The sequence below is a fragment of the Solea senegalensis genome, linkage group LG20 (assembly GCF_019176455.1).
Source record: "Solea senegalensis isolate Sse05_10M linkage group LG20, IFAPA_SoseM_1, whole genome shotgun sequence".
Taxonomy (NCBI): Eukaryota; Metazoa; Chordata; class Actinopteri; order Pleuronectiformes; family Soleidae; genus Solea; species Solea senegalensis.
The window spans coordinates 1,310,611-1,454,266 of NC_058039.1; the positions used below are offsets into that span (position 1 = coordinate 1,310,611).

General features: G+C 40.2%; 9 protein-coding genes across 15 annotated transcripts in view; 4 read left to right on the top strand and 5 right to left on the bottom strand.

The window, feature by feature from the left end:
* Nucleotides 1-5,003: 5,003 nt before the first annotated feature.
* Nucleotides 5,004-9,117, bottom strand: smim13 (small integral membrane protein 13). The gene is made up of 2 exons (XM_044052012.1): nt 8,604-9,117; nt 5,004-6,177 (listed from the first exon to the last, which is right to left on the bottom strand). Exons 1-2 carry the CDS (start codon nt 8,677-8,679, stop codon nt 5,987-5,989), a joined length of 267 nt encoding a protein of 88 aa, XP_043907947.1. The 5' UTR covers nt 8,680-9,117; the 3' UTR covers nt 5,004-5,986.
* An 8,431-nt stretch (nt 9,118-17,548) lies between these two features.
* Nucleotides 17,549-26,413, bottom strand: zc3h12ab (zinc finger CCCH-type containing 12Ab). 2 transcript variants are annotated; one of them, XM_044052824.1, is made up of 6 exons: nt 26,362-26,413; nt 24,992-25,567; nt 22,485-22,624; nt 20,841-21,075; nt 20,276-20,376; nt 17,549-19,917 (listed from the first exon to the last, which is right to left on the bottom strand). In XM_044052824.1, the coding sequence occupies exons 2-6, from the start codon at nt 25,504-25,506 to the stop codon at nt 18,938-18,940; spliced, it is 1,971 nt and encodes a 656-aa protein (XP_043908759.1). In that variant the 5' UTR covers nt 25,507-25,567; nt 26,362-26,413; the 3' UTR covers nt 17,549-18,937. The 2 variants fall into 2 exon arrangements, with proteins under 2 accessions (XP_043908759.1, XP_043908758.1); XM_044052823.1 differs by having other exon boundaries at nt 26,299-26,410.
* Nucleotides 26,414-26,452: 39 nt separating this feature from the next.
* Nucleotides 26,453-39,673, top strand: oscp1a (organic solute carrier partner 1a). 4 transcript variants are annotated; one of them, XM_044052828.1, is made up of 11 exons: nt 33,000-34,161; nt 34,337-34,366; nt 35,379-35,533; nt 35,645-35,812; nt 36,769-36,849; nt 36,932-37,035; nt 38,212-38,340; nt 38,430-38,484; nt 39,166-39,281; nt 39,361-39,421; nt 39,554-39,673. In XM_044052828.1, the coding sequence occupies exons 1-11, from the start codon at nt 34,050-34,052 to the stop codon at nt 39,671-39,673; spliced, it is 1,131 nt and encodes a 376-aa protein (XP_043908763.1). In that variant the 5' UTR covers nt 33,000-34,049. The 4 variants fall into 4 exon arrangements, with proteins under 4 accessions (XP_043908764.1, XP_043908763.1, XP_043908760.1 ...); XM_044052825.1 differs by having other exon boundaries at nt 33,002-34,161; nt 39,136-39,281; XM_044052829.1 differs by lacking the exons at nt 33,000-34,161; nt 34,337-34,366 and adding an exon at nt 26,453-26,538 and having other exon boundaries at nt 39,136-39,281.
* Nucleotides 28,316-32,876, bottom strand: LOC122786793 (1-phosphatidylinositol phosphodiesterase-like). The gene is made up of 2 exons (XM_044053290.1): nt 32,127-32,876; nt 28,316-28,507 (listed from the first exon to the last, which is right to left on the bottom strand). The coding sequence occupies exons 1-2, from the start codon at nt 32,874-32,876 to the stop codon at nt 28,316-28,318; spliced, it is 942 nt and encodes a 313-aa protein (XP_043909225.1).
* A 20-nt stretch (nt 39,674-39,693) lies between the features above and the next one.
* Nucleotides 39,694-42,352, top strand: lsm10 (LSM10, U7 small nuclear RNA associated). 2 transcript variants are annotated; one of them, XM_044052831.1, is made up of 2 exons: nt 39,694-39,746; nt 41,661-42,352. In XM_044052831.1, the coding sequence occupies exon 2, from the start codon at nt 41,690-41,692 to the stop codon at nt 42,098-42,100; it is 411 nt and encodes a 136-aa protein (XP_043908766.1). In that variant the 5' UTR covers nt 39,694-39,746; nt 41,661-41,689; the 3' UTR covers nt 42,101-42,352. The 2 variants fall into 2 exon arrangements, with proteins under 2 accessions (XP_043908766.1, XP_043908765.1); XM_044052830.1 differs by lacking the exon at nt 39,694-39,746 and adding an exon at nt 40,265-40,414.
* A 2,408-nt stretch (nt 42,353-44,760) lies between these two features.
* Nucleotides 44,761-52,076, top strand: eva1bb (eva-1 homolog Bb (C. elegans)). Its single transcript, XM_044052512.1, has 3 exons — nt 44,761-45,598; nt 50,775-50,927; nt 51,402-52,076. The coding sequence occupies exons 2-3, from the start codon at nt 50,861-50,863 to the stop codon at nt 51,830-51,832; spliced, it is 498 nt and encodes a 165-aa protein (XP_043908447.1). The 5' UTR covers nt 44,761-45,598; nt 50,775-50,860; the 3' UTR covers nt 51,833-52,076.
* A 2,109-nt stretch (nt 52,077-54,185) lies between these two features.
* Nucleotides 54,186-99,387, top strand: LOC122786307 (engulfment and cell motility protein 1). Of its 2 annotated transcripts, XM_044052509.1 has the most exons (13): nt 54,186-54,206; nt 55,713-55,763; nt 56,189-56,311; nt 56,803-56,931; nt 58,215-58,319; nt 59,579-59,687; nt 73,443-73,579; nt 89,596-89,759; nt 93,364-93,476; nt 96,178-96,285; nt 96,413-96,495; nt 98,383-98,457; nt 99,121-99,387. In XM_044052509.1, the coding sequence occupies exons 2-13, from the start codon at nt 55,716-55,718 to the stop codon at nt 99,319-99,321; spliced, it is 1,395 nt and encodes a 464-aa protein (XP_043908444.1). In that variant the 5' UTR covers nt 54,186-54,206; nt 55,713-55,715; the 3' UTR covers nt 99,322-99,387. The 2 variants fall into 2 exon arrangements, with proteins under 2 accessions (XP_043908444.1, XP_043908446.1); XM_044052511.1 differs by lacking the exons at nt 54,186-54,206; nt 55,713-55,763; nt 56,189-56,311; ... (2 more) ...; nt 59,579-59,687; nt 73,443-73,579 and adding an exon at nt 77,779-78,225 and having other exon boundaries at nt 98,380-98,457.
* Nucleotides 99,388-115,158: 15,771 nt separating this feature from the next.
* On the bottom strand, nt 115,159-124,261 carry LOC122786088 (chitin synthase chs-2-like). Its single transcript, XM_044052111.1, has 22 exons — nt 124,235-124,261; nt 123,260-123,395; nt 122,968-123,156; nt 122,003-122,882; nt 121,521-121,704; nt 121,307-121,402; nt 120,955-121,116; nt 120,668-120,839; nt 120,483-120,584; nt 120,252-120,393; nt 119,868-120,068; nt 119,655-119,770; nt 119,165-119,333; nt 118,891-119,070; nt 118,511-118,789; nt 118,229-118,421; nt 117,847-117,881; nt 117,674-117,738; nt 117,481-117,591; nt 117,181-117,398; nt 116,991-117,087; nt 115,159-116,247 (listed from the first exon to the last, which is right to left on the bottom strand). The coding sequence occupies exons 1-22, from the start codon at nt 124,258-124,260 to the stop codon at nt 116,062-116,064; spliced, it is 3,939 nt and encodes a 1,312-aa protein (XP_043908046.1). The 5' UTR covers nt 124,261; the 3' UTR covers nt 115,159-116,061.
* A 9,894-nt stretch (nt 124,262-134,155) lies between these two features.
* slc39a7 (solute carrier family 39 member 7) overlaps nt 134,156-143,656 on the bottom strand; it is a 12,161-nt gene continuing 2,660 nt past the window's right edge. Inside the window, exons 3-8 of the mRNA XM_044053238.1 lie at nt 143,109-143,277; nt 141,648-141,728; nt 141,440-141,562; nt 141,175-141,285; nt 137,573-137,769; nt 134,156-136,658 (exon numbers count right to left, since the gene is read on the bottom strand). Coding sequence (XP_043909173.1) covers nt 136,404-136,658; nt 137,573-137,769; nt 141,175-141,285; nt 141,440-141,562; nt 141,648-141,728; nt 143,109-143,277 — 936 coding nt within the window. The 3' untranslated portion in view covers nt 134,156-136,403. The remainder of the gene's footprint in view (nt 136,659-137,572; nt 137,770-141,174; nt 141,286-141,439; nt 141,563-141,647; nt 141,729-143,108; nt 143,278-143,656) is intronic.

Genomic DNA, 143,656 nt, shown 5'->3' on the forward strand with positions numbered 1-143,656 from the left:
AGACCATGAGAAATGTGATTTCATTCAGAGCGACCCTATCAGCCGCGGCACATTTCCTCTGCTCCGGAGTAGAGTGAATTGATAAGATGCACTGAATGACCGTGAATCTTTGGCAACTCGAAAAACAAATAACTTTTATTTTCCTCATTTTCACCCCCGTGTGCATTTGTCTTGTTTTTCATTGTAGTCTGAGTGAAATGGGGTCTCTGCTGGTGAAAAACCTCCCCTCTATAGATGAATAAATGAGACCATGTTGAGAGGAGATGCCCATGACCACTGTGAGAGCGTGCACCCCCAGCACACAATCCCAAAATCTCATTAAAAATCCTGCAGGCTCACACAGGCTGCCACTTACAAGCAATCGAAGTGTTTTCATTATTCACCGCATTCCTCTCACCGCTCTCCGGGGAGATAAGAGAAAGAAAGGAATTTGCGATGGAGAGACTTTTTACAAAGAGTTCCCATTCTGCAGACAGACACGCTAAATCAGGAGGTGTCACATCCACCTTAAAGCTCTGCCTCCGTTAATCTGCCCAACAAAGGCACAGAGCAGTAACAGTGCAGTTGAGGGGGTTATGAAAAGTTTTCAGTTTTAGACAGAGAGAGAAGTCGTGATGCCTTTATTGCCGGCTGAGTCGAGTGTCATTCGTTTTTGATGATAGCTGCTGCTGGGATTTAGTCATCAGTCCATCACTGATGCAGAGATAGCCTCTAGATCCATGGTTCTCAAACTGTGGTACCACCATAGATCAGATAAAACCAGGGTATGTGATGAGAGAGGAGCTGAGGAATTTTGACTATTGGTCAATTTACATTACATTCATTACCGTTGCTCACTTCTAACTCCTGTTTTAATACATTTTATATTAGAAAATGACTTTTGATACTTAAGTGCAATATGAAAAAAAATATATACATATGAAAATCATGTGACGTATGACGTGGTCCGAATGAATCACCTGACTGGTTCTCGGTCTGATCGCTGTTCTCCTTGCGAGTGGAGAAGTTGTGAGCGAAAAAAGAAACCGACTCAATCCAAAAATTGCTCATGTACCTCAATAAAAATCTTTGAGCGTTCCCCATCCCACATAATCGCCCCCTGCAATAGCTACACAAGCACACCCACCCTATGCCATGTTTCCAGCACTCTCTCCTCAGTAACACAACACACACATCTTAGTGTGTGATACTTTAGATAAAGCGTGCTCAAAGCAAAGATGGTTCTGAACAAAAGGTCTTTGCTAAGTAAAGTAGTTTCTCCAACACTGCTCAGTGAGGTGTGTGTGTGTGTGTGTGCATGTAATTAACAGCCTCCTGTTCACCAACTAGCCTGCCTGCCTAATTTGACTGCCGGCTTGCACTCGGCTAGCAGAGGTCACTCTATCTGAAGCTTGAGTAATGAACCCATTTCGGAAAGAATTGGCTCAAGCGGTTCAGTGCTTCAACTTCTACCGTAGTCATTTTCTGGTGAGATACTTGTACTTTTACTCAAGTATTCCTTCCACAGTTCACAGTCTGGACTCAACAGCTGCAGAAAGTGTGTGATTCTGGGGCCAAACAAGACGAGATCGAGCTGAAGCTGCAGTCTGTTCAGTCCCCTGCAGCGGCTGATTGTCCTCTCCCTCCGCGATGACATCGCGTCTAGCAGGTATTGGACTGCCGAGATGGAAATTTGCGGCGATACGCGAGAGGCACCTGTAATCAAAAAGTCAGCCGCTCGAGTCTCCGCTGCCTGAGCAAACACGATTAAAGGTCATCACAGAGATGATGTGTAAGACCTACAGTGCAGGGAGCAACAAGCACAGCTCTGCTCTCGCTGCATATATATAGAGAGAGAGAGGAGCAGTGGAGAGTCTATGTCATTTCCTTGGCTTACCACAATCATTTCCTGTAAAGTATTTGCAGGCTCTGAAATTACAGCTTCATTGCTCTGCGGGGCCTCCTTCTCTCAAAAAGGCCCCAGCTGCAGGCCGACATGCGGCCAGAGCTGAGGGAGAGGTGGCATCATTAGAGCCAGTGAAACTACAATTCTGAGTGAGACGGCTACAAGAGTGGATTCTCAGATTTGTCTGCATCCGTGTCCACTGTTTTATGGACGCGAGTGGATTCTCCGCATCTGAGTCAAACCACAGTGAAGTGTATCAATTACACTTGGAACAACATGGAACTATTTCTTATTTACATTTAATTACGTCTGACGACGCTCTTGCTAAAGCAGTTAGGCCGCTCACGCGAGAGAACGTGGCGGAAAATAAATGGAACATTAGCACCGTAGTCAAGATCAAGCCAAAGCACTGTTTCCACCAGGTGGAACAGTGCGGTTCCGCTTGTCATGGTAGAGTTTGGAATGGTAAAGCCTGGTCTGGTTTGTGTTTCCACTGCAGGATTTGTAGACTGAACCAAACTGTACTATATTATGTTGGCAACCCATGGCCAAGTGGAAGGGAATTGGGCTCAAATTCTCAAATACTGGGACAGGTCCCTGAGCAACATACCTAACCCAACCCCAGTGCTCCTGCACCCTGCTTTGAATGCACTGGTGTATAAAAGGGATAAAGGGTTAAATGCAGAGGTGTGTGTGCAAAAAAAAACCTAATTCTAAACAGATCTTATCAAGAAAAGACTTGTAATGAGACTTAAACCGGGTATATTAGCTGTATAGTCGGCCAGCAGCGGCCCGCAGTCCACATGTGGCCCCCCAGTCTATTTAATGTGGCCCATCACTTATGGAGCTTTGGAGCCGAGCTGAGTCATGCTAGAACTGTATAATGGAAAGGCGTCATTAGTATATTGCTGAACATTGCATCATAATATGGTTTTTTTTATTGTGAGCTATATGTCGTTCCACATCAAAACAAAAGCTTTTATTTTGAAATTCTGCAAAATATTGTCAAAAATTGTGATATTGGGTTATAATTTTAATCTCATGTCTCCATCTGTATTTTTCCTCTTGACTGACTTGACTGACCCTTGACCCTCCTCTCGTTGGCCCCCAGGTCATTTGCGTGTGAGACCTCTGGTCTGCACAGTCACAGAATGTGGAGGTAGTCACATACAGTATGTCCTCAAAGGTTCTGAGGGCACAAAATGGCTCCAGGGAGAAGCAAAAAGACGAGAGAGACTTCAACTACAACTCAAAGGAGATGGGGACAAACACAATGGGCATCAAAATGATGAACAAAAGGACACAATAAAGTGAGAAAGTGGGAAGTTTGTATCAACAGAGCGACACAGAGTGACACAGGAAATGGTCTGAAAAACACAAGATTTGGTGAAATTCAATTCATTAAAAAAAAAAAAGTAAGTTGAATATTTAACCTCTTATTTACCCCACAAATACAACTTGGTTGTTGTCAGAAAACACAATTTATACCGAGGACAGGATATATTTATCCAGATGATTAATTCACTGAAACTGGACTGCAGAGACAGCTTAGCAGAGAGTCGGGGTTTATTTTTGTGTTTGATTTTGTTTTATTGTCCGTGTATTTTTACTTAGGCATCTGTTTTTGTCTCTGAATTGCACTTAAAATCAAAACAGCTGTCCTAACCTCATTAACTTGACTTTAATCAAACCACAGGAGCCGGGGGGAAAAAAGAAAAAGAAAACTTTGTTTGGCTCAGCAGATCTGATTCTCATTAACTAAGACCAACATACTTTTGTCTCCACTCCACTCAACAAGCCCTCAACTTAAAACAACTTTCACACATCAGTGCAACTTCAGTAGTGATGACATACGTTGTTTTTATAAAAACTTACTTATTAGTTGTTTTTAATACGATTAGAGTAATATGTAATTGTGTATAATATGTAATATTCACAGTAACTTGGAACTGGAACGGTTATATGAATGTAGTGGAGTAAAAAGTAATTTTCCCTTTGACATTAGTACCACAATAAAAGTACCTCAAATCTGTACTCAGTACTTTATAACACCTTCTGTGTGAGTGTTTTCACCTTTAGTCGTTTCTTATATAACAGTGCGATACTGCCACCTTGTGTTCAGTCTCAGGACAGAGCCACGTGAGGTACAGTGACTTTAAACCAACCTGTTTTACTCTAGTTTACAGGGCTGCAACTGTTTATCAATTACTAACCAACCACTAAAATTGTTGCCATAATCATTTTGAATTTATTTATTACTCAAGTCTTTTTGCTTCACTATGACAGTAAACTCAATATCTTAGGTTTAGGATCAACATCAGTCGACATTATTCACTATTTTCTGGGTGAATGATTTATTAAGGGGCCACACCCCTTCCAGCCTGAGTGCACCAGCTGAGGGTGATCTGCTAATCACACACCGGCAGATTCACTGCAGAGCAAACAGTTTGAGAAGTGACATGAACCGAGGATCCAGAATAACGCTTGTTCAAACAAGGAACAAGCAACCGGTGAGCTTCTGCCTGGTTTTTTGGGGTGTAACTGGGTTTTGTTGTTCATGTTGCTTGTGGTTAAAGGGTGTAAATGCAAATGTTATTTAAAATATAACTAAACTGTGATGCAGACTTACCTTAAAAACAATTGGGTAGTTACATTACTTAAATCATTAGACCTTACTTTTACAGTTTAAATGCTTTGGAACTTGCTTCTACTTACATGATGCATTTGTGGTCATTTATAAGTGGAGCATTTAAATCTCAATGTTTGCTGTACGTGCACTAAAAGTGATGTTTGCATGTGTTTTAAAGGTTTAAAGCAATGCTTCAAAGTGCTTGAAAGTGATCGATGAGTGAAAACTTCCTAAACTGTTATCCTTTCAAATGGGGAATTTTGAATATTTAAAACTAATGATGATATTAGAGGATAATGAAAACAATGTTACTTGCAGCCCAAACTGTCATTTAGTGTAATTTGTGTTGAGGACAATTTCATCTCCTTTCTTTAATCTGGGAAATTTTAAAATGCTTCTGAAACAAGATTTTGTTTGACTTGTTACCTTTTCAGTGAAATCACATACGTTTGAATTTTCTTGTGTTTTAAGAAGCAAACGAGACAGACCTCATATTCATGGCATTATTTATTTGAAGCTACAGCTCCTCTGAAGAAAAGCAAGTCATTGCTAATAAAAAGGTGCAATCGTTACATGAGTTGTACCTGGAGGGAATATTGACTGGGCCCTGGTTCAGCTTTGATGATTTAAGCACAAAGCTACTGTTGGTTATACAACATGAGGCCAGGTAACAGTAACGGTGGATGCCATGTCGACAGGCACTAGTACAGACGGAGGCACAGGGAACACACACACCTTTATTTTCTGCAGTGGGTTAGCGTTGTGCTGTCGCTATGCTAACTATGCTTCATCAGCACCGACTATCGCTTAAAAGGAACATTCTCCCGACTTTTCAAGTAAAAATAAATCTATGAAAACAGAGCGGAGGAGAAGTTGCAAGAATTAGGTCAGATTGTACACGACTGGAATGAAGCCTTGTCATTTGTCTTTGGGCATTTCCTACCAAGCACAACAGTTTCTACCTCACAGATGCAGCACTGTGGACGTTCCTTCATTGCACTTTGTTACATCTTTTATATACAGTAAGAGTTGTCAGTTGTCTTCAGCGGCTCGTGTTGAAATGATGCAGACGAGCTCAGTGTCGACAGTTATCTGCTAAAAATACGCCATTACAACGTGAAGGTGAGAGAATATACACGTCTGTGTGCGCGTGGGAGCAGCTTTATACTCCACAGAGGTGGAGAGTGAAGCCCGAGACTCACTGTTTAGTATAAACGACTGTACATGATTAAACATATGAACAGAGGACATAAAGAAATGGACAAAATGTACATTAATGAATGGCTTTTCCCTTTTATAACCAGGAGATCTGCCTGGTCAGTTTAAAGTGTCCTGGTGAGGAGACAGAGGTTTGAATACTACGTGTGCACAAGGTCCTTGTGTAGTGTAGAGTGCAGGGGTCCGATGATCTTGTACAGCTTTGTCGAGAGCTGATGAGCCGTCGTGGTGAGACAGGTTTTCATCTGCGTGATCTATGAGGTGCTTTCTGGAGAGGCAACTCTTTGGCGTGCAGTCCTGGGGCGACTGCGAGCCGGGGCGTTAGTGGGACGTTCGCTCTTGGTTTCGGACGGCTGACTGTCAGCCTGTGGGGTGCTGGCGTCCCCGACGAGTTCACGCAGGAACTTGAATTTGGACAAGAACAGCTGCCAGACTACATACCAACCTGCAGAGGGAGAAGAATAGAATTTAGGGTCATGTCAATCTGTGATCATGGGCATTTAGAAAGACGTGACTAGAAGTTGTTCTTAATATATACATGCTGATGTTATGAGTTAAACTCATAAGAAAAATTGACAATTTGCTGATATGTCGAATAAACCTGGGACATATAACAGAGCTTTTTCACAACTGCATTCATAATCTCCCTGAATGTGTTCAAAAGTGATTGAGAATATAGCATTCATTATAGCAATGCAGAATTATTAATCTCTAACATGTATCTGTATCTCCTGACCAGTTTCCCCAGGTTAAATACAGGCTGTCTATCCATTCATCCATGTATTTATCTATAAGCTCTATAATCATGTATTTTTACATCATGATTCAACTCCAAACATGACCCAGAATCATAAAGAGCTTCATGATCTGAAGTATAACAAGGAGTAAAGACGATAGTAAATAACTCGACAAGAGTCACAACCCTTGCTTTACTTTCATTGCTGAGCACTTGACACCTGTATAGATCAGAAACAATGTTATTTCCTTTCTCGGGGGTTCTTACGATCATGACAGTGACGGTAAAAAGAGGAACCAGAGCTCAGAGAGGTGAAGGAACTGATAATGATCTGGCTTCTGCTCAGCAAAGGATATAAATAGAAACTCCTTCCTGAGACTTGTGGGCACTCAATACACTGACCTGTCATGAGGCAACATGAAAAGGAGAGTTAAGCATTTTTTAACTGTCACACTATTGATTCCTCACTTTGCCATATTTCATCTATTTCGTTAAATGTTGTTACATGTCTTTTAATTGCTATAGCAGTTGTACGTACTATAACATTTCTAACCGTTTACTGGAATTTCTGTAACACCAATTATTATTTTGAATGTGTAAACCAGACATTTCCATGAAATATTATGCCCTCATTGGGAACTTTACTAATGAAATGGCAGGAGTAGAACATCGTGTGGTCTGCTGCTGCGGTCCATTGGCTTCAACGTGCACAACATGTTGTGCATTCAGAGATGACCTTGGTTGTAACTAGTGATTATGAGTTATTCCTTCCTTCCTATCATTTCAAACCAGTGTGGTCATTCTCCTCTGGCATCAACAAGGCATTTTCACCCAGAAAACTGCCTCTAGTCTGTAATTTAATTATTCAACTGCTGTCCAGCCTTTTGGCGAACATGCTGCCTTATGCTACAGCCAAATATTTTCTGCCATAGATGAGTCGCTTAGCCTTCTATCCATATTGGAGATATGGCTTTTTGATACAATTCTTCCATGAAGACCACTTCTGTTCTGATCAGATTTATCTTGACAGTAGATAAGCGTGGACCTGGATCCTACAGGTGATGCGAGTTCTGAGCTGATGGCACTGCTGGACATCTTCCCATTTTGAAGGCCAGTAACAACAGTTTGACTTTCATCTGCCAAAGTAAGTATTCTTGGCTGACTGCTGTGGTTTTCTCTGTTTCCAGTTTCTTTGTGCCGCCCCAAAAGAGCCTGATCAGAACATCTTGAAACCCCAGTCTGCTTTGCCTGGGAGAGACCTTGCTGATGGTAATATTTTATAACTATTGTGTGTCGTCTTGCTGTGCTCAGTCTTGCCATGGTGTATGACCTGTGACATGAAGCCACCTCACCTTGGAAGCACAGTCTGGCAGTTTCTCACCCAGTTTAAGCCTTTGACATAGCCATTTCTTCCGTTAGCTCACTTTGTGTGATGTTAACTAATTAGAATTTTATATTACAGCACTTTTTCCACACTGTCACACAGCACTGTAAATTGACAAAGTCAACATCACTACATTGTATATATCACTCTATGTATTAAATCTAATGTTTCAATAATTATATATATGATTATATTCATACTTATAATTCCAATACTTTATTCTATATTTATGTTAATACTGCACAGTTACTATTTATAACCTTGCAATATTCCAACATCTGTTACATTGCACATTTATTCATTGTGGAACTAAAAGAATTACATCATCTTATTTAATGACAATTGTACCTAATGAAGTGGCCACAGAGTAACTAAATACTTGTTGACAATTAATAGAGAGACCTGCTGTCTATTAAAGGGATAGTTACACATTCTTAGGGATGTTTTTATCTATTAGTGATAATCTTGCTTGTGTTAACTAGGTGTGTGTGTGTGTGTGTGTGTGTAATGACATTGTTATTGAGTGTGAATGGAGACTTTATTTACACGTATAGACGTTAAATACATGAATCCGACAATCGGGCAACATTTAAAGGCTAGTACAAAACTTTTTAGGGAGACAACTGTAAACTGAGTAAACCCTTGGTTCCATGAGCATCTGAGTTACTACAGTAGCAGTTGTTGTTGTTCAGGCCTTATTGTGAGGGTGCTTATTTACGGCATGTGTCGTGTTTGTTTTCCTTGAACTCACCAAACATCATGAAGAGCAGCGCACAGACAAGTGTGGCCACAATGACCAGCAGCGTGAGTCCGACACTTTGCCACATCTTTACAGCAGCAGTTCCACTCCGGACAGCGACCACGGCATGAAAGACGGCGAGGGCGGTGAGTTTAGTCTGTTCCACAGCAGCACACGAACTGAATACAAACGAAACGGACTAGGCTAAAAGGCTGGAAGACATGGAAAGAAAAACAAAACATCGACACATCGCTAACTCACAGCAGCGAGTGTGCTAGCATGTGGCTAAGCTCGCGGTTTGTTAAGTGGGTCAGGAGCAGGTCCTCGAGTCCAGTGAGGACCGTAACATGAGCTAACGGTTAGCAGCAGGGTCAAGTCCTGTGAGCTACATCACTGCAGCGGGTGCTAGTTAGTTGGTTTAGTTAGTTAGTTAGCTCGCCCACTGGTCACACAAAGCAGCACAATAACAGGGCTATGAACGCAGCATAAAGACGACATCGCTGGCGTCATGACACCGTAACTGACTGCGTCAGTCACAGCAGCATTCTGGGTAATGTAGTTCACTTGAGGATACAATGACCTGGATAACTGAGAACCTCCATAGGCTGTTGTTCCTATGAATATTCACCTCTTTGTGTGATTATGTGGTGTCGTTTTGTTCTATACTAGTGCAGTAACTGACTCAGTGGTACTTTCCTCTGTGTTAAGGTATGCAGTGGATCATTTAGCGATATATCTATCACATTTCTATCGCACTGCAAACACTGGAGCCCTTAGTACAGTTAAACTTTTTATACCGAGTGCCACCTGAGAAAATATCAATAAAGTTAAAATACATTGTGTAAATAGGCCGAGCAACTTTCTCAATCTTTCTTTTTTCTGGCTATTTATTGAATTTTCTCTGCACTCAAAATGCTCCTCAGCTCCACTCTGATGACATACCATGGTATATACAGTAGAACAGTATTTCTGATTTTCTTCCATTTACCACCAGAGGAAGCTTGCGTACCACAGTTTGAGAAACAGTCACCTACCAATTTTGAAGCCTGCCACATGAACCGTTGGACAGTTTTTTTGCAGTTAACAGACAGACATGTGATAACATCACTGCTTTCATCATCTATGATGCCACATCAAAGAATCCTTACTTTAATGAAAATGATGACAGTTCACAGTGAAGTTCAAAGTCATCAAGGGACTCCTGCCTTGACTTTAACACCTGTCTTCCTCCTTCCTCTAATACTGCCATTGCAAAATTAAAGAATGCCAGTGCCACTTAGAAATATGAAAATCCTCTGAGGTCCACACTTAAACCTTGAATCATGACTGAATTAGCAAATAAACACTTCAAATGACACCCCTAAAAATGTGTCACAATATTAAATAACACATCATTTAAAGGCCATGGCTTTGTCACCCTATGTCAGCTGAGACTGGCACAGTGCCCCGCCGCGACCCTCATGTGGAGGATAAAGCGGGAGAAGATGGCTGTACCTTTCACGGACCCACTCGAGGGCCACGGCCCATGCTTGTTTAGGAAGTGTTCAGCCTGCTGGAAATGATCAGAGCATTCATTCTCATGGACGCTGCCCTTCACAGGTCAATGTTCTTAATCACAGTTCTCGTCATCCTCGTATCTCCTCAGTCTAGTGTCCCAGGACACAGACAGAGACACTAAACCAAATTACTGCAGATAAATAGTGAAATCAAGGAACCTGTGAAGTGATACTAACTGTTGTCATGACATCAAAGACACATGTTCCTTGGATTAATAGAGATTTAAGGTGTCCTGAGTTGTTGCACCTTCATCCTCCAGTCAGAGCTCTGAGGTTGACGACTCTGCAGCTTTTGGACATTCCTAGCTCCAGACTTAAAACTTGAGGGCACTGAGCCTTTTCTGTGGCAGCGACCAAACAGTCTGCCTGACTGGATTTGATCTTTGCTAAAAAAGAAAAAATTTATTGGCTTTGGCTTTTTTAAGCTTGTCTTTTAGTTATTTACTCTTATTTATTATATATATATTTTATTCTTATTTTAGTGGGTGTAGTTCTTATCATTCCTCCTTTTTTCATGTAGTGTTTAAATTGCTTTGCTTTTACTCTTTTTCTTATGGAATTGTATTGCTTCCTCCTACGGCTTTATCCTCCACATATTATACAATAAGATATAAATATATTTTACCTTGAGCTAGTACGGTATTTTGTACATTCATAAATGTTTATTGCCTTCACATTGACTCTGTCACTGCAACAGTGTAATTCTCCTCACTGTGGGTCTAATAAAGGATTCTGACTAAAGTTGCAATCCTTTGCCTGTCCAGCAGGAGAGGCTATTATCAAACCTGTCAAATTGCTTTCAAGCTGTGAATCACCTTATCCAGGTGGCGAAATGAGCCAGAAATAACCTGTTTCTACAGGTTTTCCTTGTCATTAGAGTGGTGGTTCTCAAACTGTGGTACATGTAACATTAGTGGTACTTGGAGGAAAATCAGAAATACTGTTCTATTGTACAGTATATACCAGGGTATATGACCAGAGTGCACAGGAAATGAAACAGCTCTCGCTCCATGTTAATTTAATGTCACTATAGCAGTATTTTAGGTATATGTGAGGAAGAGGAAGATGATGAGAGAGCAAATGATCTTATTGAGAATAAATAATAAGTCTGTATCTAACTTCTTACACCACTGTATTTTAATGTTGGTGATAATGGTTTAACTTTGAGAGCTCAGTATTTGCTCAGGTGCTACTTGGTATGAAACGTTTGAGAACTACTGCATGAGAGTAAATCACAAATGTCATTTTTGCTGCGTTGTAATTTAACAAAGTACATATGTTGAATGAATTTCACCACTGCGGGACAAATAAAGGACTATCTTATCTAAATACTTTGTTACTGTACTTAAAGTAAAGTACAGATATGTCAATTTTGTACTATATTTCTAGCAACTTCTATGTACTTGGTATTAAGGTCTGTATTTATACAGAGCTTTTCTAGTCTTGATGAGCTGCTTTTCACTACAGTTTTCACCCATTCACACGCTTGTCTTGCTCAAGGACACATGTAAACTAGCAGAGCTAGGAATTGAACCCACAACCTTCCAGTTGATAGACAACTTTCCCTACCACTGAGCCACTATGGCTCAATCCTTAATCCTTTTTCTAAAACTTAACTACATATCTACTTTATACTACTACTTTATATCAGAAAATGACTTTTGATACTTAAGTAGAGTAAATGTCATACTTTACTTAAGTAATTTTATTAAAAAAAGTGATTAATTGTACTTTTACTTCATACAAGACTGCGTTTTTGTCAGTTTATTTTATTGTGAAGTGACACAGGAAGCTTTGTCAAACACCTGTGTTTGTACAGTAAAGGTGGCGGAAATGGCTGATGTTGAGACGTATCTCAGGTTACACACGTATTAAAGTGGTCACAGAAAACAGTTCACATCTGTCGACGCACTCTCATGAGTGAGTGAGCGGGAGGAGACAACGCTGCGTGTAATTTGTCATCTCCACCTGTCACATGTCTGCAGCACGGATTCTCTCTCTGCTGCTGAACACCTGTGTGTAACCTGTAATGGACACCAACCACATTATTTGCATATAAGCTGCGGACGGAATGAGTCATGTATAGAGATGGCATTTTAAACACGTATTGGAATATGTGACTCCAGCTCCTTTGTCTGTTTGACAAAGTTGTCAGCTTTTGAATGATTAGTTTTTCTATATCTTTGCTTTTTTTTAAATGGATTTTTACCTTTGATTTCTTCATGTTTTTGGACCTGTGTTTATAGGTTTTTTTTTAAACTTTGTTTAAAAAAAAAAAACTTTGCTGCCATTTTTCTTTTTCTTTTTAATCTCTCTTGGAACTCGGATAAATTCTGTCATTTACCAAACAAACAAAGTTACAACGTAAAATGTTGTACTTATAATCACCTGAAACAGCAGCTCCACTCAGCTTTTTTTTGGAATGAACGACTCAAAACAGAGATAAAAATGAGTGAATTGGACTTGTTTTTAATCAAAAGGACATTAATGTGACTCTTTATTATTGGTAGTGTTGCTGCGTCATGTTAAAAGTCAAACATGTCCATGTTGTGTGTGTGAAATGTCTCAAAAACAATCCACAATTATTTACTGTCTTTGAAAATATGATCTGAGGGAGATTATGGTTTTATGGCAATTATAACATGTCATGTGTTTCTTCTTGGCTTCACATGCCGTGATTTATTTCCCCTTCAATTGTGCTGTTTTACAAATCCTTAATCCACGTACTTGACGGGGAGAGAGGCGCTGAGTGATTGACAGCAGAATTGCTGTGAATGTGGTTATTAACTTCCACCGAAATGAAGACATCAGCAGCTGGTGCGAGCTATAGCTTCTCAGGAAGACGATCACACTACAAGACATTTAAAGCTCTCAAACGTGAGACGTGTGAGGGTCATGAAAGATTAAAGATTATAATCCCACTATTTTGAAGTTTCTGTGTTCGAAAAAAGGTTTTTTTTTAAAGTATTATAAGTGGAGAACAGAGAGGTGACACATACACTGACGTCTTCATTCTATCATTAAAGTCAGGAGTTTTATCTCTGTTATATTCCAGCTTTATTGTTTTATAATGAAGTTATTTCTTTGATTTAGATGTTCAGGTCAACAGTTAACCACTTAATAGTTAACCCTTAAAACACAGAGCATTTTGGCTGCGTTTTCCCATGACTGTGTTTAAACATACAGTTTATACAGAGGCTATAGAGGAGCGGTGATTACAGAGAGGAGACATGAAAACAGGAGGAGCATGTGAGAGTTCTTGGCCCAATGAACGGAACATTTACATTTCAAAAGCGCCCCATTGTAGTTTCGAATGATTTGGAGTTTGACAAAAAAACACATCGTAATGTAAATGGCTGCATCTGTTCAAGTTTGTTAAAGCAATTAATGACTTTATAAAGTAATTTTTTTGTTATATATCAATCTTTTGATCTGTCACAATAATGTATGAATTTAATGAAAATACCTCAAGTTGAGGGCTTTTCCAAGTAATTTTTAGGTGCGATTAAAAAAAAAGAGATTAATTAAATCTAATAATTACAGATCATAATTAATGAATAGCTCCACTTTTTAATCTCTTGACAGCACTAATTATTGTGTATCATTGCCACCTACCACCCCACTGCCAAAAACTGCACACGGAATAAAATTAGTCAACACTGACAGACGCATTTCAAAGGACAGTAAGGGAGAAACCGCCTGACAACACAGCACAAAAATACAGCATTTGTTTTATATCCACCCAGGAATTACTCCCTGAAAGTCCCATCAATGTCACCAACGATGAAATGGGATTTGGGTAAAATGTCTGTTGTGTAGTTTACGTTTTTTGGCCTGTTTTTGGACATGGCGGCAAAAACTCAAACAAATATTTTTTTTAAAATATGTTGTATACTGTTCATATTTCAAATTTAACACGTACAATCTGGTGTTCATGTACAACTGCAGTGTTTTTTCTCAACCAAACTTTTCATTTTTTAAATTGTTAATACAGTATTTTAACTTGCAGTAAATTGTAAATAACTGCCAGATATTGAAAGATATTCTGGAAAAATGGGCAAAAGCAATTACTCACGGGACATTTTCTGGTTTAACTTTTATGGTTAAAATATGCAAACAAAAGTCCAGAAGCCAGATGGCCATTTTGAGGTTTAGTTGTTAAAGGGTTAAGTATGTGGAGCTAAAATGTGTTCAATTTCATCGGTTAAATATGTACAAATGCAAAATAATTTTATTTTAGAAATAATTAAATATTCCATGAAGAAACGTACGATGTATGTGAAGCTAAATCTTTCAAATATGACATGGAGTCCAGCTGTAATAACCACAAACATGTTGAAAGCTATGCAAGTTCAGAAATAAAGTGAAGTGGACAGATTATTAATCTGTACGGAATTGTTGTATCCCCATGTTCTCATGAAAACAATGATTATTGATTCTAGTGTCATGTGTTGATCAGCGGTGTCTTTTTCATGGCATAACAAAGTGCAACATTCAGTTTTGAAGACGAGTATATTAGAAAGTGTCCTAAAACACAAAATACAAAATGGACTATACTGCAGAACTTGTTTCACATGCAAACTTCATGCGTGCATGCAGCTGCATGTTCATAGATAACAGATACACATCAGTGTAAACGCTGTTATTCTGGAAAAACCTAGAAAATAGGAAGCTAAATGTTGCCAAGCTATCATTAACTTAATTATTCGTCTTGCTCATTAAAAAGGCCCACACCTTCTTCTCAGGGTAATTGGCATATCAATCACACAAAATGACCTGTTTATTCCCACCCCAGTGTGCTAATATTAGACAACAAAACATTTAATTGTCCCACATGCGTTGTATGTATGCGCACGCGCGTGTGAGTGAGTGTGGGCGTGGCTGTGTGATTTGCATACAGTATGTATTTGTGAATGTGTTAATAGGTAATGTGTTTATTCGGTTTTGAATTGCCCCGTGGGAAAGTACAGTGTGAGCACTTTGAAGTTGTTTGCTTCGTGCCTTATTATAAAGCAAACCGCTCATTGCATTGAAGCGGAGGCGAACTAAAAGGTCTACTGGTGTCTCTTTGCAGACGTGCGCACATGACACACATGAAGTGTTTTGAGCTGCTTGAGTGAGTGATTGTCTCCTTGTCGCCTCTCTCTCTCTCTCTCTCTCTCTCTTCAGCTGCAAAAGCAATAAATGTGGTTTAGTGCAGAACAAGTTGTGACAGCTCAGCGTGGCGCAGAATGTTTGCTTTAACTTGCATTTCAACGCGATCTGTTGACTCAGCATCACAAGACCGCACAGATGAAGGGGTTAAAAGAATCAAACATGCAAATATAACAAACGTGTATATGTTCACCCTGTCTTATGATGACTTTTGACTCTCCACAACATTACCATATTTCTTCAGTGATATTATAGATAAAAAAAAAACATTGCTACTTTCATACACCAGTTTTGTTTGACAGAGAGAGACAGGACAAAATGACACTTTCAGGACAGGGATTTCAGTCTTGATAGAAAGAAACGAGAGCTGCTGGTTTACAACTGTTTGTGTCAACCAAGCAAGTCAGAGCAAAGTATCTAAACACAGAAGGGACAGCATTACACATCTGAATGCACTGATGGCAGCAGTGGATCGTGTAGTCTTTACGGACTTTGGTGCAGGAGTGTGAGCAATTTGCAGAACACAATACTTTTGTTGTTTTTCTTCAGTATCCCTTAAGACATCGTAGACTTGAGCAGGTGTAGATTTTATTATGTGGCTAAAATCATTGCTCCTCTTGTTTCGGTTGGGAACCAGCACTGACTATGTACAGTCTTGTATAAAGTACCTTAAAGTGATACTTGAGTAAAAGTACTAGTATATGTTACCAAGAAAATGACTTTGGTAGAAGTTGAAGACACTTTTTTATAATACTACTTAAGTAAAAGTCTTAAAGTTTATGACATTTACTGTACTTAAGTATAAAAAGTCATTAACTTATATAAAATGTACGACTCTGCTAGTCTACATGTGTCCTTAAGCAAGACACTTAACCCCATGTTGCAGTGTGTGAATGGGTGAAAACTGTGGTGTAAAGCAGCTCATCGACACTAGAAAAGCTCTATATAAATACAGACCATAATACCAACTCTTCTTTTTCTGATTGTATTTGGTAACGAGTAACAAAGAAAGTTAGAGGAAATGTAGTGGATTAAAAGTAAAAGTTGCTAGAAATAATATAAATAAAGTACAGATAAGTACATTTTGTACTTAAGCACAGTAACAAAGTATTTGAACTTTGTTACATTACAACACTGCTCCTTTAAAACTATGTATTTAGCCATTTTAAGCTACTTCAAGGACACAGTTCTCCAACTGTGTAACAAATGTTTACGCCATTGCTGATTTTTATTTACATCTTTACAGTTTCTGCACAGTGAAGCATGTCATATATATGATGTTTGTATTGTACATTTTTATCAGTCTGATATATCGGCTCATTCCTAATTATAACAACGGAAAATAATATTTATCAACTTCCCAGTAAAACTAAAGCACTGGTAGGTGATTCAACAGTGTGATCCGTGTGAACGACAACCTCTCTACGCACTTTCACTGCTTGTACTGGATTCACTTTGTACTGTAGCGCCCACATTTTTTCTTAATAAAAGGTTTGTCGCGTTCGTACGGCAACCATAAAAAAAGTAATCGTACACAGAGTTATACTTATTAAAATGAAATTAGAGACACGCCTGTTTAAATGGAGTTGATGGACATTCTGTTACACAAATCAATTCTCAGTCTTCTTTAAGGACCTGTCACACTCACAGTTCTCCGTGTCATTTGCTAATTTATATCCAGGAGGTTGTGTTTTCTTGCAGGCATTTTTGTGGTTGTCAGTTTATGAGTGAAATAACTCAAACACTTAGGAGAGAGGACTTTTTTTCTGGGAATGTAGAGGAAGAATTTGGTGGATATAAGGATTAAAGACACTCTATATTGCACATTCTTATAACCTCTGTATATACGGTACGTTTAAACATAGTAGCAGCCAAAATGCTCTGTGTTCTACGGGTTTAACACTGTAAGAAACAAACTCGGTGGAGGTTTCAGAAATTCTGAATGTGCATCCCCACCAAAATCTACTTGTTTCTTCATTAGGCCACAGCCTCCATCATCCCCAAAATATTTCATCAAATCTATCCTTTACTTATGTTATGTTGCTCACAAGCATTTCAGGTGAAAGTAATAACTCCTCAAATATTTAAGTAATAACGGCTGCATTCATTTGTATTGAAACTATATTTTCTTGCACCACAAAGTCAGGGGTGTGACACACACACACACACACACACACACAGTGCTTATGTTATTAAGAGTAAATGATGGATGCTCAACCAGTTGAAACTTAGAAGCTGAACCTGGTCTGTTGATATGTACACAACTTTATTTTTATTCTATAACAGTGACATCAATAACTGTTGCTAATAAAAACAAAATTACGTGTGTAACGTCCAGGGTCCGTAACTCAGTTTGCCCTCATTTGAAGAGTGAGTTTACATTATACACAGGTACATTCTTGTCAAACGTCTGCGTGCAGAGCCTGTAAGCAGCGTAAATCTCATGATTTACGGTTTGTCACAGTCGGACGCTGTGTTAACTCTGTGTAAGTATGTACAGCATGTACAAAATGTGGTCAGAGGCTGAGCAGTATCGACAAACTGTTGTGATAACAAGTGCAAAAAACGTTAAATTAAATACACTGAACTGGGAATATGCAGCATTAGGAGAGCAAATTTCAATTTCAAAACTCATTATCAGTGAGGTTAAAATGACTCACTGCCGTCATTGTTAATTGGGCTTAAAAATGTCATGGCATTAAAATGCAATCATAAAACCACAACTGAGTGGTTGGTACAAGTTAATTACTGCTAAACCCTTAGCTGTAGTTAGTGGTGAGAGCATAAATGTTGCACTGTGCCAATATGACACATATTTCATTCATCTCATCCATGCCAGCGTGTACACTCAGTGACCAGCTCAGGCCCTGCTATACTGTCGTCTACTACAAAGATCAAATGTTTCTGTTGCCACCGTTGGAGAAGCGTTAGCTCAGCTATATACGAGTAAAAGATAGAATACTAATAGTATTCTGCTTTATTTCGCCCGCAGGCCGCCTTCTCCCAGTGGGAACTGAAGTTTCTAAAGCACTCATGATCCTGCACCAACGTCAACATAGAGAAAATCAGCTTTTTAAGTTCATGGGAGCTGCTGGTCTTCTGCTGCCTCATTTGGTAAGATTGTGTCACTTGGATGAATCCAAAGGATTTCAAACACCAAAACCAAGAAAAATGACACATTTGAACTTCCTGATGGACGCAGCAGTAGATCAACAACTCCAGTGTGCAATGATGTAAAGTCAATGATTTTCCACATGGACTTTGGTGCAAGAAGTGAGTGGCGAAAACCAGTCAGTACCTCATAGAAACACACTTTAAAAAAATACCTGGCCTAAATGTTAAGGTAGGAGTTGTATTTCAAATCAACTGTGCAGATGTATATTATAAAGTGGACACTGAGTGTACCTGAGTGTTAGAATGTTACCTCTTTAAAACCCATTAAGTGGCACTGAAATGAACTTTTTTTTTTTTTTCTTATTTAAATAAAGATACAATTTGTATCAACTGCAGTAACAGTTTATAATAAAAAGGTGGATACCACAATACAAAATGACACAAACTCATGTTTATCACGGTTTCTTGCAGCCTCAAGTCTCTTCCTTCCCCTGAAGGAAATGGCTGCAGGCTGGACTCAGATCACCTGAGTGACGGGTTTTTACTCTGCAGCATGAGGATCTCGGCGACAAGCACCTGTGGATCCATCACCTGTGGGAACATGTCCATGGCCATGTGCACCAGGTGGACACTGAAGATGGCCAGGAGCTTTTTCCGGACGACCTCCCTCTCCTCTCTACTGGGGCCCGGTTGCAGAAGCTCCCGCGGTAAGTGCTTTCCCGGCAGGCCGTGTACCACGGGATGGTGACCACCGAAGGGATCGGACCAGTACGTCTGCTGCTGGTGTTTGTGGACTCTGGTGTGCTGGAAATCGGCTGGCTGACTGTATGCAGCAGGTACACTGACCGGGTACGCGCCGTAGCCATGGTAATGGGGCAGATTGTGGGGTATTACGTCAGGGCTGTGGCTGCTCAGGGGCCCCATTTTGTGATGTTGGGGGTGGTGCTGGAAATCTGGTGCAATCCCCAAAGAGGGAGGACCATAAGAGCAGCAGCTACATGGCGCACTTCTTGGAGGGCAGCACTGCTGTCGTACATTGCATACATGCTGGCAGTTCCTGTATTTCGGCCCATACTGGTAATCACACTGACTCCAGGGAGCCTCCATTTGCTGACTGTCTATGGAGCCTAAACCAGAGTCAAGCTGCTCATGAGATTCACTTTGCCGCACTGAGTCATGCTCAGAGGGAGTGGAGCGTTGGCTGGACTTCTCCTTCTTGGATGTGACTTTCTTGCTCGAGCGATGGCTCGTCTTCCCCTGTTCATTTTTATGTTCTTTCTTTACTGAGCTGCTCTCGTGTCCCAGAGTGAGTTTCTTGGCCATGTCCTCGACCAGCAGGAGGCTCTGTCCAGGCACAGGACTGGAGCACGTGGAGGGTTGTTTCTGAGCGGCTGGGGGATGCTTAGCATTCTCCCGAAGCTCATCGGCAACCAAGCGATTGGACTGTTTGGCTCGCTCAGGATGGTGGAATTTACATTTGATTCCATAAGTGCATTTCTTTCCTGCAAGAAGAAGAAGGAAGAGTTTTACAGCCAGTCCAGCAGCTCTGTGAGGTCAGCACAGCAAAATGTGTTTGGCAAGAATACAGGTTAGATCATTAGTTTTGCAGGTATTTGATCATAAATCTAACTAGAAGTCCTTTAAAGTCATCGTGAACATGTCTGAGACAAAGTTCCTCACAATCCATCCAACTTTCAGCAGGTTTTTCAAATTTAACTGATTTAAGGCTGATGCTGAAAGATCACCAAAGTCCTGAGGATTCATCTTCTGAGGACCAGGAATATCTACTCATTTCATGATATTTGAGTTTATACATGTTTGGCTGAAATTGATTTCACTTAAACAGCCTTTTTGTCTCACCATAAGGGCACAGATGTTTTTTCGGAGTCTTCGGAAACTTCCGCAGGAAGTTCTCCAGAGTCGGACCATGTCGGCCAAGAGGATCATCAGGTGGCATGAACCTGCACCAGAGTGAAATTCAAACGTTAATCTTCAAGAACTTTAAAGCTTTTCACATCTTCCACCACACCCACTATTGGGGCTGTTCCATTACATAGTTCTAGCACTACTCGGCTCAACTCAAGTCCACTTGTTTTTTTGCTTTTCCATTAGTGATAGAGGTTCCAAGCGAGCTGAGCCGATACTAAAATGTGACGTCAACAGACTACAGACCACTGATTGGTCAGAGAGTGTCATCACTGGAAGAGTAACGAGTGCGACGTCCGACACAAGAATCAAACCGAACAATGCCGAACTGTAGATCAGTTTAAAAGACTTAAAAATCCTGAAAATCTGTGTTAATCTCCAACATTTAGCAAAGGAAATGTCTAAATTTGTTTTCCTGGGTTCTCACAAGTGAACCATTTGCGTAACAAGCATGTGGCACGTCTACAAGTGAGTGTCTCGTCTGGAGGGGAGAACTCACTTATTGTTAACGAAGGAGTACATCAGCAGCCTCTCCTCGATGAAGCGCTTCCACTTGGGCTTCTCTCCCTGAAGGTCGCGGTACATGTCGTTGGACACGATGATGCCGTCAGACTCGTAGCCATGCTTGACAATGAAGCAGTCGTCATTGCAGACCACTCGTTTGCCCGCGACACGCCTGGACGGCGTGAACACCAGGATCTTCCTCCTCTCCAGGTCACGCAGAATGTGCTGATCTGTAAACCAAACACAGGGTTGCATGAAGTCATTGTTTAAATTGCGGTAGTTCATAGCCCAACTTCAAATACGAAGGTCAATAAATGTCTTCTCCATATCGTCCAAGGTCTCTGAACATCATCGAGCACCAAGGTCATTGTTCGTTAATAAAACTATTCTACTTTAAAGCTCCAGTCTGTAACTTCTGTCACCAAAGGACTGCTAGTGTCACCTCTCCCCCAGACTTTTCCCCACACCTCAGGGGAGCCTGCAGAACTTTCTGAGAAGATAACTTGGCTCCATACTGTAAGCGTTCTCTTTCAACATCTGTTTCAGTATCTCACTCATGTTTCAGAGAACCCGGGGGCTATTTTTTTGACCTTAAATTCTTACTTTACAAACAAAACACCGCGATAATGCAAAACATGGAGAGAGTCGCGTGGAGCTGATGGAATCATAAATCAACATTGCGGAAACTCATATTACAAGTCTAAAATATCATATTTTGTATGTAGACTATGTTCATCCGGCATTTACCGTCTGGAAACGGATTATATTCATTGATTAAATCAGTTTTTGTTCAGTGTGTTCACTGGCAGTGTCACGATGCAAAAGGGTTGATTTTCTCTGTTAATTTAGTGCTGGAGGAGTGAACGTTTTACAAAGGCGCTTGTAATTACATGGACAAACCATTTCACAATGTGATTTTTAAAAAAGAAGTGTGAGAAAGTCATAGTTCCATTTCACCTTTGTGTGTCTGAGCAAATAGATCGGACTTAGATAAATATTAACGCGAAAAAAGAACATCCTCATGCAAAAAAAAAAACTGTTGATCAGCAGTAGAAACTGCAAACAAGCGGTGCTGAATCAGAAGCCACTTCCAAATGTAGGCCACCCAAGGGCTGTTATAGCTACAGAGAACAGTATGGTAAGTTTGTGGTTTCTCACAACGTCAGAAAAAAACCCACATGTTTATCTTTGAAGTTATGCCTTCATAAACCACTGATAAAACTACTTTACTTATAGGAAATAAACTGACATTGGGTATTTCCCAGCAAGCGCAACACTCACTGTGAGAATCTAATCATTTACCGTTTCTAGAAACAGAAGCCTACTTATTTTCATTCTTATTTCTACTACTCTTTTTTTAATGTTTTATACTACTAAACTACTAGTAGTTTAGTAGTATAAAACATTAAAACAAAACTTTAGAGGAGACAATGGGATACACAGTATGAGCCATGTGACAAAGAGTTCACAGTGATATAAACTGAGATAAACAGACGTTACACACATTTGGAAGGCTACAACCTTTTTACTTATTGGAAATTGAAATATTATCCAAGTCAGATAATCAGCAAGAATGTGTGGGGTGAACGAGGAAGCGGACAGTGTCCAAACTCAGGTGAATTCCCTTCATCTGACTGACCTGTGATGGGAACATCTGGCCGAGGCTGTTCTTTCCTCCACGAGGGGACAAACACAGTGACATCAGTGTGGCCTCGGTCCAAGAAGTAGTTCACTGCCAACTGGATTCCCAGACACGAGAATACTTCCTTGTTGCCATGGCTGAATGAATGAATGAATAAATGGAAACCAGGAAAAAGAATGAATGAGTAAACATGTACATATTAAATGGAAAAAAAAAGGAAAAAAAGTTTCCAACAACGAATGAGGTGTCATTTATAATCTCACTCTTTGATATTCAAATAACTTCACAGCTCTTATCGATACAACTCAACACAATGAGTCCACACACATTTAAGAGCTTTACGACGTCTTCTATTCTATTCATCTATAGCAGGTCCACATACTCAAGGGACATCTTTGGCTCGTTTAAGTCTGAAGGTACAACTACATAATAACATAACAATTAAAAATGGCTTCTTTGCTGTCACAGCACCTTGTATGTAAATCATACCATAGATCTCAGGTGTCAAACTCAAGGCCCGCGAGACAATATGTCATGTCGTTCCTGCGTTTTCTTCCCCACTGATTTACTGATTAGTACCACACTTATTAAGTTACCGCAAATTAAATGTAGACTTTGAAAACACAGAGCCCGGAACCAGAGGGGGGTTATAAGGAGGCTCAGCCCCTAATTTTGCATTTGGCTCCCTCTCTTTTAGATTTATACAGCTCGTAAAAATGATTGGCTAAGATACATGTGATTACAAGTCCGTTTGTGCTGTTCTACTGAAATACAGTGGAGGAAGTCAGGCCAGACAGATGGAAATGGGCAATGGAAATATCATCCGGCCCTCAAGTTGGACACAGTTTTTAATTTCGGCCCCCTCTGTTATTGAGTTTGACACCCCTGCCATAGATTAAGAAATAGACACTGCCCCAGTAATTCCTTGAGCAAACTTTACTGTGTAAATCTCACTGTTTAAGTTTACAAATGCCTCCAGGGCTTTTTGGATGTGTCAAGTTTAAAGGAAAGGTGACTGCACTGCAGGGTAACATGGTGCAATGGCTGCTCCTGTTGAAAGGACGTCTTTGGAAGACACACATTACACACACACACACACATGTATGTGCTCTGATTTGCATACTTGAGCAGATTATTTTACAACGTGCCTGAACGGGCGTGCCTGGCTGGGAGAGGCAGAAGGACAGATTGTATTCTCATGCACGCACTCAGTCTACACACACTGTGTGTTTTGGTTTTTTTCTCCCTCTTCGTTCTCCCACCCACTGCCTGTCCCTTCATCTGTTCCTCCAACTATATGTGTACGTCCCTGTAAAACCAGGCGGGGGGGTCATATCGGTCCCTACTTTTCTGTCAAACCTCCATCTCCAATGCTGCTGTTTCTGTGATGGCTGTGTATTGTCCTATTATTGTATTCAAATATAGTCATTCAGACCAGCAGGTTCAACCATGCAAACACAGAGCCAACAACAAAGAGATCTAGTGAGAAGCTCAAACCTGTTTCTGCCAAGCAGGTAACTTTAACACCCTATCTTCTTGGATATAAATATAAATATATTAGTATGCAAGTTAATTAGAATTATGGATGAACTGATTTGGAACAAACTTGTGTTGTAAAATATTTCTAATCATGATTGTAATATGTTTCCATACTCTATTATGCACTAAAATTAGACATAAAGTTGAAATCAATAACAGTCATGTATTTAAACCTAGGGTTGCAGACTGATAAGAAAATAAGACACAGTTATATTGTTTACATTCGCTGTTGGATTGCGACTGTCTGAGAGCAGGAGGAGAAATGTTTTGGGGTTTTTTTTATCTTCATTAGTGGACTGGGACTGAAAGTTCCACTGTATTTCCCCTTAACATCAATAAATGTGCTTTCACCAACGTTTCACAAGTCAGGAAGTGGACATGAGATTAGGATCGTGTGTCATGACATGACAGATTAAATGTTAGTAATTTCCGATAGAATATCAGGAAATTCGGTGAATAAATATCACAATTTCCCTTCGGTGGTTTCACACTCAAAAAAACAGAATCTGAATATAAATATGAGGGATGCAGACGTTGCTTATTTTCATCAATATCAATTCATCTTCTTTCTTTTTTTTCAAATAATACCGACACTGGAGTGTCAAGCAAATAATGAAAAAATAAAGCCCAAAGTGTCTTTAAATGTCGATCGTTCAAAAATCGATGGTGTTTTTTGCTTTCCAAAAATGACAAATTATAAGTTCCAAATTCAAAATAACAATTAATCATGATCATTTCAGTTCTAATTAATGTAAAACGATAGGTTTTGGAATTTTTTTTTTGCTTGAAAACCAGTTTGGCTACCAGTTATTCTTGTCGGAGTATCGTTCTGATAAAACTGCCAATTTTAAAGCTGTTACCAACACATTTATGCTGTATTTACCACAAAGCCATAACCAGCCATTTCAAAAACATACTATTCTAACTGTATTACACATGTGCTGCTCCAATAAATAGTTTCTCACCTCATGGCCACGTTGCTACCATCTATAACGATGGGTCTCAGGGCGTCTTCCTCCTCACTGCTCTCCTCTCTGCTCTGTGTAGACGCCGCAGTAACAGGCAGTTGCATGGCGGGACCCTGTAACTGCTGGGCGTCTCCTTTGGGCAGCAGCACCGACATCGTGGTCACCGGCCCCTGTTTGGCTTCCTGACTGGGCCCGATCTGTACCAGCTGTCCGAGAATTTTATCTGTGTCTACGTTGGGGCCAAACTTCTGCCGAATGGACCGGACCTGAGCCGTGGAGTAGCCCAGCTTGTGGAAGAAGTCTATTTGGGCCTCTGTGTGTTGTGAGTCCAGGTAAGGGTCAGGATCACAGGAATACATTTTCTCACAGGAAGGACGGCGGGTGTTTTGAACAGGGAGAAGTGAAGGGAAGATCCATGCAGCAGCGTCAGAGTCTGTGGGGTTGAGGCAGGCCTTGGAGGGGTTTTTACTCCACAGGTGCACCGATGGGGGAAAAGCAACGCCGGCATTCATCCCTCCTACGTCGGTGTAGCTTGTTCATGTCAGAAACATTACAACTTCTCTGTGTAGAGTCCTGAAACAGAGTAGATCCTTAAGACACTGCATTCAGTAGCATTAGCAGTATAATGTATTTAAAATTATGAAAGTAAATACATTTATCATGATTTGTGTGTTGTAGTGTTAGATTACAGTATTAAGTGTTAATATACATAGCATGATTCAAATATTGTGCCGCAGATTTATCACGATTACATATTTTGTAATAACAATTAACAATGTTTTCCCAAAACTGATTAATCTGTCGATTATTTTCTCGATTAATCGCAAAAAAAGGTCAGAAAATGTTGATAAATGTTTCTCAAACCTGGAAATGATGATGTTCTCAAACGTCTTGTTTTGTCCACAAACCCAAAATTTAGTTTTAATTATTTATTTTTTATATGGAGCAAAGAAACCAGAAAATATTCTCATTTAAGAAAAGAAACACACATTTAATTTGGTTATTGATTAATCGAGTCATTATTTCAGCCCCACTTTTTTTGTTATGATACTGTTGCTTGGGAGTTAGTATTTTAACTAAAACTGCAAAGTAACTACTGTTGTAAATGTCACACTTTGGTCCTGTTCCCCTACTTTTACCTCTCTGTAGACTGATTCTCTGTGAGTTTAAAACAGTTTCATTGCTGGTGAACTCCACACCTGGACCTAGGCACCTAAATCCAGGTCATTTCCCTCAGAACAACAAAACCATTCTCTAAGTATACAAACAGAATCTCTGTCTATGTTACAAAAGTTAGGACGTACCTGTGCGTCGGATACGACTTGAGAAACCACACCGCTGGACTACAGGCTACAGTATCCTCTCACCTTGGCTTTCATGTGACCACTGCAGAGGAGTGTGCTGGCGTGTGGCTTCTTGAAGAGTTGTGAGCCGAAACAAGGAAGTAAGATTCGTGTTTTCCCTGTAGCTGACTTCAGCACGCAGGGAGGATTGTGCTTGGAGGCTTGGGCGAGTCACATGCCGGGATTCCTGAAAAACTAAAGGTGAAGTAACCTGCGCTCTGGTCCATGAGAAAAAAAACGACCTAAATCAGCATGCGTTCAAATGTAGAAATCTTACATTTTAATACTATACTATACTATACTAAACTTACATACACCTTAATCTTCAGACGATGACCTGAAGTTTAATGTTGCTTATTTTCTATCAAATGTTCTTGCATATTTGTAGTATCTTTACTAAAATAGACTTTACGCGAAGTAGGATATGATGTAACGTTCACTTTAAATGTAGGCTTATCAAAAATGATGATGCGTCTTTCTGAAACCACATTTGTTTAACTGCTGCACACTGAGCTGTTGCGATCATATTTGATGTATGAGCAGGGCCGGATCAAACCACAAGGGGGCCCTGACGCCAACACGGACTGTGGGCCATGTTATAACGAAAACATTACTGTCTAAACAATATTTATCTGTTTTTGATATTGATAGATTTTTATTGTAAATAATATCATTCCATACTTTTAAATTTTGGGAGACCGGCCCCCTCTTGATCAGACTAGACACTCATTGGCCCAGAGGTCTAGGGCTGCAACTAACGATTGTTTTCATAATTGATTAATCTGTCGATTATTAGAGCACTTGTTTGGGCCATAAGATATCAGAAAATGTTGATCAGTGTTTCCCAAACCTCAAGATGATGATGTTCACAAATGTCTTGTTTTGTCGACAAATCAAATGTAATCTGTTCTTTGTTATATGAAGCAAAGAAACCAGGAAATATTCTTATTTAAGAAGTGGAAAAATCCAAAAGCTTGTTTTAGTTGTTTAAAAAAACACTGATGATGATTAATTTAGCATCTATTAGTAATCGATTAATCAAATATACGTTGCAGTCCTACTCAGGTCATATGAGTTTGACACACATGGGTTAGTGTATTTAACTGCACACACATATTTGCACTGAAATAAATAATAAATCACATTTGAAGGAACAATTTGTATTATTCAGTGTCAATATCTTTTCCCAAAACTTACTTTTCAAACATGTGCATTCTTCTTTAAGACTTCCTGTATACCATTTTATTTCTTTATTTGTTTTTGTTAGTTTGTTTATTATTACATTTTTACTTCTACATTTATCTATAAAGAAACACCACTCAAGTAACCAACGTAAACAAAGCATGTGAATATTAACAGAAAATTAAACAGATGATTGATTTGGTAGTTTTTTAATTTTTACATCCCATGGGTTCTGTTTCCAAAGTAATATCATTTAGAGTAGAATTTTCTCACATTTCTCACTGCTCTTAGCCTCTGTGACAATTACGATGTCTCCATTGTGGTTTTTTCTTGATCTCTACTGGAGGAAGGATATTAGGTAGAACAACTGGATGTGGCACAGGCCCTGCAGCATGCATGGTGTCTGGTAGATTTATAATTTGTGGTTCACGTAGGTGTTTTTCTACATTTGTGTGCAACTCAAGTGATGGCTTTGAAATGTGTTGCACTGTTGATCCTAGCACAAGTTCAGCTAAAGGGTGTGGGAGAACAGAATAGGACCCAGGTGCAACTTTAGCTGATGATTTAGTATCCACCCCAGGTAAACCAGGCTTGTTTGAATGTGGTGCAAGTGCTGCATTAGTGGCCATTCCATGGTCTGACTGAGATATTGTTGAGTCTGATGCAGGTGCTACCCCAGCTGTTGATCCTAACTCAACTCCAGGTGATGGCTTTGAATTTTGCTGAGAGGAAGATTTTGGCACAGATTTAGTAAAAAAGTGTGAAAGTACAGTAGACAACCCAGACACAGGCTCAACTATTGGTTCAGTATCAGACCCAGGCTTGCTAGAGTCTGGTGCAGGTGCTGCCTTAGCTCTTCCTTCCAACTCTGGCCAAGGTGTTGCTCGATCTGTTGTTTCTGACTCTGGTCTAGGTGATGCTTCAGCTGTGTCCCAGTTTGGCCCAGGTGTTGTGACGTCAGATGCAGGTGCTGCTCCAGCTGATGTTTCTGAATCCAAGGCAGGCATGCTTGAGTCAGGTGCTACCTTGGGTTCTGATTCTAACTCAGGTCCAGGTGATGGCTCTGAACTTTGAGATGATGAATTTGGCACAGACTCTGTTAGAAAGTGTGAAAGTACAGAAGGCAATCCAAACACAGGCTCAGCTAGAGGTTCAGTATCAGACCCAGGGTTTCTAGAGTCTGTTACAGGTGCTGCCTCAGTGGTAATATCTGGAAAAGATAGTGTTGAGCCTAATGCAGCAGGGGCATATGTTGCTGGCCCAGGTATTGTTGACTCATGTGCTGGTTCTTCCCGTGTTTCCTGTGGTTTAGGTACTGGTGTGTCTGGTGCAGAGACTGCTTCATCTGCCGTTTCTGAATTCAGGCCTGGCATAGTTGTTATCTCATTTGTTGTTTCCAACTCCAGCCCAGGTGCTGTTTGAGCTGTTGTTGGTAACTCTGGCTTGGGTGTTGCTTCTATTGTTGTTTCTGATTCTGGTCCAGTTGTGGTTGATTCTTGTGCTAGTCCTGGTTCTGCTGTTGTTGAGTCTGACACAGATCCTGCTTCTTTTATAGTTGCTGGCTGTGGTGTAGGTTCTGCATTAGCCGTAGTATCTAACTGTGACACATGCATTGTTGATTTTGGTGCAGATGGTTGTGTGGTTGTATACTCTGGTACAGGCATAGTGGAGCCTGGGGCAGAAGGTGTGTCAGTTATATCTGACGCTGACACAGGCATAGTGGAGTCCGGGAAATATGGTGCTTTGTTTGTATCTGACTCTGGTACAGGTGTTGTGGAATCTGGGGCAGAAGGTGCTTCAGTTGTATGTGTCTCTAGCACAGGCACTTGTGAGTCTGGGTCAGTTGCTGGTTCTGCCTTGGTTTCTAAATCTGGACTCAGTGATGTTGTGTCTGGTGCAGACACTGCTTTATCTGCCGTTTCTGAATTCAGGCCAGGCACTGTTGAGCCTGTCATAGGTGTTATCTCATTTGTTGTTTCCAACTCCTGCCCAGGTGCTGTTTGAGCTATTGTTGGTAACTCTGGCTTGGGTGTTGCTTCTATTGTTGTTTCTGATTCTGGTCCAGTTGTGGTTGATTCTTGTGCTGGTCCTGGTTCTGCTGTTGTTGAGTCTAACACAGATCCTGCTTCTTTTATAGTTGCTGGCTGTGGTGTAGGTTCTGCATTAGCCGTTGTATCTAACTGTGACACATGCATTGTTGATTTTGGTGCAGATGGTTGTGTGGTTGTATACTCTGGTACAGGCATAGTGGAGCCTGGGGCAGAAGGTGTGTCAGTTATATATGACGCTGACACAGGCATAGTGAAGTCCGGGAAATATGGTGCTTTGTTTGTATCTGACTCTGGTACAGGTGTTGTGGAATCTGGGGCAGAAGGTGCTTCAGTTGTATGTGTCTCTAGCACAGGCACTTGTGAGTCCGGGTCAGTTGCTGGTTCTTCCTTGGTTTCTAAATCTGGCCTCAGTATAGTTGTGTCTGGTGCAGACACAGCTTTATCAGCTGTTTCTGAATTCAGGCCAGGCACTGTTGAGCCTGGCATAGTTGTTATCTCATTTGTTGTTTCCAAAACCAGCCCAGGTGCTGTTTGAGCTGTTGTTGGTAACTCTGGCTTGGGTGTTGCTTCTATTGTTGTTTCTGATTCTGGTCCAGTTGTGGTTGATTCTTGTGCTAGTCCTGGTTCTGCTGTTGTTGAGTCTAACACAGATCCTGCTTCTTTTATAGTTGCTGGCTGTGGTGTAGGTTCTGCATTAGCCGTTGTATCTAACTGTGACACATGCATTGTTGATTTTGGTGCAGATGGTTGTGTGGTTGTATACTCTGGTACAGGCATAGTGGAGCCTGGGGCAGAAGGTGTGTCAGTTATATCTGACGCTGACACAGGCATAGTGAAGTCCGGGAAATATGGTGCTTTGTTTGTATCTGACTCTGGTACAGGTGTTGTGGAATCTGGGGCAGAAGGTGCTTCAGTTGTATGTGTCTCTAGCACAGGCACTTGTGAGTCTGGGTCAGTTGCTGGTTCTTCCTTGGTTTCTAAATCTGGACTCAGGGATGTTGTGTCTGGTGCAGACACTGCTTTATCAGCCGTTTCTGAATTCAGGCCAGGCACTGTTGAGCCTGGCATAGGTGTTATCTCATTTGTTGTTTCCAACTCCTGCCCAGGTGCTGTTTGAGCTGATGTTGGTAACTCTGGCTTGGATATTGCTTCTATTGTTGTTTCTGATTCTGGTCCAGTTGTGGTTGATTCTTGTGCTAGTCCTGGTTCTGCTGTTGTTGAGTCTAACACAGATCCTGCTTCTTTTATAGTTGCTGGCTGTGGTGTAGGTTCTGCATTAGCCGTTGTATCTAACTGTGACACATGCATTGTTGATTTTGATGCAGATGGTTGTGTGGTTGTATACTCTGGTACAGGCATAGTGGAGCCTGGGGCAGAAGGTGTGTCAGTTTTATCTGATGCTGACACAGGCATAGTGGAGTCCGGGAAATATGGTGCTTTGTTTGTATCTGACTCTGGTACAGGTGTTGTGGAATCTGGGGCAGAAGGTGCTTCAGTTGTTTGTGTCTCTAGCACAGACACTTGTGAGTCTGGGTCAGTTGCTGGTTCTTCCTTGGTTTCTAAATCTGGACTCATTGATGTTGTGTCTGGTGCAGACACTGCTTTATCTGCCGTTTCTGAATCCAGGCCAGGCACTGTTGAGCCTGGCATAGGTGTTATCTCATTTGTTGTTTCCAACTCCAGCCCAGGTGTTGTTTGAACTGTTGTTGGTAACTCTGGCTTGGGTGTTGCTTCTATTATTGTTTCTGATTCTGGTCCAGTTGTGGTTGATTCTTGTGCTAGTCCTGGTTTTGCTACTGTTTCCAGATCATGCCCAACTGTTGTCAAGTCTAGCACAGATCCTGCTTCTTTTATAGTTGCTGGCTGTGGTGTAGGTTCTGCATTAGCCGTTGTATCTAACTGTGACACATGCATTGTTGATTTTGATGCAGATGGTTGTGTGGTTGTATACTCTGGTACAGGCATAGTGGAGCCTGGGGCAGAAGGTGTGTCAGTTTTATCAGATGCTGACACAGGCATAGTGGAGTCCGGGAAATATGGTGCTTTGTTTGTATCTGACTCTGGTACAGGTGTTGTGGAATCTGGGGCAGAAGGTGCTTCAGTTGTTTGTGTCTCTAGCACAGGCACTTGTGAGTCTGGGTCAGTTGCTGGTTCTTCCTTGGTTTCTAAATCTGGCCTCAGTATAGTTGTGTCTGGTGCAGACACTTCTTTATCTGCCGTTTCTGAATTCAGGCCAGGCACTGTTGAGCCTGGCATAGGTGTTATCTCATTTGTTGTTTCCAACTCCAGCCCAGGTGTTGTTTGAACTGTTGTTAGTAACTCTGGCATGGGTGTTGCTTCTATTATTGATGGTACAGATGGTTCTTTGGTTGTATACTCTAGCACAGGCATAGTGGACTCTGACACAGGTATTAAATCTGGGATAGGTGGTGCTTCAGTTATATCCATCTCTGGCACTGGTGGGTCCAGTGCATATGTTTCTTCAGCAGTTGTTTGTGATTCTTTCCCAGGCAATACTTGAGCTGTTTTTTGTGACTCTTGCTTTGCACCTTTTACACAGTTACATGGTTTGATTTCTATTATGTTTTTAATAAGTTCAACACTTGGGAAGTCCATACTTAAGACTCCTATGCAACCTTGGTTTGTGGAGCTCTTTTTATGTTGGTCCACAAAGCTATAAATCTGCTTGTTAACTTTTTGAGCCCTTGTATTGGGACTGCGATAAGCTGATGCTGCACTGTTAGTCAACACAATGTAATGTCCACAGAGTTGTGACTTAATATTCCGTATTTTGACTTCCACATTGATTAGCTTGCCGTTTTCAAAGAAATATGAATCATGGTTATTTGTTCCAATTGAGAAGGTGTCACTCTGGAGAAGAACAATCTTGCCCCTTGCCTGTTGCATATTTGGTACTGACAACTTCATCCATATGTTATTTCTGTACTTTTCAATCAAATTCATCATAAATTCTCGGACTTTTCGCTTATATAATCCATGTAAAGTTACTTTCACAAGCACAGTCTCACTTCTATGGACATTCAAAAAGTTTACAAAAATCCCAAGTGCTTCATCAAAATGAATCTTCTGCCCAAACAACCAGTGACTATCACTGACAGAAATATGTTTTTGGTTAAACAACCAAATCCCAACATGCATGTCAAAATACCGTATTCCCAATTTAAGTTGTGTGTCCAAAGTCCAAACTTGACGTTTAAGAAGAGGTCCTCCATGTAATGATAAGCTTTCATGTGTTCCCGGTATAGAGAGAGCAGATAGTAGAGTCTCATCAGGTATCGCGTTCATCCACTCCAAGTTATAGAAACGTGGATCAATGGCTGGGTCATTATTGAAACCTGTCCCTGAACCTGAACAGGAGGCAACTCTGGTGGTGGGGGGATAGAGATTATATTTATATATATAAGTCAGTAAATATTGAATACATATTTGTTGTATGTTTTAGCAAGCCATGCACATGATTTAAAGCACACCCTTGTATCTAATAAAATGTTGTCACAACAATATAATCAGCAAAATTTGGTTCAACTTACATAGAGAAAATCCAGATGTAATTTGGGATCTCCATAATTGATTATTGGCAGATTGTTTGCAGCTGTCCGACGAACTTGTCCAGTTGTCTTTCCAAATTGTCTTTACATTTTTCACTCACCAATCCTTTTTGACAAGCCTTGAAATGCATTTACCTTGTCACTGTGACTGTGTAGGCTGTTGAATGCGTTGGAGTCCACTGTTACTTACTAAAGCAGTAAAGATAGACTTTAATTTGCATGTTTCTATTCTGCTATCTTTTATTTTGAATGAGAGGGACAGAAAAGGTAATGAAAAGATGATATTGTCAGTATGGCCATCCTTTGCATGTACAAGATATAAGACATTAGAGAGTAGATGGCACGCCAAATAAAGTAGATAGCTACACTGACTATGACCAAAAACGCTTGTTTTTTTACCTTTCTTTTAAATAGGGTTATTCATTCTTTTTCTTACTTTGTCTTGGCTTTAAAGACTGTTATAGAAGCAGATTATTAGATGCATATTCACTTTTTTAGTATAAAGTAAGTTTACTACTGCAGAAAGGTTAAATAGTTGACATCAAGCCTATAAGTGAGGGTTATTGGTATGGTTTTGTATTTTCTTTGTTCACACGTTGAATGCATACTGTACCTTCTCTGGTTGGTTGTGCTGTGCTGTGACGTCATCCTTATCCTGGCCAATAAGCTTATATTCTGCCTCTGTTGATCCTCTTCCTGACCACCTGTTGCATCTTAAGCGGAAAATGTTATCGGCAGAATCATGATCAGATAAGACTTTAACATGTGCAACTCAGTTATTCACAACAGGAACAATCAGATAATGCTAAATATCAAGAGTATCTTTGATCAGCAAGAGGCTCAACTGCTCCAAACATCTACCCTGCACCAGCTTTTGCCTTGGAGCTAATCCCGCCTTTGATTTTGCAAGATGTCCCTGAAAACTCTCCCCCTGGTTTTCATTAACCTTGGTGGAGAGATGCTTTACATACTGGACCAACGCCTACAAGCTCACAACACGTCTGATGACAACTCAGAGAAAGGTAGACGTAGAAAGAGACCTGACAGGCTTGGTAGATGTGTTTTCCTTCCCACTCATCCCTCCCCCTGACAATCTGCAGCTCTGAGATGTTAATCTGACCTTGTGCAGCTCATATTTCCAATGTGCATCACCCTAAATGAATTATATTTGCCTTTCTTTTTTTTCCTGTCTTGCAGGAGTGTGGTCAGATAAAGACAGAAAAAGAGGTATCCTAGCGTACTAGTATTTATTTAGCTACTTCCGCTCCTGTAGTTTATACATTTAGTTAGTTGTGAGTCATGGCAAATCGTTTTAGTTTTACTTATTATTACAGTTTACATTTACCCTGAACATGTTTAATCCTTTATTAGTGTTAGAACATTTCACAATTGTATGATGTCTCTTGTTTGCTAGGTTGGTTAGGAAAGGCAGGTTGATCAGTTGGTATAGTAGGCAAATGCCATCAAAAGCCTCACCAGCTAACTATCTGTAGATACTGGTAACAGAATTACAGTTAATTGCAGTCTGTTACATTAAATCATACTATTGTTAATTTGGGCAAAAAGATGCTAACAGCAAACCCAATCAAAGGTACTATTTAAGACAAAAATGCACATAATGGTGTGGCATTCATTTTTCATAATGTGATAATACATCTATAGCAAAACTATTTAAAGTGTATGAGTATTTTTAATGAGCCAACTTGGTCATAATGAGCTGAATCCATCTGTGAAGCAAACATTATTAAACCAGCTAGCAATTTCTGCTAATGTAGCAATTGTGGCTAACTGTAGAATTTTCTTATTTTGTTTGTTGCACATCCTGTTTCCCATTCCACCAATTACTTACATGTTGGTTCACCTGTCACTCTTTCAGTCTGTCAATATTATATCTATATTGTGACATGAGACAAGATATGGTCTTAGGTTTTGGATATCATCATATTGTGATAAAGTTTAAAACTTGATGTTAAAGGCTGTTGCATTGATAATCACATTCATTATATTAAATTATTATTGAAATATTATCAATGAACTCATATATTGATTTAAAAAAATGATAGGATTCAACAAAATTACATTTTTAGTATTTATGGAGCAGAATTTGTCAATTTCATTGAATATAAATATAGTCTGAGTCCATCTGAACACATTCGTCATAATATCACAAACATAAAACCTCAGAAAGTGAAGTCTATCCAGAATAAACCGTTTTCCTTTTCTGTCCTTTCCTTTGTAGTAATGAATGACATCACTGCGACCATGTTCAGTAAAGACTTTGTTGATGAACTTCTCAAACCTCAGCAGCTGTATTCTCACAGGACTCTAAAAACAGTGCTGACTCGCTTAGCACATGCCTCCATCATGAGGTTGAACCCGGCCAGCATGGACAAGGTATGTACCAGAGACCAGTGTGGGCAGATCCAGGTTGATCCTCAAGTGGAACATGTTAGCACTGTCGATTGATTTAGTCTTTTCAATTCTTACTTCTCTTTCCAACTATAGCTTTATGAGCTGATGCTTATGGCATTCAAATATCAAGTCTTCCTTTGTCCACGGCCAAAAGACTTGCTGCTCATCACATACAATCACATCGACACCATCAGGGAACTTGTGAAAGACACTCCTGTGGTTGTGAACCAAGTGGATGAGATGCATCGGAAAATGATAGAGGTATTATTGTCATTAAAGAGACATTGACGATTATAATTGCGCGGAAATGTACTCGAAGTTAACAGTGTCTTCTTTGTTGAGATAAACAATAGTCAAAAGAATCCATACAAGTTTGTCTGTACTGTCTAGATTCCAGCTGTCATGTCGTTATCTTCCGTCTTTATCAGGGCATTTTCACACAGCTGACTTGTTGGTTGATGGTTGACGATGGTTGAGGCGGTTACTGGTCAGGGGAAGCTCATTTCAGGCCCAGTTATACATAAATTCTTACATACATTCTGCAAACGACATGCAATAATTATGTATGAAATGCTATAATAGTGTTTTTATTTACAGTGTATATGTACGTATGAAAATAACACACAACGAGCAGCTGTTTCTCTACATACTTCATCACAAAATCCACACAGTGGATTCTGACAGTTCCTCCAATCATCATGTAGAAGCCAAGTGTCCGTGCTCGCCCACTGCTCTGAAGCTGAGCTTCCATGGAAGTGACATTTGTGTCGCATTTGTCCAATCAGCATCAAGCTCACCACAGTGAATACAAACCTATTCTGTGTCGTCCCATAGAGAACAGTTGAAGATTAGCTTCAAGTGGTTTTAATGCAGAGGCTGCTATGCAAATCACACAATCCGAACTAATGGCACGTTTAGTATTGAAATGTAAACACAACACAGTACATAATATCCGACGACATTTCAGAGGAAGCTGAGCTTCACTTGCCGTCTTAGAACAATCACCACTAGTTTCTAGTCAAATATGAGTCACTTCATCATCCTGCGCCTGAGGCAGTTAAATGGAATACAGAATGCCATCACTCGTTCGTGTTCATCTTCAATTGCAAATCATCCAAATAATTTTTCACACTTGTGGTTTTTCCTATTGTGACATGGTGTCGTGGTGTGCGTGCTGCATCCTGTGTTACCTGTTTTTTCTCTTCCTCCTGATGTAGGTGTACTCATCATTATCAGAGGGTGAATTCCAGCTGCTCAGACAAACACTGCTCATTTTCTTTCAAGACATGCATGTCCGCGTGAGTTACTATCGTCAGCCCATTAAGTCAAATGAATTGTTTTTAACCATTACCAACACTTTTTTTTGTCTTTGATCCACAGTTGTCACTTTTTCTGAAGAATAAAGTCCAGAATCCTAATGGACGCTTTGCCCTGTCAACGTCAGGCCCAGTGCCTCATGGGATATATGTTCCTGGGTTAATTAGGTAGGCAAAACATTGGAAGAGTCCATTTTCTTGATTTCAAGGGTTTAGAATGTTCTGTAGTCCACACTTAACATATTACAATGTGTTTTCTACTGTGTGAGGCCTGAGCCCTCACACAGTAGTTGGTGAAAACAAACATTTTATAAAAAGGGAAATACATAAAAGGCTCAGTAGCACCCCCTAAGGTGAAACATGGTAAGACAAAGCTGAAACTTCACACCTAATAGTGACAGTGAAACGAACCAAACCTTTTGAGTAATGTATTCCCTTTCTCTTCTGAGGTGGTGCTGCATCAAGAATTACTAAAGGAAAAGAAATCTCGCTCATCTATTGGTTAATGAAACTTTTGTTTCCTCCACATCATTTCCTTGGGTTATTTTATTTAGTTTTAGGTGAACATATGACACATATGGACTATATATATTTGCACAATCAGCAGCACCAACAGGTCACAATTTTAAGTATTTAATATTTTATGTTTAAATAGCTTGGAACAACTTTAGCCCCTTATTAGCAGTAGTAGCTGTATTAGCAGTAGCTCAAACACTAGTGTACTACACATTTGTACAATGATTACATTAAGTAAATACTCATATCCTAACATTATTTGCCAAACTTTACCCTAGATTAAAGCATATTAGAAACTCTTTGTGAGGACAAATCAGTTATGTTTTGCTAACAAAAAGTAAGGTTAGCCTTCATCCAACGTAATCATGTGCATCGTAATTGGGGAAATATTATAATGTTTTTCCATATGTGTTAGTTTTAATTATTTCTTTGTTATGGAGCAAATTAACCAGAAAATATTCACATTTCAGAAGCTGGAAAATCACAGAAACTTCTTTTAATAATGAAAAAAAAAAACATTGATTAATTGATCAAAATAGTTGACATTCTGTTTACTAGGTGTCATTCAATTACAGTTAAATTCATAGAGAATCTTAAATAAAATTTATTTTGTCTGTAAAAGAATACGGTACAACATTTCAGTGAAAGGACAGCGCATCTTACAACCACAGCCATTCTTTATTAACGAAGCGTGAGATGACTAATGCAACTGTGAATACTAGATAATATGACTGAGTCACACTAAGTCTGATAAAATGTCTCTTTCCAACTGCTCAATGATACTACAAATTATTCCAGAGTGTCATCATCTTCTTCCTGTTTCCACAGGGTCTTTGACAGCAAGGGCAGAGAAGTGAGAAGAAGCCAGTTCCCCACCGGAGGAACTTACAGCAGCTCCGTCAAAGAGGGATGCTTTGAGCTGCGTGGAGACAGAGTCATCACCCTGGGCGTGAACATGTATGCATGCTTTGTGGTGGGATGTAACCTCACACACATGAACCACGATGTACAGTTTCACACCGTGTTCTTTTTTGATGGATTTTAAGGTATACTGTGCACCACCCAGAGGAGACACAGACATGCAAGGCTCCGCCTGTCAAGGTGTGTAGCTATTTCCATCACATACTGTACATATGTTATGTAAAATTGGCGTAATTAAAAGTAAATACAGTGTGTCAACAACTTAACCGCTGTATGGATATATGGAGCTTACTGTCACATGACAACAGTATATAGTCTAACCACAGTGGATTGAAACGACATTTTTGGGAATCTTTTATGAGTCATACCCAACCCAAATATTATTCTATGTACATACAGTACATTTATAATTTATAATAATCTATAATAATTTTTAAAATGTAATTTTCTTGTATATCACATTTAAAGTGAGGCCAAGCCAAGATGGATAACCACACAAACAACAACTAAATAAAATAACAATCAGAAAGAGGGTATTGATATAGATATATAAAAAATTAGTTATTAGATATTTAAACATGTACTGTATGCTACTGCAATAATACATTATTGTTTGTGCTCTATACTGCACATACTCTATGCAAACGGTCAATAAGCATTTCAGTGAATGCTGTATTTAGTTGTTTACGTTGTATAACTGGCTTATATCCTTTGATATTTTGCATATTATGAACCCAATAATTCCCCAGTTTGAGACCAATTCTCTCAGTCATCATATTTTGCTATAAACAGTATACTCTTGATTTAAGATTTTTAATCATCATTCCGCAGACTAATGACACTCCCAATCCTCTGGCCAAGGAGGAGCTGAACCTGCTCGCACGTCTGATGGGAAGCATGAAGGACGAGAACAAGTCCAAAACTGAAACTGGATTTTGGATCAACCTGTTTACCACAGATGAAGAGGAGGATCAGGCGTAAGTTTTTGTCTTTTGTCTTTTGTCTTTGTTCACACTATTCTCACAAATACTTTGTCTGTCATTTTTTGGTTAACAGGAGTGACTCAAGAGGAGCTGACGACTCTATGTTTGGACTGATAAGTATTCAGGCCATGCAGGTAAAGTGATATAATACTTTAAAGATGCAAATATGTTACAGTTTAATATTATTTTGAGGTAATAAATTCTAATTTCCTCTTTGTTATGAACATGGGAACATGAGTTAATAAGTGTGGATTTTGTCGTTCCAGGATGAACAGGCTGCGACTGAGCTTGCTCAAATCGCCGGCCAGTTTGCAGAACAAAAACAGCCTGAATTTACCAGCTGTACCAAAGGAGATGATTTGCTGGCCATGATGGATGACCTTTGACCCTCATCAGTGTCATTATTCCCTCTTCTTTATCACAGACACTGGTGCTGGTGATAAAGTTAAAGATGTTTGAGTGAGACTTATTTTGAAACTTAATAGACTAAAATGTAGCCTAAAAATGACTGACATCACAGGTTCAATGTATAATGTACAGGTACAATGTATATTGTTTTTCATATCAGTGCATCATCATGTCTCACCTACAATTATTAGTGTATTCGACATGTGGTGTTTTAACACTGATGCACATGTGAGGACATTCTAAGATTTATATTTTACTTTATTTTAATTACATGTAACATTCAGTATATTTGATTAAGATTATTTTATTTTCCCATAAAGTATAACGTATTTATTCAAATGTGTCCAATTGTCCATTCAATTTTGTTAGTTGCATTAATTTATTTCATTTATTCATTCATTTATAAGTGTATATATATATATATATATACATATATGTATATGTATATGTATACATATACATATACATATATATAAATAGAGTTAGAGGTACACACTGAACTGCTTGGATCGTGTTTATGCGGTTCCTGCAGTCACCGGAGGAGGGCACTGTTGTTTTGTTTTGACGTAGTATCAGTCTCAGGATATGACGCCATCACGTTACATTACGTCTCCGCGGTGTGACGCTGTTCGTGCGGGAACTTAAACCAACCTGCTTTGTGTCCATCTGCAAAGATTTGGTGCAGCTTTTCTTATGAAACGGAGTTTTATCCGCTGCAGGTAAATGTTGCTCACAACATGTGAGGCTGACAGTTTTATATTTGAGCTGTGGAGAGTGTGCTCCACGTTATTTAGCTGCTGCTAAAGCTAACAGTCAGTAATGCTGGCTAAATTAGCGTCTACCAAACGTCAACCTCTGTCTACTTAAACAAACAGACATGAAATTAGCCATTTAGAGCCTTTTGTAAACAAGTTTACTATTATTATGTTTTTGAAAGATAAGAGAAATAATCTGTTGTTTTCTAAGTGCTGCACGTTAACTTTGTAGCTGACTACAGGTCCAGACTCAGGCTCCAAGTCAATGGCATACCATCAATAAAGACGTGTGCATCTTTTCTTAAATTCTTACCTGCTGGTTTCTCTCAATCAGGGCTGAAGCTAACAATTATTTTCATAATTTCATAATCGATTAATTGTTTGATTAATTTCATGATGAATCATGTTCTTTTCGGTCCATACAATGTCAGAAAATGTTGAAAAATCTTGACCAGTGTTTCCCAAGTTTCGACATGTTCTCCAATGTTCTCCACAAACCAACGTTATGGGTTTTAACGATCTATTTCTTATGTGGAGCAAAGAAACCAGGAAATATTCACATGACAATATAAGAAGTTTGTTTTAATTTAGTGCGAATTAACCCCTTGGGTGAAAGTCACATTGTCCAGCAGCTCTTGACATGTAAGCAGACAAGTATAAAACTAGGAAAAACAAAAAGATTCATAATAAAAAGCGGAAACACCTTTTTTTATTCTACTTATTCATTTAATCCTGCATTGTTTATTTTAATGCCTGTTTCTTCAGTATTTTTGTATGTATTCTCTGTCTTATTTTATTATTTGGTTTAGTTATTTGCATACCTATTTGCATACCGGTGAGATGGTGTTTCCTCTGCCCCTTTTATGTTTTCCTTTCTTAAATGGATATTTGTTACAGGAGTTGTTGATCCACTGCTGCTTCTCTTTGTAAATTCAAATGTGGTATTTTGTTATTGGAAATCCATCTTTGGGATTTTCCCAAGTTCGACAAATTTGCCGAACAAGGTAGCTGCAGACCAGCAGATCATGTGTCGCTGTGCGCTAAAAAAATGAGTGAGGAGCTTACAAACATTAGTTTTTAGCTATAAAAGCTTGTCTAATGGACAACTAATGTAATCAAACACATTTATAGAAGAGTACAGAGATGTGAAATATCTTTAACAGCTTAGCAGTCATTTCTGTGATGTAATCCAAACTCTTCTTGGTTGCAGGTTTGTCTGGTGCTTGCAGATCATAGCACATGGAGTCAGAGAGAGGTGAATCCCTGCCGTCGTCTTCCAATCCAGTGGAGGTCGTCAACTCCATCCGTGAGCGTACGATTGCAGAGAACAGCATGGTGGTGCTGCTGCAGGGTCTGCACGGAGAGGTGACCACAGTAGACCTGAGAAACGAGAGCACGGCCCGGGGGCGTGTGGTCAACGTGGACGCCTTCATGAACATACGCCTGGAGGAGGCGCTGTACAGGGACCGCCGTGGTCGGCTCACTCAGCTGCAGGACATGTTTATCACCGGCAGGAATGTCCGCTATGTTCACATCCCAGACCACATGGACATAATGAAGACCATACAGAGCCAGCTGGCCAAGATCCACAGAGTCCGCAACTTTGCCAGTCAAGGAGGAGGAAGAAAAGAGTTCAAGAAAACCAAGTAACTTATTATCTTTTTTGTACAAAGACTCACACAACTCTCTGCTGGGTTCCTACTGTGCAAGTGTGGAGGCATACATTCTTTTTTTGATGCATCACTGTCAATCAGTGATGAATTACTGGACTTTGGGTCATGAGATTAATTTCTGAGGGTCATTTAAATGGTTGAGAGAAAGGAAAATGGTACAGCCTTATTATTCTGGCAGGTCATAACTACTGAAGATCATTTTACACAATAAAACATAGTTTTTCTGACATTTTGTATGCTCTCTTTTGGAATCTTTGCTTGGTTTGATACACACATATATAGCCTAAATGACAAAAATAATAATAAATAAATCATAAATCTGATTTGCTGAACCAGTAGAAGGCTGTTCACATGACCTGAGACACAGTTTCAACCGGATGCTGTGTTTTCACAGTGATCATGATCATTTTTGTCTGTAACAAACTAAAAACTTTTTTATTTAAAATTATTATTTTATTTTGAAAGTAGACACGGTACACGTTAATGATCACTTCCATTTAAATGTGCCGGACTGTATCTATGGGCTAATTTCTGTATGTAGTCCATCAACAGGTTGTTCTAACATGATTAACCCACAGAAAGAGTCCAGTTAATGATCTATTGGGCAGTAACTATAGATGTCAAAGAGCTCAACGTGACCAGTCATCACTTAGAGGGACAGACTGAGGTTTACTCTGTGGGAAGTTCATGGCCAAGAGGAAAGGAATCTGTGACTGAATGGTTTCCAGTTCAAACCCCAAATTGGTCAAGGGGTGGGATGCCCCTGAGCAAGGCACCAAATCCTCATTTCTCCCAGGGTGCAGAAAAGTGCTGCCCACTGCTCGTGTGTCCAGCTTGTGTGTGTTCACTATTGGTGTGTAATGTAATATGCAGAGGACAAATTCACTATCACTAATTGTGTGTGCAAAAATAACTTGTTCTTACTTATAATTCAAAGCTCAAAATTATTTGCTGTGAGTGTCTGGTTTTATGACAAACAGTATTACGAGTGATTTTTGATTTATAACAACAAAAAGTGCCAAAACTTCCACCCTACAGCTTTAATTAAAGTGTGTTTTTAATTTAAAAGGAAGCTACTGTGACATATAGGGTTAGGGTAAGTCAGTTTTAATTTTAAAGAAAGCTGTTGATGAATAGTGAGTGTGGGTGTGAGCCAGAGTGTCAGTGTATCTGCTCTTGACTCATCCTGTCATCCACCACAAAGCCCATCTGTCTTTCTGACGATGATACCAGCCCAGAGTTAATAACTGCCCATATGCAGGAAAACATTAGTCACATTCAGTGACAGTGTGGTGGAGAGAAAAACAAGTGGTCACGTTGTACCTCACAAACATCCCTGCTGCGGCGACCTGTCACTCTCTCTCACTCTCTTACTGTGACATCCAGCCGAGCCTGGAAGGGACTTTTGGCCAATTGAAATGAGCAGAGCGGCTGAAAGGAAGAGAGTGTTTCACTTGGAAAGTGCCGCCCCAGTCTTTTGCTGATGCACAAATACGATTGGGAATTTGAGGAATTTGCAAAGGGGTATGTTATTCCCAGGCAGTGTCAGGAAGAGGACAAGCCTGACATAACACCAGCAGTGGAGGGAAGATAAACTCGGCCCTGTGGATGGATGGATGGATAGATGGATGGAAGGATGGGTGTGTGCACTCTCAGCAGCTGTGTCATTTTCAACATAGAAACACTGCATTAAGACTAAGAGGAATCCACACACAGGAATTTCCCTCTGGCAGCGTGATCATTGTTTTTCCTCTGTGTGTTTTTAGCGACATGTATTTTTTATGTTTGTTTTAAAACCAATGTTGGGAGCGTCTGAATGACAGCAGCCCACGTAATGACTGCTTACTGTTTGGCTGAAAAACACCACCGAGTGCCACATCAACACTCTACAGACCCAGAATAGCACGTTACAGAGGCTCCACCGCATGAACGGTCTCTTTTACAATACGTAACACAGACTGCTTTGGTGTCACTGGCTCCACCAGTGTTTAATGTACTCATGTCCTGCAGTAGAAGTACCAATTTAAAAGTACAAGTAGTACAAGTCCTGCACCAACAGTATTTTACCCAGGGAAAATAAGTATTATGAGAAAAATATAACAAGTGCCCAACTTCAGTTCTTGAAAAATCTAAATAATCCACCAGTGTGCCTTAAAGGGATACTTGAGTAAAAGTACAAATATGTTATCAGAAAGTGACTTTGGTAGAAGTAGAAGTAACTTTTTATAATATTACTCATTTACTGTACTTAAGTATCAAAAGTTATTTTCTGATATAAAATGTAGTGAAGTTTTAGAAGTGAAAGTATTAAAATAGTGAGTAGTAGGGATTGAGTCATGGTGGCTCAGTGGTAGGGCGTGTTGTCTTTCAACTGGAAGTTTGTCGGTTCAATTCCTGGCTCTGCTAGTCTACATGTGTCCTTGAGCAAAACACTTAACCCCATGTTGTAGTGGAACGCAGCTCAACAAGACTAGAAAAGCTCTTATAAATACACACCAAATTATACCAACTCTTCTTCTGATTTTATTTGGTAGTAACGAGTAACAAAGATAGTTAGAGGGAGTAATAGTACACGTTACTAGAAATATAAATAACAAAATAAAGTACTCATATACAGTATATGTGAAGTATTTGTACTTGGTTACATTACAACACTGCCAGTGTGTAACTTCTGTGGCCAAAACACTGCTTGAACCACTGTAGGTCTATATTCCAGTCGTTCTCTCTCAGTTCTCTTTTAATTTCAGTCTCTCTCTACCTCTCTCAGGTAACTGAGGATCATTCCTTCACCTGAAGTCTGTTGCCGTCTCACTTTACTAACAGACGTCCATTCATCATGAAAAGTTACACACTACAGCTTTAAGTACACCGGGAACAACAGCACCTGCCGCTCTGCTCCACTGTTTGTTTAATAAACTCTGGAGACACAAACTTTTACTGCCCAGCTCTTCCCCCCTCGATGCTGAGATTAAAATACAAAGAGCCCAATTAATCCATGAGCCCCCGCAGCACCGCTGCCAGTGGCAGCCAACTTGCTATTTCCTGTTCCACCCACTTGGCTTTAAACAGAGAACAGACCTCTGTGTGGTGTGACCAGCAGAGTCAGATCACCTCCCTCTGGTCAGACATCATCAGGAGCAGGAAAAAGAAAGTCCAGTAAAGTGAGATTTCTATGAAAGTGAGGGATAACGTGTTTTTTGTTTTCTTCTGTTAATCAGGGCTTTTATTTTGGAGTTTAATTTTATCTCGGAGGAAAAGGAAACTCTTGTGGACTGTTTGTGTCTGGTCCTCCTCCTCCCTCTGGAGGATGAGAGGGAGTGGATCACAGTGTGCTGCTCCTCGTCTGCTCCAGCAGCAACAGTCACCTCCTGCTGCCTCCGTCTGACACACAGGATCTTATCCACATGTTGTCAGACACACAAGTGTCTGAGCTCTTTGTGGTTGTGTTTGGAACTTTGTCACATCCAGGATCAAGGTGAGTGACGTTCTGACTTTTTTATTGTCATGTCAATTCTGATTTTCGTGCACATTAACATGGAGACATTACTCTGTGAATTTTACACAATCCCAGACTTTTAAAGTATTTTAAATTTGTGTGGATTTTACCACATGTACTGCAGTTAACTCTGCTTTCAGGCAGTAAACTGCTTTATTAGAACTTGCAGCATGTTTTTTTATAACACCGCAGTCCATTAAAGTTGCAGTTGCCGCTTTCCACACAAAAATCTTTAATATTTTTTTTATCATTTCAAAGAAGAAAAAAAACGTTTACCATCTTTCTGCTACAGAAGCTGCACCATTGCATCCCTGACAGCAGCTTCTTGATGGAAGCCGCGGTGCCTTGTTTAAAATAATGTCCTGGTTTCAGAGGTGTCAGATTTCATTTTCTTGACTAAAATGGGATTATCTAAGCAGGAAATGTGCCCAGGGTTGAAGGGGGAATGTGCTTTTACGGGGTCACATAAACAGTCCGGGCTGCGGGGCTTTGCATGTGTGGAGTAACGAGTTATTGGACTTGTCTGGAAATGTTAGGTGTTAAATCTGTCTGCTCCGAAGACAGCGGCCGCGTAAAATGGACATTTGTCTCCCTCTGTTTCTTGTGATGTGTGTCCAGCACAGGGTGAACTTTACCACAGACTGGGAATAAATCTGTGCCGCTCTGCATAGATAGAGTATGTGTGGTGCTGTTTTTTTGTCTGGAAAACAGAAAAAGTGAGCGTCGATGTGAAAAGTTTCTTGAGGTGTGGTTATATGAGGTGCTGATTTCATCACTGAGAACCAGACCCAGAAACTTGCCCTCACTGAAAATAATCCTAGAGTTTTCTGACTGGAAACTGACGTTTGTAAACTGCTCACTCTCCTGCACTAAATCCCATAGAGAAAATCAACATTTTTTAGCTCATGGCAACACAGGAACACAATTCAACTAAGAAATGGAGGCAGCAGAGGCTCAGTAGCTCCTGTGTGCTGTGTTAATTTATAATATAATTAAATATAATTTAATAGGTGAGCTTGTTGTTATGTATAAGAATGTTTTTTTTCCTTGTTTCCCCCCTGGCAGCCATGCTTTCAGTGACAGCAGGTGTCCAAGTCCTAGGTTAGTTTCCAGTGACAGTGACAAGCTGGGGCTGACTGTGTCAGTGCGTCACAAAATCACTTAAATACTTACTGATTTCATGTCCAAAAGAAATCAAACTACATCAAATGTTTTTGTATTCATATCGTTGTTTAAAATAAAAATACAATAAATATGGCAGCACTTATTTTGGCACATAAATCCACAAAGTGCGGTGATATCTCTTGTTAATCGTTGAGCCGAGAAGGTGCTACAGTAGGTGAGGAGAGCAAACACTTCCCAAAATGTGAAACTACTCCTTTAAGCCAGCAAATTACAGAGAGGAATGACTTGATGACAAGGTGTTAATCCACAGCGCGGCGAAGGCTACATGTTTGATAAACACGGCATGGAAGCGCTACTGGACGTAAAAGCCAAGTCTTTAATTAAAACAAACATTGTTTGGCTTTACATGAGCTGCACTGAAAACTAAATTGCCCACTTATGCTGTTAAGGTCTGGAGGCAGCAAATTGAGAGTGCAGATGGAGTCATGCTTCTTCCCATGAGTCAGTGGGTCCTGACTCAGCCCCCACCGTGACGACCAGCCAGTGCCTTTAAAGATAAGCCCGTTAAGAGCGTTCAGGGTCTGCCAAGAGTCACCAGGATAAAGATCAGGGTGGGAGAGAAACACTCGGGGGCCCCCGGTGGCAGCGGCCGGAGCAGATCATGGTTTGGCTTTTTTCCCCCAGAGAGAAAGTAGTAGAAAGAAAACACTGAGCTCCCATGCACGTTGTTGTTGTAATGACAGGGAATGTGAGGGGGTGGGAAATATCAGTCATCGTGTTTACATCCAGCTTTACTGTAACTGTGGGACCATCTGTGACAAGGATTTAGAAGAAAAAATCCCCACAACTTTAGGGTCAAACTCCTGCTCCATTAAAGGACCAGTAACATAAATGTTAACAGGTAACATTTACCAGGGTTTAGAGGCCCAGACTGAATACATGTTTGAGGCAGAAGCTTATTACAAAAACATTATATGTTTGCATGGTTAGAATTATTTCAACAGCAGAATTTCAGAACTGTGAAAAACATCATTTCTGGTTCGTAAAGGCCGCCTAATGACGTTTTTTATTCAGTGATAGTAACTGGTACATGGTGGGGGGTTTTTTTTTAGTACCTTCTCTGACGAGGTTCCAAACACACTGAGCCAGTACTAAAATGTGACATCGCCAGACTGCCGGTCACTGATTGGTCAGAATGTGTCGTCACTGGAAGAGTCATGAACGCGTACGACACAAGAATCAAACCAAACAATGCCTAAGTGTAGATCAGTTAAAAAGACTTAAAAATCCTGAAAACATGACATTAATCTCCATTCATTCTCCATCAACATTTAGCAAAGGAAATGAGTACAATCTCAATATTTAACAGAGGAGTCTGGTGTATTTAGCACTGCTGGAAGCCGGGCAATCGTGAGCCATCACAACCATGTTGAGTCGTATTTCAGTTCCGTGACTCCGGTGCTCCAGTCGTGCAGGAAGTACTGAACGATTCTGTAAACAAACCTTTTTAATCAACTGATTCTAATGATTCAGTTACACCGAAAACAACTGCTTTACAAGTCACTAGTTTGTGTGTTTGTGCTGCATGGAAAACGTACTATGAAGTCATGAGGTCCATTTTTTTGTCATTAAAGCTGCAGTTGGCTGGATTATGAGGGGAGTTTCATCTCCAGATTGTTAACTTACATGTTGTGATCAAAGCGCTGTGTCCTTGAGCTCCTGCTTATTTTTCATTAACTTTATTGTCCATCTCTCTTTTGGACTTTTTTGGGGGGTGCTTTGAAGTGCAGACAGTTCATAACTGTGATGACGCAGGAAAGTTGCTGTGTTTTAGGCTGGAAAGGCCGAAAAAGGTCATTTACAGTCTTATAAATCTGCTTCCTGTCATCTTCAACTCGCACATGTCCAGTTAACCTGATCTGTGGACTTCAGATGAAAGCTGAAAATCATTTGGCAGCTGAATGCAGATTTATTTTTGTTTGAAAACACCAAGGATATGTTGCCTTCCCCCAACTTTAAATACTGTACAGAGTCGACATTAATGATTCCAACAGGAGCAATCTTAACTATTTATTTTGTTTTTGTTTAAATTTATATTCATGAGAATAGTCTATAACAACTTTACATGGAGTGTTTTGGTTAATGACCCACTACCTGAAAATAACCATCAACTTTAGCATATTCAGGTTATATCGGAGTTCGCAGTCACTTGTAAATCAACAACTAAATCCTTGGGGTGTTTTTTCCAAATATAAATGGTGCTCAAAGATAAGGAAAAGAAACAAAATCATCAACATCAACCGAACACGACTGTTCAGTGTAATTAAACTGAGTTGACAAAAGTTGACAAACATTAGCATGCTAACAGGCTAAATGACAATGGCGGACACTTGGTCACCATGTTGGGTTTGTCACTGTGACAGAACATGAAATGGATGTAGGTCGGCTGGTATACAATACAGACCATAAAGTGTAGCTGTGGAACGTCACGGTCAGTTCAACTTGACAGACGTTTTCCTGCGAGTTCATTTGTTTTTCTTTTCTGCTCCGTCTCACAATTAGTTTGAATTTTTTGCAGCTGCTCCCCTGCCTTCTTGTGAGTGCACTCGTTAAGTCATATGATAAATGGTCTGTACTTCAGTCACAGCCATAGATTGCATATACAAAAGTGGCAAAGTCTTCCGGTTTGCCGGCTGAAGCCAACTCAGAAGTAAGAATATACTGAATAGCCACCAGGTGACCGCAAAAAGAACTCAGTTTGAATGGAAGTCTATGAGAAAATGAGCTTCTACTTCCCAGTTTATTTATACTGTCAGTCAATATTATTATATCGTTTACAATCAACTTTCAACTGTCAATTTTGGTCCCATTTAGAGCAAAATAGTAATAGTAAAGTATGGCACATATGAGTAGACACCAGTGTATTTAACAGTTGCTAATGTCCGGTACTTTGGTTGTCAAAGTGCAGTACGTGTACCACCAGTGGTACGCAAGCTTCCTGTGGTGATACTTAAAGGAGAATCAGAAAAATGTTCTACTTTATATACCAGGGTATGTGATCAGAGTGGAAAATTAAACATATGTAACTTTGGTTACAGTATATATCGTTTTGTATTTATATTAATTCATGTTGCCCCTTTTCAATTGCACATGACTACAAATTAAGTTTATTATATCTTCTTATAGGCGATTAAATATAATAGTTATGTTATGTAACTGCAACCTGTGTATCACCCACATGCCAAGATTCAGGGTTACACAAACAACGGGAACGTGACTTTGACTTAGCTCGACTTATTTACACCACTGTATTTTAACGTTGGCGATAGTGTTACCTCAAGAGAGCAATATTTTCTCAGGTGATACTTGGTACAAAAAGTTTGATAAACCTCTGGTCCAGTAGATCCAGCTGCAAAAACTCAGTATGCCACCATTCAAATTGCAGGAGTTGAGATTCTAATGGGTGATGTCACAACTGCTATGGACATAATAGCACATTTATAGAAAGAGTAGACTTTTCCCTGTGATGGACTGGTGACCTGTCCAGGGCTCCAGCACCGTGTGACCCTCATATGGACGATAAAGCAGTAGACAACAAGTGAGTGTGTGTACTTTTTTGATAATTTTCTGTGAACTACCCCTTTAATTCTTGACTTTTTTTTCATTAATTAGCAGTGGAAACACAAGTCAAAGGTAGAGCAACAGTTTTCTGTGGGAAAAAGAAAACCCCCATGTCCCTGAGACAGGAAAAGAACCAGCTCAGGCTCTGATGTCATGAATGTAAACATCCCTATCAGACAGAGAGAGAGGGGGCCTCACGCTGCTGTTGTCGCCACAGGCTGGACTGTAAAACACTTACGAGGAACATATTGTCCCTCTGCGCTGACCTATAGGCTGCGTTTAAATCATAGCAATGACAGGGGAGCTTTGGGGGAACCGTTCCACTGGGTTTTATTAAAAATAAAACTCATTCAAATATATCAAATTCAGCTGCACATGTGAACTCTGTGCTTGTGTCGTTTCATGACAGGACGTGCTGCTGCTGCAGCTGCTGCAGGAGTCCAGAGAGTGAACAGTCCCGGACATGTTAGAGATCTGAACCCACTGTGAACCAGGATGGAGCCTGTGAAGAGAGACATGGAGCTGCTCAGTAACAGCATGGCGACCTACGCTCACATCAAAGGTAAAAGCTCAGTGTGCTTTTCCAGCCTGTGATTGATTTACTTTATCAGGTACACAGGACACGTAATTAAGTGCTCCAGATGCTCTTCTGCTGCTGTAGCCCATCACACACATACATTCAGAGATGGTCTTATTGGTTGTAATGAGTGGTTATTTGAGTTACTGTTGCCTTTCTATCATTTTCACTCTCCTCTGATCTCTGGCACCAACAAGACATTTTCTCCCAGTTTGGTCCAAACTCTAGAGATGATTTTGCAGGAAAATCAGTAGATCAGCAGTTTCTCAAATACTCAGAGCAGCCTGTCTGATACCAAGAAGCATGCTTAAATCAGCTTGGTTTGATCTTCAGCAGGTTGTCTTGACTATGTCTACATGCCTGAGTAGTTATCTGTTTTACTGAGCGGTTAAATGAGTGTACCTAACCAAACCTCTGCTCGCCGGCAGTGTTGCTGATTGTGTTCCTCTGCCCTCACAGCCAACCCAGAGAGCTTCGCCCTCTACTTCATGATGGGCGTCTGTTTCGGCCTCCTCATGGCGCTCTGCCTCATGGTGGCCGCCCTCACCTGCAGGACCCGGCGCCGCATCAAAGCCCCACCCTCCCCCGAGAGGAGACAGCTGAAGGAGTCCAGTGCAGAGGAGGAGGAGGATGAGGAGGAGGAGAGCATCGCAGAGGAAGACTGCGAGGAGGCAGACATCCCCAAAGTGACAGTGGCGTCCCTGAGCGACCGCAGCAGCCCGTCTAATGGAACTCTGAGGAGTGTGAACGTGTTCGCCTCCGCTGAGGAGCTGGAGAAGGCCAGGCGTCTGGAGGAGAGGGAACGAATCGTCAGGGAGATTTGGAGGAACGGGCAGCCGGACATCCTGGTCATGGGGACGGGGACGATCGGACGAGTGCATTACCACTAACAGACACTTTGTCTAAGACACTTCACAGACTGCAAAGATCATGATACACATATTTTCACCGTGGAAAACAAAAGGGTTCATGATAAAGAGAGATAGAATTTAAGCATTGGGACCATGAGGAGAAATAATCAGCCTGTGACAAGGAGAATATGACTCTTCTTCTATGACTCGTTTTGCTCCTTTCATTGTCGCCCACTTTATCCTCCACATGAGGGTCACCAATCCCAGCTGACATAGGACAAAAGTTGGGGGACACCCCGGACAGGTCGCCAGTCCATCGCAGGGCAAACACACACAGATGAAAGTGTGAGAGGAAACTGGAGAAAATCCACTCTCACACAGGGACAGCATGCAAGGTCCCGAACCATTAACCTTCTTGCTGTGAGGCAATACTTGCTCCATATCCATACATTTAAAAAGTGTTTAATAAGTGTTATTATTTACATGGTAAAGATAAAGTAGATTAACAATGTAGCAGAATATACTAAAGTCATTTTCTCCAGCCGTAAGAATGTGACAGTTTTATGTTGCACTGAATTTCCAACAATTTACAATGTTCCCACACATTTTCACCAATTCATTTTCAAAACTTTACATGCATTTTCCACAGTATTTTACCAGACTTCACAACAGTAGGCCCCTGAAGTGACTACAGGGCCCAGTAATGAGGCTCTTACTGCGATGCCCTAGCCCTGTCACAGGCATTGTACAAAAATGTGTGGAATGTGTGATGAATTATCTTATTCAACATCCTCAGTCGACTCTGTCTCTTTCTTATATTTGTCATTTGAAAGCCACGCATTATTAAAAACACACAGATTAGCTTGTTTTGTGCTTGCTAACTTCACTTATATTCAATATATAAGATCGGGTCATCCCAAATAAAAACAATTACTTTATTACAAACCTTTTGGAAAATGTATTATTTAGTTTTTCTAATTTCACAAGCCCTTGTTCATTAATCCCTGCAAAACATGAATTCCTTCAATTCCCATGACGAAAATTTCACATATGACAAAATAATCTTGTCGAGCAAGTTTTGCACTAGAAAAAAAATCTAATTTTAAGAGAAAATACCTAACTTTGTGTTAATATGATATCACAGCTTACTTTAAGATGTCATTACCAGTAACAAGCTAAAACAATGGTTTGTGTGTGTATTAAAATGTTAATAAAGACATTAATCCTTTATCACAGATTGGTGTGTGCAAATAAGAAAGTCTGAGGTATAAATTTTTAAAGTCATCTTAATCAAGTAAAGGAAGACTAAGCATTTCTTTTATAACAGCGTTTCTTTGCTTATGATGAGTTCAACTTTCTCAAAGTCGTTTTTTCCTCGTTTTAGGGCACACGGATTATTTTCTCATTATCAGTATTACAAGATAATAAAAGTAAGAATATGTGGCTGATTTTTGCAGTGTTGTCAGTGTAAAGGTGTTAAAGTCCCTGTGGATGGTAACATGCTATACTATGACTTTTCTGACCGATTTTGGAAGATATGCTATACTTTGTTCCAACCAGGGCTCGTCTTCTCGCTGCAAGGCGAGAGTGCTAACCACTACAACACCGTGTGGCCTTTCTGCATGGAGTTTGCATGTTCTCCCCGTGTGTGCATGAGTTCTCTCAGGGTTCTCCGGCTTCCTACCACAGTCCAAAATTAGGTAATTAGGTAAATTAGGGGATTAGGTAAATTGGACACTCTAAATTGACCATAGGAGTGAGTGTGAGAGTGAATGGTTGTTTGTCTCCAGCTGTGTGGCCCTGCGATGGACTGGCGAACTGTCCAGGGTGTACCCCGCCCGATGTAGCTGAGATTGGCACAGCACCCCCCGCGACCCTCTGGTGGAGGATAAAGCGGTAGATGATGACTGACTGACTATACTATGACTTTTTTGACCGATTTTGGACGACATACTATCCTATGACTTTTGACCAATTTTTGGACTGACATACTATACTATGATGACTTTTTGACCGATTTTGGACTGACATACTATACTATGATGACTTTTTGACCCGATTTTTGGGCCCGACATACTATACTATAGCGTTTTGACTGATTTTGGACGACATACTAAACTATGACTTTTTTTACTTATTTTGGACGACATACTATACTATGACTTTTTTGACTGATTTTGGACGACATACTATACTATGACTTTTTTGACTGATTTTGGACAACATACTATACTGTGACTTTTTTGGGTGATTTTACACGACATACTCTGTCAAGGTAAAGCTGAACAGTTGGTGTAGTGGTTAGTGCATTGCCTTTGGACCTTGAAGACTGGGGTTCAAGCCCTGGTTGTAACAAGAGTCTGATTGTCGACATACTATCCTATGACTCAAAGCTCCTGAGGAGAAGAGACAGGTGAGGCATTTTCACACTGAGCTGAGTGCAACATTTGAATAATCTCATAACGGAGTTAACTATGCACCACATTACCATCAGCCTTTTGTTCTGTAACAGTGTACCCAGTGTGTGTATTTGAATGTGTGAGACACACCATTGCTCTTAATAGATTTGCAGAGTAGTGCAGTATCTGATAGTGAATCACTGACAAACACACCTCATTTCTTTCCTCTCCTCTCTGCAGAAGTGAGGCTGTAGCTCAGCCATGCCCTCATTTCTCCACTCATCTGTTGTATTTTTTTTTTGTTCCATTCTCTGTGTCCGTCTCTCTAGCTTCCTCAGCGTTGTCACATGCCCTGTAGCTGATCACATGATCCCTTGCCTCAGCACTGTGGGGTCCAGAGATGTGCATTGACATTAATAATGAATGATGCTAACCCACAGTTTTCCCTCCTTTGCTGCATACAAAGCTATAGACATGCCATGCATACATATGCCAGACGCAGAGTGCTCACGTTTGATTCATAAAGTTGGTGGGATACAATTTGAACAGCATGTTCCCTTAGAACCCCTTTTTCCATTACTATGTTAAAACGTATATCCAGAGGTGATAAGAATGTGCGGTCTTATATGCTTATTTTCCAGCACAGGCTATAGGCAATCTGATGAAAAAGATTGTTTTGGTTTTTTTTCATTTTCACCAACTATATAAACACATCTGAGCAAAAAGTACTCAAAATCTGGCTCGTTTTATGTACAAAAAGAAAAGAAAATCAGTCTCTGTTGTGACTTCACAATTATGGCTACTCCTGTAAAAATGAATCATAACCTTGCGTCGCCAACGCATAAGAAGACAATAAAATGCATTTTGTAAAGCCTGACGATGTGACCTATAAACACACACCCCAGGATGTCCATACGAGGAGTTGTGTATTGTTCCCGCTGCGATTTACCAAGGCTACACCTGCATTAGCACTGAGGGTTAAAGTGAGCACTGCTTGGTGAAATAAGTTTATAGAAACCTATTTTATTGCTGCAGAGAGGCATTTTTTTATACAACACCTGTTCATGACGTCATGCTTTTATACACAGACACATTACATACACATCCACCACCTTCAAAGACTCCATGGCTGACAGACAGTTTTCTCATTCACTCTCTCACTCACCCTTTCTGTCTCTGACTTTGTTTCCTCACTGCACACGATATGGTAGTTTGATGAGCACACTGTGGACATCCTAGATTGTCCCCTGACAGTAAGTGCACCCTCAATTAGCGCATCTTCTAGTTTGCACTGTAGATGACTTTAGTTTAGTGCATTTAGTATCCCCTTTTTAAGATTAATTTTTCCTTTGGGATGCTTCCTTATCATTTGGGGTTCTGTTCCTGCACACTGAGCAGTGTGGCAACCTTATGTCTTGTTTTTGCCCGTTTTCCTTTTCTTCACATAAAGAGCCAAACAAAACTTATTGGTGATGTATAGTTTCTCATCTTCTTCTTCCTCTTCTCCCCCTCTTCTATAGGAGATGGCCCATATTCTGGCCCAGAAACAGCTGCGCTCCATCATTCTCAGTGTAAGTCCAGTCATGCTCTTCCCTCCAGTGTTTCTCACTCCCTCTCTGTGTTTGTCCTTGTCTCTCTGTGTCTGCACCAGTGTGATATCCAGAGAGACACCAGAGAGGAAAAAACTGCCACTTCTGCCACTGTCTCACCTCCCTGGTTATTATCTACTGTAGTCCCTGTCTTTTCCCTTGTTCATTCTCTGACTTGTGTTAAATCTAATTTCTCTCTCTTTCTCCTGTTCGTCATTCTAATCCTCGTCATTCCCTCCCAAATCCCCTTATTCTCCCTTGCTATCATTTTGCTGTCTTCCTCCAAAATCCATGTCTGGCCTTACTCACTTCAAAACCCATCCTCTCTTCTCCACCTCAAACACCGCTGTCTTACACTCCTCCTTCTTCTCCCTCATCTTTTTTTTTTTCTCCCTCAAACCATGTAGAACGTGATCCGGAGCCCGACACCCATCAACGATGAGATGGCCCACCAGCTGTATGTGCTGCAGGTGCTCACCTTCAACCTACTGGAGGACCGCATGATGACAAAGATGGATCCTCAGGACCAGGTGGGGACAGGAGACACTCAAAGAGAGAGTTGGTGATACATGAAATATAGGAAAAAGAAGTTAATAATAATAATGCAGAATAATAAACGATACACCAGTAAATGTATAGTCTTCAGTTATATGGAGAACTAGTTCCAAAAAAGAAAAAAGCCTATTCAGGAAAAAAGAAAAACAAGGTATCAGGAATCCCCACCAGGAGCGCTGAGCATGCTACAGCTGCCACAAGTAAACAACCATTAATCTTTTATTCAACAGCTTATGGGGAGTTTGGGCCAGATCCGGCCAGATTTTCAAAAAAAAAAAAGTTATTGTAGCTTTGCCCAAGTAATATAAACAGTGAAAAGACATGGCTGCTGGCCAGAGAGCCTCAGGCAATGCAAGACCCCAGACAACGCAGATGAGGCCCATGAATTCTTAAATGATAACGTGGTGAATGAAAAGAGAAGAAAAGACAAGTAGTCAAGTTTTAATATTCCTCTGTGCATGTGCAGGCTCAGCGGGACATCATCTTTGAGCTGCGGAGAATCGCCTTCGACGTGGAGTGTGAGCCCAACAGCAGCGGGAGCATCGAGAAACGCAAGTCCATGTACACGCGCGACTACAAGAAGCTCGGCTTCATCGTAAGTTTTTGTGTCTGTTGTTTTTTTGTTTTTTTTGAGAAGGCAACAAGAAGTCTGCTTTGTAGCTCACGCTATTGCAGCCAAACCACACGTGAGACTCGAGACTCGAGACTGTGATCAGAAATGAACAGTGCGAGCCCATTGGTCCACAGCGGACAGGTGTTAATTGGACACATTGTCCTTTAGTTTAATATCTGCAGACTAAAGTGTGTGTTCATGTTGTCTGGGCTTGCCAGGAGAGAATGAGCCATGATTTTCCTTCTTTGTGTTGACTGTATGTGTCTTTAACTCATTTTATCACAGGTTTGTGCTTCAGGTTTCTTACATTTGCTGTTTGTGTGCAGTGTGTGTGTGTGTGTGTGTTAGGCTGAGCAGCATGCAGTGGGCATTAGAGCTACACTGGATTTGTGAAAGCCCTGAGTTGTTTCAGAGCTGTTCCCGTCTACACTCCCACTGCAGTGTGTTTGGTAAAGATAAGGCCTTTTGTTCACCAGTGTCGAGAAAACTGACCCCAAAATCCTTAGCCTGCTTTCCACGCTAGACTTGGAAGACACACATCCCGACTGTGTACACACACGAGCCATAATTCTCCATTCTTCACATAGATCTTGTCACTCCTGAGTCATTTTGTGCCTTTTTGAGTTCTTTAAGTACCAACTGTTGTACCTGCCGGAGTACGAAAGGGTCAAAATGAAAATGTGGTTTATTTTTAGGATGTGCCTGTGTCTAAGGCAGTTTCCTGTCAGGGAGAATACAAACGTGAAGAGCCAGATCTCTTGTGTCCTTTCCTTTTTTATCATCTAATTTCCTTTTCATCTCTTCCTGTCACTTTTCCTTTTTCAAAGTCCCGTCTCACCTTTCAAACTTGAGACACACTCCAGTGATGTGTTTGCATGTGTGTGTGTGTGTGTGTGTGTGTATCTGTGCTTTTAATCATTCGTCAGCTGGAGGAGGAATACAGTGTGATAGACAGTGCTATGTGTTCTGTGTGTGGAGTGAAGCAGGCGGCTTGTTATTGCAAAGTGAATGGGTTTTGAAACTTTGGTCTCAATTATAAATGATGCTCACTTCTCTTTCTCTCTGACTCTGTTGCACAGGCATATTGAAAGCTTCTTGAATGTTTTAAATCTCCCAGGCAGCAAACATCTTTTTTCCATTTAGCCACCTTTTGAAAATTGACTTGAACAGACTTGTCTGCGCCCCGAAATTAACCTTTTAATCCTTTAATCTGGCTGAAAACTGGTGTGTGTTTAAATATACGTCTCCCCCTCTGTGTCTCTCAGAACCACGTGAATCCAGCTGTGGATTTTACCCAGATTCCTCCAGGCATGTTGGCTCTGGATAACATGTTGTACTTTGCCAGACATCACCAGGACGCCTACATCAGAGTAAGCACGCACATGCATTTTCATATGTGGTTGGACACACACACACACACACACACACACGCTCGCTCGCTCGCTCGCTCGCTCACTCACTCACTCACTCACTCACTCACTCACTCACTCACTCACTCACTCGCTCACTCACTCACTCACTCGCTCGCTCACTCACTCACTCGCTCGCTCACTCACTCACTCACTCGCTCAGTCATTTCATACCAACACCTTCTCCTCTCCAGCTCGTTCACCTGTTTTTTGACTTGTTCACCTGTAGTATATTTGTGGGCTCCATGGCGATGAGAACATCACTTGGAGCAGCTTTATGGCAACTATCTAGCTCTCCAAACTAAAAAAAAAGAATGTGTGCTCACTCACCGTGTTGGTGTGTAACTCCTGTTCCTGGACTTGAACGTGAGGAATGAGATGTTACGTGGCTTAAGTAGTGTAGCCTCAGCTCTGTCAGTCGACCAGAGGGGAAAAACAGCAGCTTGAGTGATTGGAACCTTGATAGTTTCCTTTAAGGCATATTGCCACATTCACATAATTAAGATGAGCTTTTTTGCTGTAGTGTTTTTTTGTTGTTTTCATTCAGATAGCTTTAAGCATCACACAAATGAAATAATAACTAGTATAATTGAAACACTTATGGTAAAACTACTACTACTACTACTACTACTACTATTATACTATTACCTTATACCCCTGCCAAAGCCACAAATATACTAAACCTAACAAGTAACTATGTTTTTTTTACATAGAATTATGTGAATATTGACTAATCTTCATTCATCTTTGTCATAGAGTGTCAATAGTCGAGCTATAGTAGAAGATGGCAAATGCATTCTGCTACCACATGAATGACACTACAAATTAAATGAGATGATTAAAAAAAAAGAAGCATGTAAAGGCTTTAATCTGCATTTGTATCCAGATTTACATGCAGCTCTGAGCAACATTACAGTAAGGTAAAGCTTGTCCAAGAAAGAATCGGTCAAAAATGTCACAACCTGGTCATTCAGCAGCATGACAAATGCTTAGTCAGGTCTGATAGTACTGCATGGCAGAGCCTGTTTTCAGATGGAAGGAAGCAGCATGCAAATCACATTATTACATTGTGTCTGTTCACATAGACCAGAGGGGAGAATATAAACAATCATTATAAACATCCTTAATCTGCCGCTGTGTTGTCTGCATTTGCCCAAAATCACTCATGACCGTGACGCGATTTTGTGGTTTTTCTGACGTCTGACTGTCCTTGTTTCCAGATTGTCCTGGAGAACAGCAGTCGAGAAGATAAGCACGAGTGTCCGTTTGGCCGCAGCAGCATCGAGCTGACCAAGATGCTCTGTGAGATACTCAAAGTTGGCGAGCTCCGTAAGTTTACACTGACAAACAGACCCACACGCCCTCCTCATTCAGTGGTTCTTCCTTTGCCTCTTTTGCTCTTGTACTTATTATCATCACAGTGAGCACACAGATGGAGATGCCTCTAATTTGTCCGCGGGTGAGGTGTTTACATTTATGTACACATCATTCCCCTTCATGCGAAGATGAAAGCAGCCATTATGCTCGGAAACTGTGCTGCTGGGAGTTCATTATTTAGTGATGCACCTCACCCCCATTGAGCCCCTTTTAGCCTTATATACTGCCTCTGGGAGGCACACTGCACAGAGAAGGAGATGCTGTGCCCAAGTCCACTCCAAATTGATGTGCCCTTTTCATTTGTCTTTACGTGTTTAAGTGTGCGAGTTGGTCTCACTTCCTCACTAGACTGACCCCTGCTGCTCCCAGTGGGGAGGGAGAGGGCATTTTTAACTCAATTTTGAACCGATGTGCCCTTTTCATCTGCTCATGTCTGTCTTTTTCCACACAGTACATAGACTTGGCTGCATTGCTCTATTAAAGAGTAGTGGCCACTTTCAGTTTCTCTGCCTATATTTAAAGGAGGTAAGCTTAAATTGTGTCATTTGTTTTCCTAATGGTGCTCGGTAGGTATTAATATAATATATATATATATATATATATATATATATATATATATATATATATATATATATACATATATTATTAAATGTGCTTATTGTAATTTTCCCATCCTTTTTTAATATATTCTTATCTCTGCCAGCTTTAAGGGGAAACGTCTCCTCCTTCCTTTCCATCCTCATCAAATTCTCAGCACACAGTCAGCAAAAGCAAATGGAAGTATATATTTAATTCGAAAGAGAAATGTGCTTCGTTGCACTAACATACTCTAGATGCCTGACTAGCATGCTCTGACCTGTGGAGACCTGTGGAGGGTTTTAGTCCAGGTGTGGTGATAAGTCACGTGACACTAAACTTAACAAACAATACCTCTTTCACTGACCCTGTGTCCTTTTCATCTTAGTTAGTGCTCATCTACTTGTGTCTGTAATTGTTTTAAAGGCAGGTCATGTCTCTGGACTTTTATTTGATTTGATTTGATTATTATTTTTTTTTTTATCCCAATGAGATCCAATGCACATGCCTGTTTGACCTTCACTCTCTACAGCTAAAATTGCTTCCCTTTATCCGCTGTGAAACATCGCTTTGACCTCATTCATATCAACATGCAGATTAAACTAGCAGCCTTGTCCCAAAACAGGAAAAACATCTTTATCTCTATGGATTTTCTGAGGATGCAGTTTGAAAGCTTATGCAGTAAATCTGAACAGTGCCATCATGAAATGGTCTTTGAAGACTTTGTTACTGAGAGACTTTCAGTTCAGATATTTGCAGCTGGGTTGAGTCAGTGAATTTCACATCAATTACCGACAATATATGATAAGAAAATGCAACCATACCTATAAATTCAGCTAATTTGTGAGATATTTTGTGATCCACTTCAATTTTACTTTTGAAAATATTGTTTTTGAGGAAAATGCATTTCTGTTATGACCCTAGAATTTCCCCACAGACCTGCATGCTTGGTTTGAATCATAGCGGTCACCTTGACTTATAGCTCTGGGCCTTTCTGGTCCCAGCGGTTGCATAATGTCCTCCTCACTGTGGTTGTAAGCCCAGGAGACTGAAGCGTCTATTAATATTTATGATGCGGTTAAGTGTTTATGTGTAAAATGAGAGGACCGGTATAAATTGATACGGTGAGCCCATAAAACTGACCTATCTGTCCATAGACACTGTCTGCTGACATAATAACAAACAGCATGTACGTCTGGTTTGGACACAAAGGGATTTACACGTACAGAATTAGGTCATGTATAGACACACAATACAACAAAGTACATGTAAAGGGAATTAAACCAAATCCCCCGCTGGAAATTGGGCAAAGGTAAGGAAAGACGGCGTGTTATATTTGCACCGACTGTGTCCCAAATCGTAATGTTTCCATCCATCTCTGCCACAGCGCCAGTAAATATTTGTACAGACTCACACTCACACTGAGCAACATAGTCTCATGCGTCTCAAAGTAGCCATAATGCGCACTGCGTCTTCTCCTGTACAGGGCTAAGTGCATTTTCATGCACCCCCCCATTAGCCCTGTCTATATTAGCACACACGCTAATGAATGTATGAGTAGGATGAATGTAACATGGGCCATGGCAGGTGTTGTAAATGCTCGGCGAGTCACGGCCGGTCATTAGAGGGAGTGTGTGTCTGATGTCGGGGCATGAGTGTGCATTTCCCCAGAGGAAAACTGGGAGAGGAATGAGTCTGAGTCTGCGCCCGCTGTCATTACTTGGTTGACCTTTCAGCAGAGAAACAATGAAATACCTGACACTAATGAGGATGTCGGAGGGAGTGTCTGTGCCTCTGTAAGGTTTTATTGGTTTTGATAGCGTGGTATTTGAGTCTGTGGAATATTAGAAACTGTGGTACATTTATTTCTCCCCCTAACTTGAAGTGTAGCCGTGACATTTTCAAGCGGGGTGTTTTTCCTCATGTACACACTTTTGTCTCAATTTGGGTCATTCCTTAGCCAAATAGGTGAAGAGTGCAGACATAAAGGTGTTCTTTGGTTCTTTGGATGGTGATGTTGGTCACTTTAAAATGAAATGTTATCAACCTCTGAATGAATTGCATCAGCTGACGTCCATGATCCCCAGAGAATTTATTAGTTAGCCGCTTGATCCCTTGACTTTTCTGTGTCACAGTGACGTTGACATTTGTGGTTTTAAGATCAAGTGTCTTGAAATTTGGAGCAGATTTGCATGTCTCCATCCAGATTACCCGTAATAACCTTGTTGATCGAGGTTTAAGGTTCCTTTTTTTGTGTGCTTATTTTAACCTTAAATGGACCAGAAAATGTCCTGTAACTAAGTGCTTGTGGCCATTTTTCCAGAATAACTTTCAATATCTGGCTATTATTTACAATTTACTGCATGTTAAAATACATTTTTAACAATTTAAACAAAAATGTTTATTTAGAAACACACTGCAGTTGTACACGAACAACAGATTTTGCTTATTAAATTTGAAATTTCAACAGTATAACCAACTACTTCTACCAACTCTCTCCTCTCTGATGACAAAGACACTGAGACGCTGGCTTCCTGAAAGAGTGCGAGTGAAATTACCATAATAATCACATGTTGGCTTTGACGTGCAACTTCTTAGCTTTCAGAAACCATTGAAATTTTTCGTTGTCGGCGATACTCTCGGGTTAATGTCATTCTCTACATGTTACTCAGGTCCAGACAACATACATATCAATAATATAGAATTAAAAACGTAATAAAAATAACAGAAATAAGGTTTAAGAACAGCAGCATGTTAAAAACAGAGCAGCACAGTTAGATGGAAACTTGAAAAATCAAACTTTAGTGTTAAATAGCAAATGCACAAAAACACACTAATCAATGGAAGTGAACTCTGTACAGTGTCAGACAGACATCTACATATTATACTTTTTGTCGAGTTTACCCCTCTTCTGAAACCCAGCAGCTTATATTTCTTGTGAATAATCTTGTACAGCATGTAGTGGAATATAGAAAGCATGCAAGAACAAGGTGGTATAGCTGTCAGTGCAGCTGTAGTTGTACCTTCTAAATGTTTCATCGTGCAGAGCAAGCCCAGAGAAGCCGAGCTGCTTCCCAAAACTTTATCAAGGCAACAAGACTGCGTTAACTTTCCATTAAAAAGTTCTAGTTGTCGACCAAAACTGAATTCTTTAAAACCCGTCCAAACCTCTTTAATCTTTTATCTTCTTTTCTAGTGCTCCACACCTATGCACAGTAGCAGAAGAAAACAATCAGCAGATCAGTTGTGACAACAGCAGTGTCTCAGTTGCTCATTTCCTCTCAGTCTAAGTGAAATAATCGTGTGAGTGTAGCCGGGACCAGACACGCTCTTCTTGTTGGCTCAGGAGGATAAAACACCTCACAAGCCTCATTCTTGGTTTTTACCCTGGGCTGCTCACGTTGCCTTTCAACCTCACTCATCTTTTCCTACTGTGCTGTCTTAAGTGTTTTATTTATTTATTTATTTATTTCAGATTCTCTTTTTCTCTCTCTGTGGATTCACGCAAGAACGTCTGTCCTCTCGCACGCATGCAAAACTTTCATGCTCTCGCTCCTCCTCCTTCCTTGTGAATTTGAAAACAAATGACACCAATACAAGTTTACAATACAGTTTATTTTTACATTTACAACAGCACGAAAGGGACACACAGTATGGGCAGCCTGTCACAAACCCACAGACTCAGTCACATAATGCTGCCCACTCCTCCTGCATCCGGCCTGTGTGTTCACCACAGGTGTGCAATCAGGAGGTGTTAAATACAGAGGCCAATTTCACTACCACTAATTAGTATGTGTGCAAAAAGAACACATTTTTAAATCAACACATGCTGTTTAAGTTATTTAGAAAGGGCCGTGTTTGGTAGTAATGGACCTGCCTGGTACATCACCTTTATATTTGTAGCTGTGTCTTCCATCCCACAGCCAAAATCAGAACGAAAGGCCACTTTCAGCACCACGGACAGCTCTGTTGCACTCCATCACAGCATATCATGTGGGAAAGTTGGATTGGTCTCTATATTTATGTGTATTTATTGATTTTTTGGTTCTCTTTTTGTAGCATTTTAACAAATCAGCAGGGTTTTGTTTTTAGAGTCTGTTTGTGTGGCACTTTATGCCTTTTTAGTGAAAGTGGGCAGTATAGGGAAATGAGTCATGAGGTACAAGGGACAAAATTAAAAGCAATAAAGATCCCGAGTTGCGACCTAACCAGGGACTTTGCTGTCCACAGTCTCTGTCTTTGCAGCTATGGTTATTTTAACCATAATCCTAAATAATGTATGTGTGTAGAAGGCAAACTCTAACACATTAGCATCTGCTGGAAGGACAGAAATAAACCTTTATGTAGCTCGTTTCCATCTCCCTGCATGTGTTGCCTCGGTATGTGTGTATGCACAGTTTGTCCAAAGAAGCAGGTTCATTTGAGTCACACACACTCATTACCAGGACAACTCCCAGTGTAATGACACTCCTGAGCATCACACTGTGCCCCTATTGAAAGCACCAACGCTTCAATACACAAACACAAAAACACACACACACACATACTCCTCCACAAACACCTATAACCCCTGAGAAATGCCAGTGTGAGATTGAAATGCTGTTATGTGTTTCCACTGGCCCACAATGTGTTTCTGACACAAACAGACTGACATGTGACACAATGCGCACAGGCAGGTAGTTACTGTATAATATGATATAATATAATTCTACCTAAATAGGTAAAACTTTTACTTTCCTTATGACTTCAAGATATAAGTTATTCTTGTCTATTTTATTAACAGTATCTCATGTGAATCTAATACAATTGCACAGGTTTATTCTAACTAATTAATAAGATGTACATAACGTAAATGAATTAGCACTAACTGAATAATCCAAACATTTACTACAAGTGTCACTATTCACCTTTAGAATAATTGCATTACTGACCCACTGAGACATTTTCTCACATGCTGAGTGTCACTTAATATCAATCCCAAAATGTGTTTGCTAACATTAGTTTTAGCCAAGCTAAGCACAAAAAACTTGACTGCTAACATTAGTTTTAGCCAAGCTAAGCACAAAAAACAGCCTGCTAAATCTTAGGGTTACTGCAGCTAATCAGTCCCTTAAGTCTCCCTCCATGAATCATGAGTAAAGTGGGGAATGGGCGTGTGTGGAGGAAAAAAGTCAAGTGTAGAATCCCGAGTATCCCTCAAGTCGTGACACGAGCATCTATTTGGCCACTTCACACAGTTGTCAGTTGCAGCCTTGTGTTAAAGGCGGCAAGCGTTCTTCAGGGTTTTCCACTTGATAAGCTTTGGGCATACATCAGCAAAAGGTTTCTCAATTGGAGTGCACAAATAACAACAGGCTATGACGGATGTGTGATCCAGAATCTCCAGTCTTGAGCGTCCTTGAAGTTTTTTCATACACTCCAGTCCCTTGACAGTTCTCGGCAGCCCTTGGTCGATTAAAGTGGCGCGATGGATGAAATACAATCCACCTCGCAACAATGCTGCCACTCTCATTTGACATCAACGTGTCTGCTTCTTTTTTACACCCTCGACTTGCCCCTTAACGCACCGTAACAATGTCACATAATATTTAGCTCTAACTTAATGTGAGTGTATTTCTTTAGTGTGTCAATTTTGCCACTTGTAAAATTAGAACTGAAGTGTAATTATGATGTATTTACACTCACATGTCACTTTATTAGGGACACAGAACACCTAATAAAGTAATAAATAAACAGCTGTAGCTCATCTGCTTGAAGGTTTGATGTGTTGTACATTCAGAGATGATCTTCTGCTGGTTGTAACAAGAGTGCTGTTTCCGTTTTATCACAGACTTGTTCTATCACAAGTCTGTCCATTCTCCTCTGACCTCTGGCATTAACAACATTTTTTTTTTTACCTTGATAGCCATGCCAACTAGATATTTTCTCTTTTTTCAAAACCATTCTCTGTAAACGCCAAAGAAGGCTTTGTGTGACAGTCCTAGTAGATGAGTAGTTTCTGAAATACCCAGCGGTGGGCTGTCAGGGCCAGCAGAGAAGGCCCTTTTGAATATCAAAAAAGTATTTTTTTATTACTATTATTATTATTTATTTATTTTAATAATCAAGTAAGTAATGTGTGTCTGAACGTGTCTGAATTCAATAAATATTTCAGTATTTTATGATTATATTTCCAGAAAGAATATGGTTATTTTTTGTGAAGCTGAACTGGATTTTCCATATGTCTTTAAATGCATCATAGCTCCGTGGACCTGCTGTAGTAGTATTGCTGGCCTTTCATTGAAGCTGCCATTTCCTATTTGGTTATAACTTTGACTGACGTGTGTCGTCAGCCAATCAGTAAATTGTTGTCATCAACGACGTTTGAACCTTTGGCGGGTTTTGAAGTAAGCTATGGCCACTAGCTACCACAGTTACAGTATACATACACAAGTAAAATAACAGCATTGCACATTTTTTTACTCGTGTCAATGTTGCACTGACTCTCCTATTGCACTCCAGATGGTACAACGCAGACATTCTTCATGTTCTTGGAAAACATCGGATTTAAAATGGTACAAATCAGTATTTAAAATGTCTCCCCTCGTCTTCTCTCTTCATCTGCTCCTGCCTCTCTGTCGTCTAATGCATCTTGACCACCAGTGGGTCCTCTGCATGCTAAAGTGGTTTAGTTATCGAATTAGGAACCACAGAGGAATAGGGCTTTGACTTTTCCCTGTTCTCTGTCCTCATCCAAAGTTTGTCTCTAAAGCATCAATAAGTGTTTGAATTGAAATATTTGGTATAAATCAACTCGGAATGACTTGCAATAATATATAAATGGCTAAACAATACACTCGTGTAAACCTGGAAGAAGCCATGCTACTGCAGTGACTTGACTGAAGTGGAGACTCACACATTTGCTTATTTACACTCACAATGCCCTCCCTGTACCACCTTACTGTTACCGTCACATCCTTCTACCCTGTCCTTGTGAGTTGTGAGGATTGGCCAAAATGACCTCACTTTGTCCTCACACCATAAGGTGTGCAACACAAACTGGTCCTCAGAAGCCTAGACATACACACACTTACACTCCCCTTGTCACAGTTGGACATCGGGTCATGCTGGTATTGTAATTAGACCGAGGATGACACTTTTCACCGTGTGTTCGAGCTGCAAGGTGATTTTGGACGTTTTTTTTTTTTGCACATGCGCACACACACAAACACACGGTGAACCTAGACAGATGCCAGGATGGCATTGAGCCCACACGTCGCTCGCTCGCTCTTTCACTCACACACAAAGGCGCACAAACAGCTGCCAACACAAGCTCACATGCTTAGTCACCTCTCTCATGCCCGGGACTCATCTGTGTGGTGGCCAGTTGAGTAATTGGCTCCCTGTTTGACGTCACCGTGCCCTCAGAGCTTTCACATCGAACAGCCTCTGGTATGAGCATGACGGGCGACAGCTGTCCCGCTCTCTGTCACGCTTGCATCCCCGCGCACAGAAAAAGAGTCGCACGCTCATTTCAGGAAGACCGACCTGAACCCTGACCTTAACCCAACCACACACAAATCCCACTAGATGAAAGGATAGCTGAGACTGTCAGGACCCCAGCCATTTTACTTTTGTGAAGACATTGTGTGATCACGGTGAGGATGTGTCTAATTTGTTGAAAACCATTGATTTGGAGGTCCTCTCTGCCTACAGAGGTTATGATGCATTCATGTCATATGGTTCCAGTCATAGTCATGAGTTACTGAGACAGAAAAGAAACCTAGAGATGATTATGAGTTGTTTCCACTGGAAATAACTTACATTTGTCAACATGCGAGTGCTGCATGTGTGTCGCTGTTTGCAAAGTTCTTGGATTTGTGTGTTCGATTTTACTCAAAGTTGCAGAGACAGAACTCAAGGCTGGAGTGGAGCATAATCCTGCATTTTTTGGTTCTTCAGTTTCAAGCAAGCATCTGCTGGTTCCAAATGCTCATATGTGATGATCTCCAGCCATTTAGTTTTTTATCCTTAATGAATATTACGCTGTTCTAACAATCTAACGACGTCACCTTTGGCTTTGGGGTATTGTGATTTGCCTCACAAATAATAAACAGGTGCACAGTTCTCTTTTGTTATTCAGTCTTCACTCTTGATAGTTTTCATAGTTTTCTAGAGATCGGCGAGGGCCCATATGGCCCAGCGTAATGTAACCTGTTCATCACAGTGTCCTGTTACCTCGCTCATGGGTAGTACAGGGATTGAACATCTGGCCGTGCAGATGGGCCAAAACCTTTCAGGACAAAGAAAAGTCACTGAAGCCCATTTTCCGTCCAGCTAGACTTTGTGCTTTAGACCCGTGTGCTCGGCTGGAAACAGCCATACGTTGTGACTGAAATTGAGAGCGAGTTAATATTCACCCCGCTGCTACATAGCACATCATGCAGCTACAGGCAGAGTCATGTATGTGTGATTGTGTGTGTGTGTGTCTGCCTCTGTGACTCATCCATCAAAAACTGTCAGACTCCTCGGGCGCTCGAAGCGTCCAGTTGTCCACCTCATCTCTACGACCGCAATACGTTGCCTTTGGGAAATGGCTGAAATGAAAAGAGGCTTTTCTGTCACCTGTTCCAACCAATTACAGGACCAGTGTTTAGCCTCTGGTTTTTTTTTTTTCGGAAACACAGGCTGTGTCGTTTTATGTGGCTGTAAATTCCACATCAAATGGAGCACTTTAGGTATTGCTATCAATGGGAAATACAAAAAGAGCAAAGTGTTGTTGTAATAGAGCTGAACAGTCGACCACATTTCAGTCAAAGTACTTCACTCTGTGTAAAATAACTCACTTTCTCTTCACATGAGATTCTTAGACCACTAATTCACTTCTTTGTGAGCCATTGACTGAAGTTCCGCACACTTGCCACATTATGTGTCATCAGTGGTGGATATAGTGGTCTTTTTTTACAACTTGTGTTTACAAGGGACACTTGTCGTCTGGGCAGATCCGTTTTACTTGTGTCATTGACTTTAAGAAGGCATTTGACTGGATTTACAAGGAGCTTCTCCAACATAGACTATTAAACTCAGGCCTTAATGGGAAGTTTTACTATGCCACTAAGTCTTTACATCAAGCGCCTTTTGCCTGTGTTAGTCGATAACACAGCGGGGTGGATTTTACAACATTTTCTGGCTGAAACAAGTGGATGTTTGGACTCCTACGTTGTTTTTCATTCATGTACTGTGGCCACACTGTTGTATGCAGATGACGTACAGTACGTTTCACTTGCTGAGCATGAAGGAGACCTGCAGACTATAGAGTGGTGCTGGAAATGAGGACCTGTGATGAATCAAAGCTTGCACTTTAGACATAAATCAGTGGAGAGAAGTTTACTTGTTTTGAGTACTGGTTTTATGGCGTTGCTGACTGGGAATAATAGTAGCTTGGCTTAGTGCTGAGCAAGAAATAATGAAGCTGCCTGTGTTCCTGCTCTGTCAGCAAGTACAGCATTTTCTTTTTGGTGTCTTAACAAACATGAGGTTTGGATACTGTTACTGTAGATGTCCTGAAAATATAGAATCCGTAATTTATGTACTGTAACAAGTCGTTTCTATGCTAATCTTTCGACTCTCAGCAAAATGAAGTATTCTGAGTATTGATTTGCTATGATATTTTACTTTACTTTGCGGTCTCTAATGTGACCACAGTCTTTCACATACACATGCTTATGCCCATGAACACGTAAGATTAGTAGTGAGAATGACGGTGCAGCCGATCCAGCTACAACATTCAGCCAGTCACTGATTTAGATGGTATTTTATTTGTCTAGTGTGCAAAATATTATCCTTGTTGCCTAAAGCAATAGTTACCGCATCACAGTAACATGACTTTGCACTCATTTAGTGCATCTCTCTCTCTCTCTCTCTCCCCCTCTCTCCCCAGGCGGATAATGTTAAGCGCATTTGTGCAACTGTGACATTTCAGCCAGCTGGAAAGAAGCTGCTTTGCTGAAAAAGAAAAAAGGGAGGCACCAAATTGTCCTTTGTAGGAGCTGTACATTGAAATTCCTGAAGGCAGAATGTAATGTAGTTTGTTGTAGTGCTCTGGCTCTGTATTTGTGTGCCGTTTGAATGTGCAATGACAGTAACTATAAAGTGCTGAGGTTGTTTGCATCCACATTCAGTCATTGTCAACTAAAATGAAACGGCTGCGTGACCTGAAATCTAGAGCAGTGGAGTACACGGAACACAACTTTATATTTGAGATAAAAGTTTCCATCAATGTAAATATTCCACCGCATACCTTCCCCGTGGTGTTTTAATGTGTGGCTTCTGCTAAAATGTAGAGCAGCTGCACTCAGATCCAATCTTGAATTGTTTCCCCAGCACGGGCGAATTTTGTTAGTTTGATGAAATATTCAGTGATCCACACTCTGCAACCATGAGAGCACGTTTGCGAGGGGAGTACTGTGATGTAGAACACTGTGAACCGCACAAAGGTTTGAGTGCACCCCCATTTTCGAAGTATATGTTGAAATTGAATCATTGGATGGGAAAAAGAGCAGTTTTCAAACACAAACCTCATTAATCTCGTGCGAGATGAACTGGGGAGAAGGTGAAACCTGCTGGTGCAATACAATCTTTGATTTCCAGAGCGCGTGAGCGTGTGGCTTTTAGATGCCATGATAGTCTTTTTAATTAGCTGATACGTTAATTATTTATTTTCATGTCCCTGAATTGTATAAATATAAATAAACACAGAGCGTTTCTTGGCCTCACCGTGGTGCTGCTTCAGGATGCTGCCGAGCCCAGTGAGCGGTGATAAAACTGTCTACAACCCAGCATGTCCTGCGAAAACCTCAGGTCGGAGAAATTTCTCCAGAGCCACATGAGACTGCTCACTGTCCTAATCTCCCAAATAAGCCTTGACATGTAATTCCACTCACCTTGCCCCCTCAGGGGTGCTGCCCATCAATAAACAGTCCATTTAGTGCGGGAGTCACTCTAAACTTCAACTCGAAGGAGAAGTTTTGTGAGTCATTTTCTCCAAACTCCTTCCTAAAGAAGGAGTTCTTCCATGAATTTGCACATTTTCTCTGTGTATTTTCAAATGTTTTCCTCTCCTCTTCTGTGCCACTTTACTTTTGACTAAGCAGCCAGTCGGCATCCGTTCTGGTTCACCTTCATTAGTTTCTTGATTGACTACCAGGACTGGTAGCACATCCCCCCTGGATTTTGCCACCTCGCCCTTCCCTTAATCTCCCATCCATCACTCCAAATCAAGGCTCAGATCGCCTCCGGCCATCACTCCGTTCCATGCAATTTCATGGCTGCTTGTGTGGCGAGACGGTTCCCCTGCTGCTCCGCATTGAATCTCTTTAATTGAACCAACTTTTTGGCACAAGACAGCCACTCATCAAAACAACAGAAGAGGGAGACACATTTAGTTCCAGTGAATGCAGAGCCTTGTAATTGTACACTCTGGTTAATATGGTTTGGACACTTGAGAGTGCTGTCTTTTCCTCTACCCTCTCATTCAGATCTCAGACACTCCTCCTCAGAAAGAGAGTGTGGATGGAAATGCCTCAGCTCACTGCTAATAAATAAAATAAACCGCATGTGGTTTTGGAAAATGAGAAATCTCAACTTAATCCTGTCTCCAAGGAATATCTTTAGTTTGAAGTTGTTGGGGAGCCGAACTTTCACTTACACTGAGTCACACTTCAGTGGGGAACAATATATCCCATTCTCAGCGGTTGTTTATATTAAAAGATAATCTCTGCCATGTTTGTTGTTAAATCACAGAATCTCGAAAAGGTCAGTTAGATTATCTGCCATAACATTACTGCATTATGTCAGAAAATGACATATTTTGAACTTATCGTGTGTGTCATCTATAATAAACATGCACCATTTAAAATGTCAGCAGCATGTGTGTGATGACTTTCTTTACACATGCGTATTTATCTTTTGAAGTAGCAGTGTGTGTGTGTGTGTCTGTGTCTGTGTCTGTCTGTGTCTGTCTGTGTCTGTGTGTGTCTGTGTGTGTCTGTGTGTGTGTGTCTGGGATTCTCTTGTGTTCAGGTTCAGGCTTGGGGCCACATCCCTTCTGGCTTTGTGACATATTTATACATTTTTAGAGCCACTAGTATAATATGAGTCATTCAGCAGATGGAAAGGTAAATTAAACTGACCTTTGTTGGCCATCTGTCAGTTCTTTATCATTGTTCCACTTTATGATGACATGCACTTGACGGGAGCATAGACCATATGGACTGAAGTAGTGAACTAGAAGAAAATGTCCTTTTTATATATGTATATTTATGTGTATATATATATATATATATATAAATAAAGGACATTTTCTTCTAGTTCACTACTTCAGTCCAACCCGTGACTAAGAATATAGTCTCTGCTGGTTGCTAAAAGAACTCTGTTTGAACAGAAGACAATGAGAAAATGAGTCTACATCACACTTGATTTACAACATCACTGACCATTTCCCTGTTTATGTTCTCAGTTGCTAGTTTCAGGTCTTCTTCAATAGCACATTATGTCCGTTTTGTAAATTGTGTTTCCTTTCAGAGGGAAATAGGAAAAACTGATACGGCACTGGTCAGGATTCACAACGGTAGTTAGTTTTGAAATTGGAGGATTGTGTCTTTTTATATGCAATCTATGGAGTCAGAATCATGATCATGCTATAAAAGCTTTGTAAACAAAAACCCTACAATGTTCAGCCTTCTAAGTCCTACTGTTATTGCATATCTGTTTGAACTGACTGCAACACCTCCACTCATTCATGTGGGGAAGTGATGAATTCATAAAGGCAACAAAAACTTACATATTTTAATGAATAAAGTTTTAATTGGTCAACTTATAGTCATTATTTTAATATGTAAGATGAGCTATAATATAACTATAAGTTATTTGCATAGTTATATTAAGCTTTTTTGGTAGAGAAACTTGCCAATGATAACATTTTGCCCACAAGTTGTAGAATGAATGTAACCATTGTATTCATAACATTAAGTAAGAGTTTTTTGGGGTTTTTTCACAAACCCAAGGCAAAGTAGATTATGACAAGTCAAATGATTGCAGGTTCGTTCAAACTGCAGCCGTACGTGACGGCACGCCTCTCTCTTGTGTTCACAGCCAGTGAAAACTGCCTCGACTTCCACCCCATGTTCTTCACCCACGATCGCTCCTTTGAGGAATTCTTCTGCATCTCCATCCAGCTGCTTAACAAGACGTGGAAGGAGATGAGAGCCACAAGTGAAGACTTCAACAAGGTACACTGTGTGTGCGATCAGCTAAATGAAACCCACCATGCTGTCCCAGTTCCATCTCTGCTGATAATTAGGGCCTGAGCCACCAATGGCAGGGGCCAAAATGGGAGTTTAAAAATAGTTTCCAAATTTGAAGTCGCAAACTAGTGGTGTGTGTTTATTTTACACATGTCATCTAATAATATGTAGTATAGATTTGGGACACACAAATGCAGCAGTGGTATTTTTTGGATTTTACTGCATGGATGACAGTTTGTGATGCAGGTTTTTGCTTGTTTTGTAAAGCCATGATACACATGTCATTTCCATCATAAATCACTGATTCTCTGCACAGTCACATTCTGTGATAATCGCTTATGAGGATGGCATGTGCATTCAAGTGTCAGACCCGATTAAGGGGCATAGACGAGAAAATGTGTTTTAGTTTTAATGTCAGCATAGAAAAGCATGCTTTAGGGCTTTCTTTTGAAATGATACAGATGGAGATTCTGGAGATTTGCCTTTTTTTTTTTACCCCCCTGACATGAAACATTAGCTGCCTCCATGGACTGAGCCACTGATTAGGCTCCTACATCTTCATCTGGAGCTGGATGAAGATGAAATTCTTCCTGTAATCTTGAGAATGTTGATTCGGTTCACGCTGGAAAAATATGTGTCTGGCCAGACGGTGATAGTAATGAGGTGTTTGCGACAGATTCTGTGTGCTGTGTTTCTGAGTTGGGCGTCCGTTGTAGCAGTCAGCAGATGCTGTGTGCTTTTCCCAGCTTTGTCAAACTAATTATGATATCAAACGTCAAGTAAGTCAACACAAGCTACAAGCCGCCTTGTGACCAGGTCACTGCTTACACAGTGATTTGCTGTGGTTCAGTCCTCAGAAAAAGTGCCCTTATATAAGTGAACTAGTCCTTCAGTCTGTGCTACATGAAGATGACACTGTAGTTGCTAATTCGTTGTTTTTGGTTTTTTTGTTGTTGATCATGATAAATAATGTTGGGGTTGCATCGTCCTCAGTGACATTGGTGAAAGTTAAATGATGGGAAAACAACCGTGTGAATGCCGCAATATTGTCTGACGTTCACTAGCGCACAGATCCAAGATTAAAAAGAAAGAAAATAAATTTTATAATTGGTGATATTTTAATAAGATGCATTGTTTTGATCCATTTTTGTCCTTTCTGCCCTTAGAGCTGCAGCGCACACACACACACACACACACACACACCCACACCACAGACATGTTTTCCCCTTGCAGTGGAGTCACAGTGGGTGAACGTCACTGTAACTGGATTTTACAGTGACACTTTGTCAGTTTTTGCCCATCATTTAAAAGTTAAAGCCCTGGAATCAAACCCCCTCTACAGCAAACGGGTAGAGAGGTGATATTTTTCACTTGTGCAGTTTAATCACGGGGCTGGTTAAGTTAACAGAGAGCTGGTGAACCCACCCTCTCTGTCGGTCTCTCTCTTTCTCTACTAGTACCTGCAGCTTCACAACAGCAGCAGCAGCACAAACAGGTGACAGTTCCTTCTCTCTCTTAACTTCTGTCAGGAAAATGATTTACTCCTCTGACTGTGACTTTTTTTTGAATGGGCAGCTCTTTAGTGGACTCAGACTTGGCAATCAACAGTAAATATTGTCTTTAGGGCCAAAATGAGCTGAGGGGAGTGTCCCTAATTCTCTATAGCAGCTGCTGGAGTTTTATTACATGAAATTGCCCAAAGCCTTCAAAGAGACTGTAGCAGATTTGTCATGATGTTGTGTTTGTCTAATCTAAATGATAAAATGAACGGAAACGTTGTGTTAAGTCAGTGAATGTACATGTACCAGAAGTTATAAGACCATCTCTAATAGACATGATGATTTTCATTTGTGGTTAAAACGCAACATTCATGCTGTAAACACAGCTCCCCTCGCAGGTTGTTCTGTTATTCCATCCTGTCCTCCTCACCCTCTCTACCTCAAAGGCGACAGCCGATTGCAATCAAATTGAAATAGACGATGCTTCCCATCCTTCTCCCCAGCCTCATCCTTCATAACGCGGTACCTTGGGATTTTGAAATTCAGCAGCAGCTTGTCAGTAGTAGGACTATTTGGTCTCAAGGGCTCTCTATCAGCTAAATGGTGCGTGTGCAGCTCAGCGCTTCCAGACTCAAATGCTGAGGCTCAGTTTGCAACGGCTCTGAACTCAGAGACACTCTGGAGACATCAGCTCCTCTGACGATGTCGGAAAGTTGCAATTTTCCTCACAATTCTGTCAACAAGACACTCGGATGTTTATTTTAAACCGAATCTGTCACTGACTGTGCATGAAAGAAACTTTTTTTTTCCTCTAATGTAGATGACTGTGGCCTAAAAAGCACACAAGAAAAACTTGATGCAGATTTTGCATCAGTACGAGAAAATGCAAATTATAAAACCAATTTAGATGAAATAGAAGTATATGTTTTAGAGTGGTGGAGACATCTTCGTGAATAGAGAGACATAGAACAGGACATTTGGCTTCTTTCACATTTACTGCTACAGCCAGACTCACATAATAAGGGAGAAATTAACAATTTAGACCACAATCGTTTGGAATCATACAGAAACCAAAACAAAACAAACACAGTCATGTCTCTGACCCATGGTATCATGCTTAGCTCAACCCAGAGCCTAATCAACAACCCTTTTTATATGCACTGTGTTATATGCATTATAATGCATTGGGTGTTTATGGAATCGGAACATATGAACAGTTTTCATGATATAAATAACAAATAATTTAAAAAATAATGGATTAAATGAGTCAAATAAATAATATAAATCATCAAATATCAAAGGTCAAATAGATTTGTATACAGAGCAAGGGCCCTGATACAATCCCCTACTCTATAGGACATAATCCTATCAGTAAAGGACATAATCCTGCCCACATAGTGGTAGAGTACACGTTATAGTGCTCCAGCTATTAGCACAGTTAGCACAAATGTGCTTTGGGTTTTACTGATTGCAATAGTCTGCTATATATTCTATTTTGTATCAGTCAGTCAACATTTCAACAACAGTGAAATGGCAACAGTCCAATAATGTGACCAGTGATTTAGCTATTTATGAAAGAAACCTCAGAGTCTGTGGGAGAATGATGCGCCGTGTCAGAGATAATTCTGGGGGCATTCAATTCAAATCAGATGGTGTACGGATAGATTTCCCTTCAGCTCCGACGGCCGCTGGCACTGAGCTTTCTGAGGTGTGGAATACTAAAGCACCTTGTTCCAGGTTGTGTCAGTGTTTGGGTGGGCGCAGCATTTCTTAAATGCTGATGGCTCTCTCAGCGGCTGGCTCTTCATGGCTGACCGAGCACCTGCGCCGTGCACAAAGATATGCACACACACACACAAGCTCTCACAAGATATACTTGGTTGTTTACAACAAAGGCTGAAAAGAATCTTGCAAACACTGGAGCTCTACGGCCTACACACACACACACACACACACACACACAGATATGTGTGTCCTTTTTTATTCTTTAAATTTCATTAGTAAAATATGTGGTTCTACAGAACAAGAGACGTGTACATGCTGTGTGTACACAGTCCGTGTGTGTGTGTTTAATGGAGGCAAGTGTGATGCTCAGAGCGCACAATGTTGGCCGTCAGGCAACCGTTTCCCCTGTTTCCTGTTTCCATAGCAACCACTGTCCAATTACCGCTGCTGTGCTGCAGCACTCTGGATCTGTGTGTGTGTGTGTGTGTGTGTGTGTGAGATGGAGCCACTTCTCCGCTGCATGTGGGCACGTCTGTGTTTTATGAGCGTCAGTCTATCAGACGCTCGGTCTTGTACGGCCGTTTGTCTCTCCATCCAAACATCTGTGCTGAGAGTTTCTCCTCCTTCTCCTCCTTCCCCACAGGAGAAAAACAAAAGCCTCATTCTCTCTCTCTCTCTCTCTGCTCGGGCAAAAAAAAAATACAACCTCACCAGTGAAGCAGCGTGCAGCCACTTGAAATACCCCTCCTCCTTCTTCTCCTCCTCTTCTGTCATTCTTCCCTTCCTCCCCTCCATCAAATCTCTCTCTCTCTCTCTCTCTCTCTCCCACACACATACACACATATCATGTGATCCATTTGCTCTGCCATCATTGGCGTCTCTGGTTGTGGCGTGTGTCCAATCAGGGCATAAGCCTGGAGATCAACATAAGTGAAGCAGAGCAGCCTGGCTGATGCTCTTAGATTCACAGTGGGAGGGAGGAAAGGCAGATAGAGAGACACACACAAATGTCAGAGTAGGGAGAGGATAGGTAGAGTTTGTCAGAGTGGCTTTTATTTTGAAGTAAAAGATTTGATGCCGAAAGAGAGTCGAGCCGGAAAACTAAAGGAATGAACAACTAATTCAGGAACAAAGAGAAAAGGCAGGAGGAGGAGGTGCAGGAACTGTGTTGACAGACTAGTCTTCCCTTGTTGTGGCTAACGCTGAAGCTAAGTGTCTACACTCAGCTAGACTGCTCTTCCAAGGAGCCATCTGCTCCCTCCCTCCATCCAACCATCCATCCATCCATCCTTCCAGCATCCTTGTCTCCTGTCGAGAGGTTACAACTCCCTTCTCTGGCAAAAGCAGGAGGATTCATCAGTCACTGTGGAGAGTATCACACCACACTTGGAAACATGGAGGTGACGTGTAAGTATCAAGAATGGAAATAAGGATTGAGAAAGAGAGAGTGCTTTGCAAGTGGTTATCACGGATGCACGGAGCAAGGGGTGGTGGTAGTAGTAAGGGAGGAAGAGGGAGGGGAGTGTCTGTGTTGTTGCCTGGCTGCGGAGGAGGAGAAGTGGGGAAGGATGAGGCAGGGAGAGATGGAGAAGACGAGGCAGGAGCAGAACAGCGGAGAGGGAGAGAAGCGGCAGATGGGCTGGTGTAGACTCGACGAGGCGTAAGCAGGTTAGACCAGGACCTCGGTCAGTCTTTTCATGAACACACACACACACACACACACACACACAAACTCAGTCACACAATCATAACCTGATAGATAGCACCCAGAAACCCATGCATGTATACACACATGCTCCGTTCACCTACCCCCCATCTCACACACACACACATGCATCATCTGTATTGTACAATGTGTGGGGTGGGGGGTTGGGCTTTGTTGTTGTGAATGAGATTACTCCACATCATCAACACCCCTCCATTTGTCATCATAGCAATCCAATGCCAACACTCCAATCCAATGCCAGACTTTTTGTGAACTGTGTGAAGAAACGTCTTTTACTGTCTAACAAATGTTCAAGCGAAGAAATACTGTATCAAAAGTCATAATAGTAATAATAATAATAATCCGTAAGAATTTACATTATATTTGTGTAATATAGTCTTTTCAGTTTCGGTACAATAGTTTGAACAACTATGGTTCAGCAGTGGTTGCAGATGGCAGCACGTGCCTTGAAAGCAACTCTCTGCTGTATAGTTTTTCAATCCACATTTTTTTACTAGACGTCGTTCTTTGCTCCGACAGCTCTGGCTCTGGATATGACTGAGGCTGGAGCTGATGGCTTGAAGTGACTTGCATGAGGACCACTAGGGTCCTCCAGCTCTCTAATGTTTGACTCAGAGGATTTAGGAGGAGAAAAGACCTTCACCTTATTCATGGAGAAGGGAAAGTCAAGATCAGAGCCGGAGATGAAACTGCTCCCAAAAATGAGAGGGAAGTTCAATTCCAAAAAAACATTGTTCTTCGGTGTCCGAGGAGAGGGCTCCGGGTGAGCACTTTAGCTGAATAATGCCTAGGTCAAAATGCATGTTTTAAGCACAGTGGTAGATAGAAGTAACAGACCCTTCAGGACCCTTGGCCCCCGAAAATTGATTGTTTTATACAGTGCAGTGAGTTACTGTGAACCAAAATCAAGAACCGGTCTGGGACACCTCATAACCTCCCCACAGAAAGTCTGGCATGATTGATTTTATATTGTTCTGCCTTCCAAAATGTAACAAGTCATGTCCTAAGGTCACAAATGTAAACAGCCTACATGGCAAACTGAAAGAGAAGTGATGAAGTTACCTCAAATTCTCTTTCAGGGACTGATGGTCTAACCAGTCCTCCTCTCATAACCCAACACAGTAAATATCATACATACATGCTTCTGACGCCATTGCTAGTTTTAGTTTGGTCTTTTCTACGGGTGACATCCAGCAGCTCCTTGTTTTTCCTGCTCGATTTGTGGCTGTTTGTCTCAACAAGACGTCAAGCTTTGTATGAGAATGACTGTGGGCGTCTGCCTCGGCTTCCATGGGACGTTTACACCAATCGCAAGGGAGTGATGTTTTTTTTGTCTCCCAATCAGCGGATTGTCAAGGGTAGAACCGGTCTTGAGATACAATTTTACTCTGGTACCTCAAGCCGGGGTCTGTGTTTCCACACTTGCTTACAATATGAGCAACAGAGGCCCAAGAATTGTGACCCTGACGTGGATTTGAACACTCAGTCTTCTGATCTGGAGTCAGGCACTCTACCGTCGAGGCACCAGAGTCTGTTACACATATAGACCGACGGAGGCTTGTTGCGCGAATGTGGCGAAGTCTGCCATCTCTGATTGCCTTGTTTTGGTACTTTTGGTACTTTCCTAATGGAAACCGTACTATACCGAACAAAACTGTTCCACTTGGTGGAAACACGGCTATAGTGACCATCGCAACAAACCAAAAGATCATGTAGTCAGCACTCGGCATTAATAATGTAACACAAAGCTTATTTTTTATTGGTGTTGGACATTTTTTCGTTCTGGCCGAGGTATGATACAGAGGACAGGAGATAATCTGCTTTGTTCAGCCAGACTGACCCGTCCCATGTGGGATTATCCTCAAAAGCCCCGGCAACTGGAGCTGATTGACACTCTCATCAACCCTCATGAATCTGTTACGAATGATGTGCAGTTCAAGAATATTTAGTCGTGGTGTTTAAATTTAGTGAATTAATATGGGACACTCTTAAGCAACATGACATGAAATTGCAACATAATGAAATTGTCACACGTGATGTGACAATAATGAATGCCAGTGCAGGTGGCAAAGGTTTTGGGTGGACGCCATGTTTGGATTCCAGGAAGCAGTGGATGACCGTTGGTGAAAGTGTCACACACACTTCCATATGCCGTTGTGCGTTGCATAAAACAGTACAAAATATGACTAGAATCATCAACCACACCCCCAATCCTCTTCCTGCATTTTATGTACCTCGCCTTTACCTTTTTTCCTCCTTTAGTATTCTATATCTTTTCCTTTTTGTTTTTGTCTTCTCCCTCCTGCTCTTCCTCTCTCATTTTTCCTCCTCCTCTTTCTTGTCTCTTGACCCCCCACCTCTATTGTTGCATTCAGACAGGCTATTTATATCATGGCCGCCTCACCCTCCCACCTCTTATACAACGTTGTTGATTTGTTTCCACACACATTTATCCGTGCATATGCATACGTGTGCGCACAAATAACTGTGGTGTGTGTGATGTCGTTTGTTCTGATGTTTTTCTTTCTTTCTTTTCGTGTGTTACAAGGGCAAAAGGGTGGATGCCGAGCTTTCGAAGCTTTGTGTCTCTCTACAAACCTTCTTGTGTGTGTTTCTGTGTGCGCCTAAAGGGGCATCTCTGATCTCAGCGTTGCAGCGTTGGCCCACTCACGCTGCCAAAGCTGAGCTTACTAATCAGACCACAGAGAGATCTTCGGCCATTAGCATCAAACTGTCAGAATTGCATGAGTGGAGAGGCAGAGCAAACATTTTGCTTTGTTGTGGATCAAGATAATGATCTTCTGGTCTCGTTGCCTCAGCAGCTCCCTGCAAATCGGCAGGGGAAAAGACAACTGAACTCTAGTTTACTCTATAGTACTCTTTGTAATTATTGATCTGTTCATTTTTCTTTGTAAATGAATGTGCATTACTATGTAAACGCCGTTTACAATGTGTACTTTAGGCTCCTTGTAGACAATGAAAAGAGCCAACAAAGGCTCTCAGGTGTTGAAGTGACTCTTCCTTGATACACGCTGGAATGCGGCCGGTGTCGTGTTATCATTGTTGGTGATCGTATTTTCTGAAGTGTGCTCGAGTTTGGGTTCAAGTTGAAGTGTTTTGTCCCGTTTGTGTGGAAACAATGATTTGTTTCAGGAGGTGAAACTAACACAGCGCTTTCTTACTCAGACACTCACTGTCCGTGGTCAGAGTGTCACTGTTATGAGGCTCACCTTCCTCCAACCATAAGAAGTGAGGAAACACGGCATATGTTTGCTGCAACACTTGCTCTCCCTAAGCAAATGAGCTGATTGAATGAACTGTTGCTCTGTGCAATTATCAGCTTAGATTTTTGATTTAAAACCCCTGCAACTGATCTTAATGATGATATTTGCATTTTCTCTGACAAAACTGGATGCATTTATTTCACCAGGCGTTGAGTGATGCATTGTTTGTCAACTGAAGGATGGTGTTTGTTCCTAATGAGAGCCGTTGCCTATAATGAAATACTACCTGTTTTGATGCCCTTGAATGGTTATTTAATCACAGCCAATTTGCTCATCCCTGGGAGACAATTAATGCGGAATGTTCATATTTTCATAGAACAACTGCACCACAATACAACAACATTACTCATTACGGCAACACTGTGCACAAGCCAAGGTCAGAACTTGGCTGCCATCAGCATTTTCGTGATCGACTCAACTAAAGTGGTGATTTCCTGGGTGTACGTACTCTCCTGTTATTCATATTATGTGCTGCGCTGCACCTCGTGGAGCTGGTTGCTGGAAAAAGAGCTCCTCCGAACATATTGTCTGACCATGCACTTCTGGCCCCTCGCTGAACTGACCTGCACCTCTCATGCAGAAGGGAGAAGACTGTATAGACTGTATATAGGAATTCTGTGTGTGGATTCTCTCCAGGATCCTCCCAGAAGAGGTTAATTAATCAGCCTAAATTGACCCTAGGTGTGAGTGTGAGGCAGTTTTCCGTCTCTGTCTGTGTGTTGGCTCAGTGATGAACTGGTAATCTGTCCAGGTTGTTACCCCACCTTTCACCCTATGTCAGCTGGGATTGGCTCCAGCTCCCCGCAACCTTCATGTGGAGGATAAAGTAGTAGAAAATGAATGACTGAGAAGCTGAGGAAGTAGGCACGAGGGGGCTATGCTGCAAAAAGTTAAGTTAAGTTAATGGTCCCAGTTTGAGGTCCAATAGCATTTTGTAAATAATGTTCCCGTTTAGAGGAAAATAAAGCATGCCTCATTTGAGTGGGCACCAGTGTGTGAATTATCCAATAGATAATCATGAGGCATCAAAATGAGAGTTCATTTTTTTACCGCAAGACTATGTCCATTCTTTTGTGTATATAGTCTACGTGAAGAACAGGATCAATGGAAGGGGTTTGGTGTGTGTGTACATGGGCATATTGGGAATTTCTCTGAAATACAATAGTAGTTCTTTTTTGTGCATGTCCATGCTTACTGTGTAATTCATGTAAATGAAGGAACAAACGAGAATATTTGCAGGATCAGTATGCACACTGACTTTGGCTGTATCTGCCTCGCCGACAGTGCAGTATGTGCTGTTCCTTGTGGAGCAGTAATCCCATTAAACCGGTCCCTGGGGTTTTCAGTGATAAAGAAAGAGAGCTGTTTTCCAGTTCACTTTTAAGTTACATCTACCCCTTACTGCTCCACTTTATTTCATTCAAATATCCAGATACGGTGACATTTTTTATTTTTTTTTTTACATTAGAGCTGTGCAGGGCAGATACGTAATTGAAATTATAATGGATCGAAGTGGTGCCTATTCACTTGCTTTCAGCAGAATTTACATAGAGCCATGACATGGTTGTCAGGAGAACGTAACAAAAAAAAGCTCACTGTACTAAATGTAATCTGGGAGTCTGACTGTTTTGCAGAATTCATTGCTCTTTGTTCTTTTGTGCTGACTGCCTGGCAGCCTTTTGTGGGGCATTTATATTAACATGTCATTCAACCAAGCTTAACAACGTTGGAGACTGAACCTTTAAAATTTGGAATTATGCTGTGAAACCGTGAATTACCATTTGCTCGGCTGCAGCCAACAGTTATTTTGCCCAGAGCATTGGGTGAGTATTTTTTATTTATTTAGATTGAGATATTGTTTTCCTACTCATTTTCCAGTTACATTTTTAAAATGCACTTTATCGAAGAGCATACAACAGTTGTTGTTGAGGCTATTTTTTACTGATATACACCGACTCATCCATAGAATATAAAAAGTGGACTCAGTCTAAACAAATCCCATTGTGAAGTATCAAGAGTTGTGATTTCACCAGCACAATAACACTGGTCTCCACTCATATGTGCTGTACTTTATGGTCTTTATGGTTCCTCTAAATGAGAACATCATTTACAAAACTGACAAGTTCTATTGAAGAGGAGCAATTGAGACCATCCTGTAGACTTTCATTCAAATGAAATTCCTTTTGCACCTATTAGTTACCTCGTGGTGGCTTAAATGCCACGTATGTCCTACTACCTCCATTTTATAACGGTCTATCCACTCATGAGGTAATTACATGTTGTAGAGTGAGTCGAAGGTTGTGGATTTGATTCCTGGCTCCGCTAGTCTACATGCCGATGTGTCCTTGGGCAAGACACTTAACCCCACATGTTGCTCCTGGCAGCGTGTGACTGGGTGTGAAAGATGAGTGATAGAAAATGTGTCGCACATAGAAAACTGCTGTGTAAAGCAGCTTTGAGTGGTCATCAAGACTAGAAAAGCGCTACATAAACACAGACCGTCCAAATACTGCTTAAGTTACTCTCATGTTGTGGTTGTGTTTACAAATCTAGTTTCTGTAACCATCGTATCTACAGTACGATTCCAACGACAGCTTACATGATGCACAGCAGCAGGTCGCACTGTTGTTTCAGCTCAAGTTTCAGGTTTTTTTTTGGTTCAAATCTGTAGGAAGTATTTGAAGCCTTGCACTGTTGTGACCAAAGCAAAGCCGTGACATTTGTGCTGTCTAACTCCTGTCAGACGGAGCTGTTTGTCTTACCGTGTGTGTGTGTGTGTGTGCAAGCCCCCAAACACACACACACACACACACACGTCCTCTCCCACAGACCACATTTAGTGATGGATTGCAAAAACCGGCACAGTTGGCATTTGTTGGCATAGATTAGTGTCACTGCTGTTTCATTAAAAAAGAAAGCAGAAGGAAATGATATGTGCTTGTCTACGTACAAACAAGTCATTTTAACGTGTTAATACTTGATTTGATCTTGCGTCAACAACAGTGTTTGTTCTAATCATGGCTGATGGTGGTTGAGTTATTGGATCATTTACAGTGACAGCAGGAGAATTGGCTTCAGTTTTGTACTCGAGTCATAAATCGCTGACCACAAAATTGTCCTTGTTTTTTTTTTTTCTCCAGTTCTGTCAGCTCCACCAAAAAACGTCTGCTTCTTTACTCAATGCATTTTTATCAATTTCTAAATTTAATACAAGCCGCCACCACAGCCTCCTCTCGCTCTGTGTAGCAGGATAACACATGAGTATCCTTTCATGTCCGTCTCCATGGCATTGTTTCATTTTTAATGACACCACTGTCAAATTTGAAGAAGATAATTATTAATTGAATGTGGGATTTAGTGGCAGTGAGGGAACATGTAATTACCATTTCAATAAAGAGAGGAAATGGATTCCCTCTGTTCTCCTTTTCTCTGGATTTAAAAAAGCAGGCTCTGACAGAAGTGAAAGTGTGTGTGTGCGAGCGAGTACGCTTTTTGTTCTTCTTCTTACTTCAAAGCCTAAAAGGCAGATACTCACGTTAGTGATGGCCCCATTATCATTAAATGAGGTTGACTTTTTGATTGCTTTCAGGGAGTTACAGCGAAGGCATTATTCTGTGATTACTGCATGATTATTTGCCCACCAATCCTCTCCTCTCCTACACACTCCCCATGATTTCTCCAACCAGCTTTGAGTGGCAGATAAGCATTTGACCGACAGCTGCTAAATTATGCCATTAGCATCCTCTTAGGTAAATGGAGCAGCAGCGAGAGTCGATTGGTTGCCAAAAAGGGGATTGTCATTTGTTATGGCTGACACATTGCCCATGATGGATGGGGGTGGGGGGAGCAAGGGACTGCTCCACTGTCCTGTTTGAGCCGAAACTGAAAGCAAGAAAAGGAGGAGAGTGAGGATGAAGGAGTGTGGCAGATTAGTCAGTCTCTTCATTACGTGAGCGGCTCATGGACCAGCGCTTAATAACTTTTGCCAATGCTTGCTCCGCCTTGTAACTTTGCTGCAAAGGAACTAGGGAAAAAGAATGATGGCCTGCTGTCTGGACCAGATTAAGGAGCGTGAGAGGGAACATAAAAAGAGACAGAAATAAAGGTGGACAAGTTAGAACCAATCTTGGCTGAACAAGATTATAAAGAAGAGGACAACACCAACAATTCTGGACTTAAAAGGACCAGTGTGTAACAGTTAGGCGGGTTTATTGGCAGAAATTAAATATACTGCCCATAAATATGTTTGTTTTGGTTTTGTGGCCTTAGTAGAAGCCTTTTATTTGTACCTTAGGTAAGCGCTTGCTTTATGGAGGCCATTATCTTGCACTTCCATGTTTCACAGCACACCTAATGGATGTATGTGCACTGTGAACTGGAAGCTGGAGAACAGCTCTGCCCGAGTAAACCTGATCCATAAACCAATGAAGAAAGGGGAAGAAACCACAGCGAGAGTTTGAGCTGTGAATCCTTGCTGTTGTGCTGAAACCACCGTAGTTCTTTTGCATTCTTAGGGAAAGAGAGCGATTAGCAGAAGAGTCTTTTGTTTTTTACATTGCTCAGTTTCACCAGTAGATGACACTAATTGTCACTAGTTATTACGCACTGGGCCTTTAAAAAAAAAATCAGCGTGTAGCTCAGATGATGTCAGTGCAAAATGAGCCTAAATTTATCCTGGGTGTGAGCTCAGCCTGCAAAGATTGTTTCACCGCCGATGACATCACCTCACCTCTGCCAAGGTGCTCTGAGCAATCAGCGCATGAAAAAGAAAGATGCGGATAAAATATTCATAATGCCCGCATCCCCATCCCGCTCCCCACCCTGTCGTGAAAGGACCATGTGTGCATTTCAAATGTGATGAATATTCGCAAGTGTTAATTAGCAAGATTGCAGCCACATGGGCCAGCAAAATTGTTTTCCTGCCAGAGACATGACTGCAAACAAGGCATATTAATGAACGTTCTCGGGGGAGGGCTCTGCTGAAACACCAGCGCTGCATGGCAGTCTGTCTCTGGAGATCGGGATTAGGCTGGAAAGCAAAGCTGCAGGTGACCAGTGAGATCTGCCTTCAAAATCTTCTCAGGGAGAGATTTTGTTTGTGTTTACAATCCGCAGTCTTCACTGAAATCCAATTACAGCCTAAACTCTGTTTTTTAGTGTCCTATTTGTTGTTTGTTTGTTTAGAATAGCGTTTTAAGATTGAATGCACCTTCTGTCATTTTTGTAATCACAGGGAAATATATTATAGTCAGATGTTTGTGTGTGGAAAAATGTATTACAGGCAACTTCGGGGAAGCTGTGATTAAAAGTAGTAGATAGGAGTGATGAATCTCTCGTAGCCTGATCGCACGCTGTGATCATTTGTCTGGACATTTCTTGGCTCAAAGGCAGGAGCAGCGGCGGTTACGGCACAAAGCCCAGGAGGTGTAAATCTACTGTTAGCTGGAAGCCTGTTTCTCCCCATGAAAATATGATTTACTGGTAACAGGGAAGTACAGACAAGGACAGAACCCACAAATCAGCACACATATGTTACTCGCCATTAGATCTGAGGAAGAAAGGGACCGGAGTCTTCATGGATGGATGAACAGACCGAGGGGAATGAAATGAGGTGGGTGGGACAGGGACGTGATCTATGGGAGGAGAAGTGTTGATCTACGTCTTCAACATTGTTATGCGGGACATTTTTGCTGCATGTTAACTGAAACATGACTCTGGGCAAGTCATGAATTATTTACTTCATCCATTGACTGTATTTATAGACATTTTGATGCTTCAAACATGAAAGGACAGTAACAGCATCTGGTTTTGGATGACATCCTTCCTTTGCCCTCCATATACCTATTTTCAACAGCCCAGTCCTGTTACTTATGTTCTGTATTGGCCTTAATACCAGATTCAGATCTCATCAAGAAAACATCTCGTACACAGTTGTGGGTTTGTGTCCGAGTAAGTTTCACATCAGGATTCGTTGTGTGATGGCTCAACTGTCTACATTAATACTAAATATGACTTTTTCTGTATTTGTCACCTTATTGCCCTTGTTCCCAAGGTCAAATAGTGGACATTTTTATACGACACAAAGGCTAGTCCCTCGATTAAGTTGTGTGTGTGTGGTCAGAGCTGTGTTTTTACCTTCAAGGTGAATCAAATCTACTAAATTGAAATTACATTTGCAATCCTAAAAGTCCAGGCCACGTCTTTTGTGCATTCCAACATCGAGTCAGGATGGAGGGTTTGTATTCTAAGCGGCTGAAGTCTTGTGTCGTAAATGCTCTCCATCACTAGCTTAATGAGACTATTGAGAGTCCAGAGGTTATGAAGTTGATTAGTAATAGCTTTGCAGTGAACACAATCAGGAGGCGCAGTATTATTATCTGGGATTTTGGCTCACTGGGCCTTGGCATGGTTGTTATGGCAGCAGAGCCAGATGACACTGAATATTAAAGAACAAGCACAGATCAATTAGAGGGAAAGTCCACTTGTCTTTCTTCACATACACATAAAACACCCTTATTCTTATTGACTGACATCCTTTTTGCCCTTATAAGGCTTGAAATACTTACTTCTGCTTATACTGAAGCATTTGAACCACAAGACAAACAGAGAATACAATCAAGAGAAGTCAGAGAGAGAACATGAGGGTGTATTTCTTTGTCACCTCAGTATGTTCTGATTCGGTGAATCAGCAATCGCACACCCCGAGGAAGTTGCTAACAAGGCTGAGTCAATATCAGGGCTTCTTGTCATGTCTGCAGTAACTGGAACAGCAAGGCTCCACTTTACAAAAGAAACAAAGAAGCTGTCAAGTTTATTCATATGGCCAAGTATCACATTTAATGTAAGCAGGATTTACTGGCCCACTTCAACCCAAGCTCGGTGAACTGCTCTCGGTTCTTAAGAGGAAACCATTGTTTCAGGGGCATTTTGGAACAATTCCAGCTCTTCTTCATCTGCGTTACCCCTCAGTCAAGTCTCTTGTGACTAAGTTGGAAGCCTTTAAAAAGAAAGACGATGTCATTGAGCTATATTTGTGTTTATATCCTTGTAACCTGAATGGAAAAAGATCATGTCAGTGCAGATTTCAATTAAGGATTTGTTTTGAAGATTCACAAGCGTATGTGCAGTTTATCTCCTGCATATAAAGAGTCGCTGCTTCATTGACTGTTGAATCATGTAATGCTGCCTCCTCAATTAAAGATGCTTTTCTGCATTTCAAATGTGTAAGATTTGAATTTTCTTTTTACATGTGAAGATACAATTCATGTTTTTTTTTTTATTTGATATGGACATGCGTGATGTGTTTTATGTGTTGCAGTGAGGCACTTTCTCATTATGTCGAATACGGCATTGATCACAAAGACCCCACTGATGAGATTGATGACTTGGAACATTTCTCATGTCATGCTTCTGCAGTCAGACTAATGGTATTAGCTTGCCAGGATATTATAAGGAAGCTCTGTCATGCATTTCACTAGCGCTTGATACTGAAAAGCACAGTTGAGGAGCCACAGATGAATTATTCTGCTTTGTTCTTTTCCTCTAAATGCTCCAGTTCAGTAAAAGTCACTTCATTAATCGTTTTGGGACCGAACACAAGATTTTTAAGCTTCTCTGACCCCAAAAAATATGAGGGGCTGCTTAAGCCTTACCAGCTTGTACTGACTATGCCAACAGTTGAATAAAGGACGTACGTTCTTGCATGTCTCTGGCGTCTGTAATAATCTCACACACCTACTGTGTCTTCTCCCCTCCTTTCCTCTGCAGGTAATGCAGGTGGTGCGGGAGCAGATCATGCGAGCACTGACTCTCAAGCCTAATTCTCTGGACCAGTTCAAGAGTCGCCTGCAGAATCTGAGCTACACGGAGATCCTGAAGATACGCCAATCCGAAAGAATGAATCAGGAAGATTTCCAGTCACGTCCAATTCTGTGAGTCAACCATAGAGCATATATATATATATATATATATACATATACAGTATATATAAAAAGTGGACATCGTGTCCGGTTTGTAGGATGAGTCTAACTGGGAAGTAACAACTTATTACAAAAAGAACTTTGTTTGATTGGAAGTTTATGGGTAAAATTTTGGGGAGGAGTTATTGGTCTCCATCGCAACCTTCAGGTCTTTCAGTTGTGTTTGTTAAGCAAATCTACATTTGGGTACGAGTTACCTCAACCTTGACCTTCAATGGAAATAAATTATATTTCCCATTTAGAGGAAAATAAATGATAAAGCATGGCACATGTGGACACCAGTTCGATTGGCCATTACCATTAGTTGCCTGGTTTCAGGTGATGTCTGTGAATTATAGTTGTGCAAAAATGGCCTCACAATCTCATGGGAGTTTGTTTTGCAACGAGAAGACTGCGTCTGCTTTTGATATACAGACAATCGTCAAAATGTCAAATCCACACATATCAAAGTTTAACACTGGACTGTACAAAAGGTGCCATGTTTTCTCTGTTGAGGGAGTTGCTTAGTGATATTCCAGCTGTTATTACCCGTGTAAAGTAAAAAACAAAAAATAGGATTTAATTAGTATCAACAAACAAGAGGCATGGTTCATTAATTCACACGCTTGTGATTTATTCTTTCTATTATCCTCTTCATTTGTCAACCAAATCCCAGCTATTGACCTGATGCACGTTGCACCTGTGCTTTCATCCTGTGATTGAAAATATGCATTTAATCAAACTGTCTGCAAACATCGTTCCCATTGGATACTCTGTTAACAACCCTCGAGCTCATTACGCATGGAGAGCCGGTCTGTAATGGATCATTCACTGATTTAATGCAGGCTCTGTAATGAAGAACATTGTTTTGTCGTGCCTGTATTTAATGGAGTAACAAGCGTTATTGAAAATTTGTTTCACACACAGAGTGTGTCTGTTTGAAAAGTAATCAATGCTGAGCCCAAGGGCTTATTGAATCAATACTGGAAGGGTAGAGACCAAACCTTTGCAGTCAGTTATTTGCAGTAAGTGGAAGACATTTTGGGAAACTGTGGCACAAATGACTTAACTTTGTTGAAAGAAATTATTATTATTATTTTTTCAAACTTGTATGTAGAATACAATGTTTTCGTTCATTTTGTATTTTATTCATTAGGAAAAATAAGCGTATACCTAAATGCAAGCAGTTCACAGACAGCAATAAGTAAGTGAGATCGAATCAGACGCTGAAATGAAAAACATTTGATGACAGAACAACATGGAGAGCACAGAGCATCGCAGACTGATGAGTCTCCTTCCAGCAGTGTTAGTCTACCCGAGCATGGAATCTCCCCCTAATCAATACTGTGCGGTCATGATTTGTAAACATAATGAGCACAGAATGTCAGGCTGCAGATTTAAAGGAGCTGCGTATAACATTCTACAATTGCTGCCAATTTTCTGCGGGCCAATTATTGTAGGCAATGGCCTCAGAAATCAAAGGAAGGCGAATGGGAGACTTTATAGCTTCGGAGTAGAGCCGCGTCTATTCTGAAATGTCCTTGCTCAAAAAACATTAAAGGTCACTTTGACTCCTGCTAGCAGGATTTAGAAGTACTTTTTTTTGTAATTCAACTGAAGCTGCTGAGGACACGCTCACAAGAAAATGTTAAATGCACGACTTAATCCCCCAGAAATTAGAATGAAAGGTGGTTTAAATTAAATTGTTATCGAGTCCCTTTTCCACCTCTGATTTTACTCATACACTGTGAAGTTACTGTATAACACTCTACACACACACAAGGTTTAAAAATAGTTTTTTCTTTGCTTCTCTTCTTTCATTTTAACACCTAATACCAACCAGAGTGCTACTTGGCAAAACACCAGCCACTTAACTCAGTTGTCTGTGATTTTCTGTATGTGTTGGAGAGAATTAGAGTAGAATGAAACTGGAGCTGCTTCCTGAGAAGAGAGGGAAAGAAATTATCTGTGTCTAGACCAAACACAGTAAAGGCAAGTGATCATCATTGCCCATCCTTCCTCCACGCAGACCTTTTCTGCTGTTTCTTTTAAGATGCCGTAGCGAATGTCCAACTACAGATCACAGGATGACAGGAGTGACTGATGAGGCAAATGAGTCTGATGAATCTGTGAGGGAAACAAGAAAATGTACCTCACCTGTTAGAAATACACATTTGCATCTGATTTCTTCAATAGACAAAGAAATGAAATGGAAATGTCTCAAGAAAAAAAGATGAGGAGCGGCACTGGTGTAGATATTATGCATAATTCATGCTGACAAGTGTTGTGTGCGCCACATTAATAAGCAACACAGACACACATGCATGTCGACGCATGAATAAATGAGTGATCTAATCAGGAGCAGAAGCGGCACAGATTTCCACTGATCAGCCTTTTGGGAAGCAGTGGGACACATTTCTGACTGTGTTCATTCTGTGTGTTTCTCATTCTCTGTTCCCTGCTGGCAGTCGGTATCAGATGAATAATGCTCGCTTTCAGAAAACCCAGGGGAAAAGTAAAAGAATTCACTTCATGTCTCACAGCGTCATGTGGCTTCACTGCTGGCTGCGCATGGCATGTGTATGGTTTGCAACATTTAGATGTGTCTCCTGAAGCTGTAGTGCTGAACTTTAAAATAAATGAAATGTCCGCCACATTCAAACTTTTGTCAGATCAGTTCACACAATGCTGATTAAGCCAGTTGTGAATTTCTGTGTTTCTCAGTGTGACATTGTGTCTTTGGCGGCATTCCCACACTGCACACACACAGAGTGCAGCAGCTGCACAGTTCTAGTAAAGCAGGACGGTTAGTTTTTACTGTTGAAAATAAACTTGGGTGTTCAGTCGGATTTGAATCATGAGCGAGAATTTGGCTTCTTACGAATGCGATCATGAGATACTGAAAATGTGCGCCCAGCCAACAGCAATCAAGCTGCCTCAATATGTGCCAGTCACAGCTGCTGCTGTTTCCTTCACTGTGCAGCTCCAAGTTCCATGGACTCATGCTGGGCAAGTAATTAGGGAAGGGACCTTTTTTGTGTCCAATACTGATACCAATATCAGTCCAATACAGTCATTTTAGACCATTTATGAACGTATGAAGCTGTTGTTGAAACAACAACATTTATGCTGAGTCATTTCAAAGCCAACTGTGTAACAAATATTTTTGTCATTAACAGCCCAAACATGACTCAGCTAAAATGCCTTCGCTGGTTTTTATTAACATTTTTACAGTCTGTGCATTTTTATCTGTCCGATATCCAATCCAGTGATTTTGACCAATATCGGACCGATACCGATTCCTATGCCTACAAGTAATACTTACATTAAAAGAAAGATTTAGAACAGGTAACATACCAAAATACTGTAGAAACAAACATCACAAGATGGCACCTTGTCTTTCTCTATTTTCTCTCTCTCCGTTAGAGAGAGGATGGGGATAGTTGATGGAGACAAAAGTAGGTCATAGAGACAACATTATTTCGGTAATTACTCAGAAATCCACTGGGGGTGATAGAGATTTTGTCCTGCAGCTTCAGATGGATAATACTGTATGCATTTTTATTTTTATCTGCAGGGAGCTGAGGGAGAAGATCCAGCCAGAGATCATGGAGCTGATCAAACAGCAGAGGCTCAACAGGTTGTGTGAGGGAACCTGCTTCAGGAAAATCAGCAGTCGCAGGAGACAAGGTGAGACATGCAGTTCTTACACACGTGACACGACCATCACCCACCGATCATGAGCGCATATGAATTGAAATTCACATCTTCCTCTGTTGTGCCCCTGCAAAGTCTGTCCCTCCTGCGTATCCACTCACCGCCTTATTCCCTTTCACATACATAAATACATGTTTCTCTCACTCCTGCACATACAGGCCACATAAGGCACACAAAACAATTTAAAGTCACGTGATTAAAATCATAAAGATCTGATTCCTGGACGTCACGGGCTGCAGTCTTCAGGAAGTGAATTAAGAGGCTCACATTTAAGTTTTTCTGTGAAGGAAATTCTCATGACCGCGCGCACGGTGCTTCCTCTTGACGTAGACATGCAGTATGTGATATCTGCTGCTCGTGTCCTCTTCATCAAAACAATGACAACAACGCAGGGGTCAGGGGTTCTTATGGGAGTTGTAGCAGAGACGGGTTAAGTAGATGACGTCATAAAAAAGTCAGATTTCTATGGATTTGAATTAATACACTGAGGATAGAGGGATACAAAGGAAGACGTGACAGCCATCTCGGATAAGAACACTTTAGCTTGTGTAATATACTGCACTTTAGACCACCGTCGCTTGATCCCTTCATTACTCTGTCCTCCTCCTCCCTACAATTTCCATCCCCTCATTCTGCCACTTTTCTCTCTGCGCGTGCAAATACACTTAACAATTGAAAAAAAGAAACAGTGACAAGCTGTTCACGTCACTGTTAATGCATCATGCTGTCGTCAGCTGCCCTGCAGGAACTCTTCACTTCTACCAATAAGTCAAATCAAATCAATCAAAACGTGGCTGTTTTTTTGTTGTTTTTTTCCGCTCCTACGTCGGTGCACTCTGACATTTTCAAGACGTCTAAAAATACTTGCCATTCAGAAAGACCTACACTGTGGACCCACACTCTCTCTAAAGCGCTTCGGTTTAATTTAGCACAATAGCCTGTAGCGTTACACTTGCTTCAACCAGCTGCAGCAGAACGCTGACTGTAAGGAAAGCTGTCTTTTCCTCTGAGGACACTCGCGTCAAGGACACACTGTATGTTCACAAGTATACTCCTGCAATCCCCTCCATATCTGTGATCCTTGCTTTCTTGCTTTTTGGTTTCCTTGCATGCATGTGTGAATATACAGTGTAACACCATCATATTCCTCATTTTGATCAAGCTTTTAACAGCTTGTCTTTAAAACACATCAGACGCAATTTCACAGTTGTGTTGTTAGATTTGGAAACGATATACTGTTCTGTGTCGTGACTTCTTCTTTTTTTACATATATAAAAAGTCGCTGGTTCTCACCCTCTCCCACTCATCCCTCAGCATCTTGTACAACTATTTCAAACTCCCCCAGTCTGAATGGACTCAACATTTACATCTAATATTCATTTAGTCGACTCCAGTGCAGAGGACTCGTTTTTTCTTCTTTTTTTTACCCTCAAAAGTGCAAGTCTGGCCATTACAAGGAAAAGCTTCTCTCTAAAAGCTCACGGTGATGGTGTTTTGATGGGAAGAAGAAAGAGTAGAGTCTTTTAAGTGCAGAATTCTGGCAGGTTGCAGCACCAATAGAAGCTCAGGGAAGTGTGCTTTGTGTAAATGATGCACTAATGCAAAAGTACACTTGGAGGTTTTACCTGGTGTTTGTTGAATGTTGTCATTCTAGAGATTGATTTGAATTAGGACTTCCTGGACTTGCATGAATATGGTTAAATGTGGATGTAATACATGTGAAGCCAAAGTCTGGACCTCAACATGTTGCCTTCCAGGCAAAGGAATAACATGTGGGTTAGGGTTAGGGTTATGTGTGCATGTACAGACCTTTCCCAGTCACTGACCAGACACAGCTGGTAAATGCACAACCAAACATGAGGATCAACTCTATCAGCACCGAAATCATCTGAATTTGACAGCAACATCCTATTAATAATAAAAAAAAAAATATGGTTTACAGTATTTATTTTATCATGAGCATTAGAACAAAAAACAGATTGTATGATTTAAAAGCAGTCACATAAAAATGAGCAACCTCCTCCTTTTTTCAGTTGGTTTATGTGATAGATTTGCACGTGTAGTAAAAATTCAAAATTATTTTCCATTAGAAACCACAACTCTCCAAATTGCCCTGAATTTTAATTAATATATGTATATGTATATATATATATATATATATATATATATATATGTATATGTAGATATATATGAATTTCATTGACCTGTTGTAAAACAGTAATTATTGCCCCTCTCTATATCTACTGTGGATCTTGTGTCTGTAATATTTCTGCTTCAAATATAGACTTTGTTATTGTCTTGAAAGGAAAATAATTCCAGTCACATGGAGTCATGGTCAAGCTTTGCCAGGAAAAAAAAGCAAAGATTGTCCTCTCTTGATCCTAACGTGTGTTTTTTTTAATTTATCAATTTTTTTTTATCATCATTTTTAAAATGATAAAAGCCATCTGGTCTGGTCTCATGCACAGTGCTCCACACAGCCATCTGTGCATTTTCCTTCAGGCCTTTTTCTTTATTTCTTTATCTTAGAATTCTTTTGGCACAACAATTTTCTTTCCCATTGGTGACTCATCTAATCGCGTATGATGTCGTCTACCAGTGCGTTACTCGATAACTCGTCTAAATCTGTCTCCTCCTCCTCTCTGTTGTTCTTCCTCCTAATCTTCGCTCCCAGATAAATTTTGGTATTGCCGTCTGTCTCCGAACCATAAAGTCCTGCACTATGGAGACCTGGAAGAGAGCCCTCAGGGCGAGGTACCCCACGACTCTTTGCAGGACAAACGTGAGTGCAGCTCATAACATGTATCATTAAGTCATCTTTTTAACGAAGACGCATTTGTCATAGGAATGTTGTTGTTGTTGTTGTTGTTGTTGTTGTTGTTGTGAACACGCTGCTGTCCTCTCTGCAGTGCCTGTGGCTGATATCAAAGCTGTTATCACCGGCAAAGACTGTCCTCACATGAAGGAGAAGGGAGCCCTGAAGCAAAACAAGGTGTGTGTATGCCACATGTGATGCATCTGTGTGTGTGTGTGTGTGTGTGTATGTGTATACAGGAGAAAGAATGTGTTTCTGTGTGCATGAGAGCTTCATAACATCATGTCAGTTATATAATTCTGCTTTGGGGAAATGACTCAATAACTTTGTATCTCCAGACGTGGCCGTCAGTGACGTCGTGCAGGAATAAATCACAGAATAGTCCTTTAGCTGCAAACACAAGTCACAGAAGAAAACATGCTGACATCTTTTCTTTGTACTGGTTAAATTTGAAAGTCACACACCCCTCTGTGGTTCCTCGACTAGAATGAAAGAGCCATCTTGTGTGTGTGTAAACATCCTCCTCTCCTCTCCTCTCCTCTCCTCTCCTCTCCTCTCTAGACTCCCCCCGCCTCCCCAGCATGGGACTCAGATATATTGGATCGTGGATAAATAGCTTTGAAGACAAAGGAGCATGTCTCCTTCCCGCTTTGTCTCTTTTATTACCTTGTCGATAAGTGCGGGTCGTGAAGAATGACCCGAGGGGGATCTGTGGCTCTGTCACAGCCTCGTGAATGAAAACACAACCAGATTTCATTACTCAGTGTTACAAAGCCAGTCAAAGTCACCTCTGCGGGCTTCAGAGCAGAATGTGCGCGCAGAGACAGAGGACGGAGAGTAAACCGATATTCAAAACTTCCAAATGTAGGCCTGATAGTTTTGGCCCAAGTATCCCATTAGTGCCATATAACAATAACAATAACAATAACAAGAATAAGAATAATGATAATACACTTTATTTTCAGGGTGGAATGAAAAGTCTAAAGTCAAAAAGTAAAAACCCCTGTTTTAACTTTGAAATAAAACAAAAGATGCAAATAAAAGTTTTCTTTTCGAAATATCTAGTGTTCCAAAGTTTAGCGGCGTAAGTGACAAAGGCGGACGTACCGAGGGGCCGTCTTGACCTCGGTTCAGATGCTGTCTGTGTCTGATGAAATGTGTGTCATTTAGAGAGCAGGTGCAGCGACCTGAAGCAGCAGTGTGCCCGTCACCTGCACTGCACTTTGCATCTCATTTCTGAGGCAGACCTTCTCGCCTTCACACAAATCCCCGAATATTTGATAAGTGTGGAGAATTAAAGCGCGGGTGCATATTTGTGTGGGAAAACAACACCGAATTTACAGTAGAACACGATGTCTTTTTTATTACATGGAATAAAGAGTAAACGCTGTTCAAGATTTTTTTATTTGTGTGGTCTATAATCCAGTATATTCCCTCAGCCTGATAATGCACTAAGATGACAAACACAATATTTTACTGCCTCTGCATTTTAACATCAGCATCTCTGCATACAGCTCCACAGATTGAAATGAGACTTTAAGGCTTTAAAAACTTGTAAGTCAGCGTTGAGTGGGAGTGATTCGGCATCATGACATGTTTTGTTTTCTTATCTGAACGCCATCTTATCAGCGCTGCCTCATTAACTCTGCCAAGGTTGTGAGGCCCAGATTGTGTAATTGCTTTGTGCCTTAGTAAATTAGACCCTAATTTCACGCAGATTGCAAGCACACATTTTAATGAATTGCTTTCATCTATGCACATCTGTATCGTCTCGTCCCCGTTCCATCCTCCCACTGTGTTCAATTTGTTTTCCACTCGTGGATTTAGTGGGAAAATAACATAAATGATGTCTAGTCTCTAAGGACAAGCCGTGTATTTCTCCTTTTTGACTCCTCTCTGTCTCGCTCTCTCTCTCATGATGGCATGAGGAGAAGGGAGAGGTTATATACTGTATATATACTGTACTACAAATCTTACCTGTTCTCTTTTTTTCCCCTTCATTCTTCCATCCCACCTCCACTCCCTCCGCCCTCCCCACCTGTCACCCTTACTTCTGTCCAGGAGGTTTTAGAGCTGGCCTTCTCTGTCCTCTACGAGTCTGACGAGTATTTAAACTTCGTTGCTCCCGACAAACATGAGGTAAGTCAACACTGTTGTGGTTCTTTTATATAATATACACATATACATACATTTTCCTATTTATATTACAATGCAATGTCCGGTTGTCCATAATGAACACGTTTTCTTAATCTCCAACGATCAAATGTGGGACATTTTTCTAATAAATTCTTACCCACAACTCCTTTAAGTCTCAAACTTGAAGACTTGGAGACACTGTGTGTGTGTGTGTGTGTGTGTGTGTGTGTGTGTGTGTGTGTGTGTGTGTGTGTGTGTGTGTGTGTGTGTGTGTGTGTGTGTGTGTGTGTGTGTGTGTGTGTGTGTGTGTGTGTGTGTGTGTGTGTGTGTGTGTGTGTGTGTGTGTGTGTGTGTGTGTGTGTGTGTGTGTGTGTGTGTGTGTGTGTGTGTGTGTGTGCGTGTGCGTGTGTGTGTGTGTCCTTGAGCAAGTTTGTAATTAGATTAAGAGAAGAAGAAGGTGTCTCCGCTCAGTTTCTCCTGAGTCACTGTGTTGATGGTTTGTTTGTCGAAGGCCTGTCTTTAAAGCAGATGGTGTTTCCATGTTGTCAGCTGCTTTCCGACTTTATCAACATCACTTGCTTAATTATAGACTTCCCCCCTCCCCCAGTCTAGTTTCACGAGTTCAGTTTCTCACTCCTGATTTATCTCCTTCCTCTGTGTCCACAGTACTGCGTGTGGACCGACGGTTTGAACGCCCTCCTCGGTAAGGAGATGACCAGCGATTACACCAAATCTGACATGGACACCCTGCTCTCGATGGAGATGAAGCTCCGCCTTTTGGATCTAGAGAACATCCAGATTCCGGAGGCCCCGCCCCCAATTCCCAAAGAACCTAGCAACTATGACTTTGTTTACGACTGTAACTAGACAAACACATAACCGAAACAGAACCCAGACCCATTCAGCACCTACTGTACTCATTGGACCAAACCCCCCCTTTTCTTATAAACTGGAACAAAATGAATAAAACCATATAACATTACAAAAAATGAACTGTGATGAGAAATAGGCTTTTTTTTCCTCTTTGTCTTCGCTAGACCTCAATAATGGAGAGAACGCTGCATATTAATATGCTCTGTGCACTTGAAGGACTCTGGGTCGATTCATGCTCATCAGTTTTCCATGGAGATTTGGCCTGTCACTGGTTGTCCTGCATCCTTTTCCTCACTCTCCTCCTGTGTCTGATGTTTCTATACATTCATACTTCTTCTTCTTCCTGGCCACGGTGTCAGCTGTCATCTTGCTTGAAGATCATTTGTAGACAAAATGCGTAGAAATTCGATTTGATTCCGCTTCCTTGTTGTTCTTGTTTATGCTTATGTTATTATTTTTTTCCTCAGGGCTTTTGTGGGGAGGGAGGGCGGTTGTGTTGGAGCAGGAGCAGTGAGGGACAGAGGGACGCGGGGGAGGCTTGGGATTTGTGTTCTGTTGTCAATTCCCCAGCAGTATTTCCTGTCACATTCTCACTTACAGTATTTGTGGCAGCTAGATGTTTTCCAAGGGGCTGACAAAAAAGATTCAATACTCATGAAAATAGTCTCTTGTATCCATGCTGTCCTAATACAAATATACTGAAGACTGTTAGAAAAAAGTCCATCCACAAAATCCAGGCACTGTACGACAGTAAAAAGCCTCTTTTTTATATATATATATATATATATATATATATTCTAATCTTGATGTTATTATCCCGTTGCAGCTTATTGCATCTTGTACACACTCCCGCTGTGACTTTGCCCAAAAACAACACCTGTTCAATCACTCCCATTATGAACCACACACTCATCCCTCCCTCATTTTATTCACTGCTGTACACAACATTCCTAAGCAATATTTGATTTTTTTTTTTTCCTTTTTGTTTACCATTTGTAAAGTTGTCCTAATTTTGTGATTTTAAAATTGCCAAGTTGTTGCTGTTACAAAGAGGATGTTGGTATTTGATTGAAGGGAAGTTGGGTTTTTTGTGTGTGTTCAGGATTGTATGGCCACAAAATTGAAAGTCTGTGTATTTCTTTTCTTTCTTTTATTTAAAAACAGATCACGGTTTTTATTTCTGGTTTGATTTATGTATCTTCCCCCCTACCTATTTAATACCTTCTTATGTTTTTCTTTAGGATTTTTCAGAGCCCCTGAAAACTGCTGTTTACATTAAAGATTGAAGAACCGATGCATTTTTTTTTTCTGTTTCCTGTCTTTATTCATGACGTGCATGCACCAAGTGGATCATACCACTTACAGCAACAAACAAAACTGAATAAAAAAATGAGTCACAGATCATTAGGACAAATAGCTCAGTCCATCAGAAGATGATTTGTATCTCTGAGGCCATGACTTCAAATCTTACAATGAATTGAATTTCACACAATTTTAAAATTTCAGACCAAAGAATGTTGCTCTGCAGCTCTGTAAGAATAGCTTGTATGTCTGAGGTTGAGTTCAAAACTCACTATGTTGTTTTTTTTACTGAAAGATTCAATGTTAACAGTCAAAGCTGCTCCTGCAGTTCTTCAGTAGGAGCCGACTTCACACTGTGAAGTTCTGGGGTTGTGGGTTCAGTTCTTACAAAGACCAAGACATTTTAAAGATCAACATCCAAAGTGAAGATTGAAAGGAGACGAAAAGTCCAAAACGCACCAGGAATTCCATGTGGTGGAGGATTTGTTTGTAACCATGAGGGATGTTCGCTCCACAAGATGGCAGCTTCAGTTCCATGACAGTGGGGTTGTGTGCAGACCATCTCGGAGTGGGTTCAGTTTCACAACAATTAAAAACAAGGTGAGGGCTGCTGTCTGTGGTTGTGGACAGGGATAACCACCCCAAAACCCCCCTTCCCTGCCCTGGTGGAACCGAACATGCCAGACTCACATACTAGGACATTTTTGACAGTTAGTGATTTTGGACAACTTACTATACTATGACCTTTTTGACCGATTTTGGACGACATACTATAGTATGAGTTTTTAGACTGATTTTGGAAGATATACTATACTATGACTTTTTTGACTGATTTTGGACGACATGGTATAGAATTACTTTTTTGACAGATTTTGGACGACATATTAAACTATGACTTTTTTGACTGATTTTGGACCAAATACTATACTATGACATTTTTGACTGATTTTGGACGACATACTATACTATGACTTTTTTGACAAATTTTGGACAACATACTATAGTATGACTTTTTTGTCACATTTTGGACAACATACTATAGTATGACTTTTTAGTCAAATTTTGGGCGACATACTAACCTATGACTTTTTAGTCAAATTTTGGACGACATACTATACTATGACTTTTAGAACTATGAGAGGTCACCTCTTTGAAAAGGGACTGTTTACTGGGACTAATCTGAGAGGATTAGAATCTGTGCACCACTGACTTAATGTGATGCATGCTGGACTTAACGAGACGGTTAGAAATTCTGTCGTAAACTGGAAAAAGTGTTTGTGGATTTGGTGTCAGTTAAATATATATTCAGTATTCTCAGTTTAAGGTTGAGACACAATTGAAAGACAAATGTGAAACACTGCTCATCTTCAATACATCCCTCATACTTGCAACTGAAAAAGCTACAATGTCACTCACAAACATGAGACAGTAAGTATAAAGTGTCAGCTGATGGACGGCTGCAATTTTTAGGCTCCTACCCTGCAGTTGGTAGCATCCACTGTGCTTATCCTTGACTGCAGCCAATCACAGTTGAAAGGTCACCAGTGTGTCACACTGCAGAAAATTAACATATTCTTTGTTGGCTACAGCGTCGTCGATGGGGACCGTCCACCATGGCAAACGTCATAGACTTGCTTGGCTCCGCCTCCCTGATTGTGAACAGGAACCCGTCCATGTCCAGACCCTACATGCTCTACCAGCTTTTCAACTTGGCCTCATCCATCCTTTCACCATCCACTGTAGTCCTCATGATTGCAGGTCAGGCCTACTGGATTATTCTAAACAAAATATAAACAAACATTTGGTTACAGATTACACAAGAACAAGTGGTAATCCTGTCATTCATTGGTTAAATAGGAACAATGCTTCTGTTCTTGTTATTAGAGAAGGAAACAACAAGAAAGGCTAATAATTATATGGTATTATAAGTAAATTAGGTCACTCACGCTTCCACTGACAGAGCTTGTAAAAGCAGTTCTTTGTTCCTTTCTGACTCCCAGGTAGCTTCACTGTACTTTTGAATATTACACCCAATGCTGCTCTGGTCCTGGCTGTGATACCACCCGCCATTTTCCTCGGCATCAGCTTCAAGATCAAGTCTGACACTCAGATTAAAATTGCTGCAGTCTTGAGCACCTTTTATGGCTTCCTCATGATGATATCAGCACTCGTCCTAATAGGTGCGTCAGAAGCAAATCCAGCAATCCTCAAAGCCTGAGACAGTTTGCTAATCTCATTTCTCGTGTCCTTCAGCCACCATGATGGCTGAAAAAACTATCATGACTCCGAGCAGCCTCTTCATCATCGCCCTTGCCTGCTTTTACCTGCTCACGGCCATCATGCATCCTCAGGAGGTTGGTCTGGTGGTCTATGGCTTGCTTTACATCCTCTGCATCCCCAGTGCCTACCTGCTGCTGGCCATTTACAGCATGGTCAACATGAACAACGTGTCCTGGGGAACCAGGGAGACGGTGGCCCCTCCTGGACCTGGTGCACCTGTGGCTGCACCCCCACTAACCACAGCACAGAAAAGTAAATACTATAGTATGCATGTGTATAAACCCACAATAACCAATGAGCTCGAGCAAATCAAGAAGTTTCCCCAACCAGACAGCTAGCAACATCTAGCCCTGTAAAACAACACACTTGTTTCTTGTTATTTCTTATTTATTTCCGAACCACCTCCAGCTGTTAATTCTGTCCTCACAACCATGACATCATGCAGACGCCACAGCTACTAGCTCCTAACTACTAGGCTCTTTCATGTTTGGTAACGTTCCGCAATCACATTTGTTCTAATCAGTTAGGATTTAAAAATGCTTTAGTTCTCATTTCAACCACTCGTCATTCAGACAGAACCTGTTATTAATAAACTTTAAACTGTTTGTGACACACAGCTGCTTCATTTAACATCCAGCTTGAACTGAAACTGTTATTTCCTCTTCTTCGTTACAGTGAAAAACAAACTCACAGAGATCTTCACGCAGTCAAATTGCTGTAGAAAAGTCTGGCGAGGATGCAGAGGCGAGGAGGTCGTCGTCAGCAGGCAGAACAGCATGATTTTTCAGGAAGAGCAGTACGGACCTCAGCCCCAGAACACAATTGTTGTGGATGAAAGGATTCCTGAAATTCCCCAGGTAGAGCAGAGGTGAGAAGTGACCATTTGACTGATTTAAGGTTTCTAGAAAATGTGTTTTAACTCTTCATAAACAATTGAAAACTCATGGCTGAGTCACTGAGGGAAAAACACTAATAAAATACATTGTCAGTCAATATTTCTAATTGGTTTTCATATGTACTGTACTGCATATTGTCTTGGTCAGAATCCACAATGTCAATTCCAACTATAAGCAAAATGTGTGTCATTGGCTTCAGTCGATCAAGTTTGAAATACCTTAAGTGAAAGATTAGCACGACATAATGTCTCAGAATAGATTATTCAGACAAACTAATGTTATTTTGTAAATGGACGACAGCTTCATCTTTAACCTCATAAGAGTTGCACTGGTTCCTTCACTGATATGCTGCTAATGTTTGGTTTATAATTTTGTAGCAGAGTCGAGGAGCCTCCTGCAGTCGTCTGTCCGAACCAGTGTGAGTGTTTTCTTTCTGATTTAGCAAAACAGAGTTTAAGAAAAACAAAGTTGATTTCTCATGTGCTGATATTGACTAATATTTCACTTCTGGCTTGCTCTTTTCTTCAGGTTGGGTCTCACAGCTACAGAGTTTGTCTGAGGACATGCAACTGCGAGAGGGTCAACTCCACCAGGTGTGTGTTTTCCTTTTCTTGTTTATTAATTTTTTCATAACTTTTCATAAATCTCTTGTTCTGAACAATGTTTGTAAAATACCTGTTTTAAACCTAACCTCACCTCCATTATCAAATGCACTGCATGTTATCATAATGGTTGCTTATGCAAACTGTTGATTACAAAGTTGACGTTTAGGGCTGTAAACTCTTTGATTTAATTGTCTGTCAGGATCAAGTCTGACTTCATGCCTTGCACTTGAGAAGTTAGAAAAATAAATTATTTGAAGATGCCGTCGTATGTTCTTGAACAGAGCGCATGGTGCTAAGAAAACAACTATTTGGCAACACATTTCCAGTTTAGAAAGTAGGTGTGATTGACCAAAAAGCAATTAATTACTCCGTGCAATGTGAAAATGATGAAGGCAAATGCAATTTTTTTTTTTTAATTAAAATAAATATAGATGAGCTATGATTGTTCAACTGTGAGGTAGAGATTTACTGGATGGATTTGCATCACTATGCAGGACGAGGAGCATTTTTTTAGAGAACTGACGTCAAAATACCTGGAGCCTCTGCCCGACGACAAAAAGAAACAGAAGCTAATGGCTGAGAAACTCAAGGCACTGAGAAACAAGGTATTAATGCATCAGTTTGTCAACACGTCTGCAAAATGCCATGACAGTCGAGATAGATGTAAACAAATCAGTTTGTCTTGCAGATGACATTCGCATACTTCATGTGCAACGCTGTCTGGCTCGTGATGACCTTTACCCTCCAGCTGGCAGACGCAAACATCGCCATCCAGGTGCCGAAGCTCGACACCAACATGGAGTTCACAGGACAATACATGTACATCGACCCACTCGGCTTCATGTTCATTTTCTCCTTCGCCTTTGTGGTGCTCATCCAGTTCCTGTCTATGCTGTGGCACAGGTAACCAATCAGAGCAAGGAGGAATGTTTCTGCCATTTTTCAGTTTCTACATTCTTCCCACAATTCATACTTGAATGGAAGCACTGAATTGTACAATAACAGCGTTATTGTACAATTTCAGTTGTGTTTATTTGTTACACACGTGGAATGGGAAAAAGGAGTCTCCAGTGTGTAGGTATTGAAGGATCATTTTTATTTTATTATAAACACAGAAACACGGTCGTTTTAACATGAATGGCTACAATCGCTACACGATGCTTTGCGCGCTAGTCCTTACTGAGGACCAAAAATACACATCATCATATTTACACAAATACTTCTATTTCAATACGATTACTCAGATCCTCTCTGCATTGCACAACATAATCCTACAAATAATAAAGAATATAAATTGCAATATTTCCATATCTTTGCCATGACAACAAATTATTAACACAATAAAAACATTACTTTGAATTCACAACTATTGCAACATACATCATCTGCTCAATAACTAGAGCGAGCCACAACCATGGATGTATTATAAGATTATATTATATTATATTCTTATAATACATCCATGGCCACGACACACACCACACCATTCACACTTCTCCCTCACTCCCAACCACAGACGCACTTCTTTTCCCTCGCGTATATCAGGTGCGCATCTCTCGCCGTCATTACGTCCTGTGATCGTTAATATTCCACACACACATTCACTTCACGGATATACTTTCCGGTTCATATCTTAATTTTACCTCGCACTTCATCTCATACTATTAATGTGCATTGTCTGCGGCTACTCACCTGTAAACACGGCCGTTTTAACATGCATGGCTACAATCGCTACTCGGTGCTTCGCGCGCTGGTCCTTAACCACTGAGGACCCTCGCGGCTGCCTCGCACCGCGAGCGCATAGCTGCCCAGGCTACTGCCTGCCCGTATGTAATTCTTACCATTTTCTTTGTACACTTTCATAATGAACTCCTTTACAGTAATGTGTGCGCTATTGTCTGCGATACCCAGCTACCAGACTAATTTAAACAACAATAATAATACTAACAATATGAAATAAAATGAAGACATACAACTTATTATTCACATGAAATAAATTAAATGAAATGACATTTTGATGGGGGGGTTCCCGTTTCAAAGCCATTCTAATCATGTATCCCACATATTATTAGTTTTTTCTGTGTTTTTAATGTTGTTTTTTGTTATGGACCCCAGGAAGACGAGCCTCTTCTTTATTTATTTATTTATTTATTTATATCAATCTTTAGGGCATTGCTAATAAGGGATTCTTATAAATCAACAAAGTGAAGAAATCTGTCGACTCAGCTCCATCTAATTTGTTTTATGATTAACAAGAACAACATACAGAATCACAGCACCGTCCATCTCACCCTCCATTTCACCTTTCACTGTTTTTCTGTAAAAGTCAAATCAGGAAACTGATTCAATACATGCTAGCTTCGATTTTATCCTCCGCATGTATACTCGGACTCTGCAAGTTGTCCAATTGCCTGTCTTAGTCGTACTAGGACCTTAGCTTGATTTTACTGTGCATGTAAAAGTGGCAAAAAGAAATAGGTAGTATGCAGTATAGTATTCGCTGCATTTTCTTAGGACATGCATGCGTTATTGGTTTTTGTGTTTATTCAAACTATGTTGTTGTAATTTCTGTGTATGTGTGTGTTTTTGTTTCAGAGTCTCCACCCTAATCCATTATGTGGCCTATCTGGACACAGAGTCAAAGATTAAAAAAGAACAACAGCCAACCAAAGAGGTACAAACAACTGTCACATCACCACTATACTACTACCACCACCACTACTACTAAATGTATTGCTAAATCACTACATACATTATCTCAAGGCTCTTTACATAGTCAGGCAGAGTAAGTGCGACTGATCCTGGGTATTTAAACTGCCACAGAATAACGATAATTTGAAGCATGAAAAAGTTGAACGCTGATTATTCAGCCAATAGCAAAAGTATAGTGGCCTGCATGAGTGTTTGCACATGTGATGAAAATATAATTTAAGTGTTTATGAAACACATTGAAGTTATTTTGAAGAAAGCTGGCCACTGCTACATCGGACAGTACTCCACTGTCCATATACCATGTGAGAACAACAGATACAGCAGATGAACAATAACCACTACTCACTTCATACGCATATTTTTCCATGTTGCTCAGGTAATAATGCAGTTCACCTACCTACATGAATTAGTAATTGAGTGTAAATGTTAATGTTCTGGCACTGTAAGGAACAAGAGCCTAAAGCTATTCGTATGCTTGACTAAGCATGTCAAGCATAAGCATACGGTTGTCTGTCATTATCAGACAACTGACATACAAAGTCATTGTTATGTTTGAATTATGTGCCTGTCATTGTCAGATGGTTGACATGAGTGTTGTGTTTTTTTTACAACTGGCAATTTTCATGTTATGAAAGACTAAATTAGATGGAGCACGCACAACTTTCTGTCCCCACCCTTCTGCCACAGCTATGGGAGAGCGTGGGATGGTATTAAGTGGAGGTGTGATGTTCAAGGTGTGGTGAAGTGACAGGGGCATGAACTGATGAAAGTTCTTCTCTACAGGTCAAAGACGACGACAACGACGACGACAACGACGACAACAACGACGACAACAACGACGACAGCGACGACGACAGCGACGAAGACAGCGACGAAGACAGCGACCACTTCTTGTTTCCAAATCTGCTCAACAGAAGCCACGACCACGGGTCTCTGGTGTAAACCTGAAGAACTTCTTAATCCAGCACTTTTAGAGAAACCAACTCTGACTTTACCTTATTTCAATTATTAAAATCGACTTCAAAGTTTGGCGCTGAGATCATCGTACAACCCTTATGACTGTGTTTCCATGGAAGCTGACAAAGCATGAAACTATGTGTGTGTGTGTGTCTACCTGGTATTCCTCATGTTGTGGGGACCTAAATACACAGTCACTTTATGGGGACTTGTCTTCATTATGTGGACAAAAATTCCAATAATGCAAATTTCTACACCTTAAGGTGAAGACATGTTTTAAAGTTAGGTTAAGGTTATGGTCAGGGTCAGGTAGCAATTATAGTTAAGGTTAGAGTAAGTCTCCATGAAATAATGTAAGTCAATGTAATGTCCTCTGAAGTCATGGAAACCAGTGTGTGAATGTGTGTGTGTCTTTTAAAAAATATATATTTAAGTGAACATTGACTACAGTTTAAATGTCTTTTTAGTCTATATATATATATATATACAAAAATCTGACTGCAATTATTTGTTTTTACAATAATCACAGATTTTGTGTAATCTCTTTCTTTTCATCGTTGTACTGTAATTGTGTATTATGCACCACAGTAAAGAGACATGTTTCAATCACGTCCTGGAAATTGTCTTCCAACATTTGACCACTTTTTCACATGTTTACAACATGTTTTAAGTTTACAACTTAAAAACGCTTCATTCCAAATCTGCATATAAATAGTCAGGATTGAAAACACTGATGCATCTAAAAACATAGACACTGTTACAAAATACAAACAAAATTAGAAGAGCTATATCACGTGGAAAATTCATATGATAAGAAGAAAGATCAATGTAATGATTTTCTTTTTTATCTGATAAAATATTGGAATTAAATAATAATAAGTGATAACTAATTTAAAAAAACATTCACTGAACAACATTTTGTGACTGCACTGCAGTAAACATATTTATTTCAACTGAAAATTACACATAAACTACATCATTTTCACACAAAACGGGGCACAACAATTATAAGATAATCAGATAAACCTGATAAAAATAAATATAATTTCAGTGACTTAGTCCTTAGTACACTGTAAAATTCTAACCAGTTTTTAACCAAACTGTTGACGGGGCAAGGCAATGTGATCACATCACATCGGTTGGGGCTTCCTGTGAAGGAATGAGTCCTGAGTCCGGAGGGGACAGAGCCTTTCGTGGGACAGTCTGTCTCACTACATTCAGCCCAGACCCAGAGCGTTTTAAGTCTCTGCTTGAAACCTACTTATTTTCGTTGGCTTTTAATACCTTTATTTATTTATTCTTATTCATTATTTTTGTATTCATTTTATTTTAATGGGTGCAGTTTTTATCGTCCCTCATGTGTTCTTTCCATTGCTGTGATTTTACAAATTTTATTTCATTTGGTGACTTTCACCTTATTCCAGTGGTTTTCAAACGTTTTATATAAAGTACCAGCTGAGAAAATATTGATCTCTCTCAGTAAAACATTAAAATACAGTGGTGTAAAATTTACCCCGAGCAGATTTATTCTCTCATCCCTCATCCCTCCTCTTCCTCACATATATGTTTAAGATCACAGCCTCGTCACACGCTGGTTGCTCAGTCATCCTTTCACAGGTGTGTTTGTTTGTTTTAGTACTTCCTATCTATTTTGAGTATGTACCAATTAAAATCCATCAAAATAACAGTAATTCATTCTGAAGTAACAATGCTGTAATAACACCATGAGTCATTACATTTTATTTTTATTGTTCTCCCTAAATTGAGGTGAAGCTGAACTGTGAACATGTTCTTAACTTTAAAAAAAAAAAGGCAACAAACAAGAACAAACAACAGACACCTTCAGACACAGGGCCAGCCCGAGCCTTTATGCCCTAAGCAGGATTTTGGGCCCCTCCTCCCACCACCTGGACTTTTATTGATACGGATGTAGCACTTTAAATTGCATTAATTATAGTTGTGTCATTTACATCAAACCAGTATTTATTTTTTCTAACATTAGAATAAAACGTGAAAATGTGAACTAAATGAGTAAATGTTCAACTACAAAATAAAAGCAAATACCTCGAGTCAAACAATGTTTAGATATCTGAATATATCTAAACGTGTCTTTAAAATGTCAAACTGTTAAAGGTTCACTTGAAGCAACTCTATTCAGACGTAGTCACACTTTCTCATTCTACACTTTAAATCTTTTGATTCCATCTATCTATGACAATGTATTTGGTTCAAATAAGTTTTTATTCATTATTGAATTAATATACAATATTAGGGTTTGTACAAATTCTGAGAAGTTCAAAATGTAAAACTAACATATTTTACAATACAGATTTTAACAAAACAAGATATTAAACAAAATTCTGAGTCACCCTACTCTTCCCAAACCTATATCCTCCCAATAAACTTTGTGGTTTTAAGAAAATGAAATTTTGAGCCATCTGGTGTTCGTTTTTGGAAAGGGAAATATATTGAAGTCCGCTGGAACTTTGATAGACAACCAAAACTGTGTTATTAAACGCTAATAGTGATAGAAAAAAATGAAATAAGTAGTTGAATACATGAGAAAATACAAATGGCACGTATGTTGCCAAAATGTGCCAAAAGAGACCTTGCGTGTACTTTCTGTACTAAAACCCTTTCTAATTACGTTCTGCTTCACTTGATCAAAGTCAAACTTTGCAGAGATGGTGTTCACGTGTTGTACTTGATAGTTTTGATTGAAGTTTATAGCTCCAGCTGCATCAATCTAAAGAGATGCTCATCCTGAAATGGCTTTTTTTTCAGGCGAACCTGAATTCTTTTCATTTTTTGTGTGCGCCATCTTCATTTACTCTTTTCACCAGTAACACATGTGCTGATATTTACGCATCTTAGCAAATCCCACAAGTGTTCCATTTACTATGACACACCCAAAGTATTCAAAAAGACCTTGACTTGACACCAGAGATATACTCATTTCATTGTGAGTGTGCGATTTTCAAAGCAGAGACCTACAGAACAGGCTTAGGTCATAATGATTAGGGGTTAAAATAGAAGAACTGTAATTTAGTACTTTGAACTGTAGAGGGCAGCATTTAACCTCTCAGTGAACAGCCTGACGGAATTTTGTGTGTGTGTGTGTGTGGCTACACCTGGAACCTGCTCCTCTGATGAGTGCACCTGTGGGCAATCACTTAATCACCCACTTTGTCTTCAGTCTGTTGTCAGATTGTTTTTCCTGCTTGTTGTGTTATATCATTCACTTAAACTTCCAGTCAGTTTTCTGTCCTCGCTTTAAATAAATGTTTTTTATTTTTTATATGTCCCCTTAGGGAAATTATTCTCTGCATTTAACCCATCCTAGAATTAGGAGCAGCGGGCTGCCACACTGAGTAGCACACAGGGAGCGATGGGGGTTGGGTACCTTGCTCCGGGGTACCCCAGCCCTTTCGACCTGGTGAGGAATTGAACCAGTGACAAGCCAAGTTCCCTTTCCACTTGGCCACAGGCTATGCTTGTCTTTAGTTCTGCTCCTCCACACCAGCCACGATTCCTCAAGTCAAGTCTGTTTGATTGATAAAGCCCATCATCACAAACACAGTTGGCCTGTGCAGCCCTCTGTTCTTAGACCCTCAAGACTCCACAAAACCCCTTGTACAGGGATAAAAACCACAGAGCCACAGAAGAGAGATCCCTCCCCCAGGACAGACAGAATGCAGTTGGTGTCACCTGTACAGAGACATGTGAAAACATGTAAAGTTCCGCAAAACATCAACATTTACAAAGAGAGGAAAGTAAATATAGAAAATAGTGGGAATTTTAACAGAAGCAGGGCCGGACCGAGCCTTCATGGGGCCCAAAATAAAATTATATGTTGGGGCCCTTTATCAAAGCTGCCTGGCATGTTCTTATATTGGGTAATTATAATTATATTTGAAAATATACAGTACTGTGCAAAAGCTCTGTTGTTTTTTCTGTCTGTCAAATTCTGTGCTCATTGGAATTTGGAATGAAGTGATGTGAATTAAAGCTGGTCTTATACTGTATATTAGCGAGCTGTCAATGAGTTTAACTCATGCAACATGTGTATGTCATGCTCAAGCATGTCTTGAATAAACCTGGCGCTATAGACGTTTTTTACAGCAGATATTTCTTTCAATGAAATAGTAGGACAAACACAGGATTTACCAGTAACATTAATTAAGGTTCCACTCCAGTATTGACAGAGCTGTGTTATTGTTCAAGTGTAAGGGTAGATCACACTAAACACTTGACACCTATACAGGAAGGTTTTTTTTTGTTTGTTTTTTTTAAACAACAAAAAACTGCATACATATTTTCTGGATGTGTTCCAGTAAAGTGAAATAGAAATAATTATCCTCTATTGTCGTTATAGCATTGCTAAAACAACAAAAGACCTCTGCACAGTACTGCATATATAATTATCTAGATGTTTCTCCAACTTTTTATATCAAGTACAAGCTGAGAAAATATTGATCTCTCTCAGTAAAACATTAAAAATACAATGACTTTTCACAGGAGGCAGATTTATTCTTTCATCATCCTCCTCTCCCTCACATATACGTCACACACTGGTATAGTGACATTAGATTAAGATGGAACCAGATATAAGGTGACGCTAATTATTATTATTATTATTATTTTGTTATTTGTTTTCTTTTCTACACACTGTGATCAGTAGCTTTCAGGAGTATTATATCATGGAACTCTTCGCTCTTGTCTCAGATTATAATTTACTGTGGCCTCACCTGTACGTCCTTACCACCCATTCATTTCTGCATAGGTGTGTTTATTGTTCCTCTCAGTGTTTGTGTGTGCACATGATTCACTGTGTCATCGCTGGTCAGAAATAGCCAACGACGCCCAGAAACACTACATCTAATTTGGGAACCTACATAAGGTAGGTAGGAAATAGTATCCATTAGCAAACAGCTCATTTACTCAATGAACAAAGATAATTATAAGGTTATAATGTCATTTGTCTAAACCAGAGGCCCGCGGGCCATGTGTGGCCTCCCATTCAGTTTCATGCGTCATCATGGTGAGATGGCAGACAAATCTGTTCGTGTGTGAGTGTAACAGACCCGACCTCAGTCACAGACAATCAAACATGTTAGGAATGTTTGAGCCGACTCTGTAGCGTGTACTGATTACTGATCCAACTTTTTCTCATTGACTTCAAACATCGTCACGTTGTTTCTGCTGTAGTATGTCTTGCTTCAGCCGTACGCCCCCTCACACTCTCTCAGGTCATCATTGGCACTTTCAGTCGCTGCCCCGAGACTGTGGAATTAGTTGCCTTTGCACATCAGGCAGGCCGACTCACTTCCTGGTTTTAAGTCCCCGCTTAAGACACATTTTTTTTCTCTTTGAAAGATGACAGGAAGTAGCGTGAAGAATATTAAAGCAAAGATGGTGATGTTTGTTTACCCATTAAACTGTCGCTCTTGTGAGAGCTGGATGCATCAACATCAACTAAATAGTTGATGTTGTCCGCCAGACTCGGCACGATTGGGGACTGACTGGGGAACCAAACCTTTTGAATGACGTACTCCCCTCCTCGCCTGAGCCGGCACGACCTTGACACATTTGACATCTGTGGTGTAAATGACTGTGTCATCGGCGTATAAGGCAAACCAAGGCAAGGCAGCTTTATTTGTGGAGCACATTTCATACACAGGGGCAGCTCAAGGTGCTCTACATAAAAACTCAATCATAGTCACAAGTTAGAAACAGTAAAACACACAATTACACAAAAACTAGTGATATAGAAAACAAAGTAGAGAAAATTAAAATTAAACTATATTAAGAAGTATTAAATCCTTCATAAGAAAAACAATCTTTCTAAAACGATGTCCACAGCAACCATAATAAATGGTTAACCCCAAAAATCTTTGTCTCAACCTTTAACAGAAAGAACCCTCAACTGCCAGTGTCAAAAATCCTTCATTCAAACTCCACACCACTAAGATTTGTAATCCACATTAAAGATTTTAATGTAATTTACCTCTGCTTGTGTCAATTTTACGCGTTTCTTTGACAATTGTCTCATTCCTATGTCTTGTATTTATGATTTTCTCTTACCTTATTTTAACTGAGTATTGTTTTCATGATTTTCTGTTGGTGAGCCTTAGGTACATTTCCATTTAAAATGATTGACATTTGGTGCTAATTTGGTAGTTTGTTCCACTTGTCTGCAGCATAATCTTCACTACTGATTTCAGGGAGGTCATATTTATCTGTACATTTGAAAATAAAAGAAAAGAATAAAAGAAATACACACAATAGATTCTCATTCTTCCAGGTCCTGGTTTCTCCAGTTGTCATGGACTCAGCAGCAGATTTGCTGATTTCACCTGATCTCACCCAGGACACACGTCTGTCCTGAGAAGCAGAGGTGAAACGTGTTCAGTGAATCTTCAGGTCTTTCCCACTTCACCCTTTCATGTTAGTCATACTTAATATTGGCATACTTGCTCATGGAAATGCTATGTGTGCAAGAAGATTGAGAAGTATTTTTTTAATTATATGTGTTCTGCTTAATTAGCAGAACACGCCTGTTTCTAGGCGTTGTTGTTCTCAGTCATTAGACACAAAACCCATGTGCAGATGAAACACGTTCAAGTTCATACAGTTTGTTCCTGACCTGGAAAGTTTTCACGTCAGTAGTCTGATTATTAAACTCCAGAGAGGGAACAACCATCATTGTTTCATTGTAAATATGGAATGAATGTGTATTTTTGTCCGTCAACAACAGATGTTGTTGTACCTTAAGTAGAAAATGATTTGTATTCTGTTTTTGTGCAGCATTTAAAATGTTAACATTGTGATTAAAATAAATTTATACCAAGGGCACTAGACAATCTGATTTAATTAACCACAATAATCCCATTTCCACAAAAACTCCATTATAAGGCATGAAAAATAAAATAAAAAGAACACAAAAGAAAGACTCTATTAATGACAATTAAATGAAAAAACAAAACAAATACAGTTTAGTCGCTATCATGTAATATGGAATTGATGTGTATTTCTATTAACCTTCAGTTGAAAATTTGCAGCGTTTACAATAAAGAAAGACAATGTTAATTTTTGAACATTTATTTGAAAAAGTAGGGTTTTTTTTAGAAACAGGCATGTAAACATAAAAACACTAACATACAATTGTAAATCAACAAAAGTTCTATTTACACTGAAACACCTTTGAGCAAGAGATATTTGTGACATAAATAAACATCCTACATTTGTATTTGCTATTTATATAGTGTATTTGCTCCGTTACACCTCATTACAGCAGCATCCATTCAATCCACCATCTTTCTTTCTTTCTAATCCATTAAGGCGGGAAACACTTTTGTTTTTGAGTTTATTTTTATATTTATCAATTCATAACTAGGTCATTATCACAATTAAAGCTGATTAACAGATTTATTTGGGACTTCAAACACTCACAAAAATGTGTCATTTCATCTTCTCTAACCCCTGCCTCTTTTAAAGTAATAATTTCATTTCAATAGTTCATGTTAAGTAAAGTTTGCGAACGTCAAATATTTTCACTTCAGAAAATACTGTGTGTCCGTTGATATGCAAAGTTTGTGTTTTCAGTGGGTTCATACGATGTGTAAAGTTTTTCTTTTTTTTTAAGCCAGGCTGCAGAAACAGTGACATCAACTTCATTCATTCCACTTCACATTACATTTGTTTCATAAGTGCATTAAATATGGAAGCAGCAGACGGTCCTTCATAATTATCATCAACAGTGTTACATTTACTGACCCATTATTGTTGGTGCTTTTCATTTCATTTACCAACACTAGTTCCCTGAGTCCATTTCTTCCTTCATTCTTCCCGACACAGTTTTATCTAAAATACGTCAACAACAAGTAAACACTTGACATAAATAAGTAACAAAATAAAAACATTTTGTACAGTAGAAATTTAAAAAGTGCTAAAATGTTTTTTGTGAATCCGTGTGTGTGTGCTTAAACGAGCGTCCCGTCATCTTGACGGCTAAAATGTGAGAAGGACTCAAAGTCGCTCCCTTCCGTGTCCGAGTCCTCCTGTGACGTGCCAGTGATGCTGGAGTCAGCGATGGAGGTGGAGTCAGCCATGGAGGTGGAGTCAACGTTGGACACAGAGTCGACGTTGGACACAGAGTCTGAGTCAAGCTGTGAGGAAATGTAAAAACAGAACATCAGTACAAGCGGGGAAAACCACCAATGCTAACACCACGCCTCAAAAGCTGCTGGCAGCCACAGCATCAGCAGCAGCAGCAGGAGGAGGAAACAGGGTGCGGCTGTGGTACATTCTGCTTTTTTCAGTAATTAAAGTATTGTTCATGCCTATTTAATGTTCCGAGTAATTACAGAGAATTAACTTGTTCTCTGAGCACAATAAAAGTAGAAGTTATGAATAACAGCAGCGGCAGTTTGATGTGTGACACATCGTGATCGCACATAAGCCACACACAGCGACTCACGCACGTTTGCTTTTTAAACTCTATTAAATATCTATTATTAGTTGTATGCTCTCCTGTCCTACATGCACACACACACACACACACACTTATTGTCTATTAATGTTACTTGATTTTAAGACATAAACATTTTTGCTGTTTTTAATCTACTACATATACCTTTGTGTATCTATGTTTCCTGGTGGTATTTAACAAAAAAAAAATTGACCTTGCTTTCATTGATTCCATTTTTATATTTTATCCCCTCCTTTACAGTGACCTATGGTTTGTATGTGGGATATATGTGCCTTATGTTTACTGAATTGTTATTATATGTAATGTTCCTCACAGCTTTGTACACATCACATAAAAATGTGAACTACACTATGGATATGTTAAATTTAGTTGACTTGTTTAGATTAGTGTTAGTAGTTAAAATGGCAGAAATGTAAATACCTTTTTTCCTTTCAGATATTTCTTTTTATGCTTTTCCAGTTTGTCGTCTTTGGGCTCTGTGTCCAAAAAGGCCACAAAATGGATCAAGGTGAAGAGTCTGCAAAATACGAGCAAAAATGATTGTTAGTATTATTTTACAAAATGGAAATGGACAAGATAATGAACAAGTATGAGGAAATGAAGTGATCACCTGTGGTAGAACATGGTTAAGAACTGGATGGTGACCGACGTTGCAAATCCCACGATAAACATGAAGGCGACGGGGTCGATCGTTACCATTTCTCCAGTTGCTTCCAAGGTGTGTGTGACCTTTGGGACCTTGATGGCATAGGGACCATCGAAGAAGACCTGGAGCGTGAAGGTCGCCATCAGCCACAGGGCGTTAATAATGAAGAAGGCAAAGTTGATCTGTGGGTGATTAGAGAGAAGATTAGAGATCAAACGCCAACAGGAGAGCGTTTTCTCACTGGCTTCAGCTTCTCACACTCACCTTGTTTCTCAAATCCTTCAGGTCGTTCGCCATTTTTTTCTGTTTCTCTTTGTCAACAGGCAAAGGTTTCAAATACTTCTCCTGAAGCTCTTCCCAGAAGTTGGTCTCCTCCTGAAAAAAACAATACAATGTGAATGATTGTCTTTATCAACATCTATCTATCATTAATATACTTGATCATCAATAGAAGTACCTGGTCGAGTGTGTCCTCCTGCAGACGCATTTCAGTGGACATCTCCTGTAGTTGACTTACCCAGCCTGGAGACAAGTGCGGGACAAGAGGGTGTTAAACAAAAAATGTGACATTTACAAGAAAAGAAAAGATGACAGTGCTGATTTTTGCCTATAAGTCAGATCATAACTTACATTGGAGCGGTATAGCAAAAGCAGGTGACGCTGGCCTGGAACACAGAGAGAAAAAAACATCAGCATCACCACAGTCCACTTTGACCACGAGTGACGCCTGTCCTTTCTAAGAGAGCTGCTTTGTTAGTATTACATTTGGCAAGGCATTCTGGGAAATAAAGTATGCCATAACGGCCACCATGTCGTTCGCTGTGTGTAAAGTTATCAGTGTTTGTGTGCTATAGAACAGAGAAAAGGACTGTGTTTGCAATAAAACAGTTAAACTGTTAGTACTGTTGTCGCCACAGACAAGCTAAGCTAATCAGCACCTGCAGCTCTTCAGCATGATACAGAGCTAAGTGTCGCGTTACTGCTGTCCGATTGTTAGACCTCTAGAACTTACCGCGAGCCATCCTCGAGCTCTGGCATCCTCACATCATCTACGATGGTGTTACGCGGCCCATCAGAATTAGTCACAGGCTCATTGATCGTGTCCTCTGGGTTGTTCTCTACACCAAGCTGCTGGTCTTGGGGCCTCTGGCTGGATTTTTTACAGCATTTAGTCCACGAGAAAAAACGCTGAATGGCATTTTTGGCTGCAAGAGTAAAATAAAAGTCAGCACCATCAACAGTACTGGTCTAATGTTGCACTGTCAGCAGGCATGGCAAATAAGCCTCCATCTACCTTTCTGTGTTTTTGTTAGCGACACGGTTTCTCCAGGAGCTGCAGCGCCCCCTGAAGTTTTCGCCTCCCTGGTGCCCCAGGAAACGTTGTTCAAGTTGACCATGGAGTAAATGGTGAGCAGGAGGTAGGCACTGGGGATGCAGACGATGTAGAGAAAGCCATAGAACACGAGATGGAACTCCTGAGGATGCATTATCGCAGTGATGACGTAAATGCAGGCCATGCCGATGACAAAAATGCTGCTGGGTGTCAGGATGGTTCTGTCCTTCATCATTGCGCCTGGTGGAAGAAAAATACATTTTCAGTATTAAAGCTCCCTAAAGTACATTCAAAATAAAGTAACATGCATGAATGCACAGGCTCTACTTGTTTTAACTCACCAACAATGGATATTGTCACCACCAACATGAGGAATGCATAAATGATGCTTAAAACAGCTGCTATCTTGATCTGAGTATCGGACTTGAGCTTGAAGCAAAGGCCAAGGTAGATGGCTGGAGGTATCACAGCTATGACCAGAGCACCAGCAGAGTGTATTTCGAAGATGAGGGCCAGACTACCTGCATGTCACAAAGGAAGAGACATTTCACATAATGGCCAGAGCTTCAGCAGAGACCAGATATGATGTCCTGAAGGTCAGAAACCATTACCAACCTGCAATCAAAAGGCAGATGGTGGCTGGCGCCAGAATGGCCGAGGTGATGGCAAACAGCTGGTATAACATGAAGGGTTTAGAGAAGGACGGGTTCTTCTGGGTGACTTGTTTGGTGGCACCGAGCAGATCCACTACGTTGGCAAGTGTGGACGGTCCCCAGCGCCTTCGCTAAAAGTGACAGGTAAGTATTAGGATGACTGACATCAGGTATTGCTTTAGTTTAAAACTTCACTGAGCATGAAAGTGAAGATGATGATATGTACTTTCTGAATTTAAGTATGTGGCTATGTTCTAACCGAGCGCCTGATGTATGTATTTCAGGTGTGGGTGCACACAGAAATTGTATTTTATTTTACATAGCTTCAATAGTGAGTCCTTTTTGTGTTGATGATTTATGCAAAAAGACATATGCTGAGGTTATGAATGTGAACTATTTGAACAATAAAGATAGTAATCTGAATGTGGCCCGGGGGGGTTCACAGTGCTCACTTGGTTGTAGAGTTCTTTGAAGTCTTCAGGTGCGTTGGTGTAGGCGTCGGAGGCTGCGTTGTACTCCACCCTCCACCCCTGCTTCAGTAGCAGAGTGCAGAGCCAGCGGTCCTCACCTGCACACAACACAACAAGAGAAAGGATTGGGAATGGAAGAAGGAGAAAGCCATCGCTGTGGCTATTGGCCACTAGACAATGTCTATGTCTTTGTACCTTGGTCGTATTGAACGTAGTGGCTCGCCTCTGTGGACTTGGTGGAGTATCTCTTCATGACATTGTCGTCCATCAGAGCTTCAGCTCGGAACAGACTGAAGCAGCCAGGGCTGCACAGCACACAGCCGATCACATGCTCACATGTCTTCTGAAGCCAGTGACTCACTGCATACTCAAACTTCTGGAACCATACTGCAGGACCTGCAGGGGAAATACAGTAACATAAATACACAAACTACTTCAGTAATTTTGTTCGGTGTAAATGCTATTCTCAGGCTATCTATTTTTTCCATTTTTTGAAATATTTAACCTTTAGCATTAGAGTTAAACAATAGTCAAAATCACTCTGGATTCCCAAGTGCATTTCTTCGACTATGAGCCCACCTGATCCAGTGGGGTGAATCCTTCCACATGCTGCCCCGACCTTTGGGTACATTCTCAGACGATCAATGAGCAGCATTACAGCGGACGGCTGGAAGTCTGTGTCTCCATCCAAAGCCAGGATATAAGTGTTGCGCTTCTCTTTCTGGAGTGAAAATTACATTAATGCTGTAGAACCTTTTATTTTTCATTTTGGAATGATCTTTATAATGCATTTAAGTTCACTCATCTCACCTCCACCTCTGCTTTCAACCCCTTGTCTTCGTTCCCCTTTTGCCAACGTGAATAATACTTAGACATGAGTTTCCAGCCCAGAAGATAATAAAGGTACATGATCTAGAAAATAAGAAATTACAATTTTTAGAACTAGTATTTCTCACACATCATCATTGATCAACAATTGTGGTTTATTCTCCTACCTGAGACCATCTCTTCTTGTGGCGGATGCGGTCTTTGTCCTTGAAGTGAACAAAGATATTGTTGCCATGAGGCATGGTGATTACAATACGACCTCCATATGGGGTTCTTATAATCTTCTGATCAGGAATGTAATACTGCTTCTTGAAGAATTTCTCATCATTGGAGAAGATTCTGATGACAGAGGATGAGAGATCACGTCAATGGCAGTTTGTAGTTCAGGTGATATGTCAAATACTATTACTAAAATTGACCATAACTGTAGTTAGTTTGTAAGCTTGGCTCTTACCCATAAACCTCTTTCAAGACTGTCACAAGGTTCTTTGCGTATTCATTGAGGTGATGCTCCTGAGTCCCCTCAACGTCTTGGAAGGCATCATCAAAGTATATGTGGGCTTCAAAAATGAAATCTTTGGCCTTTAGCTCATTCTTTGGCCTGTACTTGTCCATTCTGTAGCGAATATAAGACATATAGGTATATATACATCTTTCAAATATTTGGCTATTAGATAATCCAAAAAGCTTTAACTATTTTTATAGATTGTTGAGTCATGAAGCATGAAACTGAAGTTCAAAATCCAAATGCCTCGCCAACTCAACAATCAAGAGATACACTGATAAACTACACAGTAAACACTCACCTAAATATCGAAATGATGATGTTTATCATCTCATCGTAGGTCTCGTGCCACATGGTCGCACACAGATACAACATCACGGTTTCATAGTCCCTATAACTGAACATAAGAGGATTTTGTTTAGTTTGAGAAAAACCTCCCAACATGACCACACCCATAGCAAAGTCCAAGCACAAACTGAGGAACTAATGTAACAGAATGAAAGACATTGTCTTACTTCTTAATCCTGGTTTTGGTTTGGATGTCGAAGCGGGTGTTGAGCAGCAGGGACTGCTCAATAAATGCTCCGTCGTACAGCCTCCTGACAAACAGGTCTTGGGACCTTTGGATACGAAATACATTGAGGTACCACAGATGGAGAGTGGCTAACACCAGCCCCAGCCACCAGGACACTGCTGAACCTGAGGGTACATAAAACGCATTAGACATGACAACGTTTTGGGGGTTTTAGGGAAAATGCAGAACACAACAGCAACACAAAAGATGGCATTTTTAGGATTTCCTCCTTAACATGGCTATTGCACTAAACGCAGCTCTGTGACTCAGGTATGTGGGCTGTCAAGTCCACATGCAAATTTGCAAACATCCCAGGTTTGCAAATTTGCATGTGATTTGCAAATTCCACTATAGGAACTAGTTTTTGTAGGTTGTAGGTTTTGTAGGTAAACTGGTGTATGTGTGAAGGCTCCAGTTCTTTACCTGTCAGAATTCCGATGTCCCACATTTTGGACATGTCCAGGAAGCACAGAGTGTGTGTAACATCCAAAACCAGCTCTGGGAACACAGTCCCATTCAGGCTTTGGTTCCGTCCATCCACTATCACATTGCAGTAGTTTGTGAAGTTGGTGATTGCAGTCCCGTTCAGACTTATTCTGTAGTCTTGATAGTAAACAATGACAGGGATGACGAACAGAGCCATGACACCAAGAGATGCCAGGTACACAGGCAGGATGAAGCACCGTCGCATGGCGTGCATCTTACACGCTGCAACAGTGAACCAGTGGCAAAGCACTGAGGCGACCAGCTGGACCCCGATGGTGATGGCAATGATCCTTGTCTCCCGGCTTGGGATGGATCTCACGATGTCCCAGTCCATTTTAGACAGAGGTACATAGGCTCCGAGCACACCGGCGGTCACCAGAATCCTGAGCAGGCAGGTGAGGATCTGCAGGATGTTCTGGCATCTTCTCATATCTTTACACAGTCTCTTGAGGCGGATGGAGGTGCTGTTCTCACTGATCAATTTGAAGTAGGCCTCCCACCAGTTGAAAGACACAAACACTGATGCGCCTATGGCCAGACCCACCCAGATGATCATCTTGATATCAGTGGGATCCTTCATGATGTACAAGAGGCCGAACAAGATATAACCGAGCACAATGAGGAGGAAGGCGGTGATGGAGGGCAGCAGGAAGCGGTTATTTTGCTTGGCGGTGCACTGAGAAATGATCTGTAGGAGTGTTGTGAAGAAGGCTACACCATTCAGAATCGTAACATTGGTCACAATGTCCAAGTGTGGCATCGCCACGATGGTAAGAATGGCTGCACTTCCAGACACCAGAAACTCAAAGAACACAACCTGGAGGAGAAACACACATGGTGAGTCAAAAATAAATGATTGTGGAATTTGTCGACATCAAAGATGACGTTGACTCGTGTCTTACCAGTGCGATTGTTTCTTTGTTTGGGAGCTTTGACGTTTTGTAACATGCTTTCCACAAGCTTTTGAGAAGTAGAAGGACACAGGGGGTGATGAGAGAGCAGCCAATACACAGCAGAGCGACGGGTTTGTAGTCCACATGCAGGATCTTTGTGCCTTCATTGGCAAAGGTAATGAGGAGGAGGAAAGCAGTCTGGAATATACATAAAAATCAGCTTCAATTAACATCCACTTTGCCCACAGTCTCTGACCACAATCATACTCATTATGTTATTTGTCATGTGAAAATAACACACCTTGCTACATAGTGCAGTTCCAAACACAAGCACAAAGACTACAATGAGAGAAATGATCTTAAGTAGTTTGATGAGTTTCCAAGGTGTGCGTTCATCATCAATCACGGGGACTTCTCGCGCCGTGTCCCACGACCTGCTGGGTAAAAAGAAATAAAAACATGTATATGATTAGAGATAGAAAAGATGAGATTAGATGGCAACATCAAAAGTAGATACATTGTTATACATTTTCTCCTGTGATTGTATACTTTGTTTTTTATATTTGTTTAATGTAACACATTTAAACAAACTGATTATTTTCAGTTGTATTGTTTTTAAAATCAAAAGGTAAAAACAAAAGTAGATATGATGCGAGTGCAAATTAATTAAAAATATAAAAAACTAATCATTTTATTTTAATTGTTTTAGATTTTGTTATTTTCACATTATAGTTCTTAAGATCAAAACAACAAAAGTAGATTATTATTTCACTAATTTCACTCCAGTTCTTAAAATCAAAACAATAATTTGCAACATCAAATGAGTGAGTGTATTACTAATGTAACAACAAAACTAGAAAAAAATAAATATGACTTTATTTTCAAGTTCTTAAACTCAAAACAACAAAAGTAGATTAACTGATATGTATATATATATATATATATATACATACATATATTAAAAATAGATACAAAATAATTTTATTTTGACTTTAAACTTATTATAAGGCAAAAACAAAAGTAATGTTTTACAGTGCGTAACCAATGTTTTACAAATATATAAAAATCTGAAATTTGATTTTTAATTATTTTCAATCTAGTTCTTCAAAATCAAAACAACAAAAGCAAAATATTTTACGCTTATTTTAATATTTATATTTAATATTTGAACGTCTCAGTACATTTTCCCTCCTTTCACTCTTGTCTATTGCCCATATTATCATTGTCATTCCATATCAACATAAATCAACTGTTCAATATTAAAGTGTGGACTTACTTTTGCGCTTGTCTTTCGTCCTCCATGGTGCTTATGTCAAATGAGTTGCGGCTGATTGACGCTGAGTTTATAAAGCACCTGCATGAGTCATGAGGAGGCTGAACCGGCGAGGACACGTCAATCACAAACAGCTGAGGAATGCAGCTCCAGGTAAACTGTTGCGAAGAGACACAGTGTTCTGTCCCACAAAGGCTTCAACTGCACTCACACTTCCCATCTCAGTGTAACAGAGAACACGTCCCGAAACTGGACCTGGTACTGCGTTTGTTGTGAGACGCAAAACTGTCTTTTTTGTTTGTTCGGGGTTTATGGGTGAAATTACTGACACGGATGCAGACACTCCCATATGAAGGTGATGGAGAAAAACATGGAAATCCAGCCAACAATCAAACACTTTTACACTTTTAAACTGGATAAATACTTTTATTCGTTCATTTATTATTGTTCACAGAAAACAAGTTATTTTTAGGGTGCACTGACGAGTATGTCATGGTCAGCTCAGTTCTGTAAAGCTTGACCTGGGATCTTTTTTGGAACTTTCAGAGCAGTGAACAGACTCTTGTACAAAACGATACTGGAGGAAGTATCTGCTCACCCCAAATGATCAAAGACACAGAAAGTGGCACCGCTCAAAAATCTGATCAAATTTAAGTCTCAAAGATGAATAAAACACAGGTGAGAACGTCGTCCTCTGTCTGTCTGTTCGAACTAAACACTGAGCTCCTCGTGACCCGTGAGTCTGTTCACCGCCTGAGATCTGAGATCCTCCAGCAACGTCTAACTGAGCCATCCAGATCCAAAATCCAGGCTTCACCACCAAACAATTTTTTGATTTTTACTTTTTGTGTGATTAAATTAGTATCATTTTGTTAAGTGTTGATCTGAACTGCCAAAACTCCTCCATTCGTTTCCATAACAAGCAATAACTCATTTGATTTTAATTGCTATTTATCATGATGATAGCAGTAATTAAAGTTGCAGGTAGCTTTGACGAGGCCCTGGCCCACTGTGTTAAAATAACAATAACTGTTTTGGCTCATATTGACCTGATGTACACTTAGCAAAAAAGTATGGAAATTTGTGTTTGGTTGATTATTCCTTCAATACTTCATGGAAATAAATCTCATGCCGTTTAAAAGCCTATTTATTTCCCTTTTAAATAGTTTAATTTGTGAGGAAAATGAATCTGTGGGATGAGCAGCAGAGTTGAGTATGTGGGTTGCACCCACGAAAAACTTGCCAAATATTTTCTGCCAATGGTTATTGTGCTACTGACTCTTGTTTGGTGTCTGTTTATTGGATTAGATGATTCAAGTCTGAAGAAAAAATTTAACAACCCTACACAGCCACAGTGGAGATATGGGATCTCAATACCTCTCGCCCCACACCATCACACATTTTCATGGGCACAACCATAAGTAAAAATTTCATTGCATGGTTTTGCCATGTGTTTTTACTGTGACGTATGACAATAAGCCTCTTGAAATAATGAAGTATAATAACTGCCTAATTCACTCTTGCCTTTGAAAAAGAATAATCCGTGCAGACACAATCAAGACCTTCACACCAGTTGCAATTATAATAAATGTGTAGTATTATGTTGTGATTTTCACTTCACTTCGCTGTTTCAGCTTTAACTGCCTCTGATGTTGTGGAAAGAGGAAAGCGCCTTTGAAAAGACATGTTTAAAGGAATACCTGCAGTATTACCTGCACTCCCAACTTCACAAAGATCATTATTCAAGATAAGATGTAAATTTCCACTTCTGTAATTTTTAGGACGCTCTTCATCAAAAATAAGGTGCGGTGGTGGGTGTTTTCTATTCCACTTAGCAGGAAATGTTGTGTTCATAATCTCGATGACAGTCATCTTCACAGACACCAGTGTGAGTCACATGACAACGGGGGCGGTGATAACTGTGGCTAAGTGATCAGAATATGTGAGGGAAGGAATCGACATCGACATCGGATTATTTAAATATAGCATTTAGCAACATACATACATACAGTCCCTGCTCTGAGATGCTGGGGCTGTGTCCACTGGAGGAGACACACTTGAGACCATGGAGACCAAAACCTGGTCCTGATAAGGTCAGCGCAGAGATTTTTGTCGAGACCAAAGTGCTTAAACGCGTAAAAGCATTTACAGAATATTAACATAAACATTCCGCTATTAACAAACATATGGAGAAACAGCATTTCCAGCATTCTGTAACAAACACACAGCTGCTTTAGCTAGAAATGAACAGCAACTAGAAATAAACAGCAACCCAAACAAACTGTTGCCACTGTCCACATGAGGAAGTTATGGTGATTTATGATGAAAATTGAACAATTTCCTGTTTACGGTTGTGGTTCAGGTCAAGTGCACAGAGCGTGTGGTGAGGGTAGAAAATAAAATAATGTTCTTCCTTGTGGTGTTATAACATCACAGCCTTACAACACCGTGAGAATCCAGGAATGTCAGGTAATGGGTTGGGGTTCACGTTTTTTTTATATCAATAAATAAATAAATAAATAAATAAATAAATAAATAAATAAATAAACTTCACATTTAAACTTTTTGTCTGGTCAGAATCTGCAAATATTTCCTGTTGTTTGTAGAAAACTAAAATCACAGAACTTAGTTCACCGACTTCTTATGGTATATGTGTGTGTGTGTGTGTTCCTGTATTTGTGCCTTTGTGAGGACCACAAATTGTATAAACCATACAGAGTGAGGACAATTTTGCTTTTCCTCACATCTTTAAGGGGATTTTTCGAAGTTAGCACCTGATTTTAGGATTAGGTTTGGGTTTAGGTCAGGGTTAGGCACTTAGTTGTGATGGTTATGGTTAGGGTTAGGGTAAGGGGCTGTGGAATGCATAATGTCTATTAGGGTCCTCACTATGAATGACGCACAAACTTGTGTGAACGGACCCTCAGTTCAATTCAACTCTTTTTAACAGAACAAATGAAACAGCAACGATCAGCAAAAGTAAATAAATCTTATTTACTTTCAGCAAAAAAAGTAAATAATAACAAGAAAACACATTTCAACCATATTACAAAACAAAAACCAGACTGCAGTATTTCAAGAATGAATGTTTAGGCTCACTTTCACTTTGTAAGGTCAGAAGTTTTTAAATAAACATATTTGTAAAATACTTTTGCTGATTTGTATATACATTTTTAACTGTCTGTGCATAGTGAAGCATGCGATACAGGATTTTTTGATCCAATCCAATGATTTTGACAAGTATCGGACTGATACTGACCGATAGTTTAGTCAGTGTCAAACAAAAAATAAAGTCAATAAATAAAACTGCATAATATCAAGTAAATAATATTTACTCTCTTTCCTCGCAGCATCCAGGAGTTTTTTTGTTGAACAATCTGATCAATTTTGAACAATCACAGTTCACGTCAAAGATGTTCTGCGTTTCGACATTTTCTGTCACGTTAACCACATAGAGGCCTTATTTACGTTTTTAACATACAGCACATACAGTATATAGAGTCCCAGAAAATGTGACATTTTCACATTTTAACACACATCTTTGGTAAAGTGATTATGTCATAGCTCCACCTCTGTTTTTGGTGTGTTTCTGTGGCGGCGATATTATCATACTGTATTTACTGTAAACTACAGTGATCAGAGTGGTTTTGTGTGCTTTCATGTGAATGAAGACCTTTGTTAAAATAATGGTGTGAATGTGTGTGGAAATAAGGGCAAGTTCTGTTTTCTATGTGGATAACAGTGGAAGTCAAGTCACGTGAAGTGGTGAAGTGACGTGAAAGGATCCATAATCTACTCTGTGTGTGTGTGTGTGTGTGTACTTGAACATGTCATCATCATCCTCACACACTGATTTAACTGATAGCTGTGACAAACTGGTGAAAGGATGAATGATTGTTGAGATTAATCAGATGTTTGCAAAGAAACACTTGCTCTTGTTCCACATCCAGCTCCGGGGTTTGGATTCAATTATTTATTTATTTATTTATCTTACACATCTGTTTATTTATGGTTGTTATTTTTTTTCTTCATCCTTGTTTCTAAACGTGTTCGACAGTGAAAAGTGATACTGTAATCAGTTGCCGTCAAACTCAGGAATGACGCCTGTGAGCCAGCGGCTGCTGTTACTGCCGTATCAAATGTCCAATGTCTGTTCGCAACGACAAATGACCGTGACACTGAGCTCAAACTCGTCTGCTCACTGTAGTTAATATCCTCAGGTCAGATTTATTCATTGCCATTTAACTGAATTCTATTTATTCATTTCTCTTTTGGCTTTTTTATTTCTAGCACCCTCAGTCTACTACATTGTATTTGTTGAAGAAATGCAGCAGCATACAAGATATAAAAAGCATAATAAAACCACCAGTGGTAAAATCAGAAATACTGCTCTACTGTATATACCATATAACAAATAACATGTGTAATATTGTAAACAAATAACAACATATTAATAATAATTAGTCACCTTATCTCTGGCTCCATATTTACCTAATGTTACTATACCAGTCTGTGAAGTAAATGCGAGGAAGAGGAGGATGATGTAATAAATAAATAAATAAATCTGCTCACTGTATTTAGGCCAATGCATGTTAACATTAGAGACATCAGTATTTTCTCAGCTGGTACTTGCCTGGAATAAAAAAGAAGTTTGAGAAAGACTGATTTAGTTGATTATGGAGCTCTGCTTTAAAATGTGAATCTGTGGAAAGACAATGAAACATGAAGCGATTAAAAAAAAGCTTAATTAGTCGTATTTGATGCGGAGAGAAGACTTCTTCAGAAGAGCTCCTGTTACAGTAAAAGTCACCTTTGACATAATCGAAAAGGAAAGAAAAAAACATATAAACAAGGAAGTGAAGAGAAGAAAAATCCCCTCCTCATAACTGTGTCCCTCTCTTTTTTCATCCTCCTTTTGCAGGTGATTAAAACAACATTCCTTGTGTTGATTATCTGATATGTGTGCGTGTGTCTCTCTCTCTCTGTCTCTCTGTGTGCGTGCGTGACTGTAAACTAACATGTAAAGTAGAAGGTGAAGCTCTGCGGCGTCTCTGATATGATCCTGTGTCTTACTGCCCGTTGCCAGTGAAGGTGTTCACGCGCTGCATTTGAACGTAAACCTACATATGCACCAAAGGTAATAATTATCAAACAGTATAGTAATGCAGAGACACAGGTTTTGCATTAGGAGATGAATGTCTACGGTATGTCCTCACCTGCAGTGTAAATCATTTTTGTTTTAACAGCACACAAGTGAAATGCCTGTTGTGTTTCTCTTCTCACGTAAGAAAATTATCTGATGTAAAAAAAAAAGAAAAATTAGGTCGCATGCACTGAAGCATAAAATCCAGTTATTTGGAGCATGTTGTTGATGACCTTCCTAGATAAGGACTTGTATAACAAAAAAATCCTGATGAGTCAATTCTTTGAAATCACAGAATGTGTTGGGTTACACTTTCAAACAACTGAACTATACCTTTAACACGGACATTATAGATTCTTATAACCAAATGAACCTGGAAATGCTCATTTTAAGCACTGTTATAATGTGTCTCATGAGGAATGTGTCTCATTTAGAGAAAGTTGTCTTTTAGTTTAAACATTAAAGTGACAGAAAACTACAATGACTTTAAAACAACACTTAAAGATGAGAAAAAAAGTGCTGTGTCACAGTTAGAGTGAATAATAAAACAGAAAGAGACATGAAACATAAACATGACACGTGACCAGGAAATTTAAAGAGGCCATACTGTAGCATGGTCCTATGGAGGTGTACTTACAAACATGAAGTCGTTTCTATGGTCAAAAACGTTGTAGCTTAGCCTGTAGCCGGCTAATGCTAAACGACAAAACAAGCACACAAAGACAGTTTTACGGTTTGTAAAACTTGTAATATACGTGTTGTTGGCACTGCTCCTTCCTTTAGATGAAGTTTGGTGCTGTGTTCTGCTTTATATTGCTACTTTCAACCGTAGAAGAAGAAGAAGAACTACTCTCGTTGTAGCTGCTGAGTGTATCGGTTGTACGGAGCTCAGCAGCTACAACGAGAGTAGTTCTTCTTCTTCTACGGTTGAAAGTACGTCACCAGATGTGCCCAGACTCTAATACCCGGACTCTAGTACCCGGACTAGGAGGCTCTGCTTTTTAGAAGAGTGGTGAAATTCGCCAGTGACGTAACTAGTCAACGGAAGTGCCGCTTCGTAGAGCTCAGGAAAACAATCAAACCCTGCGCTCTCAGCAGTGGCTGAACTGATTGTTATGGACTTTTAGGGCTTCCTAAACCAGGTAATGACGCAGATACACACAAAAACACACAAAAACTTTAAATATAAAATATGTTCAGTAAATAAAAAGTGCATGTACAGAAATATGAAGTATATAGACGCAGATTTAGTTAGTTTTCATTTGAATTCATTTTGGGAATCATCATCCATGTGAAGTTGAATCTGATTATGCACATAATCATTTGTGGATGACGGAGTTGTTGTTGTCTTTCACAAACAGGATTACGCCTCTCAAATTAAGCCTGACAATTACAGGGACACAACCAATTCTTTTTGATTGGGTGGAGAAAATATGTGAACCATTGTTTGATTTTTAAAAATGAATAAATGGTTATTTGAGTTTGTTTAAATTCTGTTAAGATTCTGCTCTAAATCATTAATCCTTTTTTGTTTTATTGTCACGTTGTTTATTGTTGTTTTTTTTTTGGTTATTTTGGCAGGGTTTTTCACTCCACTTCAAATGTTTCAGGTGAGTCATTGTTTGATGCACACACACACACACACACACACACAAATAATGAACATAGTCTGTCATCAGTCTATTGTGACCCATAGTCACCTTTTATTGTTCTATAAGCACATTAATTAAACAGTAGTAAAGGACACCGAGTGACGTAACGGAGCAAATATCCACCACCAGGAGGAGCCCAGTACAAAAAAACATTCTATTATTGTTAGCATGACGACACAGCTCTTCTCATTTTAAAGCTGTGGTATAGGCAAGATGACAAAAGACGCAAGAAGAGAAATAGTTGACTAGTGAATCTCATCTCCGGGTGATTAAAATGTCCTGAGCTCCTCCCACCAGGTGAACCACAGACGCAGCAGATGATCAAAGGCAGCCCTGGACGTGACATGTTTTATTGTGTTTTTTTCCAGCTAATTTTCAGCTTCCTCTAAAATGTCCAAGTCAAATGTTCTGTGTTGTATTCACATTTTAATATTAATCATGCACTAGAAAGCGATGAGAATGTGTCACTAGTTTGTTCAGAATCAGCTGTTTATCGCGGATGATGAATCGTCTTACGCGATTTTCGTATTCCCGAAGCAGCCTCCGCATTAAAATCACTTAAAGCTCGGCTTCAACTGTTCTCCATGGGACGGCACAGAATAGGGTTTTGTTTTTTCACTGCAGTGAGCTCAGCGCTGATTGGACAAAAACCCCACTTCCACTGAAGCTTGGCTTCTCTGGGATTCAATGGAGCTGTGGGCGGTTGCGAATGCTGGACTTCTGCACGATGATTGGAGGAACTGTCTGAAAGGCAGAGGCAGATTTTGATTGACAGCGTTGCAGAAACCTTTTCTGCCTCAGTCCTGTGTGAATTTTGTGAGTGAGGTCTGTAGACAGAAAACCCTATTAAAGCATTTCAGTTTTACATAATTATCACGTTTCCTTGTTCTAGGTGGTCATTTGCAGGATTTATCTAAGAATTTATGTATAAATAACTGGACCTGGACTCCCTTAAGTTCACTCTTAAAGCAGTGAATCTGATACTAACTGATACTCAGTGTCTGATACGAAGCGATTCTCTGTTGTCTGTGGTTCTTCAGCATCACTGACTGTGAGTGTGTTTTATCGCAGTGATTTTTGCTGATCTGGTCACATGTTCTCCTGTTAGTCTGTCTCCGATTCTGTCACAACCTCTGTCCACCATCTGCACTTTTTATCAAAACAGCCAGTAAAAAAAAGACAGTACTTTTGCCTGGTATTTTCATACATTTCCTGCCAAAATGGTGTTTCCTCAACTCTTTTTTTTCCCTCTGCCTCTGTGTATGGGTTGTTGATGTAACAGCGCAGCATTGTTGTGTGAAATAAACTGATATGAGTCATGACGTGCAACGCATGACACAAATGATACTGAATTTAATTGAGTGTATGGGGTTGTCTATTTTAATTAGAGGTTGGTGGAGGAATCACAGCGGGGTAATTGTCGTTAACTGTCATGGAAATGATGATTTCATGTTTGTTTTTTTTGTTTTCATTTGGAGGGAAATCAACTAAACACACGTTTTCTGACATTATATGCTATATTCAGTTTTTCTGAGCCTGGTCTGAACAGATTATCTGGTCACATGATTTTACAGTGTCACACGTTTACATCGTCGTAGATCAAAGTCTTTTTGATTCCAAATAATTGTAAATAGCAGTAAAACATCAGTTATCAGCATCTGAGCAGAAACTAACAATGACCAGTGAGAGCGACCTGGATGTGGCGTCCATTAGCTTTTAGCAGTTGCTAGCACTGGCGCCGTTTGAGACTCAGTAATAACATTTTATTTACAATTCACCTCCACGTTGGTTCAGTATTCTCATTCTTTTGTTTTGTTTTGTTTTGATGACATTTTTCTGTGTAAAACAGCACACACAACAGCTACTACTAACTGCTAGCTGCTAGACGCCTCCATGTTTGTTTTCATTCTAAAGTCCCGTTTTGTCACGCGAGATCACAAAATCAGGTGTTTTTTGACAATTAAAATCACTTTTATCTGTGGCTTCTGTCTTCAAATATGTTTTTTATAATCCGATTTACACCAATATTTATAAACTTAAACAAATGTAAAAAAAAATAACCTAAAGCAGAATTAAAATAAAGTTAAATATATGTCAAATGTAAATGTTTGAAACTAAATGTTTAAATCAAAACATTTTACCTAAATTTTAATGCTACATCTAAATATTTCAATCCAATTTCCATATTTTCCAACATTAAGATGTAAAAATGTGACACTGAACTTTAGATGTTTTTATTTATTGTTTAGTTTGCAAACATTGCTATAAATCTGGTTAAAACAATAATGTTTATTTATTATGATGTGTGTATTTTGTCACTGTCTGGCATTAAATGTGGTCAAATTCAGCATGACTCACATCCACAGGTGTCGCAGGTGAGTTAATCAGCTGCACCTGTGTTACCCTCACAGCTGATCACCATCATCAGTGTTAATGAGTGGGAGGTTTTAGACAACACCTTTTACTACCCTTCCTGCTTTGTGTGTTTTTCATGTTTCACTCAGTTTTAGGTCCTTTTTTTTTGTCAGTTTCCTAAACTGAGACCCCTGACTTTTACGCCTGGTTTACACCAGACACACGGTGTGTGCGTCGCTGCGGCGTTCAGTCACCTTTTTAAATTTCACCGCCCAGTTTTTACGCTGCATGTCTGTTCTCAAATCTGTCGATGATGATATTGACATTTTACCAGCATTAAAGTGACACCTGTCACTGTAGTTTTAGTGTCTGAGCTGAATTTGAATACATGAAGAAACCTAAATATTGTATTTTTTAAAACCATTCAACCAGCACAGATGAAAACATCTATCGACACATTTAATCAACCACTATTTTAAATTGTGAGGGTCTAATGTGGAATTCTGCTCCACTTTTTACAAAGACAAAAATAACTGATACACGACATGCACTGACTCTCTATGGTGTAGATTCACATCAAAACAATTGAATGTCAAAAGCCCTTTTTTCATATATATATTTATCCTGATTTAAATCGATAGAATCAAAATCTCTTTTCCAGCAGCAACCTGGAAGACAGCAGCAGATGTTATATTAAATATTATTCGGAGACAGGTTACAAACAATAATTTTGACGATAAGTATGATAAGCATGTAAGCCACAGGAAAGCCAAGTTTGTTTCTTTTTCTTTTATTAGATGTGTTTCCAAACCATTGGATTAATATAATTCCAGGTAAGGGAGGAGGACGGATGTTTTTTTTTTCCGTGACACACCTGCTCTTCACAGCTGTGACTTCATGAATTCCTTCAGCTTTTCTTTTGTCTTGATCTGTAACAGCACACACTGTTCTGTGTCAACATTCAGAAGAAGAAAGAACATATAGCACTTTACTTTTACAGATTATAGTTTAAACTTAATGATCCATTTCCCCCTCTGCTTTCACTGATAGGAACATAAACATTCAAAGGTTCATTTAAAGTCAGTCATAACTCGTGACGTCAATGGTTTTAATCCCACCGAGACACCAACTTTAATCTTCATTCACACCCGAACATTTCTCAGTGGTTACAGTGGTTTATGTATCACTAACTAACGTGTTGCCGTTGTCTTTAAAAAAGGAAGATGAGAATAGAGGAATAAAAGAGTAAAGAGTGAACCTCACATGAGACAATTAGGAATTTATATATACACCTTACTTTGTCTTTTTGAAACCACCACAATTAATTTAACAACCTGCCTTTAGCCTTCAGTTGCTGCATGTTCGCCAGTCTTTCTGTCTTCACTTTAGTCCTCAGTAAAGCAGCCACTAATGTTTTTTCTCTCTCTGAAAAAATCAACTTAACAAACGTAGACTTCAGTTTTGTTTTGTTTTTCTTTTTCATTAATGTAGTGATTTTATATTGGATAATCAGGCCTCTAAAGTGTGATGATTAAAAAAAGAGAATTTAAAAGTGTGCTTTAAGATCTAATTGTATCCTGTTAAAAAGTCTAACATGCACGCTCTAAAAAAAATCTTGGCACTTTTTAACGCAGACTGCAGATGAAACCACATGTTTGTTCATATCGTGTTGTGTCAACACATGGGTGTGATACGCGGCTCTAATATTTGCATATTTCACAGGAGCTGTGTAAGTCACCTATTGTTCAGTATTGAGGGCAGGTATGTTAGTAAATAACAAAACAGTTAGTCATGTTCATTGGAAAGTCATTTTCAAAATCCCACTACAATCAAATTCAGCATATATAGATTAATGACCAATCTGAAGAAAAATGCTGAATGTTGTTTAGGAATGTTGCAAAGTTCGACATGTGTTTTTCTTTCAAACAAGAATCGAATTTTGAGAATTTGATTTCGAGTGTGAACACATTCACTTTTATTCTTTTTTTTTTTGGGTGGGGTGTAGAAATATCGACAGACATTAAACATTAACAGCAGTGAGCAGGACGCTGTGAAACAGTAACAGCTGTTTCGCCAGAACAACTCTGAAATGTTGGACTTAAAGGGATAGTCTGCAACCAGCGAAACCCAGTTTAATACAACAATCAGCAAATCAAATATCTCTCAACGATGAGCTTAGCGATGTGGCGCACTGTTTATCAGCCTTTTCCAACAGGGAACTGAATTTCGTGTCACTTTAACCAGTCACTCCACCCACACAGACTTCATTGACAAAAACTTCTGATTGTAGTTCAGAGGTCACAGGAGTTTGTTCATCAACTGCTGCCTCATCAGTTTATTTTATTAAAGTAAACCAAAACAAAGGATTTCAAACACTCAACATTACAAAATGACTAAACTTAACTTAGTGACGGAGGCAGTGAGCTAAAATCGTTGTTTTTGTCAATAGCATCTGATGCAGGGGAGCAAGTGGTTCACAAAGCAAACCAAATTTTATCCACTGAGCCACTGTTAAGAGACATCACGTTAAAGAGCAGAATATTTATCTTGCGTTTATTGGAGGGAAATAAGTGTCAGTTAAAACTACAATCAAGGTGCAGCTCATTTATGTGGTGACAAAGTCAAAGTGGCGAGTGAATTTCGGGGCTGTTGGACAGAAACTTCAGCTTCTGTCACTCAGACATCACATCACTAACAGTACCTGAAAAAAACCCGTCTTTCCTCCTTTGTTTTCTTTCCAGCTCTCAGGCTCTTTTCCTCATCAGGGATGTGACTGTGAACTGCTAAAAAAAAAAACACAAGACAACAAAAACCATCCAATGGCCTTCAATGGGTGATGTTCATTCCCAAAATACAATGCAAAGAAAATAAAAAAAAAACCACTCCCCTGACAAAATTAATCCACTTGAATTTTACATAAAACCACCTCCTGAAACATTTTTGACCTTCTCCCTCTCTGTCCCTCTGCGCCATCGCTTCCTGTCTCGCTGTGTGCGTAGTTTTCCGCCGTCTCTGCTGCGTCTCACTCGTACTCTGCAATCAGCACCATCATGCCGACTCCAAACAGCAGGGCCAGAATCTCTAACAGGGACTGGCCGAAACTGGAGCGGCCAGCCAGCAGCTCCGGGAGTACGCTCACTGTGGCGATGTACACAAAGCCGCCGGCGGTGAACGGCAGGATCCAGGCGGTTGCCGCGGCTCCCACGCCTTCAGCCAACAGGGAGCAAGCTGTGCCGGCTAGAGCTCCCAGAGCGGTCAGCAGCTGAAGACACATGGCCTGATGGGAAAGAGGGAGGAGACTATGACTTCAACACATTCTTTATTTTTTATTCTTTACTCAATTATTTACATAATTAAGTATTATTTACATAATTGATTAAGCGATCAATCATTTTCTTGATGAATCAATTTGTTGTTTGGTCCGTAAAATGTCATAAAATGTTGAACAATATTGATCAGTGTTTGTCAAACCTGGAAATGATGATGTTCTCAAACGTCATGTTTTGTCCACAAACCAAAATTCATTTTTTTCATATTCAGTTTTAATGAATTATTTGTTATCTGGAGCAAAGAAACCGGAAAATAGAAAAAAAAAGAGAACTCATTTTAAAAATGAACAAAACGCTAAAACCAATTAATCAATTATCAAAAGAGTTGGCAATTAGTTCAGTAACGGATGGACAATTAAATAACTGTTGAATTGTTCTTTTAATTGTTTCATATTGGCAGCCACCTTGTGCCACCGTGATTCTGGCTGAACTGATAAATGAGTTCAAGCCCTTTTACATTTTGAAGGGACACAGATTAAAAAGAATGGCATCCTTTCTGGTATGCGTGGAATGCCATAGTTCCCCGATAGGCTTTGGGGAAAAGGAGACCAGTAGGTGTGTCACTAAATCTTCCGCACCTTTAATTTAATTTATTTGCTATTCATTTTCCCACCTCATTCTGTATGCACGCTCAGATGTGAAATGTCAAATTCATAATTGGTCTTCAATAAAAACTATTCTTTACACTGTTATGCCTGTCAAGCCTGCGAGCGTACCCTGCACTCTGCAGTTGCACCGCCAATCCACTAGTAGGCAGTGGCAGGATTTCTACAGCCCCGTGATTTACTTTAAACACTAGAGACTGAACTTGATGTCACCCACGTGCGAGGCTTTTCAAACCACAGCTGCAGACGTCACCTACCCGTCGTTTGGTGCAGCCCGACTGGACCAGGATGGCAAAGTCTCCGATCTCGTGCGGGACCTCGTGCAGTAGGATGGTGAGAGTGGTGATGGCGCCCACTGCAGGGCCGACCAGGAACGAGGCTCCGATCGCCAGGCCGTCGGTAAAATTGTGTGTGAAGTCCGCGGCCAGGTTCAAATAACCCGACACCTTAATGTCTGCATGAGAACAGAGAAAAAGACACGACGATGATAATATAATAATAATCACACCCCCACCCCACCCTCTGTTGTGACTGGCTTATGTTATATTTTTGCTGTGTCGTTCTTTCATGGTTTTCTCCCCTTTTCTGTTTTCATAATAAATCATTAATTACACCAAGTGTCAGACTCGCCAGTTTAATGCTACACTGAAAAGATGGACATTTTTCTGGAAATAACATTTTAGTGAACATTCGTCTGAAAAGAAGGAACAGGGTGATTTTATATAAACTCGCACAAACAGCATAGTTAATCAATAAAAAAAAAAAAAGCCTCAAGTGTGTTTGATCTTGCTGATGTAAAAGACAACGGGAGACCATTTAATGACGGATCAGTGAACGGTTGACTCACACAGACCAAAGAGATTCTCTACACATGCCTCTTCCTCTGGTTACACAACATATATAGATATAAACATGCATGAATCAAAGTCAGTAAAGAAATAATGACACAAATTACCATTTGTTCTTACTGTCAGCTTAATTTCTGCAACCACATCAAAGCTGCACTGATACTCAGTACAACAGCGCCACCTTTAGTGAGAGACTGCTTAATTGTACGTCTCTTTTTTTCTTTTTTTTTAACTTGGGCTCAAAGTCCTTTAAAGATAATCAAACAATACAGAATAACATCATAAAGAGTAGTATAATAAAAACAGATCAGGTCAATGTAAGTGAATCTCTAATTATTATTTTCATAAAATGTTTGAAAATGTCAGTCAGTGTTTCTCAAACCTGTAAATGTCTTGTTTTTGTCCACAAACCAAAGCAATTCAGTTTTAATAATTTCTCTGTTATGTGGATAATATGGAAGCTGAATAAAGAGAACTCATTTCAAATAAGTAAAACCAATAAATCAATTACCAAAATAGTTAAACTATTAGTTTAGTAATTCATGAACAATTAAATAATTGTTTAATGGTTCAATTAATTGTTTCACAGTGGCAGCTGAAAAATCAGAGAGCTTGTTTTAAGAATTAAAAAAAAAAAAAACACACACAAAGCTTGAGTTGATCATCAAACGAGTTGCAGCCCAAGAAGATGCTAAAAAAGACAAAATGTCAAACGAATGAAAAAGAACTGGCAAACTTGTTTGGCACAATAGAAAATAAAGGTTTGAAATAAAATGGCGCTAAAATAAATGATAATAATAATAACGTGAGTGCAGTGGCAATTAAATTTGGATTTATTCATTTTTTGTGAAACAAAATGCGGTAAACGTGGCATTATAGGCCAGCTTATTAACAGTTGTTGAAGAGCTGCAGTGGAGTCAGCTGATCTTGACTGTGAGCAAGAGGCTGTTCTTCTGATGAAGAAGAGTCAGAACTGAAAATGAAAGATCATTTTTCAGTCTGACCTGTAGATCTTGTGTGGAAACACAGTGTTTACGGTAAGTCTTTATCTAGGACACCGTCTCAAAGTGGGTCAGACAGTTTAGTAACAGCAGTCATTAACTATCATATAATAATGAGGCCGCTGGTGAAGCCAAAATGACTTTGTAACAACAGGAAGAAACAACAACAAAATGACACAACTGAAACCATGACTCGGGCCAAGACCACAATCATCCACATTCACGTGTGTGTTGATTAACGTATAATTAACACATTTCAGTTGAACCAGAACAAACCAGTGCATTCAGATTCCTGACAATTACCATCCTTATGTCATTATTCACTTCACAGCACTACAGGGTTTGATACACCTGCCTCCATCGGGAAGATCAAATGTGAAATGTTGTGACTTTAGTGTTTGAAATCAATTATTAGGATCAACATAAGTGACACAAACTTACTAGACAAGGCACCAGGGAATCAGTAGCTCCTTCATCACCATGAGCTTAAAACACTGATTTTCTCTATGGACTTTGGACAAAGTGACACAAACTTAGATAAGGTAGTGAACGTATTCTTATTATACACTTAAAATGTGTAGAATGAATTGTTCAGCAGCTAAAAATCTTTGCTTAGTAGGTTGTAGCTGTTTTCCAACCCTTCTATCAATGCCCGACTAATTGATGAGCAGCAGCTACAGTAGTAATAATAGTAATTAGGGATGCACCTATACAGATACCAGCATAGGGTCAAATGCGGCCCTCATGATCTAGTATTTGCATTTGTAAAACTACTCCGATACTCCTGCACCAGATACCTCTTAATGTATCTTTAAGTCTGGAAATACTTAAAGATAAGAGCAGACTGTGACCTGTAATTTGCTCAACTAAAAGCAGCTCCTTCAATCATCTGATGAAACATCTAAAGAACGAACACAGCCCAGGATTTTCCGCTCAATATCCCGTATTATTCATTTAAATCTAATAAGTCTAATCTGTTCCTACAATTTTGCTCACCTAAAAATGTTGTGTTCCATTCCAAATGAGGCTTACCACATAGAAATTAAATTACATAAAAGTACTCAGTATCTGCAAGTACTCAAATTTAAGAAATAATCATTTGAATCCATCCTCAGTAGAGTAGACTAATGAACATGTCAGTGACATGCTTTGGTCAAAATACCATAAGGATGAGTTATGAGCTCTATGTGACCTTTTCTTAACAATGTGTGTGTTTGTACGTCGGTGAAATACGTTCGCTGACTAAATACGGCGACCGCTGGCCGCAGTCTGATGTGAAGTGGTGCGAACACACGTTTGCTGACTTTATCCGGCACATTAGCTTCAAATATAAAATCCTCTGTAAAACACTGTGCTCCACTGTGCAGCCACCAACAGCACAATTGTCCCTCCGCGTTGACATAATACCGCTCTTCCTCCCTCGCCTGCACTCTCTCAGGGACAAGGTGGAGCTAAGGTGGAGCTCTCGAAGTAAACTTACTGGTGGGGCGGTAACATTCGCGGTGAAATGCGCATGCTGCCGTCATAAGTGACTAAGACGACGAAGACACAGAAAAAAAAACAGAAAAAAAAACAACAACGTATACATTGCACTTATGACTAGCACTTTATAGTTTGGTTTACTTGAAGCTCTTACTTACTTCTAGCTCTTATTTGTACCCAAATGTTTAAATGCACTTATTGTAAGGATAAAAGCGTCTGCTAAATGACATGTAATGTAATGTAATGCAGGGAATTCAACATGGAGTGTTTTATTGCCTATACTTACACTAAGGGAGACCATGAAAACATGACTGAGTATTCTTTTTCCACACTTTAGCGACTGGTAGGGCCTCCAGAGTCCCAAATATAAGTATTGAAATGGTTAAAAAGTTGATTTTGCATATTATCTCCCCTTTAAGTGGCGCACTTTACTTCACCACACCGCAGTTCAGGAAAGGACCAGCAGAGGGCAATATTGATCTTCTGTTTCCTGTCAGACAGGTCTATACAAATGAATGTGTTGCTCACCTGTGCTCTTTATCTCCTCTTTCTTTGGGACTTTCTTGTCTTTGCCTCCTTTCTCCTCTTTCTTCTTCTTCTTCTCTTCTTCTCCATCACTGTCCTTCTCTTTGGGAGCAGCTGAAAATGTTCCACACAATTGAAGATCAAACCGACCTCAGATTACAGAAACTACACAGTCTAGACTACTTTTTTTTTTTAACCTGAAATCTTTTTCTGCTGCAAAACTAAACTAAAATATATATACATTTTCTGTCAACGTGTTTTGTTGTACCATGTGAGTGACTGTGAGAATGTCCTCCCTTCAGCAGACGCACAAATTTCTCTACGACAAGGAACGCGATGATTCCACCGAGAACCCACAAACCCACTGACATCATGTGACCGTGGGCAGCTCCTGTGCAGGAAGAAAAAAAAAAAAGACTGGTTAGTAACCAACTGACACTACTGTGACACTACTAGTAAAGAAAGTTACTGCACACCGTGGGAGTGGCCATGGTCATGTGACTCTTCAACTACATGCGAGTGTCCGTGATCATCTTCTCCATGATGAGAGTGAGGCTCTGTGACAGAAGAAGAAGAAGAGATAAAAGTCAAAATGATTGTGTAATTAAAACAAAATGAGTGATTGATGCTGTGTTTTAAATACATTACAAACATTTACATTTGTTTAAGCTGCTGTGTGCTCATTTAGTTTTATTTTGTTATTATTCTGCCTCTGCTTGGTCTTCATCAACAGTGACGAGGTAACGCTGTTTATGTAACTGATAAACAACGGATGGACGTGGTTGCTGCTGCTCATGACATAGCCATGATTTAAAGGGGACATATTATGCAAAATCAACTTTTTAACCATTTCAATACTTATATTTGGGACTCTGGAGGCCCTACCAGTCGCCAAAGTGTGGAAAAATAATACTCAGTCATGTTTTCGTGGTCCCGCTTAGTGTAAGTATGGGCGATAAAACACTCGATGTTGAATTCCCTGCATTACATTACATTACATGTCATTTAGCAGACGCTTTTATCCTTACAATAAGTGCATTTAAACATTTGGGTACAAATAAGAGCTAGAAGTAAGTAAGAGCTTCAAGTAAACCAAGCTATAAAGTGCTAGTCATAAGTGCAATGTATACGTTGTTGTTTTTTTTTCTGTTTTTTTTTCTGTGTCTTCGTCGTCTTAGTCACTTATGACGGCAGCATGCGCATTTCACCGCGAATGTTACCGCCCCACCAGTAAGTTTACTTTGAGAGCTCCACCTTAGCTCCACCTTGTCCCTGCGAGAGTGCAGGCGAGGGAGGAAGAGCAGTATTATCTCAACGCGGAGGGAAGTGTGCTGTTCGTGGCTGCACAGTGGAGCACAGTGTTTTACAGAGGATTTTATATATGAAGCTAATGTGCCGGATAAAGTCAGCAAACGTGTGTTCGCACCACTTCGCATCAGACTGCGGCCAGCGGTCGCCGTATTTAGTCAGCGACCGTATTTCACCGACGTACAAACACAAACATTGTTAAGAGAAGGTCACATAGAGCTCATAACTGACCATTCTGACACGTCCCAATTAAAAATATTTGTTCAGTACGTCCTCCATGACCGGGGTTTAGCAGGGTTATTGAACTGCTATGATGCTTCATCCTTATGGTATTTTGACCAAAGCATGTCACTGACATGTTCATTAGGACACCAGGGGACTATTTTAATGGGGGAAATAGGGTATAATATGTCCACATTAAAACCCATTTAGTTCATTGTCCATGTCACATGACAACTAGTGCTTAGCAGAACAACAAACAAGTGTTAGAGGACCAAGAATGTATGTAGTTACATAAACACGCACACACAACTGCACCGCTCCCTGTCTCGCCTGACCACTCACTCACTCAATACAGGCACACACGTCAACCCTATAAATAAGCCACACAGTCACAGACTTGTACGAACCCAGAGCGTGAGGAATGAGATGGAGGAAGGCATCACCCAACAGTCCACCAGAGGCAAAGCTGAGCAGCACCTTGAGCAGGTTCTGGTGCTGGTCACTGTTGGACTGGACTGGGATCAGAAAGAGGATGAGGAAAGGAGCCGCGCTGATCAGCAGAGTTGCTCCGATAGCCTGCGGAAAAACAACAATTCCTATGGGAACTTTCTCACATTTTCTTTGCCATAATACTTTAAAAAAAAAAAAAGCCATAACACACCCCGTTCCCTATCAAGCCCCACATCTTTAAGCATAATTTGTGGGGGTTTAAAAAGCTGCCGAAACCACTTCCACAGCAATATTCTGGAAGAAGAGAAGGAAGAAGAAGATGATGAAAAGCAAGAAAGAAAATATTGAAAAGAACGAAAACTGCATAAAAAATGCTATGAAGAAAACAATAGAGGAAAAAGGCGATGGGGAGCAATGATGACAAAAAAGACAAAAGAAATGGAAAGAAGGAGAATGAAAAAGACAAAGAACAAAAATGACAACAAAAAACAACACAAAGACAAAA

Excerpts from the sequence above, each read along its gene's own strand:
- LOC122786088 (XM_044052111.1), bottom strand. The coding sequence starts at position 124,260 with ATGGAGGACGAAAGACAAGCGCAAAA. Across the intron at positions 120,840-120,954 it reads GTCTTGAAAGAGGTTTATGG|AATCTTCTCCAATGATGAGA; the intron begins GTAAGAGCCAAG and ends CTCTGTCATCAG. Across the intron at positions 119,071-119,164 it reads CATCTGCCTTTTGATTGCAG|GTAGTCTGGCCCTCATCTTC; the intron begins GTTGGTAATGGT and ends TGTGACATGCAG.
- zc3h12ab (XM_044052824.1), bottom strand. The coding sequence starts at position 25,506 with ATGAATGCCGGCGTTGCTTTTCCCCCATCGGTGCACCTGTGGAGTAAA. Across the intron at positions 22,625-24,991 it reads GGTAGCAACGTGGCCATGAG|CCATGGCAACAAGGAAGTAT; the intron begins GTGAGAAACTAT and ends TCATTCATTCAG. Across the intron at positions 21,076-22,484 it reads GCCAGATGTTCCCATCACAG|ATCAGCACATTCTGCGTGAC; the intron begins GTCAGTCAGATG and ends TTTGGTTTACAG.
- LOC122786307 (XM_044052509.1), top strand. The coding sequence starts at position 55,716 with ATGGCCCATATTCTGGCCCAGAAACAGCTGCGCTCCATCATTCTCAGT. Across the intron at positions 56,932-58,214 it reads ACAAGAAGCTCGGCTTCATC|AACCACGTGAATCCAGCTGT; the intron begins GTAAGTTTTTGT and ends TGTGTCTCTCAG. Across the intron at positions 58,320-59,578 it reads ACCAGGACGCCTACATCAGA|ATTGTCCTGGAGAACAGCAG; the intron begins GTAAGCACGCAC and ends CCTTGTTTCCAG.
- oscp1a (XM_044052825.1), top strand. The coding sequence starts at position 34,050 with ATGTCCCTGAAAACTCTCCCCCTGGTTTTCATTAACCTTGGTGGAGAG. Across the intron at positions 35,534-35,644 it reads ACCCGGCCAGCATGGACAAG|CTTTATGAGCTGATGCTTAT; the intron begins GTATGTACCAGA and ends TTCCAACTATAG. Across the intron at positions 38,485-39,135 it reads GCAAGGCTCCGCCTGTCAAG|ACTAATGACACTCCCAATCC; the intron begins GTGTGTAGCTAT and ends ATCATTCCGCAG.
- smim13 (XM_044052012.1), bottom strand. The coding sequence starts at position 8,679 with ATGTGGCAAAGTGTCGGACTCACGCTGCTGGTCATTGTGGCCACACTT. Across the intron at positions 6,178-8,603 it reads GCTGCTCTTCATGATGTTTG|GTTGGTATGTAGTCTGGCAG; the intron begins GTGAGTTCAAGG and ends CTCCCTCTGCAG.
- eva1bb (XM_044052512.1), top strand. The coding sequence starts at position 50,861 with ATGGAGCCTGTGAAGAGAGACATGGAGCTGCTCAGTAACAGCATGGCG. Across the intron at positions 50,928-51,401 it reads GACCTACGCTCACATCAAAG|CCAACCCAGAGAGCTTCGCC; the intron begins GTAAAAGCTCAG and ends CTGCCCTCACAG.
- LOC122786793 (XM_044053290.1), bottom strand. The coding sequence starts at position 32,876 with ATGAACGCGATACCTGATGAGACTCTACTATCTGCTCTCTCTATACCG. Across the intron at positions 28,508-32,126 it reads AAATCAAACCATGTAACTGT|AAACATCAGCTGGAGCAGCA; the intron begins GTAAAAGGTGCA and ends CCTTGGATTCAG.
- lsm10 (XM_044052831.1), top strand. The coding sequence starts at position 41,690 with ATGGAGTCAGAGAGAGGTGAATCCCTGCCGTCGTCTTCCAATCCAGTG.